General features: G+C 52.3%; 5 protein-coding genes across 8 annotated transcripts; 2 read left to right on the top strand and 3 right to left on the bottom strand.

Annotated features, from left to right (window-relative positions):
• Window positions 1–8,044: 8,044 nt before the first annotated feature.
• NCAN (neurocan) lies at window positions 8,045–26,239 on the top strand (the record flags this gene model as incomplete). The annotated part of the gene is made up of 14 exons (XM_080822074.1): window positions 8,045–8,117; window positions 9,018–9,431; window positions 11,349–11,523; window positions 11,637–11,764; window positions 12,322–12,615; window positions 12,992–13,582; window positions 13,777–15,255; window positions 18,808–18,924; window positions 19,951–20,064; window positions 21,402–21,560; window positions 22,563–22,645; window positions 24,573–24,717; window positions 25,464–25,646; window positions 26,094–26,239. The coding sequence occupies 14 exons, from the start codon at window positions 8,045–8,047 to the stop codon at window positions 26,237–26,239; spliced, it is 4,101 nt and encodes a 1,366-aa protein (XP_080678200.1).
• Window positions 26,240–32,245: 6,006 nt separating this feature from the next.
• Window positions 32,246–39,242, bottom strand: HAPLN4 (hyaluronan and proteoglycan link protein 4; the record flags this gene model as incomplete). Its single annotated transcript, XM_080815354.1, has 7 exons — window positions 32,246–34,802; window positions 35,212–35,547; window positions 37,110–37,472; window positions 37,769–37,886; window positions 38,130–38,250; window positions 38,813–38,917; window positions 39,232–39,242. The coding sequence occupies 7 exons, from the start codon at window positions 39,240–39,242 to the stop codon at window positions 34,411–34,413; spliced, it is 1,446 nt and encodes a 481-aa protein (XP_080671480.1). The 3' UTR covers window positions 32,246–34,410.
• A 645-nt stretch (window positions 39,243–39,887) lies between these two features.
• TM6SF2 (transmembrane 6 superfamily member 2) lies at window positions 39,888–46,807 on the bottom strand. The gene is made up of 10 exons (XM_080807141.1): window positions 46,516–46,807; window positions 44,799–44,902; window positions 44,277–44,374; window positions 44,106–44,209; window positions 43,607–43,689; window positions 43,088–43,212; window positions 42,789–42,890; window positions 42,385–42,477; window positions 41,568–41,687; window positions 39,888–40,645 (listed from the first exon to the last, which is right to left on the bottom strand). The coding sequence occupies exons 1-10, from the start codon at window positions 46,608–46,610 to the stop codon at window positions 40,439–40,441; spliced, it is 1,131 nt and encodes a 376-aa protein (XP_080663267.1). The 5' UTR covers window positions 46,611–46,807; the 3' UTR covers window positions 39,888–40,438.
• Window positions 46,808–49,529: 2,722 nt separating this feature from the next.
• Window positions 49,530–81,226, bottom strand: SUGP1 (SURP and G-patch domain containing 1). 2 transcript variants are annotated; one of them, XM_080809844.1, is made up of 14 exons: window positions 81,184–81,226; window positions 79,076–79,250; window positions 73,883–73,983; window positions 71,760–71,960; window positions 69,554–69,677; window positions 68,918–69,018; window positions 67,856–67,979; window positions 59,684–60,039; window positions 52,740–52,846; window positions 51,689–51,866; window positions 51,172–51,278; window positions 50,199–50,344; window positions 49,983–50,112; window positions 49,530–49,725 (listed from the first exon to the last, which is right to left on the bottom strand). In XM_080809844.1, the coding sequence occupies exons 1-14, from the start codon at window positions 81,215–81,217 to the stop codon at window positions 49,699–49,701; spliced, it is 1,911 nt and encodes a 636-aa protein (XP_080665970.1). In that variant the 5' UTR covers window positions 81,218–81,226; the 3' UTR covers window positions 49,530–49,698. The 2 variants fall into 2 exon arrangements, with proteins under 2 accessions (XP_080665970.1, XP_080665971.1); XM_080809845.1 differs by having other exon boundaries at window positions 69,554–69,665.
• Window positions 81,227–81,549: 323 nt separating this feature from the next.
• On the top strand, window positions 81,550–108,418 carry MAU2 (MAU2 sister chromatid cohesion factor; the record flags this gene model as incomplete). 3 transcript variants are annotated; one of them, XM_080802646.1, is made up of 19 exons in its annotated part: window positions 81,550–81,851; window positions 89,200–89,217; window positions 89,623–89,688; window positions 90,365–90,460; window positions 91,678–91,772; window positions 93,474–93,501; window positions 93,799–93,954; window positions 95,168–95,314; window positions 95,401–95,491; window positions 96,874–96,977; window positions 97,509–97,586; window positions 97,873–97,938; window positions 99,921–100,007; window positions 101,100–101,149; window positions 101,345–101,422; window positions 101,586–101,697; window positions 103,863–103,953; window positions 105,010–105,137; window positions 105,519–108,418. In XM_080802646.1, 19 exons carry the CDS (start codon window positions 81,576–81,578, stop codon window positions 105,591–105,593), a joined length of 1,842 nt encoding a protein of 613 aa, XP_080658772.1. In that variant the 3' UTR covers window positions 105,594–108,418. The 3 variants fall into 3 exon arrangements, with proteins under 3 accessions (XP_080658772.1, XP_080658771.1, XP_080658773.1); XM_080802645.1 differs by having other exon boundaries at window positions 81,576–81,851; window positions 99,921–100,004; XM_080802647.1 differs by having other exon boundaries at window positions 81,576–81,851; window positions 105,526–108,411.
• Between the last annotated feature and the right edge of the window lie 3,132 nt (window positions 108,419–111,550).

Genomic DNA, 111,550 nt, shown 5'->3' with positions numbered 1-111,550 from the left:
GTCTCTCTCTGGGGATGCAGCCCAACCCATGGCAAAAAAACCCAGGTCCAACTTCCCATGTGTTTGTCACAGCAGAGCTGGGTAGGGGAAGGTCTTCAGAAAGCTTCAAGCCTTGGTTTCACCCTGGGGGATAAGTGTAATGATTGCTTCAAGGCCCCGGTCTAGAGAGTCTGTGGGAGTGGGGGTGACGGTTCCCCGGGCCAGCAGGCCCCAGTGGGGCAGGTCCAGGTGTGACTTCTCTGCCAGGGTTTGCCGTTCCCAATAAGGCCCACCTTAGAAGAGACAGATGCACACTAGCTGCCAGCTGGACTTGTCAGTCCTGGCGAGGTGCGAGCCTGGGAGCCTGGAGAAGTGGAGCTGACAGTAGGAGTGGGAGGGGGTGGCCAGGTGTGTTGAATGGTGACCACGAGTGGCTGGGCTCTGAGATGGATCTCGGGCGGACTGTATGTCTCTGTGCAGGTGCCAGGGGGGCCCAGTGATTTTAGTTGGGTGCTGGCTGTCTGGAGGTGCACCCATGCCTATAAACAGGGTTGGAGGTGAGCGATGTGGGACAAATGTGGGCTGTTGGTGGCTGCCGGCAAGGCAAAGGGGCAGTAGGTGTGAAGGGTGGCACGTGTATTTGAGCATGAAGGGGCTAGAGGTACGGCCGGGATCGCAGCTGTGAGTTTGGTTGTGTAACACGGGTGACCTGGGTGTGACCAAATGAGGTCGTGACATTGTGTGACATATACGTGTGGCATATATGTGGCCTAGGTGTGACATATATGTGGCCTAGTCTCATGTGGTTCTATATAAGCCACCCGTGCTGTCACAGTGCGTCTGGGATGTGATGTGGGTTAAGGGTTTGTTGGTGACATTGTGTGACACATGTGAACGGGACTGCTTGTGTCAATTCCATGTCACCTTGGGTATGTTAAGAGGCACTTTGGAAGACTACTGTCCACCCCTGAGAACCAGCTCTTCTGGAAGCTCCGACCTCCTGGCTCCTGCTCTTGCCCACCAGCCCCCTCCCCTGTTTCCTCCCCCAACTTCGCTCCAGCCCCTGGCCTGGGCCCCAGTGTGGGGGTACAGAGAAGGCACTCAGGGCTGGCGGGGGTGGCTCACCCAATCCCAGTGTAGGCCTATAAATAGTTCTTTGAGCCCAGCAGATTCCCAGGCAAGGTTGCCTCATTCAAGCCCCCAGCAACAGCCTGCCCCTCCCACCTCCCCTGGGCCGCAGGCCAGCCCCTCTAAGCTCAGTCCTGGCACTGGCCAGGGGACCTGGAGGTGGGGAGGAAGGGGTGTAGAGAGGTGGGGGCAGTCAGGGGCAAGGGTCAACTTGGCTCTGAGACCATGAACCTAGGCTCCCACTTGGCCCGTATCCATATTGTACAACCTCAAGCAGATGGTCCCACGCCTCTGAGCCTCAGTTTCTCCAGCTGGAAAATGGGCAACAGCCCAACAGCAGCCCCCATCTTATGTGTTTACTTTCCACTTCATTCTCTCAGCAATCCAGTTAATTTTCCTCCTTTTAGATAAGGTAACGGGACACAGAAAGAGGAAATGGCCGGCCCAGAGTCACTCTCTTCGGAGTGGAAAAGAGACGTTTTGAACCCTGAACTTGTGGAGGCAAAGCTGCTTGGACCCCTTGCATGTTGCACAATCACACCCAGACCCCCGACCGCCCCACCCAAATGCTGCCACGATCACCCCATACACCAGCCTGTGAGCTGCAGACACTGATATCATCATGATCCCTGACCTCCATCTCTCCTCTGTGATGAGGACGGAACAGTAAGCATACCTCCCCAGTGTGTCACTTTGACGCCTAGGGCCATTACTCGCCCACTCCTGGACCAGAAGACTGGGGCCACATGCACGAGACACGGACCCCTGCGGATGCCTTGAGGCAACATTGCTCCCTGAGATCCTTCTTCAACCTTCACTCATTTCCATCCCCTCTTTGCTCTTTGGTAATCTTGTCAAAACTATCTTGTCACCTATTTGTCTGTCCCCCCATCAGCCTGAGACCCACCCCCACGTGCACGCACACACGTGGGACAGAGGGAATTTACCATTTTCAGGTGTACAATTCAGTAGCATTAGTTATATTTGCCTGATGGAGCAACGATCACCACTATCTTGTCCTAGAACACTTTCATCATCCCAAAAGGAAACCCGGCACCCATTTGTAGTCATTCTCCGTTGCCCCTCCCCCAACCCCTGGTAACCGCTAATCTACTTCCTGTCTCTGGATTTGTCTGTTCTAAACATGACATATAAGTTGAGCCATACTACGACCTTTTGTGTCTGGTTTCTTTCACTCAGCATGCTTTCAAAATTCATCCATGATGTAGTGTGTAGCAGCGCTCCTTCCCTTTTTATGGCTGAATAATATTTCTTTGTAATGGATCTAGACTTCTTTTTTTTTTTTAATTTTTTTTTAAAGATTTTATTTATTTATTTGAGAGAGAATGAGTGAGAGAGAGCATGAGAGAGGAGAAGGTCAGAGAGAGAAGCAGACTCCCCAAGGAGCCGGGAGCCCGATGCGGGACTCGATCCTGGAAGTCCGGGATCATGACCTGAGCCGAAGGCAGCCGTTCAACCAACTGAGCCACCCAGGCGCCCTGGATCTAGACTTCTTAAGGTTGAAGTCTCCCTGCCAAGACTTGCCCAAAGCAAAAGCATTCCTGTGATAACAGTACAGTATCTGCTCGTGCGCTATGCATGCCCACTGGATAAAGGAACGAATGAAAGAATGATACATTCAGGCTGCAGCTGATGGAAACAGCTGTGGGGTGTGACAAGCCTGGGCTCCAGCGCTGCGAGTCTCTCACCAGCTAAGTGACCCAGGGATATTCCTATCCTCTCTGAGCCTGAGCTTCCTCTCTATACGGGAGATAAAACAGCAACTGTAGCCAAAACTGCTTCAAGTGTGAGCCCTGGAAAGTCAGGCAGACCAGGGTTGGAATCCCAGCTCTGCCCTTCCTCTCTGCGCTAAGGCGGGAGCTACTTCGTCTCCCTGGGGCTCAGTTTCCACATCTGTAAGATGGGACAGACCCCACCATGGGGAGTCTGGGAACATTTAATGTGATTCCTGGGGCACATGAGCGAATGGGCAGGAAATCAGACGCAGTCTTCCCTTGGGTGGGGTGTGAGGTGACAGAGGTGGGGAGGGGGTTTTAGGTAGGTGGAGCCCCCGCTCTCGCGCAGCCGGAGGCCTCCGGCAGGCAGGGGCGCATGCGCAGAGCAGCCCCGCGGCCCCTTTATAAGCGCTGAAGCGGCTCTGGGGCGAGCGGAGCGCAGGGCGCAGGGGCTGGACCCGGCGCGAGCGAGGCGAGCCGGAGCGTCCTTTGTGCCGCGCGACCGCCCCGGGATGCGTCCGAGCTAGGAGTCAGGTGGGGGGGTCCGTCGTGGGGAGGGGGCCGCGTTGGGGGAGAGGTCTTCTCGATTAGAGACAGCACGAGATTGGGGAGGGGGCCTGGGATCAGAGAGAAGCCCCCAGAAAAGGGGGGCTGGGAGGGGGGAGGGGAGACCCAGGTTGGGGAGAGAACGCAAACTGGGAGGGCGCTTGGGAATATCAAGGGACTGGGATTTGGGGGTCAATCCCCGGCTTGTCCGGGAATGCGGAGACAATCCCAAGGTGGGGAGGGGGCAGTACTGGGGGTGGGTCTCAGAAGTGGGGAGGAGACACTGGGAACCAAGGCTAAGGGAGGGCACCCTGACTTTAGAGAGAAGAAGGGGACACCCAGATGCTATATGGGGGCTCCAGAACTGGGCATCCTAGTGTCTGAGATGAGACACCCCAGGATTTTAAGTGGGGATTCCCAATTTGCAGATGAATGGAGGAATCCAGGCTGAACTGCAGCGGGGAGGGGGCCCCTCCAGATTAGCCTGAGTATGATGAAAGGTGGTCTTTCCTGCGTATGAACAGCCACAGGAAAGGGGCACCCTTCAGTCTCCCTCTCCTTTTGGCCCAGGTCCTTTCACAACATCCTGATTCAGGGAGGAGGCTCTGGGGGACTCCTTCCCAAGGTGGTCCCTGTTGTTCCCTCAGATCTGGAGTTGGGGTGGTGTCCCTTCTCTCAGGGAGCACACTGGGTCTCCCAGGTGAATGCTAGGTGTGAGTCTACAAAAGCCCCCAGTTAGGATCCCCAGGACCCATGAGGGGCACCCAGTCCCAAGAGGGGGTGCTGCTCCCAGCACCTCCACATCTGACCGTGTCCTCACAGAGAGACACAGACTCTTGCCTCACCCCTTTAGTTCAATCTGCCCACAGAGATGCTTGTAGAAGTCCTGGCTTGGTTTGGGGGCATAGGCAATAGAAAGTAGGGGACTGGGACCCCAGGCCCAGCCTAGGGAGGAGCGACCCCCATTTCTGTGCGCGGGGCTTTGTTCCTCTCAGCAGCATTAATGGGAGACAGCCAGGATGAAGAGAGGGTTGGCGCTGGGCCCCAGCGGGGGATGTGGGGGAAGGGCAGAGAGGGAGGGGTGGGCAGATCTTGGGACCTCAGAACCCAGCACCTTCGCTGGCTCAGGGACATTCCCAGATGGAAGGTGCCCCCGCCCCAGGAGGTGGGGGTTATGTGTGTGTGTGTGTGTGTGTGTGTGTGTGTCTCTACCCCATGCTGAGAGATGTTGTGTGCCCATGGAGGGTCTGGGGTCCTCTGTGACTCTAACGTGACTGAGATTGTGTCTTTGTCAGGAAACTTATGCCGGGGGCCACATCACCAGGTGGCAAAATGATGTGTGCCCACCAGTCACCAAGGCCACATTTATCCAGCCTGGTCTGTGCCAGGGGCTGGCATCACCATGTGTGAGTGTGTGTGAGGAACTGTGTCTGCTGGTATGGCCTCATCGAGGGGTTTATGTGGAGAGCCTGAGACTGTGGGTGTGTGTCTTTGTGCAGAAGACGTGCTGCCTGCCTTGTAAGTGCCCATATTGTCTCTCTTTGTTAATGTCACTGTGAATCCGAGTGTGCGCGTGTGTCTCCCAGGCTCTGAGTCTGGGGTATGTGGCTGCATGTACAGAAAGGGGGTCCTCTCCTTGTGATTGGTGGTGGGGACCCTGAGCATGGGGGTGTAAGATATGGTCTGTGTGCAGAGTTGGGGAGCTAATGGGGAGACATTGGGGTTCAGGTTCCCAAGGGGCAGCCTGAGATGGTTTATTGAGCCTGGCTTCTGTTCTCCTCTGAGGAGTTCCACGGTCATGCCCATGCTCACGAATATGCCCAGACTCCAAGGCTAGAAACACACATGTGCTCACGGTCCCTGCAGAGGGGCACTCGGACCCGCACACCCAGAGACCACAGTGGGTCTCCTATGCTCCGTGCAGTGCACAGAGCAGCTGCAGACCCATGCACACATCCATACATCACAGGGCACAAGTTCATATCCTTGCCTGGACACAGCATCCCGACGTGCATCTAGGCACACAGAAAAACGCCTGCTGGCAATCTCACCCACATTCAGTCCCCACTAAGACAGGAGGTGGGTATGAGGGAAGGATACACACACACACACACACACACACACACACACACACTCCTTCCAGGCCGCCCCTCCTCCAAGGCCCCACAGGCCCCTGTTTGCATATGCATGAGGCTTGTGCATTATTCATGAGGGGACGAGCCCCAGACAGCTGTGTAAATGCTCACCTCTGGCTGCTCTGGGGAGGAGGTGTTTTAAGAGAAGAGGTGTGGGTGTGTGAGGGTGCAAGTGGAGGGAACAGAGTGCATCTGGGAGGGCATGTGTGCACGTGGGAGGGTGCACCTGAAACTGTCACTGTGTTGGATCACCTCTGTACATTTGTGTGTGTACATGAGGCTTTGTATACAAAAAGCTGATTTTTAATTTGACATTTCTAGCACGTCACAAGTCTTAGTTTGTTCCATCCTCACCATAACCCTATGAGGTACATGCTGGGTGATCCCCATTTTACAGGTGGGGAGACTGAGGATGATGAAGCAGCCTGTTTAAGGGGTCATACAATGTATGAAAAATAGAGGCAGAGCTTTTTTTTTTTTTTTCCTACTTAATCTCTATACCCAATGTGAGGCTTGAACTCATGACCCCAGATCAAGAGTCACATGCTCCTCCAACTGAACTAGCCAGGCACCCCTGGATGTAGTCTGTGCTTTTAATCATACTCTGTGTGTGTGTGTGTGTGTGTGTATGTGTGTATTCTCTGAACTCACCCCTTCCTAAAGCCTTCCTGGGGCAGGTGCAGCCCAGAGTCCTGCCCCACCCTCTAATACCTTGCCAGGCCTAGAACAGCCATCAGGGGACGTCACACTTATTCAAGGTTCCAAGGTGGAGAAATGAGGACAGCCTGGAATGGAGAGAGAAGTTGCTGAGATTTACGGGTTGGTAGTTGGGGACACCATCCTGGGGTCTGGACTCTGCCCTGCTGTGCAGCCTTAGGCAAACCGCTAGCCCTCTCTGGGCTGGAGGTGCTGCCAGAAGAAGGCAAGGAGACTAAGTGGCAATGTCCCCTCTGGGCAGTGTCCCCTCATTGCCACCCCAGGGTTCAGCACCACGGATAGGTCCCTGGCTGGCCTCCCAGTAGGGCCTCTGGGATCTGGGAAAGGTCGTTGGGGATGGGACTAGCTGTCCTCCACAGCCCCTATTCTGGCTCTATCTACACTCCCTTTCTTGGGGCTATCCTTTTATTGGGGTAAGGGTGCAAAAGCTGGGTTTATAGAGTGTGCTCTAACTTGCCATCTGTCCCCACCTCCTGAGCCCCAGTGAGGGGAGTGGTACAGAGGGTTGGAATACATTGGGGAGGGACTACCTCCCCAGGGTTTCTAGTCTCTGGAAGAATGTGAAACCCGGGAGGGCACTGCTGTGTCCCAGTGTCTGGTTTGGGCCTTATGGCTGGCACTCAATAATTGCCCATTTTATGCCGGGAGGGCCACAACCCCTGGAGAAGGCTGGACCCACAACTGGAGTTTCTCTGTGGACCTAGGAGGCAGCTTCACTAGGCGGTATGAAGTCAGAAAGAGGTTGGGGTGGGCAGGGGTGAGGCCCCTTCCTCCAGCTGGGACTTGGCAGCTTCTCAAAAATCCCAGAAACCAAGAATAGAATCTTGGCGACAACCAAATCCTGGAATTGAAGCTGAGAATCGTGTCAGTCAGCAAACCCAGATTAAAGGCTGGCATGGAGGCCAGCCTACTGCCAGGACTGGGGACCCCAGGCAGACTGGGACTGACTGCTGCCCTTTAGGAAACCCTAGTCTTATGGGTGAGGCCAACCTGAAAAATGGGATTTTGATCTTGGCTGTGTTAATGTCAATAATAATAATAACAACAGCTCAGGGGAGGCTGGTGGCTTAATTGGAAGAGCATGTGGCTTTTGATCTCACAGTCATGAGTTTGAGTCTCAGGTTGGGTGTAGAGATCACCTAAATAAATAATTTTTTTAAATAATAATAACAACAGCTCAAATTTACTCCTTCATGTGAAACAGTTCTAGGCATTTTATTTATTTATTAGACAGAGAGCTAGTGAGTGCACAAGCAAGGGGAATGGCAGGGAGAGGGGAAGCAGGCTCCCCACAAAGCAGGGAACCCAATGTGTGGCCTGATTCCAGGACCCTGGGATCATAACCTGAGCTGAAGACAGATGCTTAACTGACTGAGCCACCCAGATGCCCCAGTTCTGGACATTTTATATGTATTGACTGTATTTATGCATCTGTTTCTTCCAACTACCTGATGTTATCCCTGTCTAACCTACAAAGAAACCAAGCCACAGAGAAGCTAATCTCCTTTCTCCAGGTCACACAGCAAAGAATAGGCAGAGAGATAACCCCAGGTCTGATTCACTCCAGCACGCATGCTTCTGACTGTGAGACTTGTTTGTTGGGATTCTGAAGTCAGCTGGCCTTGGGCTTAGATCCTGGATCAACCCTTGCTTGCTGACTGTGTGACCTTGAGTGACACACTAGCTGTTCTGAGCCCCAGTTTCCAGATGTGTAGAGTGGGGGGACTTGGTCCTTCCACACTGTCTGGGAAGGTTATACTCACTCTCATTCCACCTCTCTCTCCATCTTGTTCCAGGTCCAGGATGGGGGCCACGTCTGTCTGGGCCTCAGGCCTCCTGATGTTCCAGATGCTGCTGTTTGTGGCTGGGGAACAGAGTGAGTGGGGTGGGAGAGGTTGGTTTCCGGGGTACTGACAAGATGGGGAAGCTTTTTAACTCTAGAGCCTTCTCCTGCTGGCTCTCTGGCTTGGTCTGGAGAATAAAATGAGAATAGATGAAAAAGGTCTTTGAACAGTCAAAAGCGAACAAGACACCTGAGAGGTTATTTTTAGTCATTGCCAGCGGAGGCTGGAGGTTCCTGCCTCTCACTGTTTTGCTGAGATGAGCTGGAGAGAGAGGGGGAAAAAAAAATGAGAATAGTGTAGAGATTGATTAGTGATGCCTGCCATGGAGGGGCAATTGAAATAAGGTATGTGTGACTCTCCTTGGCTTCTCCCCAGTGGTGGTTAAAAGCCCAGGTGTTAGAAATGCCTCCTGATTGGTTCTGTGGTCTTAGGCAAATACAGTGATGTGTCTGAGACTCAGTTTCCTCAACTCCCCCTGAAACACGATGAGACATGGCTACCTCGGCCTATGGTTATGAAAATCAAATGAACTGATTGCTATGTATACAGTGTCCATTATCTAGAAGGTACTCCACAAACACAAACATTTCCCTTCTCATGGCTGCCTCTTCCTTAACTTTTGGAGCAACCGTGACTCAGAGAAGGACAGTGACTTTCCCATGGCCGCACAGTGAGTCAGTGACAGAGAGTCAAACCCCTGGCAGCCAAGATCTGGTTTTGGAGTGGAGGCAGAACTATGAAGGGATCTGACCCTATTATACCTCTTCTGCTCACAGATCTGTGCACCTCACAGATTCGCTAACTGTATTGTGACGTTTTAGGCAACCTACTCTCTCTGGCTTCAGTCTTTCCATCCATAAAGTGAGGGAAATAACGTTCTCTGCTATTCTTTGTCTTTGAGTCCTGTCCTCTTTCCACGTTCTCCACTCCAGGCACACAGGACGCCACTGCTGCTGCCTCTGCCACCATCGACAAGGGGCTCCACATGCAGAAAGTGGGGTCAGGGTTGGTTCGGGCCGCGCTGGCTGAGCTGGTAGCCTTGCCCTGTCTCTTCACCCTGCGGCCACGGCCAGGTACAGCCCGAGAAGCCCCTCGGATCAAGTGGACCAAGGTTCGGGCTGCATCGGGCCAGCGTCAGGACTTGCCCATCCTGGTGGCCAAGGACAACGTGGTTCGAGTGGCCAAGGGCTGGCAGGGACGTGTGTCCCTGCCTGCTTACCCACGGCGCCGGGCCAATGCGACGCTGCTACTGGGACCGCTGAGGGCCAGCGACTCTGGGCTCTACCGCTGCCAGGTGGTGAGGGGCATCGAGGATGAGCAGGACCTAGTGCCCCTGGAGGTGACAGGTCAGTTGAGGGCAGGGGAGAGGACAAGGCTGGGAGGGGGGCTGAGCCTGAAGCTCATCCACAGAATGTCACCTTAGAGATCACTCCTTGAACAATGATTCTCTTTCGAGTCTTCTGATAAAGTCCAAAGAAAATCTTCTCCAGGACTACCCTTTCTATCACACTTCTCTCTTAGCTAAGAGAGAGCAGCTTCTGGCTCAGTCTCTTGTGGACCATAGTATTTTATAGGCTTTTATAACTTTAAGTCCCTTCCATGGTTATCTACTTTCCCATAAGACAGAGTATATTGACTTTCTATTTGAAATAGGAATACAGATTTGCTTTTACAATAAATTTATGTTTTTAATACAATAAAATAAATTTATGTTTTAAAGAGTGAGGTTTTCTTTCTAAAGTCAATTGAAAAAATATCTTAAGTAAATAACAGTCCTCAAATACCTGTTTAACCCACTCCAGTATTAAATTCCTTCTGTTGAAATATCCTGTGCTTCTCTTTTCCTAACTGATCAAGGTGAACAAAACAAAAAAATTTTTTTTATTATTAAAGCAAAGTCCTAGAACAGGGTGTGGCACAGTTGATGCATAAAAAGGTAATTGATAAAGGACTCAGTGAATGCATGTTGTGTGGAAAACATCCTGTGGATGCTTGCTGGGAAGTTAATTTCCCTTAACCTTTGTTGGCCATGGGCAAGTCCCTGCACCCCCAGTCTTCCCCCACCCAACAGTGTCTCACTGCATATTTTATGCGGTCAGCCAACTATTCCTTTTCCAAGGCCTTGCTGCTCAAAACTGATAAAGCTTGAAGGAAACTGGTAAATGAGGAAAGAAGTAGATTCATTCAATGAAACATTTATTGAGCACCTACCATATGCTAGTCTGGTGCTGGGGATAGAATCATAACTGAGATGCAGCTGTTGCCTTCCAGGGGCTCTGATAAAAGAGAATAAAATGTTTCATTCCTTTGTTTTGCTCAGATATTTCTTTCATCCCTAAATCAGAATTTCAGTCACAGTGAGCCCGTGTCACCTCCTCCAGGAAGTCTTCCATGACTCCATTTCCAGGCTGAGCAAGAAACACTTGATCTCCCATTGCCATCTCCCATAGCTTCCTCTATCAACACATATACTTAATCCTCCCCCCTTTTAAAAAGATTTTGTTTATTTATTTGACAGAGAGAGATAGAGCAGGAGAAGGAACACAAGCAGGGGGAGTGGGAGAGGGAGAAGCAGGCTTCCTGGTGAGCAGGGAGCCCGATGCGGGGCTCTATCCCAGGACACTGGAATCATGACCTGAGCCGAAGGCAGACGCTTAACAACTGAGCCACCCAGGTGCCCCTTAAGATTTTATTTTTAAGTAATTTCCACACCCAGTGTGGGGCTTGAACTCACAACCCCGAGGTCGAGTTGCCTGCTCAACCAGCTGAGCCAGCCAGGTGCCAGGATGTACTTATTTCTTAAAAGGCAGAATTTCTTGCACTCTTCTCCATGCCTCCTGTCACTCCCAGGGTCTAAACCTGGCCATGGAGAGTGCTATCTTTAAAGCCAGACCATCCCGATACGAATTTTGGCTGTGCCTCGCACGGGCTGTGTGGAACTGGACATGTCCCTCAGCCTCTCTTAGCTTCAGTTTTCTCCTCTGGAAATGGGGCTAATCATAGTGTTATTGTAAGATTTCAATGAAAAAAGCTTATAAATGCTTATTACATGGTAAAGCTTTGACAAACTGTAGCCCTTTATGGCCATTTTTATCAGTTTCCCTATCTAAAAATGGGAGCATATCAGTCTGGCATGGTACAGGGCAGTATAGGGGAGCAGATCTCTTATTATCAAACGAGGGGAAGGGGCATTCTGCAAGAGGGAGGTCTGTTCTTGAAGATCTCAGCATAAATCAGCCCCTGTCCTCCATGTTCTCCCACAGGTGTTGTGTTCCACTACCGGGCAGCTCAGGATCGCTATGCACTGACGTTTGCAGAGGCCCAGGAGGCCTGCCGTCTCAGCTCGGCCACCATTGCAGCCCCACGGCACCTACAGGCCGCCTTTGAAGATGGCTTTGACAACTGTGATGCTGGGTGGCTCTCTGACCGCACCGTTCGGTGAGGGGGCACACAGGGTCAGGGGACATGGAGACCTAGACCCTGGGGAAAGATGATCATGGGGGAGCCCCAGGCTCATGTATTTGACAGGGACCCCCTCCTTGTCTTGTCAGGTATCCCATCACCCAGTCCCGTCCAGGTTGCTACGGCGACCGAAGCAGCCTTCCAGGGGTGAGGAGCTATGGGAGGCGCGACCCACGGGAACTCTACGATGTGTATTGCTTTGCCCGTGAGCTGGGGGGTAAGTCTGGGGCTGGCAGGACACCCCCGCCCCACTTCCCGGAGCCCTGGTTACCTCCCCAACCCCCATGCGTCCCTAAACCCTTGCCTAGCTCTCTTAAGTCTCATCCTTCTCTAAACCTGCAGCCATTATCTGAACTCACCCTTTTCTGAGCTTTCCTACCCTCCCTGAGCCCCTCTCCTTCCCTGTGCCCCTTCCCTCTCTCTGAGACCCTGTCCCTTCTCTGAGCCTCTCCTCCTCCCTGGCCCCTCTCCCTCTTCCTACCATCCTCTTCCTCTCTGAGCGCCCCCTGGCCAAGCCCCTCCATTTCTCTGAAACCCAGCACACTCAAGGGCCTGGGTTACCCCGCTTGTAAAAAGAAGTTAAGGCCCCTCTCTTAGCACTACATGAGAGGTAAAGACTTAGACCGGTCAGGGTGAGCACAGCTGTGGCTGTCCCCGCCTGGTTTAGCCATCACCCAAACCCGACCAGGCTGGGGTTTAGAGTGGGACCCCCTTCCCGGGCTCTGGGGAAGGATCCTCCAGGCCCGCGTGACGTTGGCCCGCGCCTTCCCGCAGGCGAGGTCTTCTACGTGGGCCCGGCCCGCCGCCTGACACTGGCCGGCGCGCGTGCCCAGTGCCGCCGCCAGGGCGCCGTGCTAGCCTCGGTGGGACAGCTGCACCTGGCCTGGCACGAGGGCCTGGACCAGTGCGACCCAGGCTGGCTGGCCGACGGCAGCGTGCGCTACCCGATCCAGACGCCGCGCCGGCGCTGCGGGGGCCCAGCCCCGGGCGTGCGCACGGTCTACCGTTTCGCCAACCGCACCGGCTTCCCAGCGCCGGGAGAACGCTTCGATGCCTACTGCTTCCGAGGTGCGTTTAAGGGCCCGCCCCGAGGTGACACACCCAGGTCAAGGCCACGCCCCTGGGAGTTTTGCCTTCTAGTGGAGGCGGAGCCCAGGTGGAGGAGAGATCCTTGGAAATGAGCTCTGCGATGCGCCAGCGGGGGGTGAAGGCCTGACTGACCTTGACAGTGGGTCCTAGCCTGAACAGTGGGGGTGATAACTTCGCACCTCCCTCTCTCAGTCTGGGGGAATCCCAGAAACCACTCAGAAGTTTCAGACAGAGGGGCACAGAGAGACAGATACACAGGTCTGTGCCGCAGCATGCTGGAATGGGAGTAGATTTCAGGTAGAACTTCCCAGCCAGCCCCTGGACCTGACACAACCTTTTTGGCTTTCTCCTACAGCTCATCACCCTACACCACATCAACATGGAGACCCAGAGACCCCCTCATCTGGGGATGAAGGGGAGATTCTGTCAGCAGAAGGGCCCCCAACCCAAGAACTGGAGCCCAGCATCGGGGAGGAGATGGTCACCCCCGACTTCCAGGAACCTGTAGTGTCCAGTGGGGAGGAAGAGCCTCTGATCTTGGCAGGGAAGCAGGAGTCTCAGGAGACCCCCAGCCCTGCTCCTGGAGGCTTCACGCTAGCCTCAAGTTCCCCCCTGGAGACTGAAGAAGTGTGGCTGAGCACAGTGGTCCCCAGCCCTAGCGGCCCTAGCACTGCAGTGGGCACACACACGGAGGCCACTCCTACTGGCCCCATACCCAGGAGGAGGGGACGCTTCAAAGGGTTAAACGGGCGCCACTTCCAGCAGCAGGAACCCCAGCAAGGCCTGGAGATGGGGCTTGAGGACGGCACCCAGCCCCCAACCCCAGAGGCTGCTGGGAATCACGTGGAGCCTCTTTTGGCCACGGGAGCCACAGAAGCCTCAGGGAAGACCCAGAGCCAAAGCCCCTGGGCCGTGCTGACCAATGAAGTGGATGGGCCTGAAGCTGGTGAGTGGGGTTCAAGGGGGAGGTGGGACCTGCTGGGGGGTGGTCTGAGGGGGACGCAGGAAGAGGCTCCACATCCCAGCTGGGGCCCCCGGCCTCACCAAGCCTCAAAAGCCCCCTCTTCCTTGGGCCAAGGGGACTCAACAGAAGGCACCGCTGAGAGATAATTCGAATTACTCTTGTTAATGTTGTTTCAGGTTTCCCTGGTGGCAGGAGCCCCCCAGACCCCTGGCTGTGGCCCCCAACTGCCATACCACCTAGCATCCCAGGCCCCAGCAGTGACCTTGGCCTGAAGCTAGAGGAAGCCAAGGGCCCCAGTGTGAGGCCGGCCATTCCTGACCTGCCCTGGTCCCCCTCAGAGGCCACTGCCCTGGCACCCAGCCCCTCAGAAGGCCCCAGCACTGCCTCCTGGGGGGTGTCCCCTATGGTCTCTTCCCCAGACTTCCCTGTCATGGCCATGCTTCGTGCCCCGAAACTGTGGCTACATTCACACCCTACGCCCCTCCCCACGCAGGCCGACAGGGTCAAGGGGCAGAGTGAGGTCATGGCCACTGGTCCACCCTCTCCTGCCTCAGAGACTGAGGCTGTCCCTCAGGACCCCATCCACCCAGAGGAGCATTCCCTGTCCCTCTCCTCAGTCCCGACAGGACAGAGTAGAGAGACCGCATCCCCGACAGTCGGCGGCCACCGAGCAGGACGTCCAGTAGCTTCTTCGCAGACAGCCACAGACACACAAGCCGGAGCCAGTCCTGACCATCCCAGGACAGACTTTGGAGAAATGGGGGAGAGCCACCCTACTGGGTTCAGCAAAACTGAGCTCCCCAGATCCAGTCCACAAGCTTCTGTGGACAGGAATGTGGCAGAAGATTTCTATCCTGCCAAGATAGCCACCAAGCCCACAGGAGTGAGAGACATCTTGGGGTCTGAGTCTGGGGTCTTCAGCACAGCGGAAAGCCCCAGTTCCGGTTCTCAGGCCATCATGGACGAGGCACAGGGCACGTGGCCCTCACTGCACACTGACAGGCTGGACTCCCGCTCCCCATCGGCACCCTCAGGGGGCCCCAGAGTCTTCTTGATTCCTGGGGTCACCCCAAGTTCAGAGCCTTGGGCCCCTATAAATGGAGAAGCCATGTTGGAGCCCACAGATTCCACAACCACACTGGATCCCAGTGATGCTGGTGGGATTTGGGAACCTGGATCCCACGTAGTTGAGGGAACCGAAAGCTCTACCTTGAGCCCTCAAGTGGCTGTGGATTCAAGCATGGCGATGTCCCCCTGGTCCCTGGACCAGGGGGACAAGGTTGGGGTCCTGGCCATGTCCACAGTGGTCTCCTCAAGCTCCCAACCCCATCCAGAGCCAGAGGGCCAGATGGTGACCCCGGGAACACCGGGAGCCTTGACCCCTTCACATGAGGGCAGCCCCCCAGAGGAGCTGGTTTTTCCTTCTTGGGCACCAACGGCAGCCAGCGTGGACAAGCCTGCCTCAGTTTCCTCAGGAGCGCCTACAGTGCCAGGGGACTCCCCCAGCACCCTTCCGCCTGCCTCCCTGGGCCCAGAGGAATTTGAGCTGGAGGTCCTGGCAGGGAGCCCAGGTGTGGAGGGCTTCTGGGAAGAGGCAGCAAGTGGAGAAGAGCCGACCCTGCCAGGGACCCCTGCAAATGGGAGCGCAGAGGAGGGTGAGTTCAAAGCTTGTGACCTCATCTAGCCCACTGTAGTCATGGCTGAGGGGCAAGAGGCCGGGGAGCTTAGCGCTGGGAAGGGAGGGTTATTCCCGGGGACCCAGCGAGGAGGCCTGGCAGGAAGGGCTTTTTGTTCAAGTGGGAATTGAAAGTGGGATTCAGCGGTGCGGATCGTGGGGTCCCTTGAGCCACAGGGAAAATGGGCACTGGGAAGAGGCAGGAGGGGTGGGCATCACCCCCACTTTATAGAGACCAAAATAAGACTTAGGGAAGTATGTCTGCTTCCTAGTGAGTAGCCAGACTTCAGTCAGAGCCCGAGTCTGTGGAAGACTTAACCTCTCTCTGTCCGGGGGAGTCCAGAGAAAGTCAAATGCCTGGTTCTCCTGTGCCTAGTCGGCCCGCCAGTTCAGCCAGCAAGTGCTGACTTTTTTTTTTTTTTTTTTTTTGGTTAATTGAGGTTTAAAAAAAAAGCAGCAGCAGCTAATTAAAAGACACTTTTTCTGAGTTGCAAAAGACTCTTATTAACACAACTGGTTTTACACTTGCTCCTTTTTTTGAAGGCCAAGTGTGGCCGTGCTGCAAATAGCAGAGGCATGGTTCTATCTTCCACCACCTCCCCCGCCCCGAGTCACCCCTGGGCGGTGTCCAGGATGGCATCCCCTTTTCTTGGATGCCCAAGAGGCAAGTGGACTCTGGGCAGGGGCACAAGCCTCCATAAGGGCTGAGGCTTATCAGCGTTTGTTGCTTGCTTGGCTTGTTCGGGGGTCTTTTTTTTTTTAACCCTTCCTTAGGATCAATTGATTTTTTTTTTAAAGATTTTATTTATTTATTTGACACAGAGAGAGAGATCTCAAGGAGGCAGAGAAGCATGCGGGGGGGTGGGGAGCAGGCTCCCTGCTGAGCAGAAAGCTTGATATGGGGCTTGATCCCAGAACCCTGGGATCATGACCTGAGTCGAAGGCAGAGGCTTAACCCACTGAGCCACCCAAGCGCCCCTTGTTCTGAGGTCTTTACTGGAATTGGCTTGGCCCATCCTTATAATGTCCGTGTGGAACAAGTCCTAGCATGATCCACTTTACAGATGGAGAGACTGAGGCACAGGGAAGTCAGGTGGCTTCAGCCGAATCATGACGCTGAGGAGAGCATAAATGCTAAGATTTGAATCCAGGCCATTGGACAACAGTGTGTCCCAGACACTAGGTCGCATGGTGCATATTTCATTGGTATCGGAAACAAACAAGAGATCTTGGGGAAGGGGTGAGCTCACCCAGGGAAGGAGCAGAGAAGAGACTGGTGGCGGGGGATAGGCAGACGGAAGGAGGCTCAAAGCCAGAGGAGCTAGAGAAGGGGCTGCTCAGAGAGGCAGGAGGGGAAAATCATGGATAGGGGTGCTCAGGAAAGGGCTTTGGGTGGAGCCCGCAAGACCATAGCTGCGTCTGTCTTGAACTCTGCTGGGTTCTTGGCTCCAGACTGAAGTCAGTGGCAGCCTGGGTAGAGGGAGGCAGCCAACGCTGGGGGAGACCCAAGCGCCTACCCACCCGCCCGCTTGTAGCAGAAATGCTAATGAAGCCAAAAATAAATGCAGCACCAGTGAGCGACTGAGTCACCGCCAGCCCGTGGGTAGGTGTCGGCAGCTCGGGGCACCTGGCGGGGCTCACGCGTCCCAGCGCCCGGCAGCCCCATGCGTGTGCACACACGTGCTGGGATGGTAACAGGGATGGATTCATCCAGCCACAGGCCCCTCTGGCCATCCACAGGGGCACATGCCACCACCCCGAGGACTAGCATGGGTGTCTGTGAGTGACAGAAGGGCCAGCAGCTACTTGCATTCAGTTAACAAGCAATTAGTGAGTGCTGTGTTTCAGGCCCCATCTGGAGACCAAGTCCCTTGTCCCCTGGAAGCTGACATTCTAGGGCAGCATTCTAGAACTTTAAAATGGTAGAAATGTTCCAGAGCTGTGCTGTCTAACATGGTAGCAACCAGCCACGTGGGCTTACTGAGTCCTTGCAATGTGGTTCGTGTGACTGAAAAACTGTGTTTTTACTTTTATTCCATTTTAATTTAAACTTGAATAACTATATGTGGCTGCCATGTGGAGCGTCAGTGCTCTGGGGGAAGACACGGACCAGTAATGATGACCGCAGTAAATAGGCAAATTATATGGGAGGTTAGAAAGTGATACGGGCAAAAGAGAAAAATAAAGCAAAGGGTGGGGTATCCCAGTGGGAGTTTTCTCATAGTGGAAAGGGGGGGTCAGAAAGACCTCTCCAACCACATGAAATCTGAACAAGCCGGAAGAAGGTGAGGCAAGAGCCATGCAGAGATCGAGAGGAAGAGCATTCCAGGGGGAGGGAATAACCTGGACAAAGGCAGACCTCTGCCTGGCATGTAGTAGGAACGGCAAGGCTAGTGTGGCTGGAACAGAATGAGCGAGGGGAAGAAAGGAGGAGGTGGGGCAGGGAGAGGTTGGGAAAAATCACACGGAGCCCTGTGGGCTGCAGTGAGGACTTTGGCTTTTCTTCCTAGGGTAATAGGGAGCCATGGAGGGACCTAGGCAGAGGAGGGATGTGACCTGACTCAGGTTCCATAGGCTCTCTCTGGCGACTATGGGGAGAACAGCCTATGGAGGGCAACAACAGAGATCAGACCAGATGAGAATTCTTGCTCTGCCCCTACCAGGCCCAAGGGTGGAGACCACCCACCAAGGCATCTGGGCCTCAGAGAGGCCAAGGGGAGACTCAGCTGCCTCCAGGGAAACCCAGCTGATGGGGGGAAATGGTGGACAAGGGAGACAAGGATGCATATTCCTCACTGCCCCCTGAGTGCCCAGTCCATACCAAGCAATGCTGAGACTCCTCAGGATGCCTCAGGTTGATATAGACAGAGCCAGACACGACATTATGGTCGTGACTGGGAGAGGGATGAATTGTTTTGATTTCTATCTTGTAGATGAGGCAACTGAAATTCAGAGAAGTAATTTGTCCAGGTTCCCTAGTGAGTGGCAGAGCCAGGGATTGAACTAACCTCCCTGATTCCAGAGTCCGTGGTTAGAACTACTATAATCCACTACCTCTCTGTAGTATAACCACTGAGGTTGCATCAAAAAAGATTGAGCCACCAGAATGAGGGAGGTGATGATTCCCACTATTGCCAGTGCTGCTTATACCCCACTTGGAACCTTATGTCCACCTCTGTGCTCCAAACTGGGAGAAGTACAATGACCATTAGGGCGTACCTCGAAGAGAGGGACAGGTCAGGGAGGCACTTACACCCACATTCCAGGAGACTTCCAAAAAGAAGCTTCAGGAAGCTCATTCCCGTTCAATCAGTGTGCATAAGCAGAGTGGCCCACTGATGCTCTGGGCAGTTCCTGAGGAGAGTAAGCTCCTCATCACAGGAGCGTGCAAGAGGAGATCGGTAGCTGCCTACTGGAAGTTAATAGAGGGGACTCCCTGGAGAGGGTTTTTTGGGAGTCTTAGGTCTGGCTTCTGGGAAAGCAGGCAACATGGTGGCCTGCCTCCTCTCCACACTGCCTGTCCATTCTGCAGCCGCCTTGGATCCATGCGAGAACAACCCTTGCCTGCATGGGGGCTCCTGTAAGGCCAACGGTACCATGTACGGTTGTAGCTGTGACCAGGGCTTCGCCGGGGAGAACTGTGAGATTGGTGAGTGCCCCAGACTCAGGATGGGAACCTGGACTTGCTTGAATCCGAGCCCTGGGGTCTACCCCAGCGGACATCCCCAGGAGGACTCAGGGATTAAAAAAAAGCTGATTTCAGAAGCTCCCTCCTCCTCCCCTTCTCCTCGGAGCCAATAAATCAGGCCCAATTTGCTGAACCAGCACCAAACAGCTGAGCTCTTGTCCTGGGGACCAAGGCTCAGGTGTGCTGCCTCCCATCAGGCAGGGATGAGAGGGGAAGATAAACGATAATGCTCGGACTCCTCCCAGATCTGAGGGGGCCCTTCTGAGCCCTAAAGCTCAACACAGGAAATAGGAAAAATTACAAAATTTTAACAACAAATGTAAATGCTATCAGTCTTGTGCACTACCTCATTGACTTCACAACCACACTAATTACAGAATTATAACAATAAACATAAGCAGTGTGATTTCTTGAGCTCTTTCGCCAACACTCCACTTACAGTCACCCTTGAGAAGGTGCTCTTTTCATCACCACTTCGCAAAAATTAAAGAGTCCCAGGGAGGGGAAGTGACTTGCCCAAGGTATACAAATCCCGGGCACTGTCTACACAGGAGTTGTTAGGAGAGCTCAAATGATAGCTAGCTCCACCTACAAACAGCGTCCTGCCTCGGCACCTGTCCTTGCAAATGCTCTGGATCTCGGTTTCCCTAAGTTCCGCATTCTGGAAAGACCCTCCATCTTCAACATTCTGTGAGTCTGGTTGCCAGAGCATTACCTTCACTGTTCTGAAGTCCAGTGGAACATTCCACACACCCTGGCCCTCAGCTGGCCCAGTGGCATCTGCTCTCATTAATGCTAATTCATGTTAATTGCATGGGGTTCCTCCCCTTGACCTCCAGAGTCCTTGGGCCAGCTGTGCAGACCACACCGTTGGTTCGCTCTGGCCCAGGACGGATGGTAGGATCATGACCTCATCTTCTGCCTGGTTCCTTGTGGGGCCTGGGAGCCAAGGGGAGGCTGAGCTCTGACTCTGTCCCACCCCTCCAGATATTGATGACTGCGTCTCCAGCCCCTGTGAGAACGGAGGCACCTGCATTGACGAGGTGAACACATTCGTCTGCCTTTGCCTCCCCAGCTATGGGGGCAGCCTCTGCGAGAAAGGTGAGTCTCTCCCGAGACCCCGGAAATAGTACCAAGGAGTGGGTTTGGTGGTTGGGCCACGCGTGCCCCTTCCGTGCTTCAGGTCTCCATCTCTGCTTCTGTGGCCGTGGGTTGAACAGATGACCAGTTGCCGTTTGGGGATGAAACTCACATAATATAGAATTAACCTTAGAGTGTACAATTCAGTGGCATTCAGTACATTCACAATGTTGTGCAACGACCACCTCTAGCCATTTCCAAGACATTTTTGTCACCCTGAAAGGGAATCCTGTATCCATGAGCCGTCACTCCCCATCCTCCTCTCTCAGCCCCTGGCAGCCACTGGTCTCCTTTCTGTCTCTATGGATTTGCCTGTTGTAGATGTTTCATATAAATGGGATCCCGCACTGTGTGTCATTTTGTGTCTGCCTTCTTTCGCTCAGCATGTTTTCAAAACGTATCTACATTGTCGTGTGAATCAGGGCTCCATTCCTTTTTATGGCTGAGTAATGTTCCATTGTAGGGATCGACCACATTCTCCTTATCTGTTCATCAGTAGTAGCTATTTGGGTTGTTCCCCCTCTTGTGGTTAATGTGAAGAGTGCCACTGTGAGCATTCATGTGTAAGTTTTTGTTTGGACACCAGTTTCCTTTTCTCTCACCTCATTCTTTTTGGCTACACCTGGCTGGAATGGCTGAGTCACATGGCAATGCTGTGTTCAACGTTTGGAGGAACTGCTAGACTGTTTCCCTCAGTGGCTGCCCCCATTTTACATTCCCACTGGCAATGTACGAGAGTGCCAGTTTCTCCACATCCTCGCCAACACTTGGTGTTTCCCTTTTCATTTATTTTTTTTTATTTTAGCCCTCCTAGTGGGTGTGAGGTGGTGTCCCATGATAATTCTGATTTGCATTTCCTAATGGCTAATGATGTTGAGCATCTTTCCATGTGTTTATTGGCCCTTTATATAGCTCTTTGGAAAAAATATCTATCTGAGCCTTTTGGCAGGAGAGAAATTTTAGGATGTCCTGAGATCCATTTCCTGAGTTCCCCGGGGCCACACAGAGTGTGCGGGCCAATCAGAGAAGGAGATATCATAGTTGGGATGAGAGGGGTGGGTGTAAAGATCTCCAGCTGAATCTCTTCCTGCAACAGAGAAGTGAATATGGGAGGGGAGAGATGACCAGGGTGGGGGGAGGGCAGAGCCTCTGGAGGATGGGGACAGGAAGAAGGGTGATCTGGCCCCACAGTAACCTTGGGTTTTGTCCTCTCTCTGGTGCACTGGCTGTGCTCATGGCCAGGAGGGCGGGGCTTGGCCCAAGGCCAGTCTCCCTCACACTCCCATCCCACCTCCCAGACACGGAGGGCTGTGACCATGGCTGGCACAAGTTCCAAGGCCACTGCTACCGCTACTTTGCCCATCGACGGGCGTGGGAGGACGCCGAGAGGGACTGCCGCCGCCGGGCTGGCCATCTGACCAGCATCCACTCACCTGAGGAACACAGCTTCATTAACAGTAGGGACGCTGGGGTGGGCAGGGTGGCCCTTGCTGTCCCTTTGCCAGGGCATCCCCTAGGGTCCTGAAGACACTACCTTTCTGAAGCTATATGCATTCATGCCGGCCCTGACCCCTTGAATTCACGTGTCCATTTATCCACTCGTCATTCCGTTTATTCACTTCATTCATTCATTCACCAAAAATTTACTGAGTATGTGCTGGCACCGTTCCAGGCGCTGGGACACAACGGTGAGTGAGACACAGATTGTCCTGTCTTTGGGGATTGACGTTCTTGCGCGGGCTATAGGCAAACAAGTAAATATCTAATTAAATAAGTCTATACTATAATTAGCTGGTCCTGAGTGCACAAATGACAAAACAGAGCCAGGGGAAAGAGGGCGATGAAGAGGCATCTGTGATGTGGGGGTGAAATGAGGACGGAGCTCTGCAGAAATCTAGAAAAAGAGCGTTGCATCAATTAAATCTGGCATTTATTGATTTATTCATTATCCCCATGCCATTCGCTCATCCATCCAATTATTCGCATTCCCCCCATCCCCTCCCCTGTTAATTCCTTCATTTGTTCATTCCCTGGTTCCCTCATTGTTGTCTTCCCCTCCATCGTAATCAAACACATGCTTATCCTTGATGACAGTCAGTGACTAATGCCCTCATTTGGTCACCTGCCTGCCCTGTCCGACCCCACTGCTGGTTCTCCTATCCCTTACTCTCCTTTTCTGCAAAGACCTGATGCTTCTCTGTTTATTCCTTCTTCTGGCTGTTTGTTTAAGCCACAGATCATGGCAAGACTGGAGCTTAATCCGGGCTTTTTTCATGCTTCCCTCCCCCTCCCACTCTCATCTGTGTGGGAAGGGAGGGGAGAGGGAGTGAGCCCACACAGAGGCTGGGGGGGGGAAGGGCTGGGCTCCTCCCTTCCCACACCTTCCACCACTCCTCCAGCCCACATCCCAGGCTGGGGGAGGGGTGGGCACCCAGCCCTCAGGATGCCCCACCTCGCAGGCTTTGGGCGTGAAAACACGTGGATCGGCCTGAATGACAGGATCGTGGAGAGGGATTTCCAGTGGACGGACAACACGGGGCTGGTGAGTGGCAGGAGCCAGGCTTGGGTCTCCCTAGGACAGCGGGATGGGTAGGAGCTACGTGGGCTCTGTGCTCTGGCCTGACTTTACCCTCTTGTGCAGATCCACCAGAGGTCCTTATGGCTCTGAGATTCTCAAGTTGGTTGGCAAAGGAGCTTCAGCAAAGCCCCAGATAGCCCTTGATGTCCCAGCCCTGTAAACATCTGGTCTACCCAGTGGCTGAAGTCAGAAACCTAGGACTGGGGCCTGAGGCCTCCTCTTGCTCACGACCCTGTCCTCCAGCCATGGACTCTAAGATATTCCGACTGCCCTACAGCGTCCCTTATCACTCACTGGGACCCCTCCAGCAGCCCCCCCAACCCCATCCCCAACACAGTCACTACCTACACTCCTGCCCCTCCATCTGGAAGCCAGGAGAACTTTTTGAACAATTGTGGTGAAGTTCACATAACATAAAATTAATCATTTTAAAGCTTCCTTTTTTACATTTTTTATTTAAGTCATCACACCCAATGCGGGGCTGGAACTCACGACCCGGAGAGCAAGTGTCGCATGCTCTTCTGACTGAGCCAGCCAGCTGCTCCCCAAATCAATCATTTTAAAGTGTATAATTCAGTGGTATTTAGTACCTTCACAGTGTTATGCAACCATGACCTCGGTCTGGTTCAAGAATATTTTCATCACCCCAAATGGAAAACCTATATACACGAAGACCTTCTAAAAATCACACATCAGATCATGATTCTCCCTGCTTTGAGTCCTCTCAGACTCTCTATTGTTCTCAAGATAAAAGGCCACCTCTTCCTGCTGTGGAAAACAGTCTGGCGGTCCCTTAAAAGGTTAAAGTCACACAGGATTACCACATGACCCAGAAACTTCACTCCTAGGGAGATACCCCAAAGAAGTGAAAGCAGGTACTCAAACAGACCCTCATGTTTGGACCCTCATGTACACAACAATACTATTTACAATAGCCAAAAGGTGGAAACAACCGAATGTCCATCAGCAGATGAATGGGTGAACAAAATGCCATCCATCCATATGATGAGCACTGTTCAGATACTAAGCGGAGACGTGGTACAAATGAGGATGAAACTTGAAAATATTATGCTTAATGAAACAAGCCAGGCATAAAAAGGCCACATATTGTATGACGTATGATTCTATTTACATGAAATATCTAAAACAGGCAAATTCTTAGAGACAGAACAAAAATCAGTGGTTGCCTGGGGCTTGGGACAGGGCCGAATGGGGAGTGATTGCTAAGAGGACAGAGTTTCTGTCTGAAGGGATGACAAAATCCTGGGGATAGATAGTGATGAGAGTTGTACAACGTTGTGAATCATATTAATGCCAATGAAATGGACACTTAAAAATGGTTAAAATGGTAAACTTTATGTGTTATGTAGTACACTCAGTTTAAAAGAATCCATCTCCTCTACTGCAAAAACTGGCCCTTGGTCCCCTACTGACCACACCCCAACTCCATCTAATAGCTCCTGCGCACTGGCCTCCGTTCTGTTCCTCAAACAGGATAAGTTCTGTCCTGCCTCTGGGCCTTTGCACTAGCTCTTCTCTCTGCTTGGAACTCTGTTCCCCGCCATTTCTATCCTTGAGTCTTCGGCTATCCCGTTGCCTCCTCAGGGAATCCCTCTGGGACCTTCGTTCAGCTATTCATGTAACAGTGACCCATGTGGAAAACAGACTGTCAGGGAGAAAGGAAGGAGGTAGGAGGGCCGAGGAAGAGGGCACTGCCGCCTCTTGGCCAAAGGGGGGGTGGCTCCAAGTGCAGCAGAGGCCACTGTCAGGCAGAGTGGTGCCCATTGTGTAAATCGAAACACTGAGTCCTTAAAGTTTGAATGGTCTGGCCAGGGGAGTCCTGCGCTAGGCAGTGACAGAGCCTGAGTTCCTCTCTTCCCTATTCCCGCAGCAATATGAGAACTGGCGGGAGAACCAGCCTGACAATTTCTTCGCGGGCGGGGAGGACTGTGTGGTGATGGTTGCACATGAGAGCGGGCGCTGGAACGACGTTCCCTGCAACTACAACCTCCCATACGTCTGTAAGAAGGGAACAGGTAGGCTGCTACTCGCCCCACTGCTTCCCTCTTGCCTCTCACACTCACTGGTTCTTTGTTTTATTTCAGTTTCTGTAAGTGTAAGTCAGCCTTGCCCACTTTTCACTACAGCATTGTGTGAGAGTGACCGTTTTTTCCCACTTTGGCCAACTCTGTGTGTTCTCCAACTTTTTGTTCTTTGTTCATCTGAGAGGAGAAAAAATAGTATCAACTTGTTATGGTCGTTTGCATGTCTTTAAGCATGAGAATAACCAGCTGTTCCTATGTCAATAAGCTATTTGTATGTGTTTATTTTTCTGGGAAAATAGTTCATCTCCTTTGCATAACTTTCTATAGGCGTGTTGGTCTTATTGATTTGTCAGAGCTCTTTACATATTAAGAGAACACTTGGAAGCATTCTCATGTCCACCTATCTCTGATACTTTTGTTTATTCTTACTTGCGTTTCTTTGCCAGTTTTCATGTCCTTTCTTCTTTTCATTTGCTCAGGTTTATTCTTGTCTCCCACCTCCTTCTCTGCCATCATGCATAAGAACTGAGGAGGGTGGGATGTGTCCAGGAGGTTTCTGTCCCTAAGGAGCTCCTGGTTTGGATAGAGGAGACAGACATAGTCACATTCCGCTGGAGAAGTCACAGCTGGGCAATGGGCAGGATTCTGCTGAGGGGTGTATTATACCCCAAAAGAGAGGAAACCAGTTCAGCCCCAGATGTGGCCACTTCCCTAACTGGTGGTTCCTCTGTCTCCAGTGCTTTGTGGTCCCCCTCCGGCAGTGCAGAATGCCTCACCCATTGGTGCTCGCAAGGCCAAGTATAATGTCCATGCCACTGTACGGTACCAGTGTGATGAAGGATTTACCCAGCACCATGTGGCCATAATTCGATGCCGGAGCAATGGCAAGTGGGACCAGCCCCAAATCGTCTGTACCAAACGTAAGTGGCTGTCCCCAGACACCCCAACACAGGTTTCCAGCTATTTGTAGTCTCCAATCACAATATCTTATTACTACACATGTTGATCTGCCTAATAATACAGTCCTGCAGGGGCGCCTGGGTGGCTCAGTGGGTTAAGCCTCTGCCTTCGGCTCGGGTCATGATCTCGGGGTCCTGGGGTCGAGCCCCGAGTTGGGCTCTCTGCTCAGCAGGGAGCCTGCTTCCTCCTCTCTGCCTGCCTCTCTGCCTACTTGTGATCTCTGTCTGTCAGATAAATAAAAATCATTTAAAAAAATAATAATAATACAGCCCTGCAGATAAGTGGGAACTTACCAGCCCGCCTGGTGTTTCATTCATTTCTCCTCTGCCTGGAAAGGCTCACTGCATCAGGCCACCCTCCTCTCACCACCTCTTGCCACTTCCTTGTCCTCCCTCATTTCCCCGCAGCCAGACGGTCCCATCGGATGCGGCGACACCATCACCACCACCAGCACCATCACCAGCATCACCACCACAAATCGCGCAAGGAGCGCAGAAAACACAAGAAACACCCAGTGGAGGACTGGGAGAAGGAAGAAGGGAATTTCTGCTGAGAAACCAGGCAAAAGGAAGCACAACCCCCTTCCCACACCTTCTCTGGAGCCTTCACCTGGGGAGACAGAGCCCAGAGAAAAACAAGAGGGTCTGGAAGCCCCTGTGCCCCAAACCACATCCCGCCCCCATAACCCTTTGTAAAAAACTACTCTCTCCTCTTTCTTATATACACAAGGTCCACTTGGCAGGCAAAGCCAGGTATCTGAAAAGTCAGTTCTAGTCAGGCTGAACTCTGGGAGCATCTCCCAGTGGAGGGAAGCACAATCAGCAAAGATCATTCTTTGCACTGGTTAAGTCTTTTGTTGGCGAGGCTGACTACCAGTTGTTGAACTAAGGCTTTGATGAGGGTGCAAGGGTATATATTTGGATTCACACTAAGGAATTGCTTATCACACCAGACATGCAGGCTTAGTAAACCATCAGATGTCCTAAATGCGGGCTGGAGCTTTTAGTTAAGGTCGTTGGCTTTGGGAGTTGAAAGTTGAAATTGACAGCTGCTCTTCCTCCACCCTGGACTTCAGCCCAAGTTCCGTCTTTGGTCTTGGGGGATAAATGGAGTGTGGAACTCCAGCGTACTGAATTTTAGGAATGTTTTAGAACAACCTCCTCTGTGCACTCAGAGTTAGGGGTCAGGATAGTCAGAGCAATATATGGGCGATGGAGGGAAGGTGTATTGCTTACCCTCCCAGGTCGAGTCCAGTGCTGAGATTTGGTGGTTCTGTATGTGTGGTGAATCTCTCTCACACACACAGAAGAGAGGATGTTTAGGGCTTGATGAGCCCAGATTTCTTCCCCCTCCATCTCTCAGGGAGACAAAGAACCTCCTTCCTGGACCAAGGAGGTGCCAAGTTTTCTAGCTCAGTGCCCATACCCATCCCTCAAGAGACATCAGTAGTGCCCCTGCCCTGAGTCCCACTCCTATTCCTGCCTCATCCCTGTCTCCATTCATTGCCTGGCGGACTAGAAACGCTTAAAACTTGAAGTAGTGGCATCTACCTGCAGTCATGTTGTAGAGAAATGCACAGTATTAAAACCTAAACACACACACACACACACACACACACACACACACACACACACACACACACACATTTTTCTCTCATTGTTTAAAAAAATCTTTTAAGTGGGAAAGAACTGACCGAATCTGTTCCCCCAAATCTGCAACCTGTAAAAGAACTTTCCAGGCCAAAGGCCAGGATTCAGTTCCCTGATCTGTGGCAGGAAAACCCACACCTAATCCTCCATGTTTTGTCCACTCTCAACTCCTCTACTCTGGGCAAAATCTGTGGATTTGTGTTAAAAACCACAGTGGAGAATGGTCCTCTGCAGGAAAGAAAAATAAGCAAACATATGGTCCAAGGGTTCCATAGAGAAAGAAACATATTCATTGAGCCTATATTCTTCCTGGGAAATAATACTGTGGAGTCTATACTGAGCTAAAGACACACACTGTCTCCTTGGATCTTCTCAACAGCCCGGTGATTTTGGAACCATTATTTCCCCATTTTATACATGACAAAACTGAGGCTCAGATAAGAAAAATGCACTGGTTTGAAGTCACAGCCAAGATGGGAGCAAGGATTTGATCCATCCACTGTGACTCCAAACACTGCCCTTTACTTTGGGGGAAAGGGTTGGAATATAATCGCACTCTCTCACATACATGGCAGACTTGGGATAAGACTGAGAAGTGCAAACTAGACCCTTGTCCTTGACCATGGTTGTCAGTCTTCCCTGCTATAGACATTATCCACTGTTCCACCTTATAGTCATAGAGAAAGCCCAGGGATGTACATTTGCCTTCTTGTTTTGATAATTTTTTTGGTTTAAAAATATAATAACACATCTTCAGTAATTCATGTCATAAAATAATTTTCCTTTTGGGGGTGGTGCTGGGGATGCAACTTTTTTGGGGGAGGTGTCTTGGTTTATGCTCCCTGCCCTTGACCCCTTTAGTCCCTTGCTCTGCCTCCATCCCAGCTCCGTGGTGGGAGGGGGCTCTGGTCTTTTCTAAAGTGGGTGGTTTGTCTTTTAGTCTTTCCCTTTGGGATGTGAGTGTGTGTTTGCGTGTGCCGCGTGTGTGGCATGCGTGTGAGTGTGTGTGCGTGTGAACAGCTTCAGGTTCTGCTGGTTTTGCTGTGAGCTGCAGTGTTCTGTGGGTCTGTGGTATCTGACACTGTGGACATTAATGTACTTCTTGGACATTTTAATAAAATTTTTTAACAGTTCAACCTGCCTGTCACCTCCTGGGACCTTTCTTCATTTATTCATTCAGCATGTACTTACTGAGCAACTGTTAAGAGCCGTGTACTGGGCTGGGAGCTGGGGAGACAACGGTGAACAAGACAGACATGGCCCCTGGAAGGTGGTCAAGGAAGGCTTCCTAGAGGAGGTGAATGGAATCTAAAGGAGGAATAGTGTTTACTAGATGAGAAGAGGAAGAAAGGAAGACAATTTCAGGCAGAGGGAAGAGCAAAGACAAACATCCTCTTGCAGAAAGGACATCGGTTATTTGAAAAACAGCAAGGAATCTACAGTGCTGGAGCAGAGCGGTAGAGGTAGATGGTGGAAGGAAATGGGGTCAGAGATGCAGAAGACGGACAACTTGGGACCATAGAGGCTATGGTGAGGAGTTTAGGTTTTATTTAAAAAGCAATAGTGGCAGGGACGCCTGGATGGTTAAGCGTCTGCCTTCGGCTTGGGTCATGGTCTTGGGGTCTTGGAATGGAGCCCCACATTGGGCTCCTTGCTTGGGGTGGAGGGGGGAGCCTGCTTCTCCCTCTGCCTGCTGCTGTCCCTGCTTGTGCTCTCTCTCTCTCTCTCTGTCAAATAAATAAATAAAATATTTTTTAAAAAGATTGAAAAGAAAAAAACAACAGTGGCAAAAACAAAACAAAACAAAAAGCAAAGCAAAACAAAAAACAAAGTTAAAAGGCACATGCCGAACTTGGGAACAATTTTTCAAATCAGAGATAGAGAAGGACTTAATACATAAAGAGCTCCTACAAACTAATGGGGAAAAAAACCCTAATAATCCAATAGCCAAATAGGCAAAGTATATGAATAAAACATTGACAGAAAAGGAAATACAGATGCTCTTAAACTCCAGTGTATACTCAACAAAATAATACACATTTCGCAAGGACACCAGGATGAACAAAGAGCATATTTATTTTTTAAAAAAGATTTTATTTATTCATTTGACAGCAACAGACACAGTGAGAAAGGGAACACAAGCAGGGGGAGTGGAAGAGGGAGAAGCAGGCTTCCTGCCAGGCAGGGGCCCCGATGCAGGGCTTGATCCCAGGACTCTGGGATTATGACCTGAGCTGAAGGCAGACGCTTAACGACTGAGCCACCCAGGCGCCCCAAGAAGAGCATATTTAAAAAGAGAATCAAATAAATCTAACAAGAGAGGGGACTTGCATTGATCAATAATGACAACACACCCAAACTGTGAATGATTTATGACTTCCTCACCCACCTGCACCTAAGGTCAACGTGGGGAATGTTTGCTCAGGCTCACACATAATAAGAGAATTGCAAGTGACAACCAGAATGAGATTTTTTTTTTTTAACCTATCAAGTTGGCTAAAGAAAAAAGTGTTAACACACGATGCTGATTAGGATGTGTGGAAAGGAAAAAAAAAAAAAAAGGATATGTGGAAAGAGGCAGGTACATCTATTACCGGTGGGGTATAAGTTGGCCCCGCCTCTCCTTGATTAAACAACTTCTAATGTCATCCCCCAATTATGCTAGAATGTGTGTGAGGTGAGGTGGGTACTTATTAGTAACAGCAAAATAGGGAAATCTAAACATCCGCCATTAGGAGACGGGCTACCAAATTATGGCGCATCCAAACAATGAATGCTCCGCCAACCTTCAAAAGAATGTGGGGGTGGGGGATCTTGATATGGTGATTGAAACTATCTCCAAAATAAAGTACTAAATAAAAGGAGAGTGACTTGAAAAGTATACATGGCACATGGATGTTCACAGCAGCATTAGTCACAATCACCAAAAAGGTGGAAAAACCCAAATGTCCATTAACTGATGAATGAATAAACAGAACAGGGTATATACATGACACAGAATATTATTCACCCATAAAAAGGAATAAAGTATTTTTTTTAAGATTTTATTTATTTATTTGACACAGAGAGATCACAAGTAGGCAGAGAGGCAGGCAGAGAGAGAGGAGGAAGCAGGCTCCCCGCAGAGCAGAGAGCCCGATGCGGGGCTCGATCCCAGGACCCTAGATCATGACCTGAGCCGAAGGCAGCGGCTTAACCCACTGACCACCCAGGCGCCCCAGGAATAAGTCTTGATACACATCACAACATGAGCCTCAGAAACATTATGCTGAGTGAAAGAAGCCAGACACAAAAGGACACATATTATAAGATTCCATTAATTTTTTAATTTAGAGTGAGAGCAAGTGGCAGGGGGGAGGGGCAGAGGGAGGAAGAGAGACTCAAGCAGGCTCCACGCCCAGCCGGCAGGGTTCCATACCACCACCCGAAAATACAATCAGAGCAGAGTCAAGAGTCAAACAAAACAAAACAAACAAAAAACCAAAAAATCCTAAAGAGTGAGCCACCCAGGTGTCCCTATATGATTCTATTTATGTGAATCAAGAACAGGCAAAACTAGAGAGAAAGTAGATAAGCAACTACCAGGGCAGAGGGGAGAGGGAAGGAAAGAATGGGGGTGCGTTTGCTTAATGGGTATGGTGTTTCCTTCGGGGATGATAAAAATGTCTTGGAACTAGATAGATAATCTCCAACAGGGTGAATTGTGTAAATGCCATTTGTGTAAAAATTGGGGAAAATACATATGCATGTTTGCTTGAATGAACACAAAACATCTCTGGAAGGGCTTGTAAGAAACTTTTGATGTCTCCAGACAGTGAACTGGGAGGTGTAGGATGGGAAAGAGCGATTTTTCGGAATATCTGGCGTCAGGAAGGTTTCTATCCGGGTTGCCATCCCTTAGCTCTCCTTCAGGTGGGCCCTGGAGACCTCCACTCCAACAATGCAGCAACTCCAGCAGAACGAAGGTTCCCGTGGCCCAACTGGTTCACCAAAACCCCAGGGATCCAGTGGCACGGTCCCCCTGCCTCCCTCTCCCTCCCTGAACCAATCAGGTTTTCTCAAGGAGGTGTGGCCAGCACTCATTGGCTGAACTAGAAGGGGGTGGTGTCAGCCCCTCCGACTCTCATTGTACCAGCGGTGGTTAAAAAGTTAACATATTCACGGGAAAACTAGAAAACTGGAACCACGGAAGGGAGAAAAGATGCCAGCGGGGAAAAGGCGGGATTCTAGAAATCCCATGCCTCACGCCTGGAAATATGCCCCCTACCATTCCCCTAATCAAGGAAGCGAAGGCCCAGCTGGAGCCCAAGGCTGTCTAACCAAGGGGCTGGGCGCTGCCTTCAGATAGATGAGTGGTTTGAGTCTCTGGAAGTTCTGTCACGTCTGGTATTGAAGGATGAGAGGTAAGTTAACATCGACTATCACGTCTACAGCCTAATCACTTTTACAGTTTTTCCTCTTCTCCCTTTGCTTGTATCCCAGAAACTTACAATGTTTCTCCGTCTACGATCCCCCCCACCCCCACTCCACCTCCGCACCAGGGAAGATTTGCAATCTCTCTGCCTTCCTAGTGCAAGAACTTTCCATCCAGTTTTGCACACTTTGTGCCTGGGGTATTGAGAGGGACCACTTGGTGTGTCATCGACCCAGTCAGGACAGGGCTGAAAGGGGCCGGACACGTGGGGGAAGGGGATGATGCAAAGAAGAGAGTGAAGGCAGAATGAGGGAAGGCAGAGGGGGAGACATTGGGGAGTGAGGATGGTCCTGAGGAATGAGGGGGATGCCTCCCAACCAAATCATCACCACACCCCCCCAGCTGGGAAACATTTTGTCCACCAAAGTGCATTTATGAAGCAATTACCCACCAGGTGTCCCATTTTCTCATTCATCCAAAAACAAACAAACAAACAAACAAACAAACACTTTTTTAATTGAGCCCCTGCTGTATGCTTTGCACTCACTGGGATCTCAGACAGCTCTGGTACAGAGGAGGAAAACAGGCTTGTCACTTGGTCACAGAGGCAGGATTCGAACCCGAGCCCACCGGATTCCCAAACTCACAGATGGGTTTCCTCAAGATGGATGTGACAATAAGGTGGTGGGGGAGGGGGTCCAGGAAGGCCCTCCGGGCTACTCCAGGGAAGACCTTGGAGCTGAGGTCTGCCATGGCTGGGGTGGCTTTGTTCATGGACCGTCTCTCCTGAGCTGGCTCTCAACACCGGGAGCGGGAGGGGTGTCTGGCTAACTTCTTAGCACAAATTTCCCTTTAGAACCTGGAGCTCACTGTGGATTTTGAAGCTTAAAAACATTCCATCTCTCCTGGATCTCTAAGGAGTGGAATGTGGGGGCCGGGGGCAGTTAGAGGAGAGAGGAGCTCTGTGAGAATGGAGCTGTGGTCTCAGAAGGGAAGGGGGGAGCCCAGTGCTTGCATGGGATAAAGGGCCAGGCCTGCCAGAGTCATTTGGCTCATCTGTATGGCAGCAATGCCAACACCTGGGGGTTGCAAGTGTGTCTCGTGCACTGTTGTCTGGGATAGAGTTAGCGTGCAAACGGAGGGTGTCCAGCAGCTCCAGAAGTCCAGCCATATCTAGGGATGCTGCCCGGGGGCTGGGCCTATCTGGTTAAGGGCAGACATGAAGCCCTAAGGGGTGCAGTTCCGGCCCCCAGTAAGAAGTTCCTGAGAGCTGGAGTGGGTTGTCATGGGGATTACGCTGACAGTCTCTATGGCGATAGTTTGGTGGGGCAGGGCCCTGCTGACCTGGGAAAGCCTAGAGGGAAAGGTGTTCTGTGACCTCAGACACCAGAGTTTGGTCTCCATGGCAACAGCTATGGGGTTTCAGCAGCTTGGAGGCAGAGTTTGGAGGGTGGCAAGGAGCTGGGGTGCACTGGGGCAGCCTGTTCCCATGGTGAGAGCTGGAGAACTGAATGTTGGGTCACTCTCGGGACAGCTGGGGGAGGAAATGGTCTTCAGGGCTGTTGGTAAGAATGGGGACATTCAGAAGTAGAGTTGTAGCTCTCTGAAATCCCAGAGGTGAGATGGGAAACGTGTGGTATCCATGGTTACAGCTGGAGGAGGCAGGCACTAGCTCCATGGGTGTGACTGATGAGGGAAGGGCTGTATGACTAGGTTACAGGTAGAAGTTGGGCTGGTCGCCTTGGTAACAATGGGAAGTGGGACAGCTCGTCTCCATAGTGAGTGACATGGATCCTATGGATCCCTGGGCCCAGGGGATGGTCTCTTTGTTGACAGTTGGGAAAGAGGCCATCCATCAGATGGGAGCGGGTTTTCTCCCTCCAAAGAGATACCTGAGGGCTGGGGCACGGCCACCAGTCATGCGAGCCAGCTGGGGCATATCATTCTGTTTTAGTGGTGACAGACAAGGCTAGTCTCCCCTGAAACTGGAAGGGTGGGGGTGTTCAGGGTGACCTGGGAACATGGCCTGTTAATCGGCAAACTTCAAGGGATTCACAGGGGAAGGCAGCAGAATGGGAATACCCAATTTCCAGGTCACCACAGGGTAGAGGACAGAAGCCCAGTTTCCATGTGACCACGGGGCGTGATCACCTGGTGAACTCTGAGGTTTCTCTACGTGTGAGGGGGAGGAGGGTTCAGGGTCCAGATGACCATAAAGGAACAGTCTTCAGTCTCCAGGGAGATGCAGAGGGCCTGAGGCCACTCTCCAGATAATCCTGGGGGTCCAGCCTCCAGGAGACCGGGAAGAGGGGTGGTTCTGTCAGTTTTCAAGTAACCTCGGGAGGCGTGGCCAATCTTCAGGAGACCTCAAGGTTTGTTGGCCTCCAGGAGCCTTCAGGGGACATGGCCCATCTCCTGGGGAAGTCGAGGGAAGAGGGAGATCCACTGTCCAGAAGAGGTGGGGGCTTGATCAGTCTCCCGGAACTGGCAGTCTATGAGGACCCCAGGAAGGGCAGCCAGGGTTCAAAGACCACAGAAGACCTGGTCAGCCTGCAGGGTACCGCAGGGGGCGTGGCCAGTCTCCAGTCACGTGGTCTGTTTCCAAGAGACCGCAGAGCACTCGGCCAGCCGCCAAGCACCCAAACCAACTGCGCCCAGGGCCTAGACGCGCAGCGGGGTCCAAGCGGCCGGGTCGCGCGCGCCTCCCGCCCAACCGCCGCCTCCGGCCCAGCCCCAGCCCCAGCCGCCGGGTGCGGGGTCCGGCGCGCCGGGTGCACGGTAGCAATAGACGCCAAAGAGCCGGCGCGTGGCGTCGGGGAAGCCCAGGCTGCGAACGCCCGGCCGGCGGCCGCCGCAGCGCGCGCGCGGATTCACGATGGGGTAGCGCGCGCTCCCGTCGGCCAGCCAGCCCGCGGTGCAGCGGTCCAGCAGCTGCAGCTTCCACGCAGCGAACAGCTGTCCCACCTTGGCCACGGCCGCGCCGCGCGCCGCGCACGCACGCGCTGCTCCCGAGAAGGGCACAGGCCGCAGCGGCTTCAGGAAGAACACACGTCCTGCAGTGGAGTAGGGGAGAGTGGTTAAGGCCACTCCCGGGATCTGGCCTCCTCCGGGTTCAGAACGCTTTCCACCCCCCACGTGCCTGCAACCCAGGACCCCAGCCACAGGATTCAGGAACACCCTCTCTCCTGCAGTCCTGGACCCCAGCCGTGTCCAGGGTAGTTTTGGTGCCAAGCGATGCGTGATTGCTGCGCCATGGCAGTCCGGGGGTGGGATATCCTGGTCTGGACCCCCGAGGACCAGAGTAGATAGACGTGCTAAGAGGAGGATACTGAGAGGGTGGGAAAGAGACTGAGAGGGAGGGGTACTGGGAAGAGGGTTCTATGGGGGCGGGGCCTCACCGGCGGGGCGGACCCCGAGCCTGTGGAGGGCGGGGTCTCCTTCCTAGGGGCGGGGCCTACACACCCGGGAGGTTGGACGTGAAGCAGAAGGCGTCGTAGCGTTCTTCGGCATTGTGGCGGTAGCCGTAGTTGCGCACGCCCCCGGAGGCGGTGCGGCCGCCGGTCCCGGCGCTCCCGGCTCCGCCCAGGCCGCCGCAGGGCTCCCGGGGCTGGCTCACCGGGTACTGCACGGACCCGTCGCGCAGCCAGCCTGCGTTGCACCAGTCCAGGCCGTCGCGCCAGGCCGCGTGCAGCTGCTCTGCCGACGCCAGGATGCCGTCCTGCTCAGCGCAGGCGCGCTGCGCCTCCATGAAGGTCAGCTTGTAGCGGCCTCCACGGGGGTGGTAAGGGAAGACAACTCCTAGGAGGACGTACGTAGGGGGTTCAGCTGGGGAATCCCACCCCACCCCTACCCACCTAATATGTGGGGTGCTGCGTGACTCTTCAACCTAGACTTTCCACTCCATCCCTCACTCTGGACGTGGACCTGACCACGCTATTCCCAACCTCACAACCCCTTGTGATTCCCTTTGCCTTAAGTCTGGGATTCATTTGACCCTCCCTCTTAAGATACTTAATCTTATCCATTCCCTTTCCACCACGGGAGATCTGTTTATGTACTTTCCATTTCTTCCATCTGCTGAACTCCTATTCATCCTTCAAAACCCAGCCCCCACAACCCTTCTCCCTTCAGTCTTCACTGCTTCTGACACTCCCCCAGCACTGGGAGCTTCACGCTGGTCAAGCCCTGAGCTGATGGAGCTGGGAATGTTTGTGTCCAGTGCTGACTCCTCCACAGGGAGCCCCTGAAAGTATGACCTTGGGCAAAGACCTCTTTGATCCCCAGCATTGTCCAGGGCAGTTCCCACTGGTTTCTCTTCCACCTTCAGTTCTCATAACTTGCCCTCATTGGACCCACAGTCAACTCAGTTCAGCAGCATTGTGTGTGTGTGTTTGAGGGGCAGACCTTGGAGGGGCAGATGGATCTTTCAGCAGACACAGGGAGGAGCAAACAGGGGCCAAGAGAACACCTGGAGCCTGAAGACCAAAGCTTGAGTCCTAACTATGTCACTCACATGTTCCTCCAGCAAGGTCTAACCTCTCTGAGCCTGTTGCTCATCTGCTGGTAATAGCACCTCCCTCGAAGTTTTTGGGAAAATTAAACAAGAGATTCGTTTACTTTGGACAATAAGAAACCTGCTGCTATTATTGCTGTTATTTGCTATTGTTGGGAGGTACAGCAAGTGAGGGCTCTGAAATCTCTCCTAGAATCTTCTCAGGTGGACTGAGGAAGGCAAAAAACAGGTGGGAGAGAATTTTTCAGGTAGAAACCCCACCTCCCAGTTCCATAGTCAGCCAATCAGAGCATCCCATCTCCCAGTCACAGTAATTGGTTTATGGATGGGCACATGACTCAACCTGGGCCAATGAGGGACAACTCTGGGACTCCAGCTAGCACTGCGAGGAAATTTATTGCCAAGTTGGAGGATGGAAGCCTGGCACTACTTTTTGGATCCATCAGGGGAAACCTGCCTGAAGAAAGCCCACTTAGGGAAGGAGAACTGAGGGAGGAATTCCTGACATGCTATGAGTGGATGTCCCTGGATCTCAGCCCCAAGGGTTTCCCAAAGTCTGTACTATTGACATTTTAGACTAGTTCCTTCTTTGCTGTGGAGGGCTGTTCTGTGCATTGTAGGATGTACTGCAGCCTCCCTGCCCTCTGCCCACTAGATGCCATCAGCAACCCATTTCTAGACATTGCCAATGTCCTTGGAGAGCAAATTCACCTCAGATCAGAACCATTACCCTACCCTACCAAGCCTCAAATTCTTTTAGGCCAACTTGATTTGGTTTCTGTCCTTTGCAATATTTCCCCCTCTCCTCTCTTAGAAACATGCTTTATTCCGTCCACAAGCTGGTTACCTTCCAGGTCTAGCTTGACCATGCCAGTGTCATCCTCCAGCTCATTGGTGACCTCGCATTCATAGCGCCCATAATCCTGCAGCGTAACGTTTCGGAGAACCAGGGAGGCATCCCCGGGTCCGTCGCCCTGCAGCTCGGCACGCCCACGGTAGCTGCCAAATGCTCGGTGCTGGGGGCCCAGGGCCACGAAGACGTCAGCAAAGGCCAGTGGGTCCACCACCTTGGTCCACTTGAGACGGACGCCGTCGTGGTCGTGGGCAGCTGCCTCATAGTGGTAGCGGCAGGGCAGGACGATGGTGCCACCCCTGTGACTGACCACCTGCCCAGGCGCCGTCTGCACCACCACCGAGCCAGACTCACCCTCTGCGGGAGGGCCAAGCAGGGTTCAGAAGAGGTCCCAGGGGGCGGGGTGGGGAACGGGGGGAAGGGGATCCCACGAAAGTGTTGTGGCAAGAAGGCTTGGGCGTCGGTCAGGGGATCGTAAGGTTAAAGGAGATCAGGAAAGGGAACTGCGACTCAGAGGGGGAGGGGCGAGGGTGGGGGACTGTGACCGATAGGAACGCTCCATGCCCTACCCCCTACATCCTCCCCGCATCCAGGCAATCACATTCGGCCACTGCTTCTGCGGGGCAAGACCGGCTTCCGCTATCCAGACTCACCGAGCACGTGCACGACCTTCTTGCGTCCGCGCTGCGCCCCTGCTGGGGCCGTGAGCAGCAGGACTCCCCAGGCCGCTGCCCAGAGCGCGCCGGGACCGAGGGCCGCCCGAGCACACACCTGGGGGCAAAGAGTACTCAGTCCAGCCTCCTGGACTTTGCCTGTCGTAAGACTAACCCCCCGACCTTCCTTCCCCACCGCCAGGACTTCTCGCATGCCCAGGTCCCCACCCAGGCCAGGGTCCCAGGGGACTCTCTCAAGGAGAAGGCTAGCAGACCTTCCCAGCCCTCACCCCCTGTCCCCCGCACTCTCCCCGGACTTCACACTCTAGCTCCTACGCAAAGCCCACGCCCCTGGGCTCACCTGCGCTCTGTCCAGCGCCAGCAACCCGCCAGATCCCTTAACCCCAACACCGGCCGCCCGGAGCTCCGCCCCCTTCTCAGGCCGGCCCTGGCCGGGATCTGGAGGGAGGCGGGGGGAGGAGCTGGAGCCGCGGCAGCGGCAAGGTTATCCGTGCGCCAGGAGACTGCAGCAAACCGGCCAGGGTGTGCGGGCGGCGGGGGGAGGCGGTGGGACGCGAAGGGGTAGAGCCACAGAGATGTAGAGACACGGGGAGAGGGCGAGGAAAGGGAAAGAGACAGAAAACCAGGGAGAGATGGGGGTGGAGAGGTAGAGACTCAGAGAAGGGTATGGAAAGATGGAGAGACAGACTGAAAGGGAGAGAGCAAAGACAGGAAGAGGGGAAAAGAGAAAGAAGAGAGGGCTTGGAGGTAGGGAGAGACGGAGACTCAGAGGAAAAGAAAAGGGATCAGGAAGACAAAAAGAGGGAGAGAAAAGTAGGGAGAGGCAGAGAGGGATATAAAATGAGAGGCAGAGTTCGAGAAACAGAGATACAAGAGGGTGAGAGACGGAAGGGATGGGAGAGACAGAGCGGAGAGAGACTGAAAAGAGGAACCCGGAGGGACGTAGATTAAGACACGGAGCGAGACAGAACCCCAGAGAGGGACCTACCGGGACCCGCGCCCGCGCCCCACTCACCATCTTGCCCGTGCGGCCCCCGCCGAGCGGCCCCTACGCGCCGGGACTGCGCTACCCGCACACCCAGGAAGGACTGGGCCAGTCCCTTCGGGCGGCGCAATCCCGGCGTCTGCCTGCAAGGGGTGGAGGGAGGCGGATGGGGGTGCGGGGAGGAGCTTTAAAGGCGACGCGGCCACGCGCGCTCCGCGAAGAAACCCGGGCGCGGGCGGAGGAAGGACCGCACTGGACAGTGAATGCAGGACCACGTCGCTGATTCTGTTGGGTGATCTTGGGCGGGCAGAGGAACCTCGGGTCGTCAGTTTAACTCTCTTTAAGATGGAGGAGGGGGGCCCTGACGGTCTTCCATCTAGGATGCCCACGGTGAGCCAGAGGTCTGAGTAACCTGGGAAAGGGGCTTGGCTTGCACGTCAGTTTCTCCATTTGTCACTTGATGGCCATCGCCGTGTCCTGGGCTCTGACACCCAAAGGTGCTCACTCTGCGGGGTGGGACCCCACAATTGTCACACACTCTGCAGAGGGAACCTGCAGCAACAAGTCCATATCTGACTGTGCCTCTCACCTGCTGCAGGACCTTAGAAAAATGGCTTGGTCTCTCTGACCCTCAGTTTCCACCTCTGGGAAATGGAGTGCTGGTTCTTTGGTGAAGAGCCAATGGTTAGACATATGATAGGAGCCTAATAAATGTCAGTAGGAGCGGGAGCAGGGGAGACTGATCAAGCCCCTGACCCACTCTGCTGCTGAGTCATGCCCAAACCTGGCCCTTCACTCAAGTTCAAAAATCCAATCAGGAAAAAAATGTGCCTTTCCCCCAACCCCTTGGCAGTTTCCTCAGCCTCAGTTTCCCCAAAATATGAGCCAACCATACAGCAGAGGCAGGGTTATAGGGCCCATGGTTAGATGGGCTAGGCTGGTACGGGGTCCTTGAGCTCAGATACATCGAAGAGCCATGACCTCCAACCAGGACCTTGACTGCCTACAGGCTCAGTCTCCCCATCTGGAATATAGGGTGAGATCCAGCATGTAGCACTGAGTTTGGCCCTTGGTGATGGTATATGGTAGATGCTTAATAACTGGGCCACGCCATCATTTATTACAATTTATTGTCAGAGCCTGGATTTTGGATGTTTCTCTCCTGATTGTGACCTCAGACAGGTCTTTGGATCTCTCTTAGCCTCCGTTTTTCCCATCTGGAAGATGGAGCTGAACACACCAACCAGAGGCAGACTTCTGCTAGCCAGTACCTCGAGCTCCAATGGTCACGCTGGCAGTGATGGTAGGCCCCCAGGGAGTCTGAGAAGCAATCCCTCCCCTCTGAATCCTAAAACACTCAAGCAGTAGCAATACTGGGGCTTTAAAAGTTTTTAGTTTCTTTCTTTCTTTTTTTTTTTTTTACTAAAAGGATCCATGTGAGTATGATAGGTAAACTCTGGCATAGAGTAGTCTGTCAGGGATTGGAATACCGTGACAGCTGAGGGTCCCTGGGTGTCCCACCCCATGTGTTGGGCTGATACCACCATAGCCAGGACCAAAGACACCTGGAGATATACTTCCTGCCTCTAAGAGACCCAGCCCACCCTTCCCCAGGCAGGGCTCTTTGGGCATGAAAACAGAGTCGTAGGGAGTCCCCAGCTCTCTCAGTCCTCCTTCTTGTGGTGGGCCAGGGGACCAGGGGGCGGGCTCAGGAAGAAGGCAGGCCGCCACAGGCAGCGGAAGGCCAGCAGCTGGGGACCCAGAGCATACAGCAGGTTGCTCCCGAAGAAGCAGGCCCAGGCGTCATCAGGCACGCGGTAGGTGAAGGGCGTGCGCACGTGCATGGAGGCCCCCATGTGCGAGAACTGTGCCTGGTGGCCACAAAAGGAGGTATAGGTCTGGGGTCAGGAGAGAACAAGGCCCAGCATCCCTAATATCCCACCCTAGGGAGCCCAGAGGGTCCCTGTCCCTCTCACTGGCTACTGACCTGTCTCCCCTCTCTAGTCCATCTGTCTTCCTCTAAATAATGCTGTCACCACATTTCCTGTGCCCTTGTCCATCTGTCCGTGAGCTTCTTCCCAGCTGTCTCACCGGAACTATCTTCACTCTTTCTGTGGGGCCCACCCCATTTCCCATCTCCTTGATGTGGGTCCAGCTTCTCCTGCTCTCCCCTACCCCCAGGTAGCCTCTTGATTCTATAAATCCTCTTGATTCTACCCCCGAGATGTCTTCCTGGTCTTCACTGCTTGGGCCTGTGCCCAGGCTTTATCACTTTCCATCAGGAACCCTGAAACAGGCCCCCTTGCTCTGACTAGGCCCTTCACAGCTCAGACCACATGGCTCCCCCAAGCTCAGAGTTCAAAGCCCTCAGTATCTAGCTGTCAAATTCTCTTGCCTCTGACTCTCCGCGTTGTGGCTGTGCTAAACCACCATTCCCCTCTGTGTCTTTATGCTGTTCCCATTCCTGCAATGCTCTTCCTTGCCTAGAGAACTCATACCCATACAACAAAGCCCAGCTCCTAGGCTCACTCTCCTAGGCAATCTTCCCCTTCTGCAATTGCTCTTAGCCCCTAGTCTTGCCTCTCCCCAGTCCTGACCCCACGGGGTCAGGAGTGTTAGTGTTAGGTCCTTTCTCCCCAAGACCAGGGAATCCTAAGGTACGAAGCTGGGACTGGGGCCTCTTAGAGGCTCAGCAACCCCCCTGCTCAGGGAGAGCATGAAAGAAAACTGATGGGGAGGCAGAAACTTTCTTCCCTACAGACCCCACCTCTCTGCCCCCACACCCCGCCACACCTGGCCAACAGCTCCAGCAAACACCAAGGCCCAGTCAGGCAGCCAAGAGCAGCCAGGGAAGATGAGGCCGTAGGCAGCCAGGCCATAGAAGGGCAGCACGTAGAACATGTACACCAGCATCTGAGGGGGACACAACCCATAGGATGAGCAGTAGCTGCCTCCCTGAGCCCCCTGAGGTGGAGGCCCCCAGGGAGGATCCGGCCAGCCTCAGACCCTGCCCAGGATTGGGGGTGGGGGCTCTCTGAACATCGCAATCCTGTGCACACTGCTCCTCGATTTCTCTCGACCCACCCCCACCCCTGGCCACATGCACACACACACACACTGAGCCCACCCATGTTACTCCAGAAGTGGCATATGACCCGCGCCTGGCCAAATGGACCACTCCAGGCCCGCCGGCCATAATGATCAGCGAGAGGATGCACCTGTTACTCAGCGATGATGGCACGCGGGCCAATCAGAGCCTGTCTAAGAGATTTGTGCTTAAGCTCTGGAGAAATAATCGCTCACATTTCTCTGGGGTGGCTAAGTAGGGCAGATGGGGGCCTGCTGCTGCCCAAGGCTGTCTCTGCAATCCCACAGAGTGACTACCTCGGAGTGGAGTCCATGCAAAGAAAACAGAGCCCCAAGACAGAGTTATCCTCGGCGCCTAGATCCAGCCATACTTGAAGACCATACTTGAAGACTTGGAAGACAGACATTTTTGGGAGGACAACAGATTGATTTTTGTGTTTCTGGTACCTGCTTCCAAGAGGGCTTGCTAGACATCTACCCCTGGCAGAACCATATGGTCCTCTCTTCCCATCTGTCCTCTCACCTGCACCTTCGGATAGGCCACAGGGTCCCGTAGGTATGGCTCGTACTGATAGATGTAGACAAAGCACGCATCTGTGGGGCAGTCGAGCACCACCTGGGGCAGACAGACAAACCAACAACCCACCTCAAATATTTTTCCTACAAGAAGCCTTCTCCACCCTCCCAGGTGGGTTCCCTACCCCTTGCTTTGGCCTCCCCTAGCCTTGGTTCTTTCACTTTGGCTAGGAAGGTTACAGGGAATGGGGCTTTGTCATGGACAGACATGGATCACACTGGATGAAGAACTTCCCAGATGATCAGAGAGGCGAGCAGTGGCCTTTTCGCTTTGGTTAAAGGAAGATGATTCGTGGGGACAGGAAAGGGAGCTGGGGCAGAAGAAAAGCAGGCTGACCACTGCAGACTCACCAGGCCCCGAAAGAGGGTGAAGAACCCAGCAAGGGTGAGGTATATGACAAGGGCCAAGTCTACTGGACGTCGCAGGATACCCTTGCTTTGTTCCTCCTGTACCTGCCCCATGGGAGAGATACAGCGTGAGAAGTCTGGTATCCAACAGGCACTCGATAAAGGCTCATCCCTTCTTTCCTAATGGCCAAGGAGATCCTTCCAAAGAGGTAATCTTTTTGACCAGAAGCAATTCTAATGGGGGTTGGGGCGAGCATTCAGGCATGTCGGCACAACGAACTGTCTGGGGGCAAGGCACTTACCACATTGGGGGCATAGCAGGTTGGTGCCCGGGCCTGGTTGAAGACCCTCACGCCAGCCCAGCATGGGACTAGCACGTAGGGGATGGCAAGGAAGAAGGCAGGTCTGATCTCTGAGCTGTATTTACCTGTCATGGTAGGAGAGAGGGGGTGTCACTAAGCGAGGCTCCTCCAGGCCTGGCCAGACCCATAAATGAGTCACACCAGAATCCCTGGTTGGAAGCAGTAATTCATAAATGCAGTCCTTTTTCAAGCTCCAACACCTCTGGCTCCCCAGTGCTCATCAGATGGTGTCCAGACCCCTCAGCCTGGCCTGCCTCGATTTATTTTCTGGATATGGCTTCTTTCTCTCAGCTGTTCTTTGCTTCTCCTGAATACATCTTGTGTGTCCCTCTAGTTCAGCCATCCCCACACACTGGGCTGCCTCTCCCCTCTACTTCCCAAGACCTACCTATGAACCTTCTAGGCGCAGGACAGTAACCCAGCCTGAGGAGGTGGGATCCTTCAAAGCCAAGTCCTTACCAAGGATGTTTCCTGGGAGGAACACCAAGACGCTCATGACGAAAGATCCCAGCCAGTACAGTCCAAGGTTCCTGTATCTCTTCCTGGGGTGGAGGATGGAGGGGTGACCAACAGATGCCTGTTCCTGTCTCAGAGCCCTAGGCAGGGCCCAGGGTCCACCCTTGGCTCCCCAGCTCTGGGCACCTCCCATTTTTGTCCAGGACAGAAGGGACAACAGGGAGATGAATGAGGGACTGAACAGATCATCTGTCCAAGGACAGAAATGGTTGCTTAGGCACGGGGGTGTACAAGAGAAGAGAGCTGACTACCACTTAAAAACACCTTGGCATTCTGGAACCTTCTCTGGGCTACTCCTGGCTGGAGCCCTAGAGAGGACTCATGATTTCCCCTACAGACACTGCTGACTGTACCCAAACTTGGGACCCCACCTGAGGACTTGATCTCCAGGGTCCAGGTGCCACACCACCCCCACCCCAAACTCTAACCCTGCCCCATGCACCTTCTGCGGATGGCACCAGCCATGGCCAAGTAGAGGAGGTAGTGAACCGTGCCGTCCCAGTAGCAGATGAAGACTCCGTGTGCAGTGCGCAAATACGGCTCTCCCTGCCAGGGCAGATCAGGGCTCAGCTGTGCCGCAGGGCAGGAGGCAACCCGGGCAACCCCTACGTACCTCCTTGGTAAAGAATTCCATGAAGCTCCCCGCATAGCCATCTTCCTGGAGAGCAATGAGGAGATCCACCACCGAGGTGAAGGAGAAGACAGCGAACACTGCGGGGAGAGTGGGCGGAGCCTGTCCCCGGTGTGGGCGGGGCCTGAGGCCCCGAGTCTGGGACCCAGAGTCGAGGCAAGGAACCACACCCAATTGCTCCCAGTTGCTGCTTCACAGGTCACATGACCCACAGCCCTGTTGAGGGGGCACAGTCCTGCCTTTGGGAGGCCTCAGGCTGAGAAGCCACTGACCCTGCCCTGAGGAAATCCCAAAGTGATGAGGAAGTATGGTCTTTCAGGGGCTCCCAGTCTGATGGGAAGAGACAGTCCTGCTCTCAGGAGCCCCAGGTCTGAAGGGGGAGGCCCTCTGAGGTTCCCCAACCAATGTGGTCCTCCAGTGTCTTTGAGGTTCTCCAGCCTGATGGGAGCCCTTCAGGGGGATGGAGGAGGCCCCCGCTCACACAGTTCTCTCTGACTGACTCACCAGCATAGAGTGGGTCATAGTAGATCTCGCCGGGGGACAAACTGTAGATAGCCACAAAAAGCAGGCCCAGGATCAGGGCACTCATCAATGCCAGCCCCAGGGGGCTGTGGAGAGGGAAAACAAGTCAGAGAGGCCAGGCTCCATGCTGAGGCCCACCCACCCTGGTGAGGGCAAAAGCAGATTCCAGGATGCTCCAGATGTCGACACTGAGGTGTCTTTCCATCCAGGAATCTTGTTCCCTGCAACTGCTCTTTTCCATCCCTAGGCAGTTACCTGAGCTGTTTCTCCCTCCTGGGACCTTCTTCTAGAAGTCTCTTCCACTTGGCAAACCCCTACTCTTGCTTTGTGGCCTATCTTTCATGGCTTCTCCTCCAGGAAGCCCTCCCTAACTCCTTAGAAAGAATCATTGCCCTACTTGGGCCAAGTACAGAGAGGGCATCAGTCAACTCTTCCTGACTATACAATCCATCCCGTATTTGGCACTTGGTGGTGTCATTCAACACCACCAAGCCCCTCTGTGGCCAGACCCCCTCCCAAGCCTGCAAGGTCTCTAGTACTCAGCCCTGTACACCTCACTTTCTGAAGCTCCTGACTCCTCCCAGCTGAAGTCCAAAAGCTTCTGTCAACCACACCCCACCCCTGCCCTGATCTGTCCCATCAACCAGATAAGACAAGTCAACCAGTTGCATAGATAAGAAATAGAAGTCAGGTTGGAAGCCTCCAACAACAGGTGGGCAGAGTGGGTGGGAAAGCTAACCAGGGTCCCACACTCCCCTATACTTCTCCAGGCTCCTACCTTCTCATGGACCCCTCTGACACCTAAGATTCCCATCCTGGTCCCATCTGACCAACAATGACAATTATAGTAATCAGATAAGACCATACAAGTCTTAGCACACAATTTATAATCCTTAACTCTACCTATGAGCCAAGGTCGAGGATTCTGTTCATTATACATTGAAGAAACTCAAGCTCCCAGAAACAACCTGACTCACCCAGGATCCAGGGGGAATGGAGCCAGGAATTTGTACCCAAGGAGCCAACCCCACAGTCAAGACTCTCTCTACCCCATGTCTTGAGTGGAGCTAGGTATGAGGGGCCTACAGATGCCCAGTACCCAGTGGCAGGATCCACAGGACTGGGGTCTAGGGTTAGGAGGCAAGGGAGGTCACAGCATGTAGGCGAAACTGAGGCTAAAGACAGGGTGGGCCAAACCTTAGCAGAATAAAGTCTCAGGCCTGAGACAGGCAATGGAGGGGCTATCTGCTAGGGGTGGTAGAACAGAACTAGAGTCCGAGTGTGCCTGTGTCAAGAGCTGGGTCATTAGGCCCTTATCTGGGGCGATACTTTGACCTTTGGTAACTTTGGAGCTGGGCACATCCCTGGGAAACCCCAGAAACCCTCCAAAACTCTGTCCTGTGTGGGGTGAGGGTGGGGGGCTCTCCTTCTCAACCTTTCTCCTCAAACCCTAAACGTCCCCAGAGCGGCCCCACCCCCACCACACAGCCCGCTGGCCGGCAGAGAGGGGAATTCAGGTTGGATGAGGCTGGGGTAGTTCCGGCCTAGGTCCCTTCCTCCCGGCGGGAGCTGCGCAGGGGCTCCGGGCTCCGGGGAGCCAGGCTCGCCGCTCGCTCATCTTCCCTCCCAGCCACTGCCAACCCGGCCCCGCCGCCCGGCCCCCCTCCCGGAGGCTGGCCTGGCCCCTCCCCTCACGCACTGCGAGAGCGCCGAGACGTGGTTGAGCGCGTAGGACAAGGGGAGGGCGCCGAGCGACAGAGCCGCGATCTTGCCGGCCAGCGGCGGGATGTCCATAGTGGCGGCGCCCGGACCCCGGCTCGGTCGCCGCGCGGCCTCCAGGGCGCCCGACTCTTCTGCGGCCGCGCGTCTGGGTTGGGGGGTTGCCAGAGCCCCGGTCCGGCCCCGCCCCGCCCCGCCCTGCGCAAAGGTCGCCCCCCGCTGCGCCTTGGTTCCCGCCGCCTAGCCTAGCCGTGACCGTCCCCCGCGCTCCCGGGGGACCTCCGAGGTCCGTCCCCCTGGAAGCGGTCCCTTTCCTCAGCCCTCCTCCGCGCGTCACCGTCATCGGACTAAGCGCGGTTTCAGTGGCCTTCCCCGCCGCCCGGCCTTGGCTTCACTATTAAAGTCTAGAACGCCGTGTTGCCCAACGCTTCCGCTCTTGAGGCGCGGGACTGCAACCTGGAGGCCCTGGGCCAGATATTTCAAGCTAGGGGAATTTGTTCTCCAGGCCTCCTTCTGTACTTCTGCTTTCTACGTCCTAAGCCACCTGTGTACCTACCTCGACTCTGAAGGGGACCCTTTTAAATGCCACGTTCCCGAAACCTTTCTCCCCCTAAGATGAAGGGGACATTGGAGGCATTCTGCGCAGATGGAGGAACCTCAGTCACTTGGACACAGAGTTCCCTTCAGGTCCCTTGGATTTGAGTGTTCAGGCAGTGGCCACACACATTTAAACACGTGGCCGGGTGTAAAGCTTTGACTCGGTCTGGGGATCATCTCAAGGCAGGCAGCCAAGGTCATGGGTTGGGTGGGGAGGTCTCTTGAAGGACTGTGTGCTGTGTTCCTTCCATATAGCCTGGGCTCCTTGTGGGCAGCTGAAGTTGTGCCCCTGCTCAGTGGGTGGTGTCCAAGGGAGGGAGTTCAAAGGGTGGGCTTAGATTAGGCGTGGATTGCTAGTTTGGTGAGTTTGGAACAGTGTGTCTGGCAGGGAGACTGGCGAGCTCAGGCCTGAGGCTGAGGTGTGGTGAGGGGGCTCAGAGGGTCAGAGGGGGAGAGCTGAGGGAGGATTCTGAACAGCCTGCAGGAGGCTGGGCTGGGTCCACGGGAAGACGCAAACGGTATTGGGGGGTGGGTGGCACCAAGGAGGGAACTATAGTTGGGTGGGGAGAGAATAAGGAAACAGCGGTTTCCAAGCAGCTTTGGACTCTCACCCATGTGGTACTTGTAGCTGCTGGAAAACAGTAAGCAGGTACCCACACAGTACCTGCCCTTGGGGGGCCCACAGTCTGTGGGTGGGGAAGAGTCATCCTTTTTCCATGCACCTCCTTGTCCTTGTGCCAGCTGGGTCCTTTCTCTGAGCCTGGGCGACAAGATGACCTTCAGGCCACAGACCTGACAGTGTCCCACCCAGTTGTCCATTGCCCATGGGTTAAGTTCAAGTTCCTCTGGGCTGACCTGAGGCTCCAGTCTCGTTTCTTGACTTTTCCCAACTCTAGCGGTGCCAACACCCCCCCAGGCCTACAAAATGGACCCTCTAGTAGTTCTTCACTCCTTAAAGCAGATACCAATGTCCCCTCCTCCATGTAGCCCTCTCTGCCACCCCAGCCCCGCTCCTCCTGCTGCAAGGCCAGGGGTGTCTGATCCAGCTGTCTAAAAACCCGGCCTTGCATCTGTGTCTGGGATGTGCCTGTACATGCACATCGTATTTGGGGGCCATTTTCCAACTTTCCACTTGCCTGGGGGTAAAGTCCATGGGCTGAGTCTGGAGAGCCTCCAGGTCCCTAATTCAATTGAAGGACGACCTTCACCTGGATGGCAAGGTGACTGGGACCAAGGCCTAGGGTCCCCATCACTGGAACCTCTGGCTGCCCAGAGCTACTCTTGTGCTCAAGCCCTGGGACCACAGAACAGCTGGCACACATGGGAACGTCAACCCTTGCCTTGCCCTGGGCACAGTGTCTATGGAGGGGACATAGAGTGGCATATGTCGTCCCAGCCAGAGCTCTTCTGCTGAGACTTGTAGTCCCTGGATGCCCCCGTTCCCCATACTGAGACACTCCCCAGGCTGCCGCCAAGACAGCAATCCAGTTCCTCTTCAAATTTATCAGTCTCAGGTTCACCACCACGGACACCATACGACAGACTGGCTGCCCCGGGGCACAGAGCCTATCCATCTGGTTCACACAGTTGGTGCGGCTTATTAAATGACTGTGAGAATGCAGACTGGCCCAGAAGCCCAACTCCAGCTGGAGTCTTCAAACCCATGAGCCCACAAGGGTTGAGCAGGACCCACGAGGCACATGTGTGGGCAGATAGGTGGGTTGTGGGGATCCCTCAGGTCTCCAAGCTATACTTGAAGGGTGGCTCTCAGATTCCTAGGACCCCCCCCAAGCTGCTCACTCAGCGGCTTACAACTAACCCCAGATGGTCTTCGCACAGATGTTCGGCTCAGGCTCTGGCGATGTGGGGAGTACTTGGTACGCTGCATCTGTCCACAGAGTTGTCCCCCAAAGGCACGAGCCTCAGGGACTCCCGTGTCCACAAGCTGAAAGGATCCAGGGCAGCTGGGGTGGCTTGGGCTACAGCTGTCACAGACTAGCTTCAGGGAGGGGCTGTCGGCGCCACCTGCTGGTGAGGTGACTGGTATAGGTGTGTCCTGGGTCCAGCGGACCTGCAGATCTGAGGAGGGCTCAGCCCTGTCTGGGGACCCCTTCTACCCTAAGCCCTGCAGCACAGTGCCACGCTGGGAGGTCCCTGGTGCCCCTGGTCCAGGTGCAGCCAGGGCTTGGCTGGTCAGCCACCAGTCCCTCTCAGAGGATCTGTGGATCCTCCCCTCAACTCTAACCCAGGCTGGTGGGGGAGAGGCCCACAGACACAGGTCTAGGTGGTTCTCATATTTTTCAGGCACTTTTTCAGGCATTTTTCAGGAGCTTTCCCAGTGGCATCCCAGCCCCATCTGCCCAGCCCAGCCCCGCTGCTAAGGAAACAGAGGGGCTTCTGGTGATGGCAAAACCAGGCTTCCATGGTAGGCAAGCACTGGAACTTTAATACACGGCACGACACTCGAGACAATGGGAGGGGCAGGCAGAAATGCAGGCCAGAATATTCCACAGTCCAGGGATGGTCAGTCGTTTGGAAAATACATTTGTGTGTTTTTCCAGAATACTCAGTAGTAAGGCCGTCTGGGGTTATTCTGTGGGAAGCAAAAAAGATAAAAAGGAGAGGGAGTCAATGCTAAAGACAGCAGTTTCTCCTGCCTAGAATGTTCCAGGGACAGCTAAGCCCACATCCTCAGAGTGGAGAGCAGGTGGAAAGGTGGGGAGTTGCTAGTGAGACCTGGCCTAGTTGGACTGTGAAAGGAGAGACAGCTCTGTCACCAGCACCCCTGCCCCCTGCTGAGATTCTGGGCAGCCCAGCCAGGAGTCACACGGGGGCTGGGGACACACGCACCAGGGGGTTGGGCCGGAAGCGGTAGGCCAGCATCATCCTCTTGCGGAAAGCCTCATACTCATCATCCTCCTTGGAGAGCTCAGCTGGCCGGTCGATGCCAAAGCCTGCTCCGTCTACTGTGGTGGTGCCTCTGCAGGGGGGCAGGGGGATGACAGGGCCCAGTGAGCAGGGGGCCAGGCTGCAGGCAGCGCGAGAAGCGGCAAGGGGTGCACTCACTTGTTCACCGGGTTCTTGATGCCCTGGCCCTCTGAACCCAGCCCGTCACCCTCCTTCCAGCCCATTTTCATCAGCATCTGGTAACCAATGTTCTCCACTGTCAGCTTGAACTCCTTGTACTCTGAGTAGTCAGGCTCTCGGCCTTCCTGCAGGGCAAGGAGGTACCTGTCATCCACCAGGGTTGCAACTGTCCCAGGTCTCAGCCCTGGCCAGAACACCACCACATCCCACCAGCAATGGCCTCACTGGCCGCTGGGACCTCCCGCCCATCTGAAGCCTCTGTACCACGTCAGATTCCTTGAGAACAGACCAAAATACTCCTTCTCAGGGTCCCCAGTGCCAGACTTTGTACCAAGCTGCCTGGTGGCCAAGTCAACAAGGGCAAGGAGACGGGTCACACAGGCCTCACCCACCACGGGAAAGATTAACGGCTCATCAGCAAAGAGAAGTCCTAGGTTCTGAGGGCAATTCTTTACACAGAATGCTAAAAAGATGAGGTCAGTAAGTTGTTGATGAGGTTATGCGGTACTAAACAGTTTTGTAAAAATCCCCCAAAAGATGACATGGGGATGTGCCCCGTCAGGCGGACTCTCCTCAGAAGCATAGCATGGGAGGAATGTGAATTCCTCTTCTGGAGAACCCAGTCCATAGGGCCTTCTGCCTGAGAAACGCTTTGCCTGTAAACTGCACTTAATTGGCTCCACTGAAAGCAGATTTTCCCGGAAGCCCTGGGAGATATTTCTAAAGCAGCAGCTGAGCTGCTTTCTGCTAATTCTCTCCACAGACGGTGTCTATCATCAACAGATGCCTCCTGAGGCAAGAAGGCCCAGCTCCCCCTGTGTATGAGGGGGGGCCTTGAGGCTGCCTCAGACGCCTGCCTCGTGAGGCTAACAGGAGGGGCTGGGCCACTAGCCTGGCTGCCTGCCAGCCAGCCCACAGCCCCTGCTGGTGCCCGGGGACCCTCCCAGCTTACCTTCAGGGCCTTGAAGGTTTCCATGAACTTCTCCAGCTCATCTGGTGGTAGGAAGTCTCCGATAAAGTGCTTGCCTCGGCCCATCTTTGTCAGCTGCTCAGCCCACTCTGCCCAGAGAAGCGGGGGAAAGTGAGAGAAAGGAAGAGGCGGGGAGCGGGCTGGGTGGCCCCACAGCACAGATGTGAGTCTTGGGCGGGGGGGCAGGGACTCAGGTCCTAGGGGAATGAGGTAGCTGGTTGAGGCCCCGACCCAAACGCTGCTCCTCCAGGGAGCCCTTCTAAGTGCCATGTTCAAACAGCAGTGACGGCTTAGAAAATTCATCTTTTTTCCACCGAGCAGAGGCAGAGAAGCCGAGTCTCTTGCTCCAGACCGTACAAGTTGCACAGGCGGCTTAAGGCCCCAGGTGGTGCCTCCAGGTGCCTTGCCGGGCAGGCTTCCTGAGCCTGCGGTGCCAAGGGCACGGCCTCACCCAGAGACCCTGGCCCTCACCCCACCCACAATGTGCTCCCCGGCGCACCCCGAGTCTTGTCCATCTCCATGCGCCGCAGCTGATGTTCCCAGGTGCCCAGCTCGCTGTCCACCTCCTCGTCACTGTCATAGCCGTGCTGGTGCTGCTGCAGGGCCTTCTCCCACAACAGCTGCATGTCCTGCATCGCACGCTTGTGCTGCATGATCATGTCATACATCTGCTGCATCTGTGGGCGGCACACGCTGGTGAGTGGGGCCTGGGACCGCATGTGCAGGTGGCTAGCCCCTCTGTCTTCCCTGCATGTGCCAGGTGCCCTCACCCGTCCCACGTCCCGCCCTCCCCGGGGCAGGCACAGGAGCAGGGGTCGGAGCAAGTACTGAGGAAGACACAAGGTCCTACATCAGGGCGTGCCCCCGCTTCCCTGAACGCCCGTGTGGCACAGGGAGGCCCCCCGCCGCCGCTGCACTGAGTCTGGCCCGGAACCCAGCACATCGCAGGCACCCTTGCTGTGGACCAAGAGAGCGCACCACAGGCCCCTGACCATGGAAGGGCTGAGGGAGAGGCGACGCAGCTGCTGGCCCGGAAGAGGTGACTGGGGTTGAGTGTCCCCAAGGACCAACAGACACATGCCTGCAGCTCCCCAGGAAAGCAGCAGAGAGGCCAAGTCAGCCCTTACTCCAATCACAGCCCAACACCAACTGACCATTTGTCCCATTGTTTTGGGCACCCAGCGCTAGCCAGGCCTGTCCTGTCCTGGATGCTGGGGGGCACTGGAAGGAAAACTAAGTGGAGACTACCTAGTCAGGAAGAGCCCACAAGCATGCTGGGGAGTAGCTGCACAGCACCAGCCTCAGGGGCTGCCCAGGCAGTGGGAGACGGCCTCAGCTCTGGGTCCAGCACAGGCTGGGGAGGGTCCCTGGGAGGTGGAATGCTGCTGACAGGGCCCTGCCTGCCCAAGGACCTCTCCTCTGACTGTGGGCTCCACCCAGCAGAGGGAGGCTTAGAAAGAACAGCACACGACCACTGAACTGTGAGATGAGGCGGGGGCAGTACCCCACAAGCCCCACTGGAGCCTGCCTGCTCTGCCCCACAGACTTACCTCCTGTTGCTCCTTCAGCTGCTTCTTCTGGGCATCGGACAGCTCTGTGACACCCACCAGACCTACGGGCTTCCCTTTCTCATAGCCAAGCCCCTTCAGGTCCTGAACTGGAAACAAGACACAGGATGCTCAGCCATGGATGCACGGGTCCAGACCTGCTCCTGCATGTGGCACAGTGTCCAGGCACGTGACTCCTCCAGGCAGGCGCTATAGCCCCACACTGCAGATGCTGACATCAGAACTTACAGGTCGAGGGCCTCGCTCAAGGTCACATGTCTGACGGGTGACAGGACGGGGACTTTGCAAAGGCAGAGACATGAGAGCCGAGATAGCCTGTGCCTCTGTTTGTGTGTATGTGTGTGTGTGTGTGTGTGTGTGTCACACACTGACTCTTGGAAACAGCCCTGCAGGGAACGACACCCAGTGTAGACACACAAGGGTTCAGAGTCTGGCATAAGTCTCGGCTGTGTAGCTGTTAGCTCCTTCCGGGGAGGCAGCCGACCATCCTCAAAGCAACTGACATTTAATTTGGCATCAGCTTCGGAGTTTGACTGGAGCCAGCAACACAAATGCACACGAAGATGCTGTGACGGCCCCATCTGGGCGGCGGAAACCACCACCCCTCAGGCGACAGCCTCCTAGGGGAGAAGCTGGGCAGACGGGGTACAGAGGCCCTTCTGGTACATGCAAAGGGCTAGGTCCTCCCAGAACACCAGGGTTGGGGCCTTGCCTGCCAGAACCACCCACAAGTGCTCCTTGAGCCCATATTTATACCCCAATACCTCCTAGAAGGTCTGTGTGGGAGTCCTGTGAACAGGGCAAGGTAGGCAAGGTTTGAGCAGCCTGCTGTGTGCTTGCAGCATGCCCATCGTCCCTCTCCTTGGGCCCCTTTACCAGCAAGCAACCATGTGGGGACTGCTCACACTCCCCTTGGGACAATGCGGACCAGTGGGCCTTAAACCTGGACGTGAGCCCTTGGAGATTGATGGCAATCTGACCCGAGACACCCTCAATCCTGGGGAGAGATACTATCTAGAACTCTAGGGAGTAGTAGAATCTTCACTAGCTTTTCTCCTTCGACTAGAAGACCATCCTCAGAGCTGGACGGTCAAGACCAAAAGGCCAGCCATGTAACTTGGGTGAGCTGCCTTCCCTCTCTACCCATCCTTGCACAAGAAACGTAGGTGTCAGCACCAGGGCACAAAGGCCTCCTTCGACATACTTGTATGTCCAGGGGCGAGGGCTGTGGAGAGGGTTCCGCCTTCGGGGCAGGCTGTGTGGAGGGCAGTGAGCCAGAGGCCATGAGAATGGCTCTCTCAACTCACTCATTCTCACCTGCAGAATGGGATGACAACAGACTCCCCACCCTGGTGGGTTTGTAGTAGAAAAGGAGAAACGAGACCACATGCTCTGGCCACCTCTGAAACTGTCAAGGAGGCGGACATTGGAGTGGATTGTGCAAAACTGACTGTGGCAATCACGGGGCTTATCATCATGTATTTCCTGAGCTTTCTATAAGAATGGATCCAAGTACTTTAAAGCTTCAGGGAGATAACAGGATCCATCTGTATGCTGTCTACAGGAGACTCGCTTTAGATACAAAGTCACAAATAAGTTGAAAGTGAAAGGATAGAAAAATATACTCCGTGCAAACAGTAACCAACAGCCAGCTGGGATGGCCTTACCAGCATCAGACAAAACAGACTTCTAGCCAAAAAGGTTACAAGAGACCAAGAAGGAGGTTCTGTGTTGTAAAAAACTTGAAACAGAAAAATGATATAACGAGTATATAGCAAAATTGACAAAACTGAGGAGAGAAATACACAGTTCTACAATAACCACTAGAGGCTTCAATGACCCATTATTATAAAGGGACAGGGTATCTAGATACAAAACCAATAAGGATATAGAAGATTAAACACTACAACCAGGGAGACCTAACCGATGCACACAAAACATGCAAACCAACAATGGCAGAATACAGTGCACATGGAACACTCCCCACGACAGATTACCTGTTAGGCTCCAAAAACAAGTTTTAATACATTTTAAAAGACTGAAATCATAACAAGTACCTTTTCTGGTCATGATGGAATAAAACTAGAGATTAGTAACAGAGGAAAAATTGGAAAACTCACAAATAGGTGGAAATTAAACAACACACTCTTAAATAATCAACGGGCCCAAGAGGAAATCACCAAGAGATAAGAAAATATTTAAGAGATGAATGAACACGAAAGCATGACAGCAAAACAGGTGGGATGGAACAAAAGCAGTGCTACAAGAGAAACATAGAGGTGTAACTGCATGTAATTAAAAAGAATGATCTCTAATCAATAACCTAACTGTATACTTTAAAGAACTAGAAAAACAGGGGCGCCTGGGTGGCTCAGTGGGTTAAAGCCGCTGCCTTCGGCTCGGGTCATCCCGGCGTCCTGGGATCGAGCCCCGCATCGGGCTCTCTGCTCGGCGGGGAGCCTGCTTCCTCCCTTCTCTCTCTGCCTGCCTCTCTGCCTACTTGTGATCTGTCAAATAAATAAATAAAATCTTAAAAAAAAAAAAAAAGAACTAGAAAAACAAAAGCAAACTAATTTCAGAGCTAGCAGAGAGAAGGAAATAAAGATCAGAATGAAGATATAGGAAGTAGGTAAGAGAAATATAGAAAATCCACCAAAAGTTGTTTTTTTTTCAAAAAACCAAAAGTTGGTTTTTTGAAAAGATCAACCAAAGTGACGTACCTTTAGACAGACTGCCTAAGGAAAAACATGAGAAAAGACTCACTAAAATTAGAAATGAAAGAGGGGATATTACGAATGACTTTACAGAAATAAAAAGGAAGTGTAAAAGATTACGATGAACACCTGTTAAGCCAACAACTTGGATAACATGGATGAAGTGAACCAATTCCTAGAAACGTATAAACCACCAAAACTAACTCAAGAAGAGAAAACCTGGGGCGCCTGGGTGGCTCAGTAGGTTAAGGCTCTGCTTTCGGCTTGGGTCGTGATCTCAGGGTCCTGGGACTGAGCCCGGTGTCGGGCTTTCTGCTCAGTGGGAAGCCTGCTTCCCCCTCTCTCTGCCTGCCTCTCTGCCTACTTGTGATCTCTCTCTCTCTGTCAAATAAATAAATAAAATCTTAAAAAAAAAAAAAAAGAAAGAAAATCTAAACAGACTTATAGCAAGTAAGGAGACTGAATCAGCAATCAAAAGCCTCCCAATAAACAAAAGCCCAGAACCAGATGGCATTACTGGTGAATTCTACCAACCGTTTATTACTATTATTTTTTAATATTTTATTATTCATTTGAGAGAGAGAGAGGAAACACAGAGGGAGAATGAGAGGAAGAAGCAGACTCCCTGCTGAGCAGAGAGCCCTATGCAGGTCTCTATTCCAGGACCCTGAGATCCTGACCTGAGCCGAAGGCAGACACTTAACCGACTGAGCTACCCAGGTGCCCCGAATTCTACCATTTACATGTTTATTTATTTATTTCTACCAACCCTTTTTTTTTTTTTTAAGATTTTATTTATTTGAGAGAGAGTGAGCAAACATGAGAAGTGGAGGGTCAGAGGGAGAAGCAGACACCCCCACCAAGCAGGGAACCCGAGGCAGGACTCGGACCCGGGACTCCAGGACCTGACCTGAGCCGAAGGCAGTCACCCAACCAACTGAGCCACCCAGGCACCCTCTACGAACCATTTAAAAGAACAATTAATGTTAATAATTCTCAAACTCTTCCAAAAAGTGGAGGGAATATTTCCTCATTCCATAACACTAGTATTACTCTGATACCAAAAGCAGACAAAGACACCGCAAGAAAACTACAGAGCAACATTCCTTATGAATACAGATGCAGACATCCGCAACAAAATACCAGCAAACTGAATACAGCAGCATGTTAAAAGGATTATTCACTAGGAGCAAGTGGGGTTTATCCCAGAAATGCAAGAGTGGTTTAAACAGAATTCTGGTGCCATTTCCAATGTGTGTGTGGGAGGGTCACCCACACAATGAGCAATTCTCAGACACCTGCTGGGTGTCCAGTAGGTCAACTCGGTTTTAACACTATCCACCGGGAGGTAGCACTGGATTCCATGGGTTAAGGGGTCAGTCTTTTAAGACTGCTCCCTCCACCCCGGCCACCTTTAGCCACCAGCTACAGGCCAAGGTCATCACATGTGCTACTGGCTGGCTGCAGATCAGACGTTCCAACAATCCCCTCCTGGGTTCAATTAGTTTGCTATACTGGCTCACAGAACTCAGAAAAACGCTTTACTTACATATCATGCATGGAAATAACTTAGTAAGGCCAGATGGAAAAGACGCCCTGGGCAAGGTATGGGGAAAGCAGCCAGAGCTTCTATGCTCTGAGTGTGCCATTCTCTCTGAACCTCCACATGTTCAACCTGGAAGCTCTCTGAACCCTGTGTCTTCGGGTTTTGTGGAGGCTTCAGTGCACAGGCATGGTTGATGAAATCACTAGCTGCTGTTGACTGATTCAACCTCCAGCCCCTCTCCCCTCCCTGGAAACCAGAGGGTGGGATGGAAAGTTCTAGCCCTCCACTGATAGTCGGTTCCCTGGGCAACCAGCCCCCATCCTTAGGTGCTTTCCAAAAGTCACCTCAGTCATATAAACCCACTTGCGGTGGAAAGGGGCTTATTATAAACAACAAGACCCCCATTTCACCTTTATGGCTCTGAAGCATTTTCATGAACTGAGGACGGAGACCAAATAATACAACAAAAGATGCTCCCACTGCTCTTATCACTCAAGAAATTCCAAGGGTTTTGGGAGGAACTGTGAGCCAGGAACTGTGAACAAAGACCAAATACCTATGAGAAATATTATTTTGGTCATCTGAATGGCCAAATATGTATTTCTAGTAAACCACAACGTCACATGGCTCAATATGAGAAAATTAACCAATGTAATACACCACATTAACAGACTGAAGAAAAAAAAACCCATGCAATCATTTCAACTGATACAGAGAAAGCATGTGACAAAATCCAATACCACTTCATGGTAAAAACATTCAATGAACTAGGAACAGAAAGAACATATCAACATGATAAACACATAGCTAATATAATATTCAATAATGAAAAACTGAAAACATGCCCCTTAAGATCAGAATAAGACAAGGATGCCCATTTTCCCCACCTCCATTCAACTTAGGACTAGAAGTGCTAACCAGAGCAATCAGGCAAGAAAAAGAAATAAGAGGCATCCCACTTGGAAAGCAAGAAGTAGAATTATCTCTTGTTGCACACGACATCATCATAATTATACATACGGGAAAACCTAAAGAATCCATCAAAAGATTGTCAGAGCTAATAAGGACTTCAGTGAAGTTGGAGGATCCAACATGAACATGCAAAAATCAGTTGTATTTCTATACATTAGCAACAAACAATCCTAAACGAAAATTTAAAAAGCAGTTCTGTTTACAATAGCATCCAAAAAAAAAAAATCACTTCGAAAAAAATTTAACCAAGGAAGTATGAGACACGTACAATGAAAACCACAAACCATGTTGAAAGAAATTAAAGAAGATCTAGATAAACGGAAAGACATCTGTGTTCACAGTCTGGAAGACTGGTTGTTGTTGCTGTTGTTGTAAGGAAGACGTAAATATTGTTAACGTTATTGTGTCCGTACTGTCCAAAGTAATCTACAGACTCAAGGCAATCCCTATCAAAATCCCAACAGTGTTTTTGCAGAAATGGAGAAGCCCATCTGAAAATTCAAGACTCTCAATAGCTAAAGCTTGAGGAAGAAGGACAAAGTTGGAAGACTGACTTACTATAAAGCTACGGTAATCAAAACAGTTGGTACTGACCTAAGGACAGACATACAAACCAGTAGAACAGAAAAGAGAGCCCAGAAATAAACCCTTACACCTAAGGACAACTGAGATTTGACAAGGGCATCAAGATCATCCAATGGGGAAAGAAAAGTCTCTTCAACAAATGGTGCTGGGAAAACCAGATCTCCACATGCAAGAGAATAAAGTTGGACCCTTAGCTTACATCACATATAAAAATTGCTTCAAAATAGATCAAAGACCCAAAACTAAAAAAAACTCAGAACATAAGGGCAAATCCTCACGACCTTGAACTTAGCTACGGTTTCACAAATGAAACCAAAAGCACAGACAACGAAAGAAAAAATAAATTGAACTTAGTCAAAATTTCAAAACTTTTGCGCATCAAAGGATACTAACCGTCAAGAAACTAAAAACACAATCCATAGAATGAGAGGCTGTATTTGCAAACCATGTATCTGAATAGGGGGTTAACGTCCAGAATATATAAATAACTCTTACAACTCAACAACAAAGACAACACAATTTAAAAGTGGGCAAAGGACTAAAATAGGCATTTCTCCAAATGAGCTACACCAATGACCAATTAGCACATGAAAATATGCTCAACACCATCAGACATTAGGGAAATGCAATTCTAAACTACAGCGGGACTCCACTTCACACCTGCTAGGATGGCATTATCAAAAGGCAAGGATGTGGAGAAATGGGAACCTTTGGGCACCGATGGTGGGACTAGCAAATGGTGTAGCTGCTGTAGAAAATGGTTTGGTGGTTCCACAAAAGGTGAAACCGAATGACTGTATGACCCAGTGATTGCACTTCTAGGTAAGGACCCCAGAGAATCAAAATCAGGGACGCACACAGTACTTGCAGACCAACGTTCACAACAGCACTATTCGCAGCTGCCAAAAGGTGGAAACAACCCACATGTCCATCAACTGGTGAATGGATAAACAAAGTATAGTCCCATCCGTGAAATGGGAGTATTATTTAGCCGTTAAGAAGGAATCAAACTCTGACACATGCTACGACCCAGATGAAGTGTGGAAACGTTCCCTCAGCGAAAGGAGCCAGGCTGTCCTGACAGAGGTAGGGGAAGGGGGTCAGCCCACCTGACAGAGGTGAGGGAGAGGCGTCTACATCCCTCTGTACCAGCTCGGCGGGTGGGAGTTCCACCTTGTCCTCTTCGGGCCCCCATCGGCTCTTTCGCTTCTTTTTCACAGTGGCTGTGGTGGCTGGCTTCCCGGGGACGGCTGGAGCTGGGGTGACTGCAGGCGAGGGGGCAGATGAGACAGGGCAGGTAGCAGCTGGGGGCAAGGACACCGAGGGGGTCTCAGGAGGGGATTTGCGTTTCAGGCTGAGGTCGGGTGCCGTGAGAGTGCTTGCGGGGCCAGCCTTAGCTTTCCGGAACTCTTCCAGCTTCTGGCGGTAGTATTTGTACCCTTGGCTGTTGGGTTCGTATAGAAAGCTGCAAAGGAGAGTGGGGAGTGGGGCACACTGTCAGCTGGGCCCAAGCCCCCTGCCTGACTCTGGGCAGGAGCAGCCTGGGCCTTGTGCACACGTGCCCAGGTAAGCCAGGGTCATAGGAGGGTCGAGGTCTCCACCATGACCTCCTGCACTGCCAAGCTTTAGTGGCTGCTGTCTCGGGTGGCTCAAGCTAGAGGAATAGCATGGCAGGCTCGCAGCTTGTTACCACGCCATTCCTACGAGCCACTCGTCACTCCCAAGTCCCGGCACCAGCATTATCAGGCACCCATCACAACGTAATTGACCCCCTGCTTTGAAGGACAAGGGGTGGGCTCTGTCAGACCCTTCCCAGGCTCTGTGGGGCTTCTTCCCCTGCTGTTCTAGATGAGCACTCTGGTGCCTTCAAACCAAGAAATCCTGAGTTGGGAGAGATACCTGGCGCTCGAAAGGGGAGGGTTTTTCCCAAACCTGATGGCCCGACACATCTGTGCTTCTCTCCCATGTACCCTGAGAGGCATCAATAGCAAATGAGCTAAGACAGAAACACTGAACATCAGAATGGACAGGGACTGGACTCCAACTGAAGGGCAAAATCCCCACACCTCACTGGAAGTCGAGGTCCCCTTGGTCTCTCCCTATCAACTCCAGTCCCAGTGTGAAGTAGGTGGGGCTGGGTTCAGAGCTGGCAGAAACTATGGCTCCCTCTGCACCTGCCCAACATGTCTCATCTCAGATTATGCACGTCTTGAGCTGACGGCTCCACGTCTATGGTGCACACCAGAGCGAAGAGTCACAGCTCAGCTCCATGAAGCAAAATCTGTGTACAACACAGGCTACACAGGTTTCCACGTGGGAGGGGCCAGATCTGCATTCGCGGACTTGGAGTTTGTGGTCACGGCATAATGCTGTGCTGTGAAAACAATGTGCGGGCTCAAGGATGCTATAAATTCTTTTCATACAAGAAAGACAGCAGCAAGAAGCACCACAGACTGTTTCTATGTGTCTACATGAGAGCCAGGAAGGGGCAGAAGGACCCCAGCCCAACTAACATCAGTACCTAAGGTAGGACAGAAGGACAGGGAGTTGGTGGTATCCCCTCTGTCTTCCGTCATACTTCTTCACCCTAGAGGTAGACAACGTGAACAGATGTACTTCTATTAAAGAAATGGAGTGTGATGCCTGGTTGGTTCAGTCAGTAGAGCATGTGACTCTTGATCCTGGGGTGGTGGGTTCGAGCCCCATGTTGGGTATAGAGATTACTTAAAAATAAAATCTTGAAAAAAAAAAAAAAGAGACTGAGTAAATAATAACCTTCCAAAAACTGAAAGCACTAAGCCTAGGAGTTCACTGGTGAATTCTACCAAATATTTAAGGAAGAAATTTTATCAATTCTCTATAATCCCTTTCAGAGGATAAAAGAGAGAAAACTTCCTAACTCATCAATTATCCTAATACCAAAACCAAAGATATCACAAGAAAACTACAGACCAGGATCTCTCATGAACATAGATGTAAAAATTCTCAACCAAGTATTAGCAAACCAAATCCACAAATGTGTAAGAAGAATTATAGGAGGACGGGGGGAGCAGACAACATATGTGAAGATTAAGAGGTACAAACTTCCAGTCATAAATAAGTCATGGGGATTAAAAATAGAGTGTAACAAATACAGTCAATAATACTGTAATAACTTTGTGTGGTTACACATGGTAACTACACTTCTCATCGTGAGCATTTTGTGATGTTAGTTGTCTAATCACTATATTGTATACCTGAAACTACATATTATTTGTCAACCATACTTCAACTAAATTTCTTTTTAATTTTTAAAGAATTACACATAGTGGATTTATTGCAGGCATGCAAAGCTGGTTTAACGTTAAAAAAAAAAAAAAAAAAAGCAACCCATCATATCAACAGACTGAAAAAGATCGATCACATAATCCTATCAATAGCTGCAGAAAAAGCCTTTGACAAAATCCAACACCCATTCATGATAACAGTAAACTAGAAACATAAGAGAACTTTCTCAAGTTCATAGAGTATCTACAAAAAATCCTACAGCTAACATCATACTTAACAGGGAGAAAACCAGAAGGTTTCCCACTAAGAACGGAAACAAGGCCAGAATATCCTATCCCACCAATGAGTTGCAACACTGTCCTAGAAGTCTTAGCTAATGAAATAAAAGAACAAGTACATTAAGAAAGGAGAAACAAAACCGTCTGTTCACAAATAACATGAGCATCTATGTAGAAAAAAGCTGATGAAAAAACTCCTGGAACTAACAGGTGATTGTAACAAGGCTACAGGATACAAGGTTAATAGACAAAAGTCCCCTGCTTTCCTATACCCCAGCAATGAACAAGTGGCTTTGAAACTAAAAACACAATACCATTTACATTAGTACAAACAAAATGTAGTTCTTAGGTATAAATCCATGAAGTATGAACGGATTCTATATAAAGAAAACTACACTACTCTGAGGAATGCGTTCCAAGAACTAAATAACTTGAGAGATATTCTTTGACAGTAAATAGGAAAACTCAGTATTATCAAGATGTTGCTTCTTTCCAACTTGATTTATAGATTCAATGCCATCTGAGTCAAAATCCCAACAAGTTATTTTGCGGACACTGACTGATTCTGAAGTGTATATAGGCACAAAAGACCCAAAACAGCCAACACAATATTGAACAAGAACAAAGTTGGAAGACTGACATGACCAGATTTCAAAGCTTGTTGTCAGTATAGTATCAAGGCAGTGAGGTATTAGTGAAAGAATAGACAAACAGATCAATAGAACAGACAAAGAGCCCAGAAATAAACCCATATAAACATGGCCAACTGATCTCTAACAAAGAGACAAAGGCAATCCAATGGAGCAAAGACATTCTTTTCAAAAAAAGAATGGATGTGGACATCCACATGCAAAAAAATAAAAAAGAATCTAGACACAGACCTCACACCCTTCACAAAAATTAACTAAAATGGATCATAGACTTAAATGTAAAAGGCAAGGCTATAGGGCTTCTAGAAGGTAACAGAGGAGAAAACTTAGACGACCTCATGGATGGTGATGACTTTTCTTTTTTTTTTTTTAATTTTTTTTTTAAAAGATTTTATTTATTTGACAGACAGATCACAAGTAGGCAGAGAGAGAAGGGAGGAAGCAGGCTCCCTGCTGAGCAGAGAGCCCGATGCGGGGCTCGATCCCAAGACGCTGGGATCATGACCTGAACTGAAGGCAGCGGCTTTAACCCACTGAGCCACCCAGGTGCCCCGGTGATGACTTTTCTGATACACTCAAGGCACAATCATGAAACTGATAAGCTGGACTTAATAAAAAATTTTTTTTTAATATTTTATTTATTTGACAGAGAGAAAGAGCACAAGCAGTTGGAGCGGCAGTCAGAAGGAGAGGAAGGAGTAGCCTCCCCACTGAGCAGAAAGCCCAACATGGGGCTTGATCCCAGGACCCCAGGATCATGACCTGAGCTGAAGGCAGATGCTCAACTGACTGAGCCACCCAGGTGCCCCTAAAATTGAAAACTTCTGCTCTTCAAAAGATATCATCACGAGAAGACACACCACTGACTGGGAAATACTATTTGCAAAAGTCACATCTGATAAAGGACTATGATCCAAAATATACAAAGAACTCTTAAAACTCAACAATAACAAATAACCCAATTAAAAAATGAACTGATGATTTTAACATACACTTCACCAAAGAAGATACACAGATGGCAAATAAGCATATGAAAAGATCTTCCACATCATATGTCATCAAGAAAATGCAAATTAAAACAACACTGAGATACCACTACACATGTATTAGAATGGCCAAAATCCAGAATACTGAGAACATCAAACGTTGGCAGCATGTGGAGCAACAGGAACCCTCACTCACTGTGGAGGGAAATGCAAATGATACAGCCACTTTGGAAGACAGTTTGGCAGTTTCTTGCAAAACTAAACATACCACACGATCCAGCGATCACGTTTCTTGGTATTTTACCCAAGAGTTGAAAACTTATGTCCACACAAAAACCTGCACACAGATGTTTATAGCAGTTTCCTTCACAATCGCCAAAATCTGGAAGCAACCAAGATGCTCTGCTGTAGCTAGGTGGAAAAACAGACTATGGGACATCCAGACAGTGGAATATTAGTGCTAAAAAGAAATGAACTGTCAAACCATATAAAGATGTGGAAGAAATCAGTCTTAAATGAGTATTACTAAGCAAAAGAAGCCAATCTGAAAAGACTACACACTATATGACGCCAATTACACAACATTTTGGGAAAGGCGAACTATGCAATCGGTAAAAAGATCAGTTGCCAGGAGTCGAGGAGGAAGAAGGGATGAATTATGTGGAACACAGGTGACTTTGGGGCAGTAAGAATACTTTATATGACACCACGATGATGGATATGTGTCATTATACATTGGTTCAAACTCACAGAAGGTACAAGACCAAGAGTGAACCCTAACCTAAACGGCGGACTTTGGGGGATCACGATGTATTAGTGTAACTGCATCGATTACTACTCTGGTGGGGAATGTTGATAACAGGGCAGGCTGTGCACATGTAGAGGCAGGGGCACATGAGAAATCTCTGTACCTTCCTTCAATTTTGCTGTGAACTTAAAACTGCTCTAAAAAAAAAAGAAAGAAATGACATCTTAAAAAAAAGTTAAGAGATGAAAGTGAAAAAATTTTCAAGGCGGGAAGGGAACAGTTGGCTGGATGTGAAAAAAGAACCTGGCAACCAGAAAGGGTCGGATATGGATTTAAGGCTATGGTGGGATACAGATTTGGTTTCTGTATTCAGATTTAAAAGATTTTTCAACTTGACAGCATAAGGGTTTCCTGTTAAAATGGCATGGAGTGTGGTGGTGAAGGCACCTCCTCCCACCAGTCTCTGCCTCAGTTTCCTCCCCTGTAAGAGGCCAGCAATGGGGCTTGAAAAGAAAAACGTGGTTCGCCCAGGTGACAGGTTAAGAGTGGCACATGGCTCACGGGCGATGCTGTGCTCGCTGCTACAACCTTCATCTAACACACCTTCTGATGGCCACAAGCCCACTGAGGGATGCAGTTATTAAGAATTTAGCCCACACGGGAACCTGGGTGGCTCAGTGGGTTAAAGCCTCTGCTTTCGGCTCAGGTCATGATCCCAGGGTCCTGGGATCGAGTCCCGCATCGGGTTCTCTGCTCAGCAGGGAGCCTGCTTCCTCCTCTCTCTCTGCCTGCCTCTCTGCCTGCTTATGATCTCTGTCTGTCAAATAAATAAATAAAATATTAAAAAAAAAAAAAGAATTTAGCCCACAAAGGGGCGCCTGGGTGGCTCAGTGGGTTAAGCCTCTGCCTTTGGCTCAGGTCATGATCTAGGGTCCTGGGATCGAGCCCCGCATCGGGATCTGTGCTCCGCGGGGAGCCTGCTTCCTCCTCTCTCTCTGCCTGCCTCTCTGCCTACTTGTGATCTCTGTCTGTCAAATAAATAAATAAAATCGTTAAAAAAAAAAAAAAAGCCTCTGCCTTCGGCTCAGGACATGGTCTCAGAGTCCCCACATCGTGGGCTCTCTGCTCAGCGGGGAGCCTGCTTCCCCTCCCCGCCTGCCTCTCTGCCTACTTGTAATCTCTGCCTGTCAAATAAATAAGTAAAATCTTAAAAAAAAAAAAAAAGAATTTAGCCCCACTGAGGCTCGACATTCAATTCGTGCCTCATTTTTCAAGACTACAGATGATGCTGTATTTAACATTATTTCTGGGGATGGAATCGCAGAAGTGGGATGGCTGGTCGAAGGAATGGGTGTTTGCAGTTTCTTTATAGATCAGCCATTGTTACAGATTGTTTCCCCGAAACACAGAGCCGCTGGGGTGTGCCTGGCCCGCATGAGGAATCAGGAGGGCAGGGAAGGGCCAAGAGAGGCAAACACAGGAGCTGCTCCTGTTACATTTGGAGGTGAAGGAAGCTGCCTCACACCTGATTCCATGCAGAGATTAAACAGATCACGCCGCTCACCTTTGTCCACTTCCCCATCAGGGACCCCAGGCTCTGCCCTTGCCCTGGCACCCCTTCTTCCCTCCGGCCTCATCAGAGTAACACCCAATGAGCTGGGCGACCACCAGTGAATCCCCACAGAGGACCCAGAGCTGCCTGTGCCGAGAGCGTCTCTGAGTTCTGACCCCTGGGGAGGGTTCGGCCAATGCTGCTGGGGCCTGGACCTCTCTGACCAAGGAGAGCAGGCTGGGCTCACAGCCTTGACAGAAATCCATAACCTTGCTCGCCTTACCTGCCATAGATTTTTTCAGAGTCAGTCCTACTTATGACAAGTAAATTAAGTGTCCTTAGTTAGGCAAATACCTTACTTAGGTAAATAGAGTTTAAAAAAAAAAAAAAAGTGCAGTGACTTAAAATATTAAGTCAACACTGGTTTGGGTGGTGCAGAGTGCTGGCCGGTATCACGATGTTGTGAAGAGATCTCAGGTGGATCTCTAGGCCAGGCAGACCCCCCTCTTGAAGTCCGGACCCAAACACCCCATTGCCCCCACCAGGGCTCCTGGCTGTCCAGGTACCATGTACACAGATCCCTGAATTCCCCAGGAGCTTTCCCCCTGCCCTCGTCCACCGAGTCACTGACCCTTGGCCCTCCGTCCCCTAGTCCCCAAGGTTCTACCCGCATGGTCCCCCCCAACCCCAATGTTTCTCCTCTGCCGGTCTGCTTTGACCTGGTGTGTCTGACCCCACCCCTGCCCTTACAACTATGGCCAGTGCCCCTGGAAGCACAGTTTACCCTGTCACTCTCTATGCAGACTCTCCAGAGGCTGTCAGTGAACACCTGCCCCCTGGGACCTGGCCCTGCCTCGTTCCAAGGCCCAGGGCCCACTGCACACTGATGCTCGCCCTGCATGCCAGCCACATTGGCGAAGCACTTGCATCTCTGCTGCTTCCCTCCTGCTTCCTTTGTCCTGAGTGGCATCTAGAGCCACTGACTCAACTAGCCCAGACTGCTGCTCCCGGACTTTTTGTTACACATGCCATCAGATCTCCTCGCTTTCCCAGTCAGAATTCGTGTTATTCATGGCCAAAAACATCCTCATGGGGGCATTACCCCCACACCGACTTGAGCATCCACCTCCTAAGCCCCCACTGGTCCCTACCCAGCAGCAGTGATTGCCTAGCCCCCACTCCAAAGCCCTGCCCCCCAGGAACCTCCCCCAGCAAAGAGGTGCTGAACCCACAGCACGAATGAACGGGTAAACACACACCCAGCCTGAGGGCTGGGATGTCGCTGCATGGCTGGAGACAGCTGGGAAGCCAGGCTGCTTGTCCCAGGCCCTCCATGGAACCTGTGTACAGGCTGAGGGTTCCCACTTTACAGAGCCTAAGGTACCCCATTCCCACTTCCCTGCCATTCCCTCACTGGAAAGGTCTGACCCTACAAAGTGAACAACACTTCTGGGAGTTTCTGCCCAAGACCCTGGCCTGCTCCTAGCCTAGGGCTGCCATCTCTGGTACAAAGGGAGCCTGGGGAGCACCAGAGACTTTCTCCATGAGGCACGCTGAAAACAGAACACCCCAACGGTCCCCGCATGCCTGCCTCAGAGATGATTTAGGCTCTGACAAGTACTTGCTCACCGTTGCCCATGCAGGCGGCAGAACTGGGCTTGGGGGTCAGAGCTCCTGGGCCCGACCCTGCCACTTTCTGACTGTGGGACTCTGACATGTTGAGCCCACTGGGGGCAGGGGGTGGTAGTACTGTGATCAGGGTGTGCGAGGGGTCAGCTCCTTGTTTAGTTCCTCTCTTACCTGAACGCCTGGTTCTCGCGGTTGTTCTGGAGAGCAATGGTTTCCACTTCTGGACCCCCGTCCGCTATGAACCTGGCCAACTTTTCTGCAAGATTCTTGGCCTCTTCGTCCTCTGGGGGTGAAACTTTAAGCAGGCTGTCAGTACTGAGCTCAACTCACCACACCCAACAGCCTAATTTCTGCTAAGAACCCCATGGGCAACAAGAGGGGTTTATTTTAGGAACAATGCAAAGAAAAACAGGCAAATGGGAATCAGATTACTGCACTGGGACCAAATACCAGAGTTAATATTACAATATTATCTTGAGCCGCTGCCCCCACCCCGCACCCTGCCCCTTCCCACCCCATAGATCATAGAACAGAACGTGAGAGAAGGTCTGGAGCCAGGCCGCAGGGGAGATGGGAGCCCCACCTCAGTCTTTCTGCCATGGCTGGCCGTCCAGGTCACACACAGAAGTGGGCCTGGCCCTCCTCTCCTGGGGAGAAGGTCAGGGCACAGGGCGGCGGGAGACAGACAAACATATTGACCTCTGTGGCCTTGTTTGGCCTAAACATCAATGTGCCTGCCACCCACCATAATCTGGCTGGGATTTTACTTCATGATGGCTGGAGACCAGCTAGCATCTCCCCCTCCCCTGATACATACCCCAGCAGGAGCTCACCAGCCAATCCTGGCTGTCCTCTATCTCCCTCCCCAAGTGTCAGGCACATTTGTCTTTATGTCCTCAGTGCCAGAGAGGCAGCAGGAGCTCATTAACATTTATTTAAATGACCAAGAACCAACAGACAAGCATTCCACCCCTTTGCACCCTATACATGCACAGAGCACTGCTCTTGAACATAACAATGACCTTGACCGTGGCCCTCAGACTCTTCCTCACCACCCACCACTGGTAAAGGGGGCAATGCCATCCCCAGCGTGACCCTGGCTGCCTGAGAGGGCACAGACCTGGGCCCTAGGCACCACCCCATGCACCAGAGCCTCCCAGAACCCCGTTTCCCCATGGGATGTGATTTGTCCACACATCTCCCCAGAACCTCCCACCCCCTCCACCCACTTACCTTTCTGAGAGGATGCGTGCAACTTTTGTGCCTCCTTTCTTATCTCAGCCACCTTCTTTCTGTAGTAGAGGAATTCCCTGCTATTCTTATCATGTAAAAACCTGGGGAGAAGTTTCGAAAAACAGACATGATGGTGAGCAGCGGGATGCGCTGACCCAAGCAGCTTCTGAAGAATGTTGTACAAAAGCAAGCTGGTGGGGTGCCTGGGTGGCTCAGTCGGTTAAGCGTCTGCCTTCGGCTCAGGTCATGATCCCAGAGTCCTGGGATGGAGCCCCACGTCGGGCTCCCTGCCCAGCAGGGAGTCTGTTTCTCCCTCTCCCTCTGCCCCTCTGCCCACTTGTGTTCTCTCAAATAAATACAATCTTAAAAACATTAAAAACAAAAACAAAACAAAAGCAGTCTGGTGAGCAGAGACACCTTGATGGGTCCTAAGACTAAGCCTCCGCATCACACCGGAGCCCCTGTGGCCTCTGGTGTGAGTAAGCACTTGGAAACTCAGACCAGTGTCTGGCCCACACGGGCAAGCCCCCAGCCCCGACTAGCCTCAGTAACCAGTAGGGTTTTACAAGAGCGAAGGTACTACTGTGTGTCAAGAACATTAAGTAGTGGTGGCCTTCCCCTCCCAGAAATACTTACGAAAACGCCGGGTTATCCTTGTAGTTCTCCATAGCTACTTTTTCTAACTCGGGACCTCCTTCTGCCACAAAGCGGGCCAATTTCTCTATCACTTTCCGAGTCTCGGCTCCCTCTGGGGGTGAAACTTTAAGGAGGCTGTCAGTACTGGGGTTCAACTCACACACCCCACAGTCAACAGGCACACTCTCTCTATGGACCACAACGACAGAGGGGTGGGGGAGAAGAGGGTGAAATGCGGGAGGTTGTCGGGTGTCCTGGGTCCAAGCACAAAGCACTGTGACGAGGGGGGAGGCCGTCTAAACAGTCTTCATGAGACACACTGGGTGGGAGAGAAGTGTGGGAGCCTCTGGGAGACCAGGCCGATCCCCAGGCTCAGAGAGAGACGTCAGAAAACATAGCCAGTCTCCCCTTTTTTTCTGAAATGCTTCATTCTTTTTATTTACCAGGGTTCAGTTTAACAAACTGGTTTCCTGTCACGCTTCAAAGATGACAAATTCTTTTTTAAAGTATTATTACAAACTCTGACTTAAACACATTGAGTGAGTTTCAATCCATTTTAAACATATCAGCTGGGTTTCAATCCATTGCAATTAATGTCATCACAGAAGCTCAAATGTCCCCTCTGCGGCTGGTAGAGCCTCTTCAAGCTGGCTCCCGAGGCCTTTGGGCCTGACCCCAGGAGTCTCTGATGGCCTCCTCGCTATCTGCTGGGACAAGGTGCTCCAGGGTCATCTCATACACTTCCTGACCAGACCTAGAGCCAGCCATTTCTCCAAGAAGTCCTGGTGTCCATGAGGGAGGAAGTGTGTTTCCAGACCACCATCTGGGTGCCAGGGGCGCTCACAGCAACAGGCTTAATCATTACCTCAGGGCCTTTACAGTGAACAGAGCTACAGAAATGTTCTTTTTGTAGTTTTATTAGCCTCCCCTTTGATCCGCGTGGAACTTGTTTTTGTATTTTATTGCTGGCCTGTTCCTGAGGCATCTCTTGGCCAATTTAAAACTCATGTTCCTTTTATGAGAACTCCCAGAAGAAATTTCTTCCTGCCACTGCCTAGATTCCTAGATTCACTGCTCTCAGCAAGGGGCTAGACACCAAACCTGCAGCCAGACTTATTCCTTTTATTGCTTTAGCTGCCAGGAAGCTGAGGGATGGGAGATCAGGGACCTGGAGCCTGAGGAGGGCCCTCAAGAGATCCCAAGGACTTTCTGTAGCCACCTTTCCCCCTAGCCTTACACTCTTCCTGACTGCCTGGCATGACACTGACTTGCTTGCCATTTACAGGCACAGGTGCTTTTCTGAAGCCACATCAATAGCAACCCATAAGAGGCCTCAATGACCTTGAGACACTCACTGCTCCCTGCAAAGCATTGCGTCCCAGCAGGGTGCTGTCGGAGCTGCTGTGATGCCTCAGGAAAGAGCCCCCTCCCTGGCTCCATCCTGACAAAGAATGGCCCCTGATCTGCTCAGATGCATGGCCACAAGCCAGCACCCTCCCTGAGAGTAACAAGTCTGAAGGCTGTCACAGCATAACTATATGGTTCCTTCAATCTGTCAGCCTGGCTGGGGCAGAGATGGCCCAGGCCTCCACACAGCTCAGGAGGCACTGAAGCCTTGTTCCAAATGCAGACGGAGTCAGACACAGTGAGAGTGCTGCCATCGCCACACTCCACCCTCCTACACGATATGGCCTAGACTGGCTTTCCAAGAAAAAAGACCATCCTTCCCCTGGACAGGAGAGCATGTCCTCCAACCTGTGGGCTTCACCTCTGGCCCAAACTGGTGGGGACAACAACCCACGATGAGAAGAGGCGTGTGGTTCTCAGAGGGCTCAGAAAGCACACACCCAGACAGGGGAAGCAGGGAAGCTCCTCCTCTCATGTTAGGACAAGGAGAGACATAACTGAATGCTCCTCTGAAAAGGCCCCAGCCCTGGCTGCAGACCAGCCCACATGGGTGGAGGATGGCTCCCATGGCTCCCAGGACAAAGTCCACAGTCTATAGCCCCTCCACACTTCCCTTTCACTGCTCCCCACACCCTTTCTTCACTCCCTCCAAGCCTGGAGGGTCCCATGCTGGACCTCGGCTCAGCCTGGAGGGCTGGTGCCTCCCCCCCACTAGCCACACCTTCCCCGCTGACCACTGGTCCCACCCATGGAGCTGGAGGGCAGTGGTCAAAGTAAGGTGGCAGCTTCCGCACCCTACCTTTGATCTCCAGCCACTGCTCGTAGTCTTCCTCCTCATCCTCATCAGGAGACTGGAAGACACTTGGGCGGCTGGCCACGGGGAGCTGCTTGGCATGCACATAGTTCTTCACCTGGCCTGGCGGGCTGCTGATGAGCGGGGGCCTCTTCCCGGTGCGCGGGGGGACTCGAGTGGGGGCGCTGGGCGTGCTAGGTGGGGCATCTTGGCATAGAAAGAAAGACACCCGTGCTCAAGGTCTGAGACGCACATTTCCCCATCTTCTCCCCTAACACATAGGCGTGAGTGCATTAAGTAGAGCTGAGTCCTTGGCTTCCAGCATGGTGACTGGCAGGGGGTGGGGACTGAGAGAGGACGCCATCCTCATTTTATAGAAGAGGACACTAAGGCTCAGAGAAGAATGACTTGTCACAGTCATGAAGCCTGGAACAGAAAGGCGGGGCTCTGCAGGCAGCAGCTCTGGCAGCAGACTCCCTAACATTTGTGCCCAGGGATGTGCCAGCTCCTCTGGGTCAGGCCTGAATCCCCACACCCAGCCACGACCATTCCTCCTGCCGGTGGCAAGCTGGAGACAGCCTACTCTGGGCTTTTCAAACACAGCTCCCGGCCTAAGATCCTGTAGTAAAGGGCTGACATTCTTCCTCCCTCTCTGCAGATGAATTTGGTCTTAGGTTAGTCAGGTTAGGTTTCTTAGCTATTTCCTAGAAAGACTGACAAAGACTGAAGGTCAGCTGTTTTGCCAGCAACTTTCTTACACTAAAAGTAAGCTGACTGAGGGGCAGCTCGGCGGGGAGTCTGCTTAAGATTCTATCTCCCTCTTTCTCTACCTCCACCCACGCAGGCACTCTAAAATAAATGAATCTTTTTTAAAAAACAAAATTAGGGGGCACCTGGTGGCTCCATCAGTTAAGTGTTGGCTTTTAGCTCAGGTCACGATCCCAGGGTCCTAGGATTGAGCCCCACATTAGGCTCCCTACTCAGTGGGGAGTCTGCTTCTCCCTCTGCCTCGCCCACTCTCTCTAATGAATAAATAAAATCTTAAAAAAAAAAAAAATTAAGCTGGGGCGCCTGGGTGGCTCAGTCAGTTAAGCACCTGCCTTCGGGTCAGGTCATGATCTCAGGGCCCAGTGTAGGGCTCCCTGCTCAGCCCTTCCCTCAGCTCTCTCTCCTTCTGCCCCTCCCCCCTACTCCTACATGATCTCTCTGAAATAAAAATAAATAAAATTTTTAAGAAATTTAGCTGACTGGTAAACTGTACAACCACAGATATGGGGGGACTCCCTGTAGTGAGGGATTCTCACACCTCCCATGTCCCATGGAGCTCCCATGGACCAGGTAGCCCTCCCACCTATGGATGGGGTCCCATCCCTCAAACCTAAGTTGCTGCTCTAACCCACGATGTGATCCCACAGCCCTAATGTTGGTCTGTAACCCTCAGGAGAGCTTCCCTGGTGTAATCTGAAACTGGCCCCTATACTCAGAGAGCAGGGAGAGACCACAGAAAAAGGCAGGCCACTCCAGGTTGGTAAGTAGCTGTAATAAGCAAAAGGAACTTACATATGAGGCTTGTCTTGGGCGGTAGCAAAATGAATGGATCCCCGCACCCGCCCACCAAATCTTGAAAGTTTATAGAGACCTCAAGTGGGTTCAGTCACATATACTCACAGATGTTCTCAATACCACAGCACTCTCTCAAGGCTATGTGCTTGGAGTAGCTTCCAGGAGTGGGAAAAACAAGGGGAGCCCGCATTTCAAGCACAGGGGAGGAGGCAAGGGGCTGCTGAGTGCCAGCCAGTGTCCAGCTCACTGGCCAACTGGAGGGCACATCTTTTCCATGACATTCCCCAACACCCGGGGCATTTTTAGTCAGGCCCCTGCCCGCTGAACTGAAACCTGGCTTATCTGTCTCTGTTCCTTTAGGGTAAGCCCTTGAAGGAAGGGTCTATGCTCTCCCCTTGGTCAGATACTGTAGGATGAACAGAATTCATCCCCATCAATATGGGATCAGAGGAATAAGTGTGAGGTGGGGCCTGCTATTACTGTGATGCCTAGGGACCCCCAGAGGAGAGAGCCAGCAGGGTGAGTCGCAGCAGAGGGAGACTCAGGAAATGGGTGAGGGCACTCACCTGTGCTGGTCTGCGCCTTCTGCAACTTCAGAAACTGCTGCAAGAAGCTGCCATCATTAGCAAACTTGTTGGAAACGGAAGAGTTGTGTGCATTCGCAATTCTAGACCCGAGACAGAGGACAGAGAAGGTGAGCCATAGAGGAGGGGAAGGGGCCTGTCTCTCCCATCTCAGCCCCACACCCACCCCACATTCTCACCTAGTGGGACCCAAAACCCTCCCCCAGAGAGTGGGGACTACTAAGTGCACAGAGCAGCCTTCGTAGTAAAATGGAATAACGTTGCTCCAGTCAAAGCAATACTATTCTATACTGACAGCTCAGAAGCACCTGCCCCGCCTGCACAGCACCTGCGTCCTTGTTAACTATCTGGGCTGTTCCTGGCTCCCATGTCTGTCTTCTCAGCTAGATATCAGAGATTTCCAAGGCAGGGCCTGTGTGTCTATACCCACGTGTGACTGCAGTTCAGGGCCTGAGCCAGACGGCGCTTCTGTGGGTATCACTGGTGCACACCAAAACACCCAAAGCAATCATTTGGTAGAAGAATTAAAGGGGAATTTTATATTCTTACTATTTTTACACTCTCTTTTGTTTGCAAAAGTTATGCTTAAACATCTATTTTCAACAAGTCAGCAATAAAGCAAACTCAGGAGCCCAAATGTTTAACTCAAATTCATTTTTCCTGATCATAAAGGCAAGAGAGGTTTATCATGGAGCAAACAGGAATGTAGGAAAATGGAAAGCAAAGGGAAACATCCAGAAGAGTCTCTTCCCTCAGAACAGCCATTACTAACTCTGGTATATTTCTTTGATTTGTCCCCTAGTTAGAAACAGAAGGAAATAAGGCTACGATCATAGTATATATCCTACTTCTTCCAGTTTCTACTATAACATACCATTCTGCCCCAAACCTCAGAAATTGCTCATATGTGTTGCTTTCAAGGCCACACAACCCTCCAACTTTTGTTATTAGTTATTACAATTACTAATACTTATATAATTGTTGTATATTACAAATCTTATTATTATAACATAATTATCATTGTTACAGTGACACATCCAATAATTGGTAAAGGCTCAGGGAGCCCACAGGCCTAGGGTTTTTCCTTCAAAATTAAGTTTTATTCTTCTAAAAATTGTAAAATTCTAAAAAGTCTTATTCTTTTAAAAATATGTTATAATGAACTAAAAATGGAAACAACAAGTAGCACTAGTTAAATAAATCATAGGACTTCCATTGGGCAGATGAAGCAGCCCTGAAAACCGAAAATTCTAGAGATAAAGCAATAAAGTGCAACGTTAAATGAAAAAAAAAAAAAAGCAGAATATAAAACTACAGGGGTGGTTAAGAATCCCACTCTTGACTGCTGCTTAGGTCATCATCTCAGGGTGAGACTGAGTCTGACATCGTTCTCTGTACTGAGCACAGAGACTGCTTAAGATTCTCTCTCTCCCTCCCCATCTCCACTTACCCTTCCAACCCCACCCCCAAAGAAAACGAGACAACTACAGTACGACCTTATTTATGTCAAAAAAATATTTGAATTTTTTTGAATTAAAAATTGTTAGGGGCACGGGGTGCCTGGGTGGCTCAGTGGGTTAAAGCCTCTGCTTTCAGCTCAGGTCATGGTCCTGGGGTCCTGGGATCGAGCCCTGCATCGGGCTCTCTGCTCGGCGGGGAGCCTGCTTCCTCCTCTCTCTCTGCCTGCCTCTCTGCCTACTTATGATCTCTGTCAAATAAATAAATAAAAATCTTTAAAAAAAAAATTGTTAGGGGCGCTTAGGTGGCTTAGTTGGTTAAGCAGCTGCCTTGGGACAGAGCCCCACATCCGGCTCCTTGCTCAGAGGGAAGTCTGCTTCTCCCCTGTCTGCCACTCAGCTTGCTTGTGCTTGCTCTCTCCTCCCCGACTGTGTCAAATTAAAAAAAAAAAAAAAATTGTTAGGAAAAAACATCAAGGGGTGCCTGGGTGGCTCAGTCGTCAAGAATCTGCCTTTGGCTCAGGTCATGATCCCAGGGTCCTGGAATTGAGCCCCACATCAGGCTCCCTGCTCAGCAGGAAGGCTGCTTCTCCCTCTCCCACTCCCCAAGCTTATGTTCCCTCTCTCACTATGTCTCTCTCTGTCAAATAAATAAATAAAATCTTGAAAGAAAGAAAGAGAGAGAGAGAGAGGAAGAAAGAAAGAAAAACCCATTGATAGGTGTCTGGGTGGCTCAGTCAGTTAAGCATCTGCCTTTGGACCCCTTGCTCTGTGGGGAGCCTGCTCCTCCCTCCGCCCCTCCCCTTTGCTCATGCTCTGTTGCTCTCTCTCTGGCTCTCTCTCTCACAAATCTTAAAAAAAAAAAAAAGAAAAAAACCATCAAAATGCTAACAGCACTGTTTCTGGGTTGCAGCGTTATAATTCATTTTGGTTTTGCCTTGTTTTCCTCTCCGTCAGTTTCCATAAAGTCTGCCACATATACGTAAAGTAGTGCGGTTGTTTTTTTTTTTTAAGATTTACTTTTTTTTTTTTTTTTAAAGATTTTATTTATTTGTCAGACAGAGGGAGAAGCAGACTCCCAGCTGAGCAGGGAGCCCGATGCAGGGTTGGATCCCAGGACCCTGGGATCATGACCTGAGCCGAAGGCAGACACTTAACCGACTGAGCCACCCAGCATCCTAAGATTTATTTATTTTTTAGAGAGAGAGAAAGAGCCCACGCAAGCACAGCAGGGAAGGACAGAAGGAGAGGGAGAGAGTGTATCAAGTGGACTCCGTGCCAAGCGTGGAGCCCGACGTGGGGCTTGATCCCACAACCCTGAGATCACCCACAATCTGAGTCAAAACCAAGAGTTGGATGCTCAACAGACTGCGCCACCCAGGCATCCCTGTAAAGTTTTTTTTTACAAAGGAGAAGGTTCTACTGACCCTGCCCTTGTCCTCATACTATGAATATCTCCCTCAAGAGGGATGGAAAGAAGGTGGAGACAATGAAAGACAAGAAAATACCTCAGGGCAGCAGCAAGCAGCAAATGAATCCCATTTGAAAACCACCCATTAACAGATGGTAAGGGGTATTATGCAGCCTTTAAAAATTCTGGCTCCTGGGGGCGCCTGGGTGGCTCAGTGGTTTAAAGCCTCTGCCTTCGGCTCGGGTCATGATCTCAGGGTCCTGGGATCGAGCCCTGCACCGGACTCTCTGCTCGGTGGGGAGCCTGCTTCCTCCTCTCTCCCTCTCTGCCTACTTGTGATCTCTGTCTGTCAAATAAATAAATAAAATCTTTAAAAAAAAAAAAAATTCTGGCTCCTGATAAAAGGATAAACAACACATGGTCCATCCACACAGTAGAATATTATTTGGCCATGAAAAGGAATGAAGTCCTGACGCTTTCTAAAAAGTGATGAACCTTGAAAGCATCCTGTCCAGTGAAAGAAGCCAGACATAAAAGGCCAAATGTTTAAAATATGTAGGATAGATCAATCCACAAAGACGGTAAATTAGGGGCTGGCAGGGGCTGGGGAAGGAGGAAATAGGGAGTGAATGCAAACGGGTACTTAGTTTCCTTTTGGGATGACAAAAATGTTCTAGAACTAGATACTGGTCATGGTTGCATGACATCGTGAATTTACCAAAAAATCACTAAATTGTATAGTTTAAAAGACCAACTTTATGACATATTAATTATATCTTAGTAAGAATAAAACTTAAAAACTACAATGGTTCTAAAGAGTTGTGATCCAGGGAAAAGCTTTTCTTTTAAAAAGTTGAGGGGGATGGGGTGCCTGGGTGGCTCAGTCGTTAAGTGTCTGCCTTCGGCTCAGGTCGTGAGCCCAGAATCCTGGGATCAAGCCCCACATCGGGCTCCCTGTTCGGCAGGAAGCCTGCTTCTCCCTCTCCCACTCCCCCTGCTTGCGTTCCCTCTCACCGTGTCTCTCTCTGTCAAATAAATAAATAAAATCTTTAAAAAATAAATAAAATAAAAAGTTGAGGGGGAAGTAGCACATGAAATGGATCATAACTTTGTGAAACAAAGCAAAGACACGGGGTTAGGGTTAGCAAAATGGTTGCCTTGAGGCAACTTGAATGTTTATTTCTTCAGTGAGAAATTCTAACACTTGTTGTTCTATGCTTTTACAGTTAAATAACCTTATTTCCAAAGCTACCTGTATCATGCATCCACCTGCCTAATGTTCCCTTTCAGCTGCCTGATCCTGGTGCTGGGATCCAGTTGCTTCCAGCAGACCTACTTGGAAGCATGTCTATAGATCTCTCCCATCTTGTGCAAGTCCTTCTATAACACTAGGGTAAGAGCCACAAGCCCACTGACTGACGGATCACTCCATATCCAGTCCCCACATTCATAAGGGCCTTGGAGATCCCAGGCTCTGGGTTCCCGTTAAGAATAAGGTCTAAGTCCTGCCCTCAATGACATGCCACAGGTTCTTAGAAAAGGTGGGAGCTGAGACAGCTCTGTAGAGGGTTTAACATACTCCACGCTTCAGACCCCAGAGGAAGGGGCCTGTCTCTCTGTCAATCTCCAACCTGAAATTCTTGGATCTGTCATCCTAATTACACCACCCCTGCTCAAAACTCTTGGGTGCCCTGAGCATTTCTCCTCCTCCTGCTTGGCTATGAAACAACCACTCTGATGCAACAGCTTGAGCCACCTGACACACAAGGGCTCTCTTTCCTTCCTGCCTTCTACTAGATAGGTCTTTCCCTGCTTCCTCAGTGGGCTGGCTCTGAGAACGGAGAGCCTCTGCTGGGCCCCCACAGTGGCTCCTGCACCAGGAGCCACTCCTGCACTGCCTCATGTTACCCACTGGCAGCTCTGGGGGCAGAACAGGCACCCTCATCGTTAGTAGACCATGAGCCCCAAAAGGGTAGAGATGGGAGTCTGGGGTTTTGTTCCGTGCTACATCCCTGGCCCCTAGCCCACAGCTAGTCAGCAGTAAATAACTGGTGAATATAGGCAGGCCATCCTCTGAGCTCCCACACGACACCTGTTTCTCTCTTGCCACCTGAGGCGAAGGCAGAGGCTTTAACCCACTGAGCCACCCAGGCGCCCCCCACCTGAGCCTTCTGAAACAGAGCATCTGTGTCACTCCTTGCATCACCAGGTTGTGGCCAAGTGCAAGAATACCCAGACTGCGCTTGAACACAAAACCCTCTGCCAGTGACCCTCTAAGACCCCAGCCCAGCTGCAGGGGGAACTTACTCGCCAGGATGTGGGGGCTGAGGGCTGATGACCACCTGATTCTGCTTGGCTTTCTGCTCCATTTTGGCTTCAATTTCACGTTTCTTCTGAGCAATGAGCTCTTCTTGGTGAAGGATGTTCATGTTCATTTTTCCGGACTTGGGAGGAGCAACCCCAAACCACCGGTTAGCCTTTCCTGAGGAGAAAAACGCAGATCAGAAATCATCTTTGCTCCCCATACAAGTACAGCAGCTGCTACAGGAGCAGCCCAGTTGCAGCTGCCTGCACCAACTGACATTCCAATGTCAACTTCTTGATTTATTCCATGAATATTTACTGAGCTAATGTACCAGGTGCTCTGCTCAACCAGAAAAGGGATCTCTGCCAATGTGGGTCTCACCTTGGGCAAAGAAGGCAACAGACTTACACCCAAAAAGCAGCTGTAAAATTGTAATAAGAGCTCTTTGCTAGAGCGCAAAAAAGGGGTTAGAAGAATGATAGATGAGCACCTATACGGCTAGGGCAGCCAGAAAATAACTGTTAGAAGAGAAGACATTTAAGTTGAAACCAGAAAGATAAAGGGCCAGCCTCCTGAAAAGCCACCTGGGGAACTATCTGGGCAGAATAAGCAGTTGCAAAAACCTAAAGCATGAGGCGCCTAGGTGGCCCAGTAGTTAAGCGGCTGCCTTCAGCTCAGGTCATGATCCCAGGGTCATGGAATCGAACTCCGCGTTGGGCTCTCCACTCAGCAGGAAGCCTGCTTTTCCCTCTCTCACTCCCCCTGCTTGTGTTACCTCTCTCTGTCTCTCTCTGTCAAACAAATAAATAAAATCTTAAAACAAAAAACAAACAAACAAACAAAAAACCTAAGGCAAAAAGAAGCCTGGTATATGCAAGGACCAGCAAGGGCCCACTGTGGCCAGAGTGGACTTTTTAAGGAATGGAAGTGGGGGGTGCAAGATGGAGGAGTCTAGGTTTTACTTTAAAGGCTCTATGGAGGAACAGAGGAGTATGAAGCTGACAAACAGTATTTTAAAGATCATTCTGGATACTAATTGTAGAGTGCACGGTGGCAGCAAGAAGACCAACAAGGAGGCTTGGGTGGTGTCTTGGAGGATGATGGTGTCTTCAGATGAAGGTGGGAAGTGTAAAGATGGAGAAGACACCTCAAAGGTTCCTCATGGGACTCAGACTAAAATCCAAATTCTGAAAGTTGATTTTCAGGGCCCTGTCAGAAGACTCCCCTCCTCACTTCCACTTCACTCGACATTCTTCAAAATGACAAGCCCATCACATCCCAAAGACTTTGCACTGGCTGTCACCCCTCTGTGTGGGAAGGCCTGGAGGGCAGAGCTCTGCCCTCCAGGCCTTCCCATAGCTGCCATCTTCTCATCTCAAATGTCTTCTGCTTAAAAGGCCTTCCTTCACTACCCAATATCAGCAGCCTCCACCCCCATTCTCTCACATCATTATAACCTGTGTCTTTGTAAATACTTCCTCTGGGCGCATTGTCTGACGGCCCAGTAGAAAATAACCTTCAGGAAAGTAGGACCCTTTTGGATCACCACCGCATCCTCAGCGCCTAGCATAGTGCCTAGCACACAGTATTTGCTGAATGAATGCATCCCAGTCTTGGGGGCGCGGGGCCGCTAGGGCTAGGAGAGAAGGAAGGGCAAAACCTGTGGCAAAGTGGGGGCTCAAAAGACCGAGGAAGTGTGTAGAGAGGGTGCTAGAGCACTTCGAAAAAGCAGCTTTTTTGCAAAGTGGACACAGGCCAGACCACGGCTGCTACGAACAGAGGGGCGCAGGACAGCCCAAGGTTGCTGCTGTTTCGGGGAACAGAGCTCTGAACAGTCCTAAAGGCGATTATTCGGGGAAAGGGAGAGCAGGGCCGACCCAGGGGCGGCCTTTATGGAACACCAGGCGCCCACAGCAAACCCGGCGGTGGGGGCAGCAACCGGGTCTGGGGTCTCGGGAGACGGGGAAGACGCAGAAGCCTCCGCTTCGGAACGCCCTAGGGGCTGAGGCGAGGAGCCCGTGGGTCGGGGCAGACCCGATGGGAAGACGAAACCGCGACGCGTAGCCCCGCTGACCCAGGCGGGCGCTTCAAGGGAGGCGGGGGCTGTTACCTGCAACATCCCGGTTGTCCATCTTGAGACTCATACAATCCCACAATGCTCCGGTTCCACTCGAGAAGGCTTGTTATAGTGCGCATGGCCTGATGGGAGATGTAGTCCGTGTCCCCCAAGCAAGTCCGGCCACTGAGTTGATACTTGGGGTCTTTCCCCAAGAAAAACAAACCCCAGCCTATTTGCAATGTCTGTTCTCGGTCCCGTGGACCACAGGGCACCGACTTTTCGCACACTTCCCCGAAGCCGCGGCCACTCCAAAGACGAACTACATGTTCCAGAATGCTTTATGCGGCAGCTATCGCGAGAGACGTGAGAATGTTTCCCGGGCCCCGCCCCGCGCGCCTGCTTCCGCCTCCCTGTGGCGGCGGCTTGTTGTTGTGGAGGCCAAAATGGCGGCTCAAGCGGCGGCGGCGGCCCAGGCGGCGGCGGCCCAGGCAGCACAGGCAGAGGCGGCCGAGTCGTGGTACCTGGCGCTTCTGGGCTTCGCCGAGCACTTCCGTACTTCCAGCCCTCCCAAGATCCGCTTGTGTGTGCACTGCCTGCAGGCCGTGTTCCCCTTCAAGCCCCCGCAGCGCATCGAGGCCCGCACGCACTTGCAGCTCGGTTCCGTGCTCTACCACCACACCAAGAACAGCGAGCAGGCGCGCAGCCACCTGGAGAAGGCGGTGAGCGCGGACCCGGCCGCGAGGGAGGAGGCGCGGGCTCTTTTCGGGGCCTGGCATGACGGACTGCGACCCCAGCGGGCAGGGGCCGCCTGGCCTCTCTTCGGGGACCTGGGGCGCGACTTCCGCATGGGCAGCAGGACCCCGAAACCGCCAGCCTCTCAGGGACCCCGAGGGCCTCTCTCTGTACCTTACTTAATGTCTCTGGTGACAGGCAGGGCCCCAGGACCCCGCTCAGGGTACTCGAGAGTTGTCTCTTATCAGGAGCAACAAGGTCCCCAAATTCTTCAGGATTTCAGGAGCATATCATCTGTTGGCGCCTTAGGGAAAGCCACCAGATCGGCCAGTGGGATCTGCAGCTTCCAGCTCCTCAGGGCTCAGCCCCTGGAGCGTCAGCCGGAACGCTCCCTCCTGACGTGACTCAGGATAGGAGAGGGTCAGGGTGACAGTACAGGCATCCCTTGAGAATCTGAAGTTTGGGCTCTCAGGAAATCTAAGAAGGGCTTCTCTCCCTGGACCTGGAAGTCTGTTAAGTGTCTGGAAGGTATTGTGCCCCTGTCACTGATGCAGGGTGTCATAGGTGTCAGGCTGAGGCTCAGAGAGAAGAGGTTAAAATGCTCTAAGGCAGGACTGAGGGGGGCCTAGGTTCCAGGACCACTTGGTTCGGTGGGGTGGAATGCGGGGGATCTCCAAGCCCCTGCTCTCTCTGTATCCCTGGTGACTTCTCCTCCAATCATCCATACGTCTCTCCCCTTCACAAGAGAGACCCCATCCCCCCCCCCCCAACTTGACTTGTGGATCTTGATGCTTCAAGAATGTGGGAAAGTTAAAAAAAAAAAAAAAAAAGAATGTGGGAAAGTGGCTGTCATTGGGACCCTTCTGCCCTTGGTGTTGTTTCTTGTCACAGCAACATTGTGCTCCTGTCAGACCAGGCCCCCATTTGCCATTTACCCAGCTTTATTTGACTTAACCAATTTCTAAGAAAGAATCAACTTAAGTTTTTGAAATGTATTGATCTGAGGTAAATCCCAGCCCACCTGTGGCCTGTAGTGAGTTGCCTTTGGAAGGATATCAGATGTTTGTTTTGCAGAATGTAGAGTTGGAAGGGGTCTTTAGTCCTTGCTTGATCACCTTCCTTGTTTTAGGAGTGAGGCAGTAGGGGTCCCGAGAGATGAAGTGATTTGCCTAAAGCTACACATCAAGTTATTAACAAAACTGGCTCAAACCTGGGCTCAGGATCTCCAGCTTCAATGCCTAGACAATAAGTCATTATTGTTTTTATGAAATTTTTTATCCCTTTTATTCATTCAGCAGCTATTTATTCAGCTCATACCAGGTGCTAAGCTCTATTCTAGGTGCCATAGATCAGTGATAACTAAAATAGTCCCTGTTAATGTGAGCTTTTGTTTTCATGTGAAAGAGACAAGTATTAAATATGTAGTAGAAGGTTAGGCCATGATAGAAGAACCATGGAAAATATGGTCCAGGGTGAAGATATGGTGCTTTTTTGGGCAGAGATAGTGAAATCTATTTGTAGGAGTGACACTTGAGCAGGCCTGAATGGGATGGAGAAAGCGAACCTGGAAAATGACTCAAGGTGTCAGGTCGATCCCAAGGAATGCCTGAGCTGTGACCAGTTGTTGTACAGTCTCTCCTAGGCAGTGATGAGGGAGAGATCAGATGAAGCTCCAGACTTCCCTGGGTGTGGGCATGCTGGAGGCTGACTGCTCTGGCCTGGTAGCCCTGTGCCTTCAGTGAATTGTGGTTCTGAATCTCTCCCTTCTCTGGATTCACAACAAATCCTTCCCCTCCCTTCCCTCGTCTTGGGGGTCATTCGGTCTTTTTCTAGCAGTGGTTCCTATTTGGTGTGTATATTGTCCCATTTTGCCCACCCAGTGCTGTAGAGAGGAAGCAGCCATGCCTCAGAATGCTTCCTTGTAGCTGCTGGGCTTTTGGACCCATAATTTAAACTCTTATGCTTGTGAAACGTCTTCCCTTGATTTTACAGAGCCCTGAATCTTGTGGGGTTTCCCACAGAGCCACAAGGTCCCCTCTGCGCTCACACTAATGTTATATTTGGAAATCCCTTCTTTTCTGTCAGTTGCATCCGCAGCTGGGAATTTGTCCAAATTTCAGTTAAAGTGCTGTTCTCGGTGCTGTTTTTCTTCTGCAATTGTATGTAATCTTCCATTGTGTTGCAACACAAGTATGTTTCTTGAATCTTCATTCTTTGTTAGTCCTTTGATTTTTCCCCAATCAGGCTGCTTTCAACTTTTATTGGTTCCTTTCCCAGACTCGCTCAACAAAAAAATCGTTAATATGTTCTACTTTTAGAAGTGTTTTGTTTCTGGTCCTGAAGAGCAAATGGCCAAAGAGGTTCCAGTTTCTTTTTAGGGAACCAAACCAAAGTATCAAAAAGCATTTTTGTCTTTTAAATAAACTCTACCTCCAACACGGGGCTCTAATCTCACGATGTGAAATCAATAGTTGCATGTTCTACTTTTTTTTAATTTTTTTTTACGTAAATGATTCTTAAGTATTTTGTGACTATTTTCTCCTGGATCATTCCTTGTGCTGTTCTTTTCTGAACTAATTTTCTGTAACTTACGAGTGTTCTAGGTAAAACTTTTAATGGGCCTCTGAACTTAGTATCACATTTGGCTTCCCTGTTATTTTCATGTCTTTTGTTTTTCTCTCTTGAGAAATCCCCAGCCTCCTTAGTAACCACTTTTTTTTTTTTTAAGATATTTATTTATTTATTTGACAGAGAGAGAGAGAAATCACAAGTAGGCAGAGAGGCAGGCAGAGAGAGAGGAAGAGAAGCAGACTCCCCGCTGAGCAGAGAGCCCGATGCGGGGCTCGATCCCAGGACCCTGAGATCATGACCTGAGCCGAAGGCAGAGGCTTAACCCACTGAGCCACCCAGGTGCCCCAGTAACCACTTTTTTTTAATATAAGGCTTGGTTATTTATCCTCTGTTTGCTTTCTGTCGGTGTCTAACTGCCTCAGCCACATTTGTAAACATTGTAAAGAAGTATATTAAAGTATGTAATACATTTGGGGTGTGCCTGGATGGCTCAGTTGGTTAAGCTTCTGCCTTCCGCTCAGGTCATTATCCTGGATTCCCAGGATCAAGCCCCATATCAGGGTCCCTGCTTAGTGGGAAATCTGCTTCTCCCTCTCCCTCTGCACCTCCCCACCCCTTGTGCTCCTCTCTCGCTAGCTCACTCTCTGTCTCTCAAATAAATAAATAAAACCTTAAAAAGAAAAGAATAATCTTTATACTTACCCATCAGCTTCATCAGTTCTACCAACTTTGAAAGAATCATCTGTTAAGTGTTTCCATCAGAGTTATGAAGGATGTTTCTCCGTTGGCTCAGCAGCTTTCTCTGAGGTCAAAGCTGTTGGTCTCTCTGGTTCCTGCCTCTGTAGGCCTTTGGATCACCTGCTGGCTTCTTCATTCCCCGGGTCTGCTCAGCAACTCCTGTAGCTGTTGTGGCGCATGGCTGAACACTCCACCTGAGAGTCTCTCCTTTTAGATTATGGTTTCGGCAATGGTGTGGGTGTGTCGTCAGAATTCTTGGCTGCTCTGGGACTCCTAGAGTAAATAGTTCATGGTTGTAAGAGATGTCGCTTTACTCAGAAATCTCTTGGTTAGAGAATTTGTGAAGCTCTTTTCTGTAGCTTCTTTCATATTGTGTTCCTTTTCATTTCGTTTTCACCTTGGCTTTTCTCTTGGTGCATACCTGTGCCTGTGTGCATTTTCAGTCTTCTCTTGCCTTATTTTCACACTGTGGTTCCAGCAGACAGTTCAATTGTAGTCATTTGCACATCCTCCGTGGAATCGAGAGAACCTGTGTGTCTGTACTAAGAAGTGTATCTATACCCTGTTAACTAAACTTTTGATCACATTCCTCTTGATCCCTTGGCCTAGAAAATGCATCATCATCTTAGACTTCGAGAATTTGAAAGCCACAGAGGAGGAAGTGCTACTTTGCTGCAGTGAATTGTTCTCAATTTTCTATAATCCAGGTTGTCTTCCTTTATACACTGGTTTCTTTGACTGCAGTATCCTTGTTGGTGCCACATTTCCTTTCTCTTTGGGTTTGGAATGGAGCTGCTTGTCAGTGGTGGTTTTGCTCCCTGACTTAGAAAGCAGCTCCCAACTGTGCCATCCAGATGCTTGTTAATTCCTCTTTCAGATTTAACCTGAGAATCTCTGATTTACTTTCTCAGCAAGTGATTAAATGCTTCCCTTTCTCTTCTTAAGGCCCGAAAGGGCTGAGTTCTGGGCCTTTCATCAACAGGTGTGGCTGGAGCAGATCTTTAATTACTCAGCATCATGTCCTGCCAAATTCCATGCCCCATCGCTGGGAGCAAAACCTTGTGCAGAAGCTGTATCTGCAGAACTTGGCATTAAGCATTTTCAGGGAAGAGTGATCCGTGCTTCCTCCTGTTTTCATTTCTATTTTCTTCACTAACTCTCTGAGCCTCCCCTGACTTCAGGATGTGAAATCTGTCTAGGAACCATCCCTTCACGGTTCCACCAACTCACCCCTCTGCCTCCCCTCCAACCCCTGATTTCTTCCTGTTCCTGCTTGGAAATCATAGAAGTACTGTTGTCACCTTCTACATGCCAGGCTCCGCATGTGGTCTTCTGAGGGACACCATCTCATTGGATCCCCGAACAAACCCATGAGGTAGGGACCACTTCCAACTTGCTGCTGACAGGGGCTTTCTCATAGTCAAGGTCACACAGCAGAAGGAGGCAGGTTGGCTCCTAAGTGCTGTGCTTGCATCCGAAAAGAGTTATGGTTAATAACTTTCTGCACATTTTGGTGGTTTAAAAACCTGATTTTAAAAACAATAATTATTTTGATTTTGAGGCACAAGAAGCCTTGAAACACACAGCCCTGGATGGTCTTCCAGGCATGAGAGATGGGCTCATTCAAGCCCACCACGCCTCAGGGCTTGTGCTGGCACTGTGGTGACCCTTACTTCCCCCTGAGAGCCCCAAGGTAACCCCAGGAACTTCTCAAGGGTTTTGTATCCCTGCCCCTAACCCCAGGAACTTCTTGAGGGTTAGTTTGTATCCCTGCCCCGCAGCTGCAGGCTGCCCAGTAATGGTGAGCTCTCTCTTTGGCTTCTTTCCCATCAGGAGGAAGGAGACATAAAAGCTATTTTTTAGCATTGCATAGTAAAACATACAGATCAGGTGGCAACTTTGAATAAAGTAGTCACCTTAGGTAAGGTGTTCTATGTATCTAATTGTAAGATATATTTTCTGATGTGTCCATATTTCTGGTTTGTTTATTTATGTTGCAAATGTTACAGAGATAAAGAAGTGAAGTCTTTTGTTTGTCTGACTGACAGTCCTGGGAAAGTGACTGACTTGCCCTGACACAGGACCAGTCTTGCAGCTCTCCCAGCTCTCCTGGCCCAGCCCTGTCTTCAGTCATACAGTTTCCTCCACTGGTTTCCCTTCTTCCAGCTGGTGGTCGTCAGGAGCTTCTCTCCCTGCACTGAACTTCACCTTGGGGATGGGTGGTTTCAATAGAAAAGCACACCCTGACTTCTCTATTTACGAGCTCCATTGACATCACCCATGTGGCTGAACCTGGTCCTGCCTCCCCCCCTCCCCCGGGGACCCTGAACCCCTCCTGTCCCTGCCACAAGTGGGGGTTTGGGAGTGGACACTTAGGCAGGCTGCAGAGTGCCTTTTTTTTTTTTTTTAAGATTTTATTTATTTGACAGACAGAGATCACAAGGAGGCAGAGAGGCAGGCAGAGAGAGAGGAGGAAGCAGGCTCCCTGCTGAGCAGAGAGCGCGATGCGGGGCTCAATCCCAGGACCCTGGGATCACGACCTGAGCCGAAGGCAGAGGCTTTAACCCACTGAGCCACCCAGGCGCCCCTGCAGAGTGCCTTTTGCCTGGGCCCTGCATGTGTGCACATGCATGTGTGTCTGTCAGGATGCTGGAGGTTTTGAGCTCTGTTCCTCTCTCCCTCTCCCACAGCGCCCCCTCCTGGCTCACCTATGTTTTGCAGGCAGCTGATCTCAGGCAGCTCTAAGGCTCTCGCTGCCTCTATGATTCTTTGGGCCACCATTCACCCTTGGCCCAGAGGCATCTCTAGCCCTAAGACCAGCAGCCCCACGGGCCCTCTTCCTCCCTTCACATTCTCTTTGCTGCTTCTAGGTACTCTTAAAACCCTGATCTGATAGGGTGCTTCTGTTTTATGCCCCTGACCAAGAAAGGCCCTGGGAGTGATACTGGGGCATTCTCACCCATCGGCAGTGCTCCCACATGGATGGCACAGAGATCCATCAGGCCTTCCAGCCGAACCTTCCTGGACCTCTGCCTTTTTCGTGGGCTTTCCTCTGCCCCGAGTATCTCCTACTCCCTCTTTGCCTAGGGACAACTGCCCCCCTCACTTCCTACACCCTCGCCTTTCAAGGCCCAACCCCAAGCACCATACCCCCACACACACATTGTTCTCCCACAGAGCATGGTGAGTCAGGGTCTTCTGTTCAGCTCCAGATCTTCCTGCCAGCAGTTGGCAAGGCTCTGTGAATGTCTGCAGGCTGAGTGGATGGGCCAGAACAGTGTCTGGCATATGCTTGGGTCCTAGGTGGTCTGACAAAGCATGGTTGGTGTACTTCATGTGGTGGACTGGCCCATACACGTCCTGACCATCGCCTCCTGTTGGAACGTGGAGCTGCAGGGCACAGCAGTCCCCAAGCGGGAGCGTGTTATTTGAACCCTGTGCTGATGTGTGTGCCGGCAGAGGGTAGGACAGGGAGCTCAGGTCTTAGAGCCGTCCCTGCCACCATCTGGCCATATTTACCCACAGCAGTCCTTCTCAGAACACTCCCACCTCCACTCTGAGGCTAGCTTTGCTCATTTCCAAGCATCTTTTAAATGTCACTTCTCCAGGAAGGACTTACACCTCCCGATCCGCTCTCCAGTTGCAATTGATTCCTGTGTCATGATTTGCCGACTGTCCATGTACTGCAGTGAGTGGTACACGGGGGCTCTCAGCACTCGTCCTCCTGAAGCATCTCTGCTGTGATAGGAGGGGGCTCTGAGTCTGACTTTGGGGGCTGGCAGGACAGAAAATTCCTGTCCGTAAGGGATTCCGCAGGTACTCATTCTCTCTCCCCAGGTGCACTCTGGTGATGGGATTGCAGGGAAAGTGAGCCCACCCTTTCAGGCCAAGCAGGCCACCTTCCCACTTAACTGAACAACTGCAGCTTTTGGTGATAGGACAAGCTGTGTAAACCCCGAAGTGGAGCCAGTAAGTGGGTATCCAGTATTTGGCTGAGAATTAATCCTTTTTTCTTTTTCTTTTCAGTGGTTGATATCACAGCAAGTATCCTTTTCTTATTGGTACCATTCCTGTTAAAGAAAGTTCCATTGTGGGAGGCGGGGGTTGGAAGCAAAGATTTTGTTGTAAATTTGAATCCCCCCATGAAGCACCCCAAAATCTTAGGCTGTGCCTCAGCCGAAGAATCCCTTCTTGGATGTGGCTCCCCCTACAGACCAGCATCCTGTCCCTGGGTACCAGCCATGCTCCTGTCTGTGCCCTGTCATCTAGCTCTGCACCCAGCTGGCACCAGACATAGAGGTTGCTAGAGGAGTAGGTGAACTTGACGTTTTCAGAGCAGGCAAGTGTTCTCCTGTCCCACCAGCCTCTACTGTGTAAGAACTCCAAGTTGTGGCCCTTTTGAACTGATCTCTTTGCCATGTCTCTCCTTCCTTAACTGGATGTTATTAGATTCAACAGTTCGAAGATGTTAAATTTGAAGCAGCAAGTCTCTTATCTGAGTTATACTGTCAAGAGGTAAGAGCACATGAAGGTTTCTGAAAGCAAAATGACTCTCCCCATAGCAAAGGCACAATGGCAAATTGGGGCTCTCAGAAGTGGACTCCCTTCTGGCTTTTACTACTTCCCCTTTTCTACCTCCCATGCCCTGGAATAGAGCATCCATGGGTCATCACTTGCTATGGAGGGCAGCAAAATCTTTCCATCAAAGACTGTTGAAAAATAGCTGTGTTCCTAGGTTCTGGGTGATTCATTTCTAAACAAATCCATATGCCTTCTTAACCTGGTTCCTGATCTCAAGCATAGCTGGAAATCACCTTTCCTTTCTTAAAGCAGCCACACGTGAGGCTCCCTGGGCAGCAGGGAGTGCCTGCTTCATATCCCTGGCCCCTCTCTCTGGTTGCAGAACAGGAAAGATGGCAATTTGTTGTCTAATTTGACTGTTCAAGACTTTGGGCTAAAGCTACTTTTCAGTTTAGTTGAATGTAGAGTTATTTTAAGAGTAATGCAAAAACTTCTCAGCCAGTGAGTCCAATAAAATCTTCTTTTTTATTAATAAAGTAAATTGGCAACCCACAGATCCTTTGGTGAGCGTGAACAGGAGTGGCCTTCTGGTACCGCAGCTGTTCCATAAGGAATCCAGCTTGCTTGCCGGCTTGTTTTTTCCTCCCCAAACTTGACTGCTTCCTTTCAGAATTCCGTAGACGCAGCAAAGCCACTGCTGCGGAAAGCGATCCAGATCTCACAGCAGACTCCATACTGGCACTGCCGCCTGCTCTTCCAGCTCGCTGTGAGTACCTCAGGCCTAGCCAAGAAGGATGTGTGCTCAGCAGGAGCCCTGACCTTGGGGCAGGCCCGCCCAAGTACAAATAACAAACTCCAGGACACACTGGCCCTCCTTAGGCTGCTGCACTGAATGGGTGGGGGCACAGAGATGTTTCTTTTACCTGCTAATCAGCCTTTGTCCTCTGCAAGACACCCCCCGCCCCAGGCAGCACCCAGGGTGATGGTGGGAGTGTCCGTCCCCATGGGGGCTGACACAGGGCCTTGTCTTCATGTTCTCCTCCCTTCTGGTGCTTCCTTTGGCCTGTGTTCTTGTAAATTTGGGGAGCATTTCTTGCCAGTGACCCACTGTGTTTTATTATAAGAGTTGACCTAAGATTCCGTGGGACTGCCTATTGGGTCATGAGTGTCTTAAGTCAAGCCCAGGCTCCATGTAGGTCCCCTGCCCAGCCTCCCTTCAGCTCCACAGACATAGTGCTCTGACACACTCCAGGGGTAGTGGGCTTTCTAGGCTGGGCCTTCCTGGCCACAGTGGAGAGGCCTGCCAACTGGGGGTCAGGATGGGGACAGGTATGCTCTACTGTGAGGGATACCTCTTTTGTTCTGGGCTCTGCCCACACCTCCCCCTCATTGGCTGGCCTCCAGTCTCTTCTGTCTCAGATCCAGCCTGCCTACCAGGCTGCTCTTGCCCACCCTCCATGACAATCCTGTCACCTGCCTGTGCAGCCAGACTGTGAGTCACCTGCCTTGGTCCGTGCAGGGGCCGACACCCCTGACCAAGACCCAATGCCCCTGACCAAGACCTGGCCCCTGCACCTGCTTTTGAACCTGTTGAGCCTTTTCTGTTTGCAGTGTCTATAGACACTTATACCTGAGGGAGTTCCTCCTCACTTGGGGCCCCTCTGGGTGCCTCCCTCGTGACTAGCCCCCAAAGGCGGTCTGCAAAGTACATGACACACTCACAAAGTATTGGGGGTCTGTGCCCGTAAGGGTTAACTCCTGCCTCTGTGAGCCATCACGCTTAAATGAGGTACGCTGTAGACGAGGTAGAGTTCTCCGCCCAAAGTGATTAACGTGATGAGATGATTTGGTTGATTTAGCTCAAAACTGACACTGAAACAATTGGGTAGGTATGTGGGGAGGTTCAGTTTTAAGTCACTGGCAGAGCACTAAGGTCAGGTACTAGGTACTGTAAAGCAAGTGTCATTACTCTCTCCTTTCTAGCAACTGCACACACTTGAGAAGGACCTGGTGTCAGCCTGCGACCTCCTGGGCGTGGGGGCTGAGTACGCCCGGGTGGTGGGATCCGAGTACACACGGTAGGCACCCTCTCTCCACACCTCTCTCCCTCTTACTTGGAGACGGCCTGGCTGTCTGGTCCCGGGCAGCAAAGAGCATTGGCACTCTGGCTTGAAATGGGGATCACTTGCACAGAGTAAAAAGCACAAGGATGAAAGCAGCACCAGACGTCTCTTGCGCTCTTGGTTCGTGGAGTTGGAGGGGAGAGTGGACTGGAGGGGAGGGCAGCCTGCATTCTCGGGGCTTGCATGGATCTAGTGTCTCGTAAGATAAAAAGTGCTCATATGATGTGCTGGGCTGGTCCCTTGGAGGCACAGACGCAGGAGTGGTGCCCCCGGAGGGCAAGAATGGTGTGCTTGGCAGTGCCTGCGGGCAGCCCTGGCGTCCCCGCTCAGGGGACACTGAGGAGCTTTAGACGTACAATAGGAGACCGAGGAAATGGACGTTTGTATAGAAGAGGGGACGTGAGTTCATGTTACCTACAGAACTGCTTAGACCGAGGTCTGGAGACTGGTGCGCTGGGGTCAGGGGTCAGAGGGCACTGGTGCTTCACTGTGTACCCTCTGTGAAGGCCTCCAGTCTATCTCTTTTTTTTTTTTCCCTTTAAAGAGCTCTGCAGTAGATAGGCACTAGGCACCGGTGCTCTTATTCTGTTGTATGCTTTAGGGTTCTGGAACATTTTGTTTCACAGGGGCTGATCTGAGCCCGTGGAGTTGTTGGGAAAAAACTGTCCCCGACTCCGTTCTCTGACCTTGAGACTTGAAAGTGCCCACTGGAACCACTCAGCTTCCTCCAGGCTGTCCTGGAGTCTTGGCCACCCTACCCTGAGACAGTGGCTGTCATATACTCTGGTCCCACATTCCTGACCTTTCCTGGCCACTTTGTGCTGTAGCTTCACTGGGTTCCTGGCACCACTCAGGCCCCACAGGGCATGGGGACAGCTGAACACTATACATGTTCACTCAAGAGTGTCTCCTGCGAGGTCTCTGTGCCACTGAGGACAGGCAGCCTGGGTGGGCTCCAGCAGAGCACACCGGCTGCAGATCATTTGGCCCAGAACCTCTGACCACAGACCTAGGGTGCTAAGATGTGACACGGTGAGAACTTTGATAAAAAGTTCCCAGCCTTTCATTTCAATGGCCGTGAGGTAACAACAGGGAATGACGTGGTGGCCTGGAGCATAGAAATCCGTTCTGTGTGACTGTGACCTCCCCACCTCACCCAGTCTCCTCACCCAGAAGACGGGAAGAATGGCACCTGCTTGATGGAGTGTCTGTCGTAGCACACAGGGACTCTGTGAAGACTGGCGGAACAGAGACTTTGCTTTTGAACAAACTGGGGGCCAGTGGGCTCTGCTCAGCCACAGGGACTCCTGAAAGCAGCAGCGCCAGCCTCCTACCAGTGCTTGCCCAGTACTATCCACTGACAAGGAGCCCCTCTACTCTGTCCGCCAGGCTGGGATCGTGGCACGCATGCCATTCTATACTCTGCTTCTCACACTTTCTTAGCACCTGTTTATGCCTTCTGGGCTTTTGAACCTCATGAACTCCTAACCAGGCAGAAAAGAGATCAAACAGGGTGAAGTAGAACAGCCTATGAAACAGATCTCACTGGAGACCACCAGGGACTGCTGCACATTGGGTCCCCGTGAACATTGGGGTGGCACAGTCATCCCTGGAGGTGCCAGGACCTCACAGACTGACTCACCCTCTCTTTTCCAGGGCCCTGTTCCTGCTCAGCAAAGGAATGGTAAGTCAAGGCTGGGTGGAGTGGGGATGGTGTGGAGGACTTGAGGTCGGGCCCCGCTGACTTGCCGCAGTGTAGCCTCTTAGGGTCCCTGACCCTCATACGCAGCAGGCTGTAGCAAGGGCGAGGCTCTGGTGCCCCTGCTGGGTTCAGAATGAAACTCTGATTCCAGGGATTTGTGCTAAGGAAGAAGCAGCCCCGGGTTAGTTTCGTGCTCTCTGTACGGTGCTGGTGGTCCCCTGGAGGGGGGCAGATCTGGGCACCGAGAGGTGCTTCCAGCACCCATGCATCCCTCCCCAGCTGCTGCTGATGGAGCGCAAGTTACAGGAAGTGCACCCGCTGCTGACCCTCTGTGGACAGATAGTTGAGAACTGGCAAGGGAACCCCATCCAGAAGGAGTCTCTGCGTGTCTTCTTCCTGGTCCTCCAGGTGACCCACTACTTGGATGCCGGGCAGGTACGTAGTGCCTCCCACCCAAGGACTGTTGGGGAATGGGCAGGCTGTGAGCAGGCTTTAGGCCAAGACGTCACTTCTGCTGTTGCCTCCTGTCACTGGCCACATGATATGTCTATCTTTAGGGACTCAGCCTTCCGTACACACCTTGTCATGGTCTGGTACGAGTGCTTTGTCCCTGTGGGCAGAGGGCGCTGGAGAATGGGGGTCTCCTCATCCTAGCATCATGGTGAGGGTAGTAGTGGCACAGATGTGTGCTTAGAGCGTGGATGGCTCAAGGCATCTCAGGGCAGTTTGTGGAATCCATGAGAGTGCAGTGAGAATTGTGGCCTGGTGCCTGGCCCAGAGCAGGTGCTCTGGCCGTGTCTGATCACCATCCCCCAGCTGGTGACAGCTTTATGGAGTTTGAGAACGGACTGACAGGATCAGCTGTATCTGGATGTAGACTAATCCCTGTGGGGCTGAGCAGCAGCTGCTTCTGTGCGTGTGTGAGCACCGCAGCCTTTTGGGAGTGCCGCTTCATCCAACTTCCTCTGCCCTGGCCTAGTGACCAGCCACAGGCAGGACCTCTCTGGTGTGCAGGGAGGCCACGTGTAGAGCCTAGTGGGTATCTGATTGGTAAGGGGCCTCCTCTGTTCCCCCATCTGCACCCATCTGTGCCAGTTGGGCTAAACACCACACTCGACACACAGGAGTATAGAGCAGACTCTCGTGCTGAGCTGGTGGCTACAGAGGTGGCCTAGGGGGGCCTTTGGACAGGGCTTCCCAGTGTAGAGAGGCAAGTCTGTACAAACCATGGCACCTGCGGGACTCCCAGGGAGCTGCTTCATACCCTCAGGATAACCAGCAGCCCCAGCCCTACTTTCCTCTCCTGGGGTCACTACAGCAAAGAAGGAACATGGCTCGAGCAGGGTCTTTGAACAGGCTTCTCTCAGGCCTTGGGATTGGACCCAAAAGTGGTTGGTGGAGAAGTCTTAGTCCCCCGGATGACCTCCCTGGCCCTACCCTGTGCTCCAAGAGCCAGCTGACCCATCGGGGGGTGGGCCTCCCGTAGGCAGTGAGCATAGCAGGAGCTCCTGACAGGAAGGGCCTGAGAGGTGACTGGACAGGCAGGACGTGGCTAGCTGCCCCCATGGGGGCCTCGTATCCTAAGGGGCCTGGCCCCTGGTGAGGGTTGGCAGCCCGTCAGCTGTGTGGCACTGCTCGCCCACTGCAGGTGAAGAGTGTGAAGCCATGCTTGAAGCAGCTGCAGCAGTGCATCCAGACCATCTCCACGCTGCACGATGATGAGATCCTGCCCAGCAACCCCGCCGACCTCTTCCACTGGCTGCCCAAGGAGCACATGTGTGTGCTTGTCTACCTGGTGAGTCTCCAGGGAACGGGGGCCATGGCGGCTGCAGCGGGGAGAGAAGGGCCACAGTGACTACCGCTGTCTGGTCTTGTCACCAGGTGACCGTGATGCACTCCATGCAGGCCGGCTACCTGGAGAAAGCACAGAAGTACACAGACAAAGCTCTCATGCAGTTGGAGAAGCTCAAGAGTAAGTCTCAATGGGGCTGGACTCTACTTGGCTGGTCATGTAGTCACAGCGCCCCCTGGTGGGTGACCTGAGTGCCACCTCTTGTGCTGGCCTGAAAAACCCGGAATAGCAGCCTTGAGCAGTCACCATGAATCACCCCCACCCTGTGGGTCTTGGGTTTTTTTGTTTGTTTGTTTTGTTTTGTTTTTCCTTTAAAATGCTTTTAATTCGATGTAAATTTTATATCCAGCCCAAGTATATCTTGTTTTCTTTCAGTTGCTCAGGAACATTTTAGTGTCAGTGTGGTGCACCTATCGGGGTTGGATGTGAAGACCATAGGGTGAACACACAAGGTTGAGTGTGGCTGGGGGTGGGGGGGTGAGCCTGTGGGTCTTGTTAACCCAGTTGGAAGATGGGAGCAGTCTCAGGTTGGAGCAGACCAGGCCAAGCCTAGGCTTGATCCTCGATCGCAGGCCAGAAGTACCCTTGTGCCATCTCTGTCCTATCCCTTCACTGCTCAAGATGGCTATGAGGGTTAGTGGGTCCCAAGCAGGGCCTGTTGGGACAGCAGTGCTCAGTTGAAACAGATGGTGGCTGCTTTTGCGGTCTGTTCTCAGTGTTGTGGTGTGGATCACACTGGGTGAGGCTGGGACTGGAACTCAGATTTCCCGGACTAGCAACAGTCCTCTGGAGGCCGTGGGTTCTTCCTAGAAGCTCAGCTAATCCATCCTGTGGGACCAGGGACCTTTGACTAATAGGAACGCAGAGCTGCCCGTGTCTCTGGCTGGCTTGGCACCCCTGATAATCCTGTGCCCTCATCAGTGCTGCTGGGGGCAGAGCCTTCAGAACTGGAGAACCAAAGCCCACGGGGATGGCGGTTCTCTTTCTCCAGATGAGCTGGGAAAGGGCTGTGGGCGCCGTCTGGCTCCAATATGAGGACAGCCTCTCAGGGAAGCCAGGAGCTGGGTTCCCTCACTGCTGCCTGGGGCCTGTTGCTCATTTGCACTCTCCTGGGCTCCTGCAGCATTTCTAGAACCCACTGCGTGCAGAGCGCTGTGGAGCATGTCCCTGGGTCACAGTGGAGTGAGGATGGAAGGCGGGTCTCTCCAGGGATTTCTTCCTCTTAGAACGCTCTGGTCACTAAAACCTGGCTCTGGGCCTGTCTTCCCACCTGGATAGGGAGATGAACCCCTCACTCTAGGGTGCAGTGGGCACCGACAGAGATGACAGAGCTAATGCTGAGCTTGTGCCCCGCAGAACAAATGGGCTTAGGCCTGGGCAGCCAGGGGGCCAGTGTGGTGGGAGGTGGGAGGACGCAGAGTCCTGAGGAGGCTCTGTGTCCGTCTCCTCGGGTCTCTCCTCTACCTGTGCATTGAGTGCTCACCCCCACCTCTTGCCCCCAGTGCTTGACTGCAGCCCGATCCTGTCCTCCTTCCAAGTGATCCTGCTCGAGCACATCATCATGTGCAGGCTTGTCACGGGACACAAGGCCACTGCGCTGCAGGAGGTAATGCCGCCAGAGGCCACGCGCGTGGGTGGGAGAGCTGTTGGAGCTGGCCGGGTCTCAGAAGTCGTCCGTGGGAAAGTGTAAATTTGCCCGGTGTGTGGCATTGTCATTTCACTATACTTCGTTAGTTCATGACCCCGATGGATGGTGACAAATCAGTGCTCCTTCCCTAAAAGTTTGCATGCCCCAAGAACACAGGGTCTGAGGATTTGGGGTTCCCTGACAGTGATCTTAGCATTCCTTCTGCCCCAATCCATACTCTCTAATGTTTACCTTCTTGGGGGGGGGGGGCTGAGTAGGGGTAAGGTGCTGTATGGCTGAGATCTATGTTAGAAAAGGAGGGTGAAGTGGGAGTAATGGACAAGGATCGTTGTTCTCAAGGAGGTCAGGGCTGCACTTGGCCCTTGTGACAGATGCATCTGCTGGGACTTTGTGGCACACCTGTCAGCTTTAGGGGTCTCCCGAAGGCCACTGGGACACCGGGTGCCACCATAGAGACCTCGTGACGGTGAGCGTGCTCTTTCCTGGCAGATCTCCCAGGTCTGCCAGCTGTGCCAGCAGTCCCCCCGGCTCTTCTCCAACCACGCGGCACAGCTGCACACACTGCTGGTGAGTGCCCGGGCCTGCCCACCCCCAACCCCCTTCCAGCGAGGAATCCCATGACAGCTGCCCCAGGCGGGACCCAGAATGGTTCCAGTGGGCCGTATTTTGATAAGCATCTGAAGTCGGAGTGGAGTTGGGTCCCGGGAGGAGGGAATCATTAAGCATGCCATCTTTGTGCCCCTTTGCGGGAGTAAAACGCAGAGGTAGCCAGCTCAGCAGTCGCTTGTCGAGTTGTGCAGCCCTGGGCAGTCTGCGTGGCCTCAGGCCCTCCGTGCCTCCCTCCTCCTTCCAGGGCCTGTACTGCGTCTCCGTCAACTGCATGGACAATGCAGAAGCCCAGTTTACCACAGCCCTGCGGGTAAGGTGCCGGCCCTCACTGCAAGGGGCGGGCGGTGCCTCTCAGTGAGGAGCCGGGCACGGTCTGTGAGGAGGACAACCTCTGCACAAAACCGTGCTCGGTGGGTGACTCTGCAGCATTCAGCCTGACGTCAGCCATGGCAGTGACGTGCCGTTTATCCGGGCCTTTCTGAGGCAAGGCCTGCACTGACAGCACAGTATGACAAGGGATAGCTGTGGGCAAGAAGGCTTTTGGCCAGCCCGGGGTGGGGTGAACCTGGAGGGCCGCCATCAGGGAGAGCCCCGTGCCCACTAGTGCCACGACCTGTTCAGCCGCTTTCACTCCCAGTTCCCAGCCTTCCTGATAACTTGCAGGTTGGTGTTGGCTCCTGTTATAGCTGAAGATACAGAGTTCCTTGGCAGGGCTCTGGGGCTCCCTGGAGCCACCCCCGCAGCCGTACTGGTTCTCCTCTCACACTGCGGCAGCCTGATTGCCCCTTGGGGTCATAAAGGAGCTCTGTTGGGGAGACGTCCTCACCTCAGACAGGATCGCAACAGGCCCAGGGAGGAAGCTGTGCGTCCCCCTGGGCGGGGCCGCCCCAGGCCTGGGAGTTGATAGCCCAGGGCTAGGTCCCAGTTCTAGTTCTGCCTGTCTTGTTCCAGGACCAGATAAGCACATCCCCACCTTGGCCTTGGTGTCCTCACAGGAAAAGGAGGCTGGCAACACCTTCCCTCCAGGGTCCTGAGGGGACTGCTAGCGGGGGGGGGGGGGGGGGGGGGGGGGGGGGGCAGTTTGCACCCTGTCAGATGAGTTCTGCTCTGTCCCCTTGTGCTACTCTCCAGATCTCTTTGCTCCTGGGGTTGGGCTCAGCGGCATTACTGCTCCTCTGAGACGTTCCGGGTGGCTCTGGATGCTGCCACCCCCGCCGTTGGTCTTAACAACGCAGAGGAGCCTCTGGCAGCATGCCAGAGCCTGAAGAGTGGGCGGGGGACCCACTCGCATGGCCTTCTGAGCCTCTTCGTCCTTGCCCGCTCCTCTGGGCCCTGGGAGGCTCACACTGCTGGCTGCAGTGGTACCGGGACACCCACACACGGCTGCCCTATTCCCTGCAGTTACCCCGTGGCCATGAGCCTCCCCATCTCAACGTGCCCCAAGGGGCTGCTGCTGCTGTTGCTTTGATGGTGTGCGCCTCAGGGGAGGTGCTCTTCCCACACGGAGCTCCTACAGGCCACGTGGGAAGTGGTGCAGCCAGGATACACGCTCAGAACCCGGTCCTAGACACGTGCTCTTCTTGTGGTCCTGCAGCAAACAGACCAGAGCATGATGCTCACAGCGGAAGACCTCCTGGGCCCCCTCAGTGCATGCTAGGGTCCTGTGTGTGGGGCTGCATTTCCTAGGCAGCCCCAGCCTCCTGCACAGCTGTGCTCATTCAGCCCCGCTGGGAACCAGGATCCGGTTACTGCTCGGGCTGCTCAGATTGGTCTCTTGCTCAACCGTCCTAATTTCCCAAGAACTGAGGACAGCGGTCCACCCACCAGCAGCTATGAGCAGCGTCTGTGGTGCCCAGCAGCCTCTGTTACCCTCCTGGCAGCATCCTTCCCAGGACCAGCACAGGCCTCTGCTGTGTCAGCCCACCCTGGGGTCACAGGGGTCACTGCTTGTGGTGTGGAGGGAGGGGCTGTCTGGGTCTCAGTCTTGGGAAACAAGCAGAAGAGACTGAAGTGTAGTGTGTTCTCAGGGCAGGATCAGGGGCAGCTGATTTTCCATTTCTGTTTCCTAAGTTTCTTCTATTGTAGAGGACGGTTTTACAGTGAAGAGAGTTAACAGCTCTGTGCTTCTGGGGTCTGGTAGGCAGGTTGGGGGATCTGTCTGAAAGGAAAGAAAAAGGATGATTCCAGACTAGCTGCCCTAGAGGATTGGGTGGCTCCGCTGCCACTGAATGGCCCCAGTGTGATGGGGCTGTGCCTGGCCTGGCCCTCTAATGCCCATGTGTCCCGTTCTAGCTCACCAATCACCAGGAGCTGTGGGCCTTCATCGTGACCAATCTGGCGAGTGTGTATATACGGGAAGGAAATAGACACCAAGAGGTAGTAGGTGACATGCTTCATGTTTGGTATCTTTTCAACTCTTACTCGGGGCAGTGGGGTTGGGGTGGTCCTGGGCACCAGCAAATCTCAGCAGCCCCAGTTTCACCTTCCAGCAGGGCTTGTCCTTGGAGGACAGGTGCTTCATACCAGGTTCGCTGTGCAACCCTCAGCCCTGCGATTCCCTTTAGCCCTGGGCGCCCCCTCAGCCCTAGGGTTACCCACTCCCAGCTTTAGCCTCCTGCCTCCGGAGTATCGAGATTTAGTTGCTGTTCCACCTCCTTTTGTTTTATCTTTAGTCTAGAGAAAGGTTAGCCGACCTCCCAGCTTCTGGGTTTGGATGCATTGGGCTCCGGGGAGCAGAAGGCCCAGGCTTGTCTGCTCCAGCAGTTAGGAAGTGATGGACAGCGTCGTCTAAGGCTAGGAGTGGGCTCCGTGGGTCACACTTGGTGGGTCATGGGAGAGCTTGGCTTCCATGTGTCTTTGCTTTCCCAGTGTCTGCCTCCTGGAGGTGCTGTGGGGACACTGGAAGCAGCTTCAGCTCACTTCAGCCATGTCCTTTACCCCTCCTTCCTCCTTGGCAGCCAGAGGAGACCTAGAACATCAGTCACGTGGCTGCCTATCAGAGCCTCCCAGGATCCCCGCACCTCTAGATAAACCCCCGGCCCACAAGACCCATGTGGGCCGGTCTTCCCACCGTGCTCCCCCACACTGGGGTCTCCTGACCATACAAAGGCTGAGACTGAGCCACTGCCCTGACCGCCCAGCCCCCTCCTCTGATGTGGGGCAGGCTAAGGCCGTGAGGACCCGAACCTTAACTCCTCACACTGGAGGCCATGATTGCCATCAGGTGGCGGGGGTGGGGGGCGGTTAGGAAGTAAACAGCTCCATGCAGTCTCCGTGGTGCCCAAACCTGTCCTCGAAGGTCCTGACCCCACTCCCCACTCAGGTTACTCAGGCATGGGATTCGGGGTGAGGGCGTGATGCTCTCGGGTTGGGAAGATGCAAGCAGCCGTAGTCAATTTAGTGGTGAATTTGAGGCTGAATTTTCCTGTGTTTCAAAATGCAAAACGATCCTAATTGATATTTCTGCCACAGCTATACAGTTTGTTGGAAAGGATCAATCCGGACCATAGCTTCCCTGTCAGGTAGGCGGCCCGAGAGCTGAGTGCCCACCGGACCTGTTGTCTTCATACTTTCGTTGCTCACGGGGTGGCGCCGGTGCTCGTGGGACCCATCCGCCTTGTGTCCCCAATGCCTCTCGCCCCTCTCTTCTCACTCCCCTTTGGAAGCCTGCTGCGCTCACAAAAACGCCACCAAAGTGTGTCCGTCTCTCTTGTCAGCTCACACTGCCTGCGAGCAGCAGCTTTCTACGTGCGCGGACTCTTCTCCTTCTTCCAGGGACGCTACAATGAGGCCAAGTGAGTATGGGGAGAGGACAGGTTGCCCCTGCCTGGTGCCTCCTGGGCTGGCCCTCCGGGTGGTTTTGCTCCCTGACAGCATGTGCCCAGGTCCTTGAGGTGGCTGCAGCCTCTTCCTACTGATAAGGCGTCCGATGGGCCTTCAGCGTCTGTTCTCACATAGGCGATTTCTTCGAGAAACTCTGAAGATGTCCAATGCAGAGGACCTGAACCGGCTCACAGCCTGCTCCCTTGTGCTTCTGGGCCACATCTTCTATGTGCTGGGGAACCACAGAGTGAGTGCGTGGGGCTGGGCCGAGAGGGGACCAGCACGGTGCTTGCGTACTACCTCCTAGCAGCAGTTTGTATCCTGTGCCCCTCAGCGACCTTAGCTCAGCGACCCACTGCTCCATGCGGCTGGGTGGGGGGGCAGCGGGCGAAGAGGAGCTTTGGACCCTGGAGGGTGGGTCTGTGTGGCAGACAGGCCGGGTGCCGGCTGCAGGCAGTGGTCAGGCAGAGTCCCACAGGCTGTCCAGAGCCAGCAGGGCTGAAGGCAGGTTCCCCTTTCTGTGTGTTAATAGCTGGGGGCAGAGAGGTGTGTCGTCTCAGCCAGATCCTTTGGGCTCTATTTTGCCCAGCACACACAGTGTTGTCCTCAGGGCACCCTGTGTTTTCACCCTTAGCTAGGATGGCCCCGTGGGGCTGGTCCCCAGTGGGATCAGCCGACTCCAGGTCTCTGAGTCAGATGGGGAATCCGGGGTATACTCTTACCCGCTCGCCTGCTCTTACCCGTCGGCCTCTCAAGGCTGTTTTGTAAGATAGTTTTGGTTCATGTTATATAATGGGTTAAAGTTCGTCATAGAAGGCATGAGAAACAAAAGAAAATGATTGTGTGTCTTCTGGCTCTTCCCCATACCCGTTTCTGCCTATGCATAGGTTTTGTTTTCCAGGCTGTTCCATAATTTGGTATCTTGTCTTTCTCTGTACCACTGGGTGAGAGTTTTCTCCAGTGGCGGCAAGAATTTTGAAATAGCCTATGCTTCATAGTTCAGACAGCCTCTCTTTAACTAACGTGGGGTCCCTGTCTTGGCCCATGGACTTTTATCTGATCAAACCCTGAGAGTGAGCATTTTTTACGACCATGGCACGTCCCCCTCCCCATGGTCACATGACAAGCACTTACTGTGGCCAGGGCCTGAACACGAGGGACCTCACCACCCCTAAAAGAAGAGGACGAGCTTTGGGTTCTCCCTTCAGAGTGCAGCTGTGCTCCTTTTAGAATACTCTGTCGCCCTGTTCCTTAGCCTCTGAGCACACTTGGGAACAGTGGCCTCTCTGTGTGTCCGGGGGCCAGATGGGAACCAGGGCTCAACATGAGGCCCCACTGAGTGTGGGCTGCCCGCTTCGTGTCTCAGTGTGGTGGATGTGGTTCTCCCGTTTTCCAGCTGAGGAGATTAAGGTCACAGAGCCCCAAACTGCAGACCCAGGCATAGAGCCAGACCTCCCTAGCTCTCATTTGTCTAGTGGTCTCTCGAAGCCACCTTGAATAGGGCAGGGGAAGCAAACCAACCTTTCAGCCCCTGTCACCTTGAATCCTGCATCCGGGCCAGCAGAGCTTGTTGTCCCGAGGTTGAACAGGGTCAGAACAGTGCCGCCAGTCATCATGGGGTCAGGAATGGGTATTGAGGTCCTCCTGCCCCCTCTCAGTACATCCTAAGGATTAAGGGGGGCGGCATTATGCAGTCACACAGTCGGGGTTGGAGAGTTAGCGTTCCCTGGTGTCCCACAGCACCACGTGTCAGGTAGCCTCCCATGAAAGTGGCCTTGTATGTAGAAGAGACACTGCCTTGCCTCTTCTCCCTATCTGTTCAGCCCTCCTCACCCCCACCAGGGCAGACTGCTTCCTCCTCCCAGGCACCCCCTGGGGTCTCTGAATGTGCTTTTTTTTTTTTTTTTTTTTTTTTTTTTAATTTGACAGAGATCACAAGTAGGCAGAGAGGCAGGCAGAGAGAGAGGAAGGGAAGCAGGCTCCCTGCCGAGCAGAGAGCCTGATGTGGGGCTCGATCCCAGGACCCTTGGACCATGACCTGAGCCGAAGGCAGAGGTTTTAACCCACTGAGCCACCCAGGTGCCCCTGAATGTGCATTTCTAACCAGCTTCTGTTCTGGGGCCAGAGCTGACTACCTCCGGTGCTCTGGTTAGAGACAAAGGCACGTAGACTCGTGCAGGGCCAGCAGCGCCCCCATGAGAGCGGAAGAGGGGGTGCAGTTCATTTTCTCCTGAGGTGGTTGAAGAGTACATCAGAGCAGGTCATTTGAGATGGGCTCTGAAGTAGGAGTAGGAGCCTTCCAGGCAGCAGCAGGAGGGCACAGCCTGGGCTGGGGTGGTGGGTGGGTGCTGGGTGGGTCCCTGCCGCTGGCCCCAGCCCCCATGCCCTTCCCTGACTGCTCTCGGTCAACAGGAGAGTAACAATATGGTGGTGCCTGCCATGCAGCTGGCCAGCAAGATTCCAGACATGTCTGTACAGCTGTGGTCCTCAGCCCTGCTGAGAGGTGAGTACAACGGCCAGCCCTGCCCAGGAATCAGGGCTGCTGGGAGCCCGAGTCTGAAAGAGCTCAGGTAAGCCCTGATGAACCTGTGCCCAGACTGGGCCTCTGCATGCCGCACTCCCAGTTCTAGCATATGCTCAGGCATATGCAGCAGGCCCCATTTGGGGGCAGTAGGCACTAGGCTTATTCATGACATCAGCTCCACACAGGATCGGTCCGCCCTCTCTATAAGGCCATTTCTTAGAGTCTGGGTGAAGAAGTGGGCTGTGAGTCCTAGCCCCCGCCCTCAGTTTCCCTCTCCCTGAATGGCTGTGGCAGTCGTCCCTATTGAACAGTACTGGCCAGGACACTCTGGGTGCCCAGGAGGCTCTCAGCAGGCATCAGTGTCATTACTGCTGATCCCTTCTTTAGACTGGGCTACTAAAATCCAGCGTCTTTTTTTTTTTTAAGATTTTATTTATTTGAGAAAGAAACAGCATGAGCAGAGGGAGAAGCAGACTTCCTGCTAAGCAGGCAGCCCTATGCGGGGCCGGATCTCAGGACCCTGGGATCATGACCTGGGTCGAAGGCAGATGCTTAACTGAGAGCCACCTAGGTGCCCCTAAAATCCAGAGTCTTGCCGAGGGCTCTGGGGAGGAGGCAGAGGGTGTGCAGTGGGGCTGTGGTCCCATGCAGTCTCTCTGCTTCCAGAGTGGGTATTGGGCACTCTGCTCTGGTGAGTTCCTTTGTGCCTGAGGCTTGGCCAGGACCTCCCCAGGAGGGCCAATGTCCACAGGGCGCAGCCCTGAAGCTCTCACTGCCCAGCAGACCCTTGTGTCACCCACACTGCTCACCCACCTCCAAGAATGTGACTCAGGAGCTCAGGAGGGCATGTGTGAGTGCTATTGGCAGTGGGCTTTGCTGACCCTGAGACAGGCATGGCTCGGGGCAAGTGGCATGCCAGATATACAAGAACTCGCTGGCAGAGTGGGCTTTGACCTTAGGGCTCTACTCACGTCCAAGGGGAAGATGTGGGGCAGGGCAAGGTGGATCCACCCTATGTGTGTGTCCCACCCTTAGACCTGAACAAGGCCTGCGGGAATGCCATGGATGCCCACGAAGCTGCCCAGATGCACCAGAACTTCTCCCAGCAACTGCTCCAGGACCACATTGAAGCCTGCAGTCTCCCTGAACACAACCTCATCACGGTATAGGCCCTTGGTTTGGGGAGGTAAAATGGGGGTACTGGTTGACTCCTCAGCGTCTGCTCACTTGCCTTGCAGCCTCCGGGGGGGCATGTTCCCTGAGAAGGGAAGTACACGCTTGGCTGTCATCTCCTTGCATGTCTCCAGCAATCCCTAGCTCAGCTTAGACTCAGGGGCCCCCACGGATGGGGGAGACGGCATCAGTCCCCAAGGGGGTGATACGTGGTGCTTCCTGGGGGCCCGCTGACTCAGGTGTGGAGGACAGAGGGCCCTGGCCGGGCATTCAGCCCAAAGAGAGCAGCAGTCCAGAGCAGACACACAGCCCAGCACCCCTCTACTCCTTCCTAGGAAAGACCTTACCTGTGTGTTCTCTGCCCTCTGCAGTGGACGGACGGCCCACCCCCCGTGCAGTTCCAAGCTCAGAATGGACCCAATACGAGCCTGGCCAGCCTCCTGTGAGGCTCCTGGAGGGAGCTGCCCAGCTTCTCGGGGCCTCTGTGGGGCCCGGTGTGTCCCCTACTTCATCCAGACGGCACTTGAGCTTTCCTTGGAGGTGTGCTGGAGTGGGTGTCCCCAGGCCTCTTTTCTGACTGTCTTCAGAGCTTCCAGGTCCCCAGGCAGTGTGCAGGGCTGATTCTGCCCTCCCAGGAAGGGCTGGCCAGCCACTCCCACCATGTAACAAGACCCCAGTGCTGAGGCTTGCAGGTGGGATGTTGGAGCCAACTTTCCAGAGCCATCCTTTAAAGTGGACTTGAATTGCCAGTTCTGCTTCCATGTCTGAGTCACGCCTTCAAGGAAGCGTGTCTGGGCAGGGAGTGGGGTGCCAGTTGCCAGGGTGGGTGGTACCGCTGGTGCGTTGCCATGTGACTTCCGTCGCCTGGGCCTCCGTGCCTGGCTGGAGTGTTTCCTCTGCTCACAGCAGCTTCCAGAGCCCAGAGGCAAAACGCCAGTTTCTGCCCCAGAATGGGAGGGAAGAAGTGATGGCGCATGTCAGGGACAAAAATGCACATCCTACCATAACACTTTCCCAGCTTGCCTTTCTGTCCAGTGTCCCCCCATCTGACAGCCAGGGCCTCTGGTCCGAAATCCTGGGGGATCTAGGAACTCGGCTTCCAAAACATCTGCACCTTGACTGGAGTCCGTGACCAGCCATGGAGGTGCACGTTCTTGTAGACACGGGTGTGCACGTGTGTGCGTGTGTGTGTGTGGTGATTCACGGAGCTGGGGCGGGGGGCTGAGACTCCTGTTGGCGTCAGCTGCCTTGCCCCATCAGCATCCATACTGCTGGGCAGGAAGCAGAGGAAAAGGGAGGGGACCCTCCTCAGCCCAACTCAGGGTGCCTGAACGAAGAAGGGGCTGGCTTCCTGGCAGCTCTGTGGCCTCCTCAGCAGAGGACATTCGCAGATGCCTGGTCCCTCACGCTGCTCTCAGGAGGAAGGATGAGGAGACCTACCCGCCTTGGGTCTTGGGGCAGCGTTGAAAGCTCTTCCTGAGCTGGACCCCAGGAGGCTCTGCCAGGCCCAGACAACCATGCTTGGTTCTGTGTGCTCCTCTTGGATAGCTGAGGGAGTGCCCCCGTGGTGATGGGGGCATTGGAGGCAGTGGAGGTCACCACCTCCTCCAGCTTCCAGTGCCTGGGAGCATCCCCCCACAGAGGAGTGGTGAGTGGTCTTGCTAGTCAGGTGGCTTGTTAGTTTGCATCTTGTTACCCTTACACTGTGAGGGCTGCTTCTCAAAGCCTCAGTGTCTGACAGAAGGAACACTGGGATCACTCAGGTCAGCTGCTCAGGCCCTGAGGCCTGAGTGTGCCTTAGCCACAAGCAGGGCTGTCAGCAGACCTCCCTGCGCTGGGCCAGTGCCCTTCCCAGGCCAGCATCGGGCCACTGGGGGCCAGCAACAGGCATCCAAAGTGAGCTGCTGATTGGAGGCATGGGTTGGCCGGGGCTTGTCATAAGGGGACCCATCATCTGTGTGGCATCCTGGGTCACCCAGGAGAGCCTAGCACTGTCCCGTGCTGCTCAGGGCCACCTTCTTGGCTGACCCCACCCTCCCCGGGCCTCTGAGGCCTACAGAGGAGGGTGTGATATGTGGCCACAAGCTGCCCTGTCCTGTCTTCCTCCCCCGCTCAAGGGTATCCCCTAGGCCCTCCCCTCCACCCATGGGACAGAGCCCCCCCCCCTTGCCACAAGCTGCCCCTACTGGCCTAGACCCCGCACCGCCTGACCTCTCCAGACCCTCATTACTTCGTTCACGCTGTGCATCATGTTTGTCTCTGCATATTTATTTAAGCCTTTCTTTGCTTCTAGGGCATTTTTTATGTAGAACAGTTGAAATAAGAACCTCAAAACTTAACATCTGTCCCGATGTTAAAGTGCTTTTAGTGACCACTCTGTTATCTATGTTCATGTAAAGTTAAGGATAAGTTTTTATGTTTACAGCTAAAAATTCAGTACTCGATATTTAATATTCATTCTAGCTTTATGGAAGCCAAACCGGGTGTACATGCATTTCTGCATGTGCAAGCTTTGAACCTCCCCTTCCCCGTAGCATCTTCTGGTTACATAAAGCTGTCGTAAGTACCTTCCTGCAAGTCCAAATGGAGTGCCTCACAGTTTCTCACTCAGTCATCAGAATTTAAGACAGGCAGCAAGTGAGCCCCCAGGGAGACCTTACACAGTGTCATAACTAAGTGTTTAGGAAGACCAGATAAAAACTCCAAGCCTATCAGTGTACAGCAATGCAAGGGAGAAGCAGAAAGATCCCTGTTGGCAGGTAAATTATTGAAAGCTATTCTGACTCTCGTATGTTCCTCCCACCTCCTCCTGGGGTCCTCAGGGCTTGTGGGTCTGGGTGACTGGGCCGGGAGATCCCGGGTTCGCTGGCACGCACGCACACCACTGCCTCCCCCGTGCTGGGTGTTTGCAGTCATCGATGGGTGAAGCGAGGGTCCTCTCCCTGGGGTAAGCACTCCCTACCCCATTATTGGGAACACTGGCAAGGAAATCAGAAAAGGGCTGCCTGGTGCAGTGGGTAAATTTGTTGATTGCATTGTCTCTGTTTTGTTAAGGGTTTTTAATAAGTATGTTTGGCATAATGTCTTTTAATGGGTTTGTAATATCTTATGGTTTTAGCAGCCTGTAACTTCAGCTGGTGCTTTTAATCAGGAAAAAAAATTTTTGTAAATACAAAACATTGTTTAAAAGACATAACCATAGAACATAGATTCCCGTTTGTGGATTTCTTTTCCTATATATTCAAAGTAAAATGATTTGCAGGAGCCATCACTTGCTTTGTCTTTGTCGCGTTGTCCCTTGCGTGCACCACTCCAGAGACAGCGCTTGCCCTCTTCCCGGGGCAGTTGGGGGCCACTTGGTGAGTGGGCATCAGGGAGTTCTGCAGACCGACAGAGCCCGGCCCCCAGACTGGAGGACCTGGTGGAAACCTGAGTCCTCTCCTCTACTGATGATGTTCCTCCAGAACAGCCTCGGCTGGAGGAGAGGGGACCCCTAGGACCTCAAACATTTGGCCCACGGCTGCCTGTTCCTCCCTGGCCCTTACCCCAAACACACTTGCTCACCTAGTGTCCTATTTCCTGTATTCCTAGAAAACACATCAGCCAGCCTCCATGTGCTTAGGGTGGTTTGGTTTTTGTGGGTTGCTTTTTTTTTTTTTAATTTTTATTTTCTTTTTGACATAAAAGTCACATAAAATTAACCATTTAATATGTACCATTCAGTGGCACTAAATACCTTCACAATGTACAACCAACACGTGTCTAGTTCCAGCACATTTTCATCAGCTCAAAAGGAAACCCTGTCCCCATTAACTGTCAGTTCCACTCACCTTCTCTCCAGTCCCTGGCAGCCTCTAATTTGCTCTCTGGCTCTGATTTGCCTGTTCTGGACATGTCAGATAAATGGGATCATACACATGGCCTTTCAGGTCTGGCTTCTCTCACTCGACATGACTTGAAGTTTCATCGACCTAGCATGAATCAGAATTTCATTCCCGAAAGCTGAATAACATTACACTGTATAGACGGACCAGCTTGCTTACTGGTTCATCCACTGGTGGGCGTTTGGGTTGCTGCTTCCTTTTGGCTGTTGTGAGTAGTGCTGCCATTGTGAATGTGCCCCTACACATTTTTGTTTAAACGTTTTCAATTCTCTTGGGTTGTGCCTTGTTTTTAACGTGCAGAGATGGTGCCTGGCTGCCACCTACCCTTTGTCAAGGCCCTCATGTTGCTCTCATCACTACACTGCGCCCCTCACGACACCAAAGTGCTCTCAACTGCTCACTAATAGGGGCATGTCTGAGCTCTCCTTTGGGCCATGCTCCTGAGGCAGAACCACTGGCCAGTGGGTGTATCAGGGATTCCACAGGCCCTGCCAGGAAGAACTTCCCCGAACACAGTGATTCCCCCCCCCCCCGCCCTATACCCAACAACCCAGCCATAAATGGCTTCGTCATGGGGTGGACTGCCTGCCCTATTGGTATGGACATCGTTCTTCCCACCTTAAGTTTCACAGCCTTTTTGCAAGAATCACATCCTGAGCCTACCCAACCAGAGCACAGCCACAAATCCACCATGTGACAAGCCACTCACCAGCAGGCATGTGGCCACCAGCTGGGATCACGTGTGGCTAATAAGCCAGTCCTGAGATGGCCACTGTTTCACAGGAAGTAGGCTCATTTGGGTGCTGCAGAACAATGCCCTGGTTGAATAAATCAGCAGTTCCAGAGAACTTTCCACAAATTGCCAAGTCTTAATGAACAAAGAGTGGGTGTTGGAGTCATAGGTTTTGGGGAACGTCTCGGGTAAAGCCGAGCAGATTCCTTTCAGCAGGACTGGTCAGCACAAATGGACACGGTATAGAGAAGCTCTGTGGGTGTGCAGAACACACTCAGGAAGTGGACGACAAACACAGGAAGTAGTTGCAGGTTGGGGGGGACAGGAGTGGGCCTTGTAGAGGCCAGCGGGTGGCCAGGGCAGCTGGCCCAAGCACTGACTGGCTGATTAACTGTCCTTCACACACACACCCCCATCCTCAGAAATCCTGTCACTCCACCCATTTCTGGCTATCTCCACTGCCCCTCCCCAAGTCCCGGCCACATCTCCCACCTGGATGTTGTCCAGCCTCCTCCCTGAATGGTCCCGGAACACTCTGTGTGCTTGCTCCCACATCTCTGCCTGCCAGAGGCCCTCTCCCGGCGGCTCCTCCGCTCAGAAGCCCAGCATCAGCCAGGAATGTCCTGGCCCAGGCCTGGCACATGCTGGCAGTTCCAGGGGACAGCCCTGGAGGAACACACAGGCAGTTCTGGCAGACGCCTGCGTGGACACCTGCCTATGTTGTCTGCAGGTGGCAGCACACTCGGTCGCTGAGCCTACCCCCACCCCACCCCCCCACGGAAATGCTAACAGGACCCTACTGTACTTCGAGGGAGTGTGAACTTCACAGTCCCAGGCCAGTGGGCACTGGGGGTCCTGAAAATGATCACAGTGTGTATTGGCTTCGTTTGGCCTAGCCGAGCCGGTTAGATTGACATTTTCCCACAAAGAAGGCTACTCAGGGAGAGGCAGGCAGTCTTGCCTCTGTGGTCCTGTCTGTCCAGCACCTGACATGGCTTCCTTGATTTGAACCACACTGAGAAAACCCCAGTCAGTTCAGACGTGCCAACTGGACACAAGAGGCTGAGGCGCTTACTGGGGTCAGAGGAGGGTGGGGTGTCTCCCAAGGTCAGAGAACAGAGGTGGGGGTGGCGAGGGAGCTGGACTCTGAGGGCCACAGGGACTCCACTCCCTCATCCCCCACCCTCTCCAAGGTCTGCTGCTGGTCCCCAGAGAGCCAGGGAGGGGGAGGAGGAGGACTGCTGAAGAATTCAAAAATTCATTTCACCCCCAGGTCATGCTCACATTCTGAGATTACAATGCAATTGGTTGGGAAAAGGAAAGAAAGATTCATTTCTATGTTAATTTGATTTCCTTAGCACTTTGATATTTTGGGTACCTTTTTCAAGGACCAGAAAATAGATAAAGGGACTATTACAGTGGTACTTTATGAAAAATACCATACTCCCGATGAATTACAGCTGCTACGATATATGTCATTTTTAAAACCATAGCATTTTTACACTAGATTAGAAGTTTGTGGGAGAGAGATCGGCACCATTTGCCCCATCCCTGTCGTATATATTCCGAAAAGCCCTCTGAAACACAGCTCTCTAGAGATGGGCCACTTTGTCTGCGTGCGTTTGTTTTGTGTTGAGTGTCATTTCCAACCACGATTCCGCACACTTAATGTCTGCGCAACACGGAGTTGAGGCTCCACCGGCAGTTAGTCACACTCTGTCCAGAGTGAGTGTGTGGCCCTGACGAAACTCTGCCACTATCGAGTTCTGCACACAGATGCTCCCCT

The sequence above is a fragment of the Martes martes genome (assembly GCF_963455335.1).
Source record: "Martes martes genome assembly, chromosome: 1".
NCBI classification, from domain to species: domain Eukaryota; kingdom Metazoa; phylum Chordata; class Mammalia; order Carnivora; family Mustelidae; genus Martes; species Martes martes.
This window is presented reverse-complemented; position numbering and strand designations above follow the sequence as displayed.

What these genes read in the sequence shown, in the direction of transcription:
- TM6SF2 (XM_080807141.1), bottom strand. Translation starts at nt 46,610, where the DNA reads ATGGACATCCCGCCGCTGGCCGGCAAGATCGCGGCTCTGTCGCTCGGC. An exon ending in CTATGACCCACTCTATGCTG is followed by an intron (nt 44,375 to 44,798) that starts GTGAGTCAGTCA and finishes CTCTCCCCGCAG; the next exon opens with TGTTCGCTGTCTTCTCCTTC. An exon ending in CCTGCTATGCCCCCAATGTG is followed by an intron (nt 42,891 to 43,087) that starts GTAAGTGCCTTG and finishes CCCATGGGGCAG; the next exon opens with GTACAGGAGGAACAAAGCAA.
- SUGP1 (XM_080809844.1), bottom strand. Translation starts at nt 81,217, where the DNA reads ATGAGTCTCAAGATGGACAACCGGGATGTTGCAG. An exon ending in AAGGATAACCCGGCGTTTTC is followed by an intron (nt 69,019 to 69,553) that starts GTAAGTATTTCT and finishes ACTTCTCCCCAG; the next exon opens with GTTTTTACATGATAAGAATA. An exon ending in ATCAAGAACCCGGTGAACAA is followed by an intron (nt 50,113 to 50,198) that starts GTGAGTGCACCC and finishes GCCCCCCTGCAG; the next exon opens with AGGCACCACCACAGTAGACG.